This window comes from Lycium ferocissimum, unplaced genomic scaffold, assembly GCF_029784015.1.
Source record: "Lycium ferocissimum isolate CSIRO_LF1 unplaced genomic scaffold, AGI_CSIRO_Lferr_CH_V1 ctg78, whole genome shotgun sequence".
NCBI classification, from domain to species: domain Eukaryota; kingdom Viridiplantae; phylum Streptophyta; class Magnoliopsida; order Solanales; family Solanaceae; genus Lycium; species Lycium ferocissimum.
Genome location: NW_026726948.1, coordinates 1 through 135,000, shown reverse-complemented (window position 1 = coordinate 135,000; position 135,000 = coordinate 1). Strand labels below are relative to the sequence as shown.

Sequence of the window (135,000 nt, the reverse complement as noted above, 5' to 3'; positions counted from 1 at the left end):
TTACTAATTGGTCAAACACCTCAAATATTCAAAAAAGTGCTTTTTTCTAAATAAGAAAAAAGCTCTTTTGGCTTCAAAACCGCTAGGCCAAACGGGCTTTTAGCCTTAACAATGATCCAGCTAAGTGTTTGTCCCATGTATCAGCTTTGTAGTAAAGTCTGTTTATCGAACACATGAGTCTTTGCCATAGAGTCTGAGTAAATAGGCACTGCACAAATAAATGATCTCTGGACTTCATTTTCCCTTGAAATGGTTTGCACCTCTGATCAATATTTATTCTCAGAATGCTATGTTTTAGATACATGTGTGAACAGTAGTATTCCTATCTATAATACATGTGATGCGCTTGACTAGTATTCCAGTTAGAAGTTGAGATTTTTTTTTATTAAAAAGTACCAAAAACAAGTTCAATTTCTCAAAGTCAACCTAATCGAGAAGAACTGTAGATCAATTAGAGATACCGTCATAAAAAAAAAAATGGGTGCACCCGTTCGTTGAATTCTTTTTTCTTTATCCAAAGTTTGAACACTCTTCCGAAATTTTTTGGCTACACCACTGTCTATTAGTATCTAATAATGCAATATAATTTATTTTTTGACTTTATATAAGTAAACATATTATGTTACAACAGGTTCTTAATGTAATTGACATTGTTTTATAATCTATAAATTTATTAAAATCTAAAAACAGGTTTTGAATAAAACAAATCGCGTAACGTGTTGAACAATACATGTCCTCCACTATTTTGTTCCCAAAGAAATTAAAAATCGGCTTTTATTTGCATTTAATATATATATATATATATATATATAGGACCAAACCTTTTTTTTTTCTTTTCTACTCTTTGTGCTTCATAGCTACAGAACTTTTATTTCTGTCCATTTATTTATTATTTTCGATTTTAGATTCAAAATAATGCGCAAAGGACCTGGACTTTACTCCGATATCGGCAAAATAGCTCGAGGTTCGTTTTTCTTCCTACTTTTTTTTTTTTTTGTTCTATTTTCCTACTTTACGTGTGTATATATATACTGGTTTCTACAAATGTGCCTACCACATTAATAATTGCACATTGATGTTCAGTTGATTAATAATTATACGTACATATATAGTCAATCAATAGTTCGCCTTGTATATTCATGCTTTTATAATAAAATAGATATAAATGATCTTGCTAAATAAAGCTAATAGGTTAGCAATATACTCACTTTTGATTGCCTAAAATACCCCTATCATTACATTGCCAACACTTTAATAAAATTGATATGTTTGTATTTCTCCCTAAAATATAGAATCCACTTTATTTTCTCTCTTCACCTGGTCCCCTTCTTTTCTAGAAAGACCCTTGTTTTCTTATATTCCGAGTTGCCTGCAGATTTAATAAATCAATGATTTTTTTAAATTTCCACTAGTAAAAAGTTATTGAAGTGTTGGCAATGTAGTGTGTTGGGGTAGTTTAGGCAAATCAAAAATGAGTACAACACTATCTATATGTGTGTGTAAAATACATTGCTTGTGGTAGGATAAATGTCACTTTTTCTTACTAATATTAATATATTACAAAGTGACTATATATATGTATATGTAGGTATGTATGTGTTTTGAAAAGTGTGTGGTTGTACAATTTAATGTGTGTGCTTGTGTGCGTGTAAAATACATATGCTTGTGACAACTAGGATAAAAAAAATGTGTGAAATTTTCTAACTAATATTATAAAGTGACTTATATGTATGTATATATCTGAATTTAACTTTTTTATATATAGTTCGATTTCGAGCTAATTCAGTGTAGAGATGGATCTAGAATATTTTAGTATATATAGACCGAGTTTGGGTTGAGTCAGTGTGCTTTAGCCAAATGAGTTTTTTTTTTTCAGTGTGATTTTTTGATATGTTTTTTAAGGATTTTTATGCCTGAATTCATGATCAAAATTAAGAAGTTTGACTTCTGAAATTCAAATTATGACAAAAATTGGGACAGAGAAAATAGTATATATCGTTCGAGTTTTAGCTAATTCAGTATGCATTTTAGTAAATGTATATCTGTATATTTGTAATGAATTTGTATATACATATAAATTAGTACGTGTTTAAGGTAACTGGTGCTCGTTGCATGTATCTGAAGTTTTTTAATTGAAATTTTGTTGGCCGATAGGCGAAATACAGTGGTGATTTTGTTTTTTGATTTATTAATTTGTTGTTTATAGTTGGTGGTGATGTTTTAGTTTTTTGATTTATTAATTTGTTGTTTATAGTTGGTGGTGATGTTTTAGTTTTTTGCGTTGAACAGATCTTTTGTACGGGGACTACCAGACTGAATACAAATTCAAAATTGCTGCCTATTCTCATACTGTGAGTTTTCTCCTTAGTTTGCTGCCTATCTGTTTTTTTTTAATCCTGATTTAGATGGGGTTCTTTTCTGTGTGCAAGTGTGTGCTGTTGCTACTAACTGTTCTCCTTCTCCTTTATTTTTAGCATAACTTCTCAATTATTATATTTTCTTTCCTTACTTGATTTTAATATGTTTGCTTGAGCTGAGGGTCTATCGAAAATAACCTTTCTATCTTCACATGAGTACACACCACCCTCCTCAGACCCCACTTGTTAGATAACACTGGGTATGCTGTTATTGTTGGCTGTTGGGTGAAAGAAATTTTTGACTATATATGACCTCAACTTCTTTGAGACTGGCGGAGTTGTGGTCGTCATTTTACCTAAATATGAATTAACATAAAAAAAAAAAAAATTCCTTCTTCCCGTTTTTGATTATATGGCAATTATATCCATCCTTCTTTGATCGCACTTTTTTGAGCCGAGGGTCTATCGGAAACTGACTCTCTATCCCATACAGGTAGAGATAAGGTCTGTGTATCCTACCCTCCCCAGATCTCACTTGTGGAATTACACTGGGTTTGTTGATGTTGTTGGACAATTGTATTATGGATTTTTTAAATTATTCTTGACACGTAGTCTAAAATTAGACATAACATATATGATTCTACCAAATAATGTCAATATTAAATGCAGTAGTTGTTTCTTAGTACTTCATTCATCCCAATTTAAGTGTCTTAATTTGACTGAACACAAAGTTTTAAGGAATAAAAAAAGACTTTTGGATTCTATGGTCCTAAATTAAAAATGTGTGTAATGTACTAAACTATCTTTTAAATTTTGTGGTTTTAAACTTGCAATGTAAGAGGTTTGAATTGTCAACTTATTAAATATAGGAAGAGACACTCTTTTCGGAGAAGACCAAAAAGAAAAATAAGACACTTAAAATGGGATGGAGGGAGTATCATTTTTGGTTTCCATATTAACAATATTTGCATTAGGTACGTGGTAATGAATGTATGCACACCTTTTTGTCTTGTGTAGGCTACGACAGTATTGGGACTGAAGAAAGATGATGTGTATCGAGTCCGGAACCAAAATGATCCGATAAAAAATCAATTAAACCAAAATATCCTAAGAAAAAAAGAGACACCAAAATACCTTTAACGCACCTTTTTTATGTGTTATATAAAAAGATGTTAACGTCCCCCGTTAACATTCGTTACCCGAGCTTTAAAAAAAAAAAAAAAAAAAAAAACTTGCATAGCGCAGTAAATAGATGCGCTATGTGAATCCAATTAACAAGATTGTTATATTATAATTTTTTTTGCCAACTTTCTGACAAATGGCATCATTGTAAGTATTACTCCCTCTGTTTCAATTTATGTGAACCTATTTGACTGGGCAAGATATTTAAAAAAGAGTGAAGACTTTTGAAATTTGTGGTTCAAAATAAATCTTGAATATTTGTGTGGCAGTAAATCAATTCATAAAGTGAATTTGTTTCCAAATTAGGAAGGAGGTCATTCATTTTGACACGGATTAAAAAGGAAATAGATTCACATAGATTGAAACAGAGGGAGTATAATTTTGTTGTCTTAGAAAATGATTATAATTCTTTTCTAAATATTATTTTTTCGGTTGCCTAAGACACTTAAATTAATAAAGAGGGGAAGTTATTTTTTGTAAGCATAAGCTAAGTATTATTTTTGGCTGTCTTAGAAAATGATTATAATTATTTTCTAAAAATAAATATCAGCCGCTTAAATTGATACGAAGATAATTATAATTATTTTCTTATAAAAAATGTAACACGCTTAAATTGGCACGGAGGGATATTATTTTTTCGAAGCATAAGTTAAATGTTATATTTTTTTGTTGTCATAGAAAATGATAATAATTATTTTCTAAATCTTATATCATCGGTTGATTTAAAAAATGATTAGATTACATTTTTAAAAAGAAAAGCAAGACACTTCAATTGATACAAATTTGGGATATTTTTTTCGTAGGCATAAGCTAATTTTATATGTTTGGTTATCTTAAAAATTAATTATAATTATTTTTATAAAAATGTAAGACACTTAAATTGACATGAAGGGGATATTGTTTCGAAGCATAAGCTAAGTGTTATATTTCTTGTTGTCATAGAAAATGATTATGATTGTTTTCTAAATCTTATATCTTCGGTTGTTTTAAAAAATGATTAAATTATTTTCTAGCCTAATTTTATATGTTTGGTTATCTTAAAAATTAATAATAATTATTTTTATAAAAATGTAAGACACTAAAATTGATATGAAGGGGATATTATTTTGGATCATAAGCTAAGTGTTATATTTCTTGTTGTCATAGAAAATGATTATGATTATTTTCTAAATCTTATATCTTTGGTTGTTTTAAAAAATGATTAAATTATTTTCTAAAAAGAAAAGCAAAACAATTAAATTGATACGAATGGGATGTTTTTTTTTCGCAAGCATAAGCTAAATCTTATATATTTGGTTGTCTTAAAATTTTTTTAAAAAAATCTACAATTATTTTCTATAAAAGAAAGTAAGACACTTAAATTGATACAGAAAGGATATTGTTTTTCCTAAGCATATGCTAGGTATTATAATTTTATTATCTTAGAAATGATTATAATTATTTCTGAATATTACATTTTTTGTTGCCTTAAAAACTAATTATAATTATTTCTAAAAAAAAAATAGTAAGACACTTAATTAATACGGAGGGGATATTATTTTTCATAAGCTAAGTCTCTTTTTTGGTTGTCTTAGAAAGTAATTATAATTATATTCTAAAAAGAAGTATAAAACACTTAAAATGATATAGAGATGTTATTATTTTCTTAAGCATAAGTAAGTATAACTTATATGTTTGGTTATCTTATAAATAAGTATAACTATTTTTTTATAAAAAAAAGTAAGATATTTAAATTAATACGAGGGATATTATATTTTTCTAAGCATAAGCTAAGTGTTATATTTTTGGTTGTCTTAGAAATGATTATAATTATTTTTTAGAAAGAAAAGTAAGACACGTAAATTAATACGAGGGGATAAGCCTGTATTTTTTTAGAAAATATATATGATCTTTTTTAAGACAATCAATAAATATAAAACTTAGCTCATTAATGATGCAAAGCAAATAGACACGACAAACCTTCATTAATACTCCTTCCGTTTCAATTTATGTGAACCTATTTCATTTTTAATCCATGCAAAAAAGAATGACTCCTTTCCATATTTGAAAATATTTTACTTTTATGCAATGATTTATAGCCACGCAAAATATATGTGCCTTATTTTACGGCACAAGTTCAAAAGTCTTTTTTTTCCTTAAACTCTGTACCCATTCAAATAGGTTCACATAAATTAAAACGGAGGGAGTATATAAGGTGATGCCTTAGTCTATTCTTAGACCGTGGATTAGTTTGGAAAAATTTGCCTTTGCATAACGCATCTATTTGCTGCGTTATGCAAGGTTCCTTTTTTTTTTTTTTTTTTTTTAAAGCTCGGGTAACGAATGTTAACGGAGGACGTTAACACCTTTTTACGTAACGCATAAAAAAGCTTTGGTAACCCTTTTTTTTGTTGGAGTATTTTGGCTCAATTGGTTTTTTATTGAGTCATTTTGGTTCCGGACTCATGTGTATCTGGCTGATGTCAACACTCTATTGAAGAACAATAATGTCACAACAGATATTAAAGTAGACACGAACTCAAATGCGAGTACTCTTTTTATGTCCCCTTACCGGATTACTCTTGTGGTGTCTTCTTCTGTGCTTCCAATGTACTTTTTTCTATAGCATTTTTCTTACTGGGATGGATGTGTGATCATAAATCTCTTCATTTGACTTGAATTTGTCTCCAATGGGTAGTTTTTGGCTAGTGTTACGGTTGACGAAGCTGCTCCTGGATTGAAGGCAATTCTTAGCTTCAAAACTCCTGATCTAAGTTCTGCAAAGGTAAATTAAACAAGTGTATCCCTTTAAGCTAAACTCAATACTAGAAATAGAGATTTTTCCCACCGATATTCAGTGAAAAATTTGTGTTATAAAAAATGTTTTTCTCGCTTCATTTCCACTGAACCAACTCACTGGGAAAACGCATGGTGGAAACAGGTTCTCATTGAAACGCTGGTAAACTTTCTACTTTTTTCCGTGTGAAAACACTACTATTTAAGTTTTCCGCACCAACATTCAGTGGGAAATAGCCATTGAATTTTTTTCAGTAGGAAAATAGAGATTTTTTAGTAGTGACTACTTCAGTACCAATTTATATGATAAACTTTCCTTTATAATTTGTCCTAAAAAGAATGGTACATTTCTATATTTAGAAATAATTTAATTTACAATTTCTCCTTTTACTTTAAATGAAATGATTTACAGTCACACAAATGTCTATGGCTTGTTTCAGACTACAAGTTTCAAAAGTCTTCCTTTATTCTTAAACTCTGTGCCGACGAGTCAAACTATATCACATAAATTGGAACATAGGGAGTATTTGCTATCAAATGTCGATGCACTTATTTTATTCTACTTTTGTTTTCGTCATGACAGCTAGAAGTTGAATATTTGCATGACTATGCTGGGATTAGTACCAGTCTTGGGTTGTTGACAGCTAAACCCATTGTCGACTTTTCTGGTGTTGTGGGAACTAATCTTGTCTCTCTGGGAACTGATCTATCCTTTGACACCAACGCGGGAGCTATCACCAAGTGCAATGCAGGCTTCAGCTTCAAAAATACAGACCTCATTGCTTCTTTGAATCTGTGAGTTATTTATTTCCACACCATTGTTATTAAATTTGATGCAAAAGGCAGAATACATAAATAGACACTTAAACTTAGCCTTTACTGTCAGTTGAACGATCCAAGATTGTCTCCACTACGTTAGTTGATAACTCCAACTTACAAAATGATCATCTAGATACCTCCAAAATTTATGTGTCACGTCAGCGTCGGGTGTCCACGAGACAAAGTGGGTGGGGATGAGTTGAGGTGTCTAAATATGTACATTCTCAAAGTTGGAGTGTTTAGTTGTTAGTTGAGGCCAAGTTAAGGTCTTTGTCTATGTATTCTGCCGATGCAAAATGTTGGTTTTTCTGGAATTAATGCTTAATCAAGTTAATTATTAATTAGATTGCTTTTCAATGTATGGTGAAAAAAAAAAAAAAGAAGAAGAAGAACGACAAGGGAGACGCTCTGAGCGCATCATTCTACCACATATACAATCCCCTGACCCAGACTGGTGTTGGCGCTGAGGTGACCCATAGCTTCTCTAGCAATGAGAATGCCATTACTGTCGGAATTCAGTATCAATATAAATTTGATTCGCTCGAAGATCCGTTTGATTTGCTCACTTTGAAGGCAAAGGTTAATAGCCTTGGCAAGGCAAATGCGCTGATCCGATTACCCTTGGGTCCAAACTCGCCTTTTATCACCATTTCGGGAGAAGTGGACACCTGAGCTACTGCGGTAAGTGCCAAGTTTGGACTGGCCTTGGTTCTCCACCCATAGGCTAGTGAGTACATTTTTACAATCACTGAGTTTTAAAGAATACTTTCCGGATAATATATATCTCTAGTTTAAGAATATTCAAGTTTTTCTATTTTTTAAAACTTCGTATCTAGTCAAATCAAATGGAAGGAGTATGCTTTTGGCTAGCCGTTGTTGCTCTAGTGCCCTTGGGTTTTCACTTTGATATATGCCTTTAATTTTTGCTTTCTATGTTTATTGACTTCTGTCATTCATGCCAACCTAACCGATTCTTTCCTTTTTTTTTGGGGGGGGGGGGGGGGGGGCCGGCCATATGAGTCCGGCGCCTAAATGGGACTTTTTTGTACCAAAAATTCCAAAAGGGATCCTGGGCTGCACGATAAACCCAATTTTGGTTTATCGTGTAGCCCTACACGATTTACCCCATTATATATATATATATATATATAGCCCTACCCGTTTTGGTTTATCATGTAGCCCAGGACCTTGTTTGGAATTTTTTATCCAAAAATGTGCCATTTAGGCGCCGGACTCCTGGTCATCTGCCGGGAGTTTCGAATTTAATACTGATATTTTAGCAACGAATCTAATAATTTAAGTGTCGTACTTGGTGTGATGATTTTTTTTGGAAAGGGAGTTTGTGCGAGCTATTTATTTCTCGATGTATATAATATTAGCATAAGGTAAAATGTGCATGTATTAGTGTCGATTTGGTTGTGGAATATACACTGTATAGTACGACAATATATAATATGCGAAATGGCTTGGGAGACTCTTTTACTTGTCCCGATTTGTCATCCCGGTGTCTGTACTTCACGGGACCTAGACCCCTAAACCTGTTCAAAATAGGTATTTTAAACCCCTCTATCCCTACGTGTGCCTCACTTGCTCTAACATGGATGACACATCATAGCGACGTTAGAAAATTAAAGCCACATCATTGGCCACGTCATTTTTTTTATATTCATCTACTAAAAAACATTTTTATTCACTATTTCCATTTAAAAATTTAATTTTGATATGAAAAATTGAAAGTGGCTAGAAATGATATTTTGCAAATCTTAAGCCATTTTTTTTTTTTTTCTGATAATAGCTCCGCCGAGGAAAATCGAATCCAACAGCGAAGAAGAGAGAGATCAAGTTTTTAGATTCATGGAGCTGGTTTTGTAGAGAAAATAGATTGAAATCAAGGACTCGAACAATATTTGCTCTCCCACTTACCAAAATCATCATATATGCCACCATCAAGCTCCTCAGTATCCGACTTGCAACTATTGGAAGTGGGTCTGTAATGTCGAGGTGTGAGATTGGGAAATTGAATTAGGGTTTTGGTATTAGGAGAATAAGGGGTCAGCTGAGTGTACACGTGGAAGCTCAGGATGATGCCAGCGAATAAATGAGCTAGTGACGCGGATCACCATCTAATGACTCAGAAGGAATACTGATCAACAACTGAGATTCGTTTGGGCCTAACAAACGTGAATAACAACTTCAACCAATTATATACACGAGTGGAGGGAAAAGCGATTATGGAAAATCTGGAATCAATCTAAACTCCTAAAATCTTCTCTCTACAAAATATCTATCTAAATCCTTTCTCATTCTCTTCTTTCTTTTCTTGCAGGTAACTGAACTCAAAGCTCAAGCTCATCAATGGAGATTTAGCTTTAATCATTCAATTTGTACAATCATTTTAGTAGATCATTTGTGTAGTTCATGTGATCGAATTTCAGTATCAATATAATTCCCAAATTCTGTGTCAATAACTATTTTTCAGTCCTCGTATATTACAATTGGTATCAAAGCACAATCCTGGCCCTAAACAAGAAGAATTCTATAATGACAATTATAGAAACTAGGTGTAAATCAATGGAGGAAAATGTAAAAAAAGTAGAAGCACAATTACAGAGCCACATGGCTAAAACTAGTAAGAAATCAGAAGCCACAGATGCGAAGATTGATGAGTTGGGAAGGAAGCTTGATATGATGATGGAGAGGCTCCTTCCTCCACAAGATGGGATACTTAGTGGTCCACCAAGGATGAATGTGCAATCGAGTGGTTCTAGTAGTAGACCTAGAGCAGATAACACTGTATTAGCACCTGCAGTAAGAAACCATGCAAACAATCACACTCACAAAATTGAATTTCCATATTTTGAAGATGGTGACCCCCAATCATAGTTGAGAAAATGTGACAGGTATTTTAAATATCATCATGTTGAGGATCCATAAGATAAGATGGAAATGGCAGTGTTACATTTGAATAGAAGGGCTGAGTCATGGTTTTTCTCTTACCAGTTAACCAAAGGAAGAACAGTTAGGTGGACTGAATTTGTTGAGGAACAGTGTAAGAGGTTCTCAGATTCTGCTAACAGTCCCTTGAATCTCTTGGGATAATTTAAGAGGATTGAACAGAAAGGGTCAGTGAATAATTATTTAGAGAAATTTGAGGATCTAAAGTCTTGGGTACTCATGAGAAATCCTACAATTCCAGAAGAACTTTTTCTAGGTTTCTTTGTAGAGGGGCTGAAGGAGGACATTAGGCACACAATCAAATTGCTTGATCCTTATACCCTGAGTCAAGCTATGGACAAGGCTAGACACCAAGAAAAAGTGCTGGAAGTATCAAACAGGAAGAACAAAGCATCTTGGGGGAGAGGAACCAATCAATACAGTACTCAGAATGATTACAACAGTACTAGAGGACCTGTGACTAACAATAAAGAGGGGACAAGTTCTGGAATCTCTGGCAATAAGTTGTTAGAATCTAGAAGATCCCAAGGCCTATGCTACAAGTGTGGAGACAAATATTCATATGGTCATCAGTGTAAGACTAAACAACTCAATTCCATTACTGCAGCTGAAGAACAACAAGAGTTAGAAGTAGGTGAACCTATGAATGAAGAAATAGGTGCTATGATGGAATTTCAAGAAGAAGTGATAGATGAGGCTATTAGCTTGCATGCACTACCATGAACTGAAATATCCAATACTATCAGATTGAATGGTGAAGCAAAGAAGAATGTGTTATATGTCCTGCTTGATTCAGGAAGCACTCATAGCTTTTTGGATTTGGAAACTGCTAAAGGAATGGGGTGTGTTATTAGGCAATTTAGTCCAATGAGGGTGACCATAGTAGATGGAAGTTTGGTAATGAGCTATCATATATCAAACCTTAAATGGAAAACACATGGAATTCAGTTTGAGGATACTGTGAGATTACTGAATTTGGGAGCATATGATATGATATTGGGAGGTGATTGGATGAGAAATCACAACACAGTATTACTGGACTTTGTGGCTAATGAGGCTCAGGTCACTCATAATGGGAAAAGAGTGAGGTTCAAAGGAATGAATCAATAGGCCACTTTAAAGAGTATGACAGCTATCAGTGTTAATCAACTGTTGAAGAACAATAGAGTCTTTTGGATGCATCTGTTTACCATCTCAACAGAAGAAGTAAAAGAAAATACAGTAGTACCTGAAGCAATAACCAAAACACTGAAGGAGCATGCTGATGTGTTTTTGGAGCCTACATCATTACCACCATAGAGAAGCCATGACCATTTCATACCCCTAAAACTAGATTCAGTACCAGTTAGCATCTGGCCATACATGTACAACTTTTTTTCAGAAAATGAAATAGAAAAGCAAGTTAAAGATATGTCGAGTAATGGGATAATTCAGCCAAGTCATTCCCCCTTTTCATCCCCTGTTTTATTGGTGAAGAAGAAGGATGGTACTAGGAGATTTTGTATGGACTATAGGGAGTTAAACAAGATGACTATGAATGATAAATTCCCTATACCATTAGTGGATGATCTTTTAGATGAACTACATAGGCTAGCCATATTCTCAAAAATTGATCCAAGGGCAGGTTACCACCAGATATAGATTAATGAAAATGACATCTCAAAAACTGCCTTTAGGACTCATTTGGGCCACTATGAATTCAAGGTTATGCCATTTGGCTTAACAAATGCCCAGCCACATTCCAAAGTTTAATGAATCAACGTTTCAGAAACACTTAAGGGACTTTGTTCTTGCGTTCTTTGATGATATTTTAGTATATAGTACCACGGTACAGGAGCATGTAATTCATTGGGAGAAAGTACTGAAGATACTGAGGAAGGAACAATTGTATGCTAAGAGGTCCAAATGTTCATTTAGTCAAAGAAAAGTGGAGTATTTGGGTCACATCATAACTGTAGAAGTTGTAGCTACTGATCCTACAAAAACTGAAGTTATGGTGTCATGGCCTAGTCTTAGGTCCCTTAAGGCATTGAGGGGATTCTTGGGGTTAACAGGGTATTACAGAAGGTTTGTTCAGAACTATAGGTGGATTAGCAAACCTCTTACTAATTTACTTAAGAAGAATTCCTTCCAAAGGAGGACCAGAACCAGAAGAAGCTTTTGAAGAGCTGAAGAAGGTCATGTCTACTGCCCCAGTTTTGGCCCTAGCAGATCACAAAACCCTTTATTGTGGAAACTGATGCTTGTTCTAAAGGAATTCGTGCAATATTGATGCAAGAAGGCAGCCCTATAACCTTCTTTAGCAAGACCCTGGCTCCTAGACATTGTGGATTGTCAACCAATGAGAAAGAATATGTAGCAGTTCTATCTGCAGTAGAAAAATGGAGACACTATTTGATGGTTAGGCATTTTATAATCAGAACTAATCATCATAGCCTCAAATATTTGCTTGAACAAAGAGTAACCACGACACTGCTGCAGAAGGGGTTGACTAAGTTGATGGGATTGGATTATGAGGTTCAGTACAAGAAGTGCACTCAGAATAGGGTGCCTAATGCCCTATCCAGGAGACAAGGAGAGGAAGGTAGTGGTTATGCAATCACTATTGCTGAGCCTACTTGGATGGAAGAGGTGATTAAGAGCTATGAACATGATGCAGAAGCTCTACAGTTACTGACTGCATTGATCACTGACACTCATCACCAGGCTAAGTATTCACTCCACCAAGGCATTATTAGATGTGAACAGAAGATATATGTGGGCAAAGGGACTGAATTGAGGAAGAAAATATTAGAGGTTATGCACTAATATCCTCTAGGTGGCCATTCAAGGCAACAAGCTACTTACAAGAGGATTAGAATGATTTTATATTGGCCTAACATGAGGACTGAGATTTTTCAAGGGGTGGCAGAATGTCATATTTGCCAAAGAGTTAAAAATAAGAATGTCCAATACCCAGGGTTGTTTCAACCCTTACCAATACCAAACAAGCCTTAGCAAGATACTGGTATGGACTTTATTGAGGGTTTACCTTCTTCTAATCATAAAAATTCCATATTAGTGGTGGTTGACAGGCTGACCAAGTATAGTCATTTTTTGGCTCTTAAGCACCCTTACACTGCTCAAGAAGTTGCTCTGAGTTATTCCTAAGGGAAATTTACAGACTACATGGGTTGCCTAAATACATAGTGACAGATAGAGATTCCATCTTCACAAGTTAATTTTGGCAGCAATTGTTTAGATCACTGGGTACCAAACTGAACATGACTACAACCTATCACCCACAATCGGATAGGCAGACTGAAAGACTCAATCGTTGTTTAGAAACCTACTTAAGGGCCATGGTGTTCTCTAAGCCTAAGGACTGGTTGAAATATCTTCCACTTGCAGAGTGGTGGTATAACACCAACCACCACAGTGCTTTAGAGGCTACTCCATATGAAGACCTTTATGGTTTTCCTCCCCCTCAGATTCCCATGGGGTTATTAACTAACCCTAGCAACACCCAAGCTGGAGCTTATATTGCTCATGGACAACAACTACTTCAATAATTAAAAGACAATTTACATGTTGCTCAGGCTCGCATGAAATTTTATGCTGACAAGAATAGGTCAAAACGTACTCTACAACCAGATGACTTAGTTTACTTAAAGCTACAATCGTATCGATAGTCATCGGTTGAGGTTTGGCGAAACCTCAAGCTCAGCGCTAAGTACTACGGGCCTTACAAGGTTATAGAGAAGGTTGGAAGAGTTGCTTACCGTCTAGAGCTGCCACCGAGGTCTCAGATCCACCCGGTGTTCCACGTTTCTCAGTTGAAGCGTCGTGTGGGGCCTAGCATCACTCCTCAACAACAACCACCAGCTTGCGACGGCACCGGAGGTGTTTTGCTAGAACCTTTAGCTAATTTGCAACGGCCCATCGTTAAAGTCAACAATCCCGCTGTTGTTCAAGTTTTGGTCCAATGGTCAAATTTGGGGCCTGAGGAAGCCACTTGGGAGGACTGGTCTTACATGTGCAGTTGATTCCCCACCTTTGTTGCTCGAACACAACCTTGAGGTCAAGGTTTTTTTTAGAGGAAGGGATTGTAATGTCAGGGTGTGAGATTGGGAAATTGGTAATGTGAATTAGGCTTTTGGTATTAGGAGAATAAAGGGTCAGCTGATTGTACACGTGGAAGCTCAGGATGATGCCAGCGAATAAATGAGCTAGTGACGCGGATCACCATCTAACGGCTCAGAAGAAATAATGATCAACGACTGAGATTCGTTTAGGCCTAACAAACGTGAATAACAACTCCAACCAATTATATACACATGAGTGGAGGGAAAAACGGTTATGAAAAATCTAGTATCAATCTAAACTCCTAAAATCTTCTCTCTACAAAATATCTCTCTCAATCCTCTTTCATTCTCTTCTCTCTTTTCTTAAAAGGAAACTAAACTCGAAGCTCGCTCATCAATGGAGATTTAGCTTTAATCATTCAATTTGTACAATCATTTGAGTAGTCCGTTTGTTTAGTTCATGTGATCGAATTCCAGTATCCATGTAATTCCCAAATTCTGTGTCAATTACTATTTTTCAGTCCTCGTCTATTACGGGGTCAATTTTGCTGAATCCTTATTGCAGCTTCTAGAAGTAGAGAAGAACTTGTTGGGTGGCGAGGTTAGCAGCAGCAGAAGCAGGGGTATCGTCGACATCAGTGGCGGTGGTGTCTCCCATTTTATTTTTTTATTTTATGTTAGTAATTTTTCAATCAATTGCATGTAAACACGCACTTTTTCCAACTCAGCTAATTAATGTCGCATAAGCTCGGTCAATGGTCAAAGGGACTTAAAATACCGATTTTGAACATGTTCTAGGGTGTAGATGAAATCCCGTGAAGTGCAGACACCGGGATGACAAATTGGGACAAGTAAAAGGATCTCCCAAACCATTCCGCCTATATAACCAGTAAACTTACTTCCGTTTCACGCAGTTTTAAATAGAAATGATCATTTTTAAGTTTAATCTGAGATGGAAGAGATAATACTTCTATATCTAACTGTTATACCTCGCATTTTGTACATTTGGATATTCCGAGTAAATTGCGGAAAGTTAAGGACAAGGTTACATTTTCTTTTCCGGTTTTGTTAAGAATGCATAAGTTGTATGATCATCTTTTATTGGTATGGAGCATTAAGGATAAATTTGGATTAAGGAAAAATTAAGGGCTAAGAGTGGAAACAAAATATTTCATGAAGTGGCCGTGGGCCCCACCCTAACTTGGCCAATATTTTCATGCCATGAAATGGCACATGTGTACACTACATATTTGTGGGAGCCAAGTATATGTACATGTGGGTACAAGTCATGAAGCAAGACTAATATTCATCTTTGACCACTTAAAGAAAATTCTAGAAAATTGGAGGAAAAATAGGGGCACATGACCGGCCATGTGCTACACATTTATATATATATGTGTGAGTAATAACAATATAAGGCACAACTCATTATTTCAACTCTAGAGAATTCAAGAGAAAGGAAAGAAGAGAGAAGAGAAGCATTCGGCCAAGGGGTTGGCCGAATGGGATCTTTAAGTTGGTCATGGAAAATTATTTTCTCCTTGTCTCTCTACTAATTGGAAGGTCCTCTACGACGTGGAGGGGTTGTTGGAGTAAGAAAATCATCCGTTGTTGCCTTGTCCAAAGCTAGCCGAGAGAAGAAGATGGATGGAAAGGTAAGGTTCTATCCTCCTTTACATGTTTTATGGATGTTTTGGACGTGTTGTAGCGTATGGGAATGGAAATGTTGTGTGTGGGTGTGTGGCGGAGTGGGTCGCCTTGGTGTAGATAGAATGAATTAAATTTACTTGATATCGTAGTTGTTGTTGTTGTGAATTCCATGATGTAAAATGAAGATTTAATGATCTAAGTTGAGCTATAATCATGTGAGCTGATTTGGGAGTTATTGTGATTTTAATGTGGCTTCTTGTATTAATGGAAATAACGTTGTAAACGTGTGGATTGTTGATGTAGTTGATGAGCTTGGAAGAAAGAAATGCATTGTCGTTGTCTTATTGCAATTGTGGAGGTTTCGGGTGGAGTAGAACATTAATTGGATTGTTTGAAATATTGCATGAATTGTTTAAAGTGTTCTTGAATATTGTTTGAATGGTTTCGGATTAGTAATTGAACGTATGAGCATGAATATTGGTTTGAATGTAAGTGGTTGAATTGGATATATGAGTGTTGTTGAAATTATGTAGTAAAAGAATTACCAATGTTAGAATGCGTTTGAAATCATTTATTGATGTTGTTGGAATGGTTGTTGGTATTGTTGTTAATGATATTGGCCGAGTTGAATTCTCGGGGATGTTGAAGTTGTAGGGGAAATGCTGCCGAAATTTCTGTAGACAAAGTGTTAATTTGGTATTGGATTCTTAAGCGCTTATGACTAATGTTCGATACCTAATGACGTTATTGTAGATCGTGAGAAGTCGAGACTTAAGTTTGGATTAGCGTAGGAAGCGGCTAAGGTATGTAAGGCTTACTCTTTCCTCTTGGCATGTCTTAGACGTAACTAAGGTATGACATGACTTGTGCCTTGGGGGTAATTCCACTCTTACGTTCCGAGTATGTATATGATTCTTATTTGCTTCATAATGTGACACACTTCATATAGTCCTTAAGTCTTATGTATGCTTGGGTTTCAAATAATGCATAAAGGATTTTGTTCCTAAAAGATTTTATGTTTAAAAACGTCCGTAACTTTTGTAAACAAAACCGGATTGCCTCGATATGCTTGAAAATGATCTTCTAACGTATAATAACTTTAACTTCCATGTGCGGGCCGGATTAGTTTGATGCATATCCGTGGGGCCCGAGATTTACTTTGATATAGTCCTAACGACTTATTTTTTAAAGAACTTAACATGATTTCCGTTTTGATTTTCGAGCGTCGGCTACTCACTTCATTGAGTCTATGATGATGATTTATGTGCATATGGTTTCTCACTACTCTGCTCGTGCCAGCCTCAATATGTCCTTCACTGCGTCCCGGGCCAGGGCATGTATTCGTGCAATTCCATTGCATTGTTCACCGCGTCCCTCACTAGAGGGCCGGGGCACGTTATATTTACCGCGTCCCTTGCTAGCGGGGCCGGGGCACGTTATATGATGTGATGATATGGGGGTGGTGGCCAGGATGGCATATTATGATTCCCTTTACCGCGTCCCTCACTAGAGGGCCGGGGCACGTTACATGTACATGCATATGATGATTTTAATTACCGCGCCCTCCTTAGAGGGCCGGGGCACGTTATATGTATACTTTCTATATGTAAATTATGATTTTACTCACCGAGTCCCTCGCTAGAGGGCCGGGACACGCTATATGTTTTTACGATGATTTTATGACATTGACATGCATGATATATGTTTTCAAAGGCGAGCCTTATGATATTCTGTACTCTATACTTCAGTATGATCCCGCTTATTGTATTTCCGCTTTACATACTCAGTACATATTCCGTACTGACCCCCTTTCTTCAGGGGCTGCGTTTCATGCCGCGCAGGTGCACCTAGATGAGCTGAAGATGTTAGTAGAAGATGTTCCAGCGGGATTGGCGAGCTCCATTTTCTCCGGAGTGCTGCCGAGCCAGTGTATTATGTTATGGTATCATGTTCCATGTTAGAGATTTTGCAGACAGAGTCATGTGTATAGTATGTCAGTTTGTAAGCGGCTCCATAAGCCGATGTATCGTCATGCATTATATTACAGATTTCATACGTTTACAGGCTTGATTTGATTTGAAAAATATGTAAAGCATGTTTGACCTCCGAAAATCTTTCATGATGCATTTATATAATGATTCAAGGGCCCAGTATGATTATGAACGTTACGAGAGTCCGCGGGTTCGCTCGGCCCTAGATAAGGGTCGGGTGCCCATCACACCCTAATAAGTTAGGGTGTGACAAATTGGTATCAGAGCAGCTCGTCCTAGGGGTTGTCGAAAGTCGTGTCCGAGAGTCCCGTTTATGGTGTGAAGCCTCCACATTTATAAACGAGGAGACTACGGAGGCATCTAGGATGGTTACTCTTCTTTCACCTCTTAGATCGTGCCATAGAGCCAAGTCATAGGAAATGAGATTTCTTTACACTAACCTGTGATTACAGTAGAAGAATGGCATTGACAGGAGAAGGTGACCGACGATATTGGGAGTTACAAAGCACGCAGGTAAGCAAAAGTACGAAGGATATATGCCGAGTAAGGTATTGATGTACGATTGAAATGTGAAGTTGAAAATAAAAAAGGAAAGTAAATAAGAAAGGGTAACACGTGTAGTCGAGTTAAGCATATGAGGTAAGTCCGTTATTTTCAGACTTTTATGAATGCTGAGAGCCTGTGTGGCTATGATACGATATGATATGATATGATATGATATGATGTATATGATGGCCCTGTGAGGCATTGTTGGTATTTCCTGTGTGCAGGTTTTGGGATAGTAAGGAATACAGAGGAAACTCCGCCAAAATTTTTCTAGAAATAATACAAGAATGGGATATAAGTTTGGAATATGTTCAGAAAAAGTCGCGTTAATAGTAACGATGGGAGATGATTGAGCTGTGAGTATGGCTGCCTTTTAGGAATAAGTTAACGGTGGAATTGGTGATAATAGTAAATAGGAGGTCGATGGGGATATGATAATAAGGAATTTGGAACGGATTGGTGATACCAAAGGATGACCTAGAAAGGACTGGTAGGTGGATCGAGTGATATATTAAGGCACCACCTGAGTCGATAAGTAGGAGAGAATATGATGAGATTATAGTTAAAGGAAGTGGTGATATGATTAAGACAAGAGTATGAAGGAAAAAGAATTGTGACGAATAGGAGGGTATTGATAAGACAGCTGGTGGGATGTGTTGTGAGGGCGTTTTGGAAGATGTTCAGATTCCGACTTACTCCAGATTACGTGATAAAGGTCATGCGGTGAGGTGGACGCGATCGTATCAGCATTAACGCACCCAATTTTATTAAAGTCTTAAGGTTAAGCGTGCTGGAGTGGGAGAAATTTTAGGATGGGTGACCCCCTGGGAAGTTTTCTGAAAGTCTTACAAATTCAGACGTAAGAGGCAAATGAGAAGTTAGATTAATCTAAGGAAAATTAGAGTCTGCGGAGCGGGCAGAAAACATAAGAGGTCGCGTAGGACGGGGCGGATTGGGTCGGTGAAAAGAAGGAGTTAATGAAAGGAAGGAATAAGAGGAAAGCGAGGCAACAGTGTAGTAATAAGTTATGACGTGTATAACTGAGGACACGGGTACTATAAGTGATGGGACGGTGAAAGGCTAAGTTATAGGAAGACGCAAAACAAGGTAGAAGGAGTGCTAGGAGATAATTGGTATGATACGGGTAAACGTGGACGAACAGAATATGTTTTGAAAATGAGAAAAGGATTATAAAATGAGAAGAGGAGTATATAGGAGTGGAGTGCCCGGTACGACATAGAGGTAGCATAAGACTCCTCGTGTGTAGAACGAAAGCTGGACATAAACGAGAGAAATGATGAGGGGATACCAAAGGAAGCACCCGAGATAGGTGGAGATAAAGATAAAGATAATATTCCGAGAAAACTTGGGATATTTATCGTCGGAATAAAAGTGCTGCCTAATTGAGATTGGAAATAAGGACGTGGGGCAAAATATAAATGGATAATGGTATAAGTACACCCCTAAAGGGGGGAAGCGGGTGAGAGAAATGCAAAGGCGAGATGGAAACAATCGACACGGTAATGTGTTTGATATGGATGCCTGAGCTGCAATAAGTTTGATATGGATGCCTGAGCTGCAATAAGACCCTTTACTGAAATAAGCTAGTAAGATCGGAAAACCAGCAATAACCGGACAAAAGTCAGGTTGGTATTTAAGGCAGTGTGAGAAGTTTTTGCAGAAACCTTGAATGACAGGACGTTAAAAAAATGGACGTGTATGAAGAGAAAGAGTATGACAAGAGGATGGTATTGGATGACATAAGAGATAACAGGAAGGATAGCGACGCTGCACCAGATTAAAGGGCAAAATGTTGGCTATAGAGGTGTTCGCTAATGCTGTCGCAACTTGTCAGTATTAAAGAAAGGGAATAGAAAACCCTTTATGGTAGGAAGTGAGGGAGTCAAGAGCGATTGAAGGAAGGGAAGGAAATATAACAAGATAGGACGAGCGGGTTTTGGAATGAACAAGGTATGTAGAGTAGGATGAACCAGAGGACGGGAGGATCATGTCTAAGATTGAACGTACTTTGTACAAGTTCCATAAAGATAGTGATGCCACCTGTAGGTATTGGAATGTTAAGAATAAGACTAAGTAAGTATTGGATAAGATGAGTAAAGGCTTAGCAAGGGCAAGGCAGCTGTGATATTTCGGGTATACTACAGAAAAATGTAACGATAGTCTAAGCCAATTACTAGAATAGAGTTAGTGCTGGGAACGGACGAGGCATGGCTGTGGTTGGACTAAGGGTCTGTCTCGATACCGGAGGTAGGACAAGAGCAGGGAAAACAAGGCAGAGTGTAAGGATTAGTAAAGCGACGCTGGGGTATCTCTTGGGCTGATCTGGACACCTTCGCATATTCTTACAGAGACTGTAATATAATGAGCGACAGGAGGGTAAAGAGCGAGAAAGATCTTCGAGCTAAAGGTACAAAAAGGGTGTCAGCAAAGATAATGAACCCAAGAAGACACTTGGAATGACAGTGACAGTGGGAGTGAAAAGGAGCAGTGAGGAGTAGTTGGGAAAATTCTGGAGGAAAGAGAAAATGCTGCTTTCATAAATGGAAATAAAAGAGTCCACCGGATGTTGGAAGAAGATTTATGGACCACTAAGTAATCCAAACGTGAGAATATATGCTATGGAATCACGGGAAGTATCAACGTGAAGCTATACCCGCCTATGATGATACAAAGTCGGCATCGAAAGCTAACAAGGAATAAGGACCGACGAGAAGACCGTTAATATGGGGAAATCGGAGATGTGAGCAAGGGAACAAGAAAAAGGGAGTACTGTAGGGCGATAGATGGCTATGGCATGATAAGTCAAGGCTACAGTAATGGAGACAAAGATTCGAATAAGAGGAAGATACTGGCTAAATTCCGGTCAAATATACGGGGGCTGAGAAGTAGAAGAAGTGCATTGCAGGCAATAAAGGAGTTAAGTAAGAATGAGAAGAGACTGACGTATGTTTTAAGATAGGATTGAGCAACTGATAACTGTTCCCAAGGGGAAAAAGGTATTATACCCCGTAATTCCGGTACATTAGGATCTGTTGGAGGTATTGTCAATAAGATGCAAAATCCTAGGTACTTGTGTTACGAGTGTAAGGATCCGAGTTCGTGTGGCGAAACAATAGCAGGAAGGAGACGACTCGAGAGGCGGAAGAGAAAATGAGGAAAGAATATAATCGATAGGCGAGATTGCCTGCCGCGGTGATAAAGGAAACCCCCCCCCCCCTCAAGATCCTTAAAAGACCTTACGAGACTAGTTGAACATTCGAGGACGAATGTTCTAAAGGGGGGAAGGATGTTATACCTCGCATTTTGTACATTTGGATATTCCGAGTAAATTGCGGAAAGTTAAGGACAAGGTTACATTTTCTTTTCCGGTTTTGTTAAGAATGCATAAGTTGTATGATCATCTTTTATTGGTATGGAGCATTAAGGATAAATTTGGAATAAGGAAAAATTAAGGGCTAAGAGTGGAAACAAAATATTTCATGAAGTGGCCAAATGGCCAAAGTGGCCGTGGGCCCCACCCTAACTTGGCCAATATTTTCATGCCATGAAATGGCACATGTGTACACTACATATTTGTGGGAGCCAAGTATATGTACATGTGGATACAAGTCATGAAGCAAGACTAATATTCATCTTTGACCACTTAAAGAAAATTCTAGAAAATTGGAGAAAATTGGAGGAAAAATAGGGGCACATGACCGGCCATGTGCTACACATTTATATATATATGTGTGAGTAATAACAATATAAGGCACAACTCTAGAGAATTCAAGAGAAAGGAAAGAAGAGAGAAGAGAAGCATTCGGCCAAGGGGTTGGCCGAATGGGATCTTTAAGTTGGTCATGGAAAATTATTTTCTCCTTGTCTCTCTACTAATTGGAAGGTCCTCTACGACGTGGAGGGGTTGTTGGAGTAAGAAAATCATCCGTTGTTGCCTTGTCCAAAGCTAGCCGAGAGAAGAAGATGGATGGAAAGGTAAGGTTCTATCCTCCTTTACATGTTTTATGGATGTTTTGGACGTGTTGTAGCGTATGGGAATGGAAATGTTGTGTGTGGGTGTGTGGCCGTGAGTGGGCTGCCTTGGTGTAGATAGAATGGATTAAATTTACTTGATATCGTAGTTGTTGTTGTTGTGAATTCCATGATGTAAAATGAAGATTTAATGATCTAAGTTGAGCTATAATCATGTGAGCTGATTTGGGAGTTATTGTGATTTTAATGTGGCTTCTTGTATTAATGGAAATAACGTTGTAAACGTGTGGATTGTTGATGTAGTTGATGAGCTTGGAAGAAAGAAATGCATTGTCGTTGTCTTATTGCAATTGTGGAGGTTTCGGTGGAGTAGAACATTAATTGGATTGTTTGAAATATTGCATGAATTGTTTAAAGTGTTCTTGAATATTGTTTGAATGGTTTCGGATTAGTAATTGAACGTATGAGCATGAATATTGGTTTGAATGTAAGTGGTTGAATTGATATATGAGTGTTGTTGAAATTATGTAGTAAAAGAATTACCAATGTTAGAATGCGTTTGAAATCATTTATTGATGTTGTTGGAATGGTTGTTGGTATTGTTGTTAATGATATTGGCCGAGTTGAATTCTCGGGGATGTTGAAGTTGTAGGGGAAATGCTGCCGAAATTTCTGTAGACAAAGTGTTAATTTGGTATTGGATTCTTAAGCGCTTATGACTAATGTTCGATACCTAATGACGTTATTGTAGATCGAGAAGTCGAGACTTAAGTTTGGATTAGCGTAGGAAGCGGCTAAGGTATGTAAGCCTTACTCTTTCCTCTTGGCATGTCTTAGACGTAACTAAGGTATGACATGACTTGTGCCTTGGGGGTAATTCCACTCTTACGTTCCGAGTATGTATATGATTCTTATTTGCTTCATAATGTGACACACTCATATAGTCCTTAAGTCTTATGTATGCTTGGGTTTCAAATAATGCATAAAGGATTTTGTTCCTAAAAGATTTTATGTTTAAAAACGTCCGTAACTTTTGTAAACAAAACCGGATTGCCTCGATATGCTCGAAAATGATCTTCTAACGTATAATAACTTTAACTTCCATGTGCGGGCCGGATTAGTTTGATGCATATCCGTGGGGCCCGAGATTTACTTTGATATAGTCCTAACGACTTATTTTTTAAAGAACTTAACATGATTTCCGTTTTGATTTTCGAGCGTCGGCTACTCACTTCATTGAGTCTATGATGATGATTTACGTGCATATGGTTTCTCACTACTCGCTCGTGCTGTACCTCAATATGTCCTTCATCGCGTCCCGGCCGGGCATGTATTCGTGCAATTCCACGCATTGTTCACCGCGTCCCTCACTAGAGGGCCGGGCACGTTATATTTACCGCGTCCCTTGTTGCGGGGCGGGCACGTTATATGACGTGATGATACTGGGGTGGTGGCCAGGATGGCATATGATGATTCTTTTACCGCGTCCCTCACTAGAGGGCCGGGGCACGTTACATGTACATGCATATGATGATTTTAATTACCGCGCCCTCCTTAGAGGGCCGGGGCACGTTATATGTATACTTTCTATATGTAAATTATGATTTTACTCACCGAGTCCCTCGCTAGAGGTCGGACACGCTATATGTTTTTACGATGATTTTATGACATTGACATGCATGATATATGTTTTCAAAGGCGAGTCTTATGATATTCGTACTTATACTTCGGATGATCCCGCTTATTGTATTTCCGCTTTACATACTCGTACATATTCCGCATCGACCCCTTTCTTCGGGGGCTGCGTTTTCATGCCGCGCAGTGTGCACCTAGATGAGTCAAGATGTTAGTAGAAGATGTTCCAATGATTGGCGAGCTCCATTTTCTCCCAGTGTCGCCGAGCGTTGTATTATGTTATGGTATCATGTTCCATGTTAGAGATTTTGCATAGTAGCAGTCATGTGTATAGTATGTCACTTTGTAAGCGCTCCATAAGCCGATGTATCGTCATGCATTATATTACAGATTTCATACGTTTACAGGCTTGATTTGATTTGAAAAATATGTAAAGCATGTTTGACCTCCGAAAATCTTTCATGATGCATTTATATAATGATTCAAGGGCCCAGTATGATTATGAACGTTACGAGAGTCCGCGGGTTCGCTCGGCCCTAGATAAGGGTCGGGTGCCCATCACACCCTAATAAGTTAGGGTGTGACACTAACTCCATAACATCATAGTTTATCTTAATATTAATTGTCAAACTATAAGTTATACAATTTGTAATGGCGCGATAAAAAATTTAAAAAAAATTAACCCCCACCTCAATCCGTTCTCTCTGTATGTGTAGAACCAACCCTTGAACTTGTAGGTTCAACAGTTGGCGGTTGTTAACACATGTTTCACTGTATATTCTTAATGTATTTAAATATTTTTTTTTAAGAAAATCCTTTGAGACCTTTAGTTGGAAATTTACTGCAGACATTTATTTTGTTTGAAAAGGAAAAATTCCAAAAGGTATTGTTTGAGGCAAATTCTATTATTTACATATTTTATGAATTCCATCACTATTTTATGAATATTTGATGAAAATTCTATTATTTACATATTTTGTAAATTCCATCATTATTTTATGAAAATTTGATTTAATTTTTATTTCTCACACAATTACTTCTTTGTTTTTATCCCTTTCCTAGTGCACATGTAGTACATACTTACATGCATAACATTTGAGTTTAACTTTTGTGCACTGTTAGTGGACAAAATTCTTGACACCATTAGGTAAAACTACCTGCTATTATAGGTTACCCATTGTTACTAATTACTTTTTCTTTTCCTAAAATTAAGCACTACAATTACTTTGTCTCTCCTGCAAATCCTCATTTTAACGCTGTCTCTCTTTCAAATTCTCCTTCCATGTTTTATTTATTTAACTATCTTTCCAATCGGTATGCTTCTCAACTAAACGGAAACAAGAAAATTGAAATTTGTTTATATAGCAGTCGCAAGAAAAAATAAAAATATGTGTACTAGTGAACTAAAGCAAAAAAACTCAAGATCAACTATGGCTAAAACATTGAAGAAGTTTTCACAATATCTCATGCACTTAAGGATTGCTCCACTGATAGTTACGTAACGATCTTGTTGGGGAAAAAAACATGATGGTGCAATTATTAAGGGACACGAATTTGATTTGCTGCAAAAAAGGAAATAACAAATTTGATAATGTGTACAATTAGGAGTCTAATTATTTTTAATATCTTTTCCTAAATCTTAATTATAAAAGTTACCTGATTATCCTTTAATTTACCTGATGGTGTAAAGAATTTTGTACACTGACAATGCACAAAACTTAAACTCTTTTGATACACATATGTGTGTAATTTATTTTGTTACATTAAAAAGTCTAAGATTTGCACTTCTATAACTTTCTCCGATTTTAAATGTCACAAAAGCACCACCCCCACAAAAATATAAAATTATTTATTTTGCTAATATAAACAAAGAAAAAATATAGGGGCTTTTAAATATGAAAAATATAGGGGCTTTTAAATATGATTGGTTGAGAGGCCGAAAAGTTTATGATTCAAAATCAAGATCAGAAAAACAATTAATTTACTAAAATGTGACCAATTCTTTTGAATAATTCAAATTTAATTTTATATATAAACTTTTCAAATTTATTTGATTCCACCATTATATTCAGAGTAAAGCCCACTAAACTCCGTTAACATTTTGGGTTTGGGAAACAATACCTTCTTCACATCTTAAATGGGATAATAAACCCCCTTGATTTGAAATCAATGGCTAGAAATGAGTTGGATACAATTTTGATTCCCTGCTTTTTATTGACATCAACTTGTGTGTTTGTGAGAGGGGTTGGGTCCGTCCCTCTCCAACTTAATTACCACACTTTGTCCGCAATAGGGGTCAAAAGCCACCTACCATGCCAATTTTAAAATGAAAGTGCCATTTTAGAAAGGAGTGTCACCTTGCTCGAACAATGAAGCATTCATTTTATCTCATCTATTACAATCTTTTTACCTTCTTGTGACAGAAGGAAAGTTTAACTTCATATAACTAATTCCTGCCTGAAATAGCAAGAAAGGACATCTATGTAAGATTAAAGAACTACTAAAAGATACAAGAATGCTCCAAGAAACCAATTGCCAAATCAGACAAATGCTAGGTCCCACATCAAGCATCTTCCCAATTCAAAGGTTGAATGACTTCTTAGTTGTCATGGACAATTGCTGAAAACAGCATCTGGTTGATATCTTCGCCTGATTCAGGGCTCTCATCCTCTGCATAATGGATAAGTTAGTGAGGAAAAAGTACATAATCATTTCAAGAACATACCTACTTAAACGAATGACATTGATCAGAGTAAAATCACATAAAAAAAAACTGAAAGTACAAACTTATTTAAAACATGAGTTTTTTGAGTATCAGCAAAAGCCAACCAACTTCTCTTCCAGGGGCGGGAAGCTCCAAACCATCTGGTTCACTTAAGGAGAGTCTTTTCTATGATCAGGTCCGAATCATGTGAGCAAAATTATGTCTTAATCCTAAACTATGGCCGTTGGCTGTATAAATCAACTATATCTATATAGCTTTATTTGGACCCATTTTATTCCACTACTTGTAAATGATGGTCTTTTAAGACAAATTGAGAATCTCTGAAACTAAATATTCTCAAGGTCTCACACTTAGCCTTACCAACTAAGTTTTGATTTCCACTAGTCTGTATTGCAAATATGGATCTTGAATTCATGAGTTGTAGGGAGGGATTTATGTCAAACACAAACAGAGACTAAAGCAAGTGTTGGATTCAAAGTTTTGTTTCCACTTTGAACCATTCTTAACTAATAGCCTGTTTGGCCAAGCTTCTAGGAAGCCAAAAGTGCTTATTTTAAAAAGTTGAGGTGTTTGGCCAAGCTTCTACGAAGCCAAAAGTGCTTAATTTAGAAAGTTGAGGTATTTGGCCAAGCTTTTACGAAAAAAATAAGTGCTTTTGAGTAGTAGTTGAGCTTTCAGAAGCTAAAAAGGTACTTTTCCCCCGAAACACTTTTGGAAGATTGGCCAAGCACAAAGCAATTCTTTAATATTGGCAAAAGTGTTTTTTCAAATTGATTAGCCAAACACAAACTGCTACTCTCCAAAAATATTTTTGTCGAAAAGCATTTTTGACAAAAAACACTTTTCAAAATAAGTAGATTTTGGAAGTTTGGCTACAACAGGCTATAAGTCTACACTCATACTAAGTTGTCACATTGCCCCCGTTTATTAATTTAAGCAATCCAATTTAGATGCACAAAATGCTCCCAAGGACTTGTCACAGCTAGCCCAAAATTGACAAGTCAAGGAGCAAAAGCCTTTAAAATGAAGATTTAAAGAACCATCAATTGCTGAGGTTCGTCAATTTGCTAGTGAGGAAAAAAAAGTGCTGCTTATAAGTTCCAAAATGGTAAAAACACTTGTTGGACACAGTCACAAAGAACCAGCAGACACATATTTATTTACCCCAAATATTTACCTCTCTTTCATCTACATGTTTTCTTTACATAAGATCTACGACAGTCAAGTGTTTAAAACTTTGAACATATAAGTTATAAAACTGCCATTATGATACTAAACCTGTTCTTGATCTGACTTGAGTTGTCCATTCATCAATGACCTGCATATCATGAATAAAGATAAGTTGAGAGAGAGAGAGAAATCCGAAACACCGAGAAAGGAGGTAGGGGAGGAAAAAACTATAGCAGGGCAAATAGCCACCACAGCAAGCACTTAAATGCCATGGAAATGAAATCAGGAATCTTTGCCCTTCAGATTAGATTTTGGTTGCTTGCCGGCAAATGGTGCAGAATCTTTAGACACCATTTGGAAATTTTTGCAACCTTGCCACAGTCAAGATGAAGTAAATGCAGTAATTTCCCCACTATCACAAAGTGGAGTAAAACCTAGGAACTGATAGATAAAGAAGGATGTGAGATGAAATTCACTTTTCATCTTAGAACCTCACAAGTAGGGGTGTCAAATGGGCAGGTTGGATGAATTTGAGCGGGTCAAAATGGGCGGGTTATTGATCCACCCAAAAGTTACTTGGGTTGAAATGGGCTAAAAGCGGGTCATGACCCAACCCGTCCAATTCTTATTAAGTTTTAATTGCTTTGTATGTTCTTTTATAAAAAAATGTAGTAGTAATAAAACTATTTTTTTTTTCTTTATTATGGCTATATATAACATATCAAATAAAAAATGTCTTTTTCCAAAATATTTTGACAAGATTACTCATGGGTGGCCACATATTAGCCAATTTTTAATGGGCTGAGCTAATAAATGGACAGGTCAATGACCAGCCCACACTTGGGCAGGTTGGGGGGTCATGTTTTCATAGTCTAAATTTGCCACCCCTACTTACAAGGACATCTCTTGGAGCAAATTTATAATAAATTATACTCTGATTACAACTCAAACATGCAATCTTTACAGATATAATGGTTAAGGATGGGTGGGAGAGGAATGGCTCAACACTCAACCATATATTTAGGAAGAACAACTACCCCTATAGGATGATGCTGCAAATTCAAGTTACCTGATTGAAACTAGCATATGATGGATCATCAGAATCACTGATGACAGGAACACCTGCAGATAATTGCAACCTCTGCAGCAACGACCTGTTCCCAACTAAGGTTGCCTGAGCTTTATCAATCAAATCCTGTTTTTAGTGCGACCAGCACAAACATTTTAAAATCCAGCACAGCACAGTAAAAGCAACATATATAATTAAAAAAAAGGTGATTGGACAGCTCTTTGCTACAAATAATCAGAAAGCCTTGGTCCCAACCATAGCAACTTGTAAAGTACAGAAAAGCTATAGATGAACAGTATATACAGACTCTGAAAAGGTAGAGGATAAACTAAATTCATAGGTGCAAACAAAAATAGGTACACTTCTTAATTTTTGAACTGCATTTCTTTCGCTAGATTCCATCATTAAGGCACTCAACTTCTGCATTAAGACTTATCGTGTGAAGATGGTTTGATGTAGACTAAAGTATCAGATACTCAATGCTACAGATTCAGCGGTAAGATTTCCACTACATAGTCAACACGGCCTTCATTTTGTTGGAGGACTAAACTTGCATCATATGAACTCTTCAGTCAGTTTGTACAAGTTTTCTGAATTTGTTTCTCCCTGAATATCCTTACGCTTTCTCATTGTCCCACACTACAAGATTGAAAACTGGACCGTGACAGAGTTCATGTACGGATTCGAAGTGTTATTACTTATTACAAGATTATACAGTTTCCAACATCATAACCCGGATGCAATAACACATACAAATTTTGACTTTTTTACAGGCAATAGAAAATCATTTGGATGGAGAACTGGACAGAAATCAGTTTCTCTTTTTACCATGTTGGTAGCCAGATTCCAGTTTTTCACAAGAACTCGGAATTTTTTCTGGACAAGTTGACTTCGAGCTAGAAAGTCATCCAATTTTTTTTTTCCCAAAGAACCATTAAAAAGCTTTAGATACTTTGAAGAACAGGGGAGAAAAAGAAAGAAATCCAGTCTAATGGTGGACAAGAAAAGAAGAGGACTATAACAAATTAGGAGATGCAGTATTTTCTTGTTTTATCCAAAAAAATAACGTTCTCCTTATTTCCATCTTATCACCAATCTATGTTATTCTAATTCTTTACATCAAAAAAGAACAATTATTCTATGTTAGACGGGCTCGTTATGGGCTTATATTTGACAAATATCCGGTACAGTTACATTTGTGAATTGTCTAATAATGAGCAAGGAATATCCGTCTTTCTGTTAAACAAGAGAGATTGAACTTGCTGTTCTTTTGCTAATTTTTGGTTTAGACCCCTAGGACATGAATATGTCAAGGAAACAAAGGTTCCATGTAACATAGTCTCAACAAATTTATCTCGACTCTTGAGGCTTCCTCTTTTTCCTTGTCCTCAGTTAGCATGATTTTATGAAATTTCACACTGGAGTTTGTTTAATCACTAATATACCGTATTCTCTGGTTATTTATCACAAATTATTTTAATACCAAAATATAATTCTTTCTTTTGAATGTAATCAACTGACACATTTCTTCCTTCTGGCTTTACCAATAACTATAAAAAAATCTAAGCCAACATAAAATACATCTAGCTAAAACTTTACATCTTACGACAACGCCTTGTTGCACATTTATATGGCATGATTCAAGCAACCTGGTTCATTTTTTCCTACATTCCCGTATTAAATTTTATCTAATTTGCAAGAAATTCAAACAATATTAAGGTACCAACACAAAAAAAAAAAAAAAAAAAAAAATGCACTCACAGATTAGTACCCATACATATGTTTATTCTTTTTTAAACTAGTATAAATACATTTATAAAAAAGGGCAGCCCGGTGCACAAAGCATCCTGCATTAGTAGGGTCTATGTTAATGTTAATTTGTGTTGATACACAAATTATTGAGTATTGAAATAAAACGGATCTAAATAGAGCAGACGGATTTTTTTTTCATCAGCAGATGGATATAGATTCGGGCTTTTTTCATTTTTGACCCATCGGCCGAAATTAAGTACAGGCACTAGCCAAAATATAAAAAACATATACACTAATTATGTATATTATTTGTATATTTGTATACCATAGTGTATTAAATGTATATTTATACTTAACATACAAAACCTTACATTTGCTAGCTATTATTTTTTTGAGCGGTCCAAAAATGTAATTATCATACAGTTGACCTCAACTAGCTTGGGATTGGGTGGACGTTAGTTGTAATCTACTCCCTCCTTACCAAAATAAGTGTTGCTTTAGCAAAAGCAAATTGTCCCAAAATAATAACTGTTTGTAAACTTAAAATCACTTTATTTTAAAAAGATTTTTTAAAAAAGATTTTCAAAAAAGTACTTTTAATCGGTTAGCTTGTGTTTGGCCAATTAATTTAAAAAGCTCTGTTGAGTAGCAATTAGTGTTTGGCTAAACTTTTTAAAAAGTGATTCTACGTATATTTTTTTCTCAAAGTATTTTTCAAAAAAGTCTTTTGAGAAAAGTCTATTTTTTACTTCGAAAAGCTAACCTGCTACTCCTTTAAGACTTATTTTCTCCCAAAAGCTTGGCCAAACACTTCACTTTTTTTAAATAAGCACTTATTGAAGAAATAAGTACTTTTGGGGGAAAAATAAGCTTGGCCAAACAGGCTATAAGTGTCGGTTTAGTAATTCAAGAGGAATTATTACCAATTATACCCTTATATTAATAGCCTGTTTGGCCAAGCTTATTTTTCTCTAAAAGTGCTTATTTTAAAAAATGAGGTGTTTGACCAAGCTTTTAGGAGAAAATAAGTGCTTCTACGGAATAGCCAAAGCAGTTTTTCAGAAGCTAAAAAAATAGCTTTTGCCCAAAAGCACTTGGAGAAAAATACATTTAGAAGCACTTTTTAAAAGCTTAGCCAAACACAAACTATTTTTCACCAAAAAAAAATTAAAATAAGCTGATTTTAGAAGCTTCTACCAATCAGGTTATAATAGTGCTCAATTTTCAAGAAACATATAGCGGTAACTTTGTAAACTATACCATATATTTATTTGTTTTGATTAATGAGGTAAAACGACACTTATTTTGGGACGAAGGGAGTAACAATACCTGTTTAGCAGCAAGCAACTCACGGCATTGCTCCTTCAAGCTACACATTTCATCCTCAACTTTCTTGATCCTCGAAACTAGCTTCATCGGGTTTGCCTGCAACCCAACATAAAAATATTACGCCACGTAGCCCAATATACAATACTATACAAAAGCATTATACATAACGTATCAACCTTGTATAAAACGTGCTTACACACAAATATGGGCTAAACCGCGTAACAAACTCAAAATATGGGCTACTTGGCGTAAATATTTTCCCAAATTTTTATTTTTTTTTTGGGAAAAATTGAAAAAATCCAGGAAAAAAAAAAAACTGAAATGGGTTAACAAAAAAGATTTAAGGGGGTTGAGTTAATTACAAACATTATCAGGGTAGACTTGTTGAAATTCCTTTTCCAGCTTGTTTTGAACTATGTTCAGGTCATGGTTAGCTTTAGTAAAAAGGTTTAATAGACCATCAACTGATTGATGTTGTTCCTTCTCTAAATGATGATAATGACTTAGATTACGATGATCCATTTAGCCCTTTCTAGTGATTTGTTTGGAAATTGTAGAAATGAAGAATTCTTGGACTTATAGTTTAAGTTGAGAGTAGAGGGTTTTTTGAATTATTGGGGAGGGAATTGTCAAATGAGTTCTTGAACTATTGTAGTATTGTGGAATGATCCCTTAAGTTGTGGGTAGGTATATTTTCTTTCCTAAAGTATTACCTTAAATACTTTATATGACCCTTTAAATTTGTAAAAGTTGAAAACATTTTTGGTTTATCTAATAGAACTCCCAAATGGATTCATTTAAAAAAACTAACTAAAATAACATTTGTTACTCTTTCAAAAAAGACAAACTTATACAAGTCATCTACCTAAAAGGACTCTCCTTATAGTCTGCCCTTTCTTGAATTATTTGGTAATGCAATACTTGTTGAATACAAAGAACAAAATTCATTTCGACTCAGTTGTAGTTCTCAATCATTTCGTGGCATCGGTCGTGGCCCAAGCTAAATCACGATCATGATGGAGATCTTCTTGTGCAATTTTATTGTTCCCCTATTGCGAGTTGATCTCATTACTAATATTCACTTCCTTTTTTCAAAATTTTCAGTGATCTCTTGTTTGGATTATTTAGTTTGTGCGTCTCTAGTGCTAAAATTAAAGAACAAGATCTCTGTTTGGATGTTTTTACTCTAATCACATGAAAAACCTATGACATTTCCCGTTAATTTGAATAACACGTTTTGATGTCCCGTCAGTTGGAAAAAAGTGCTACTATAATTTTTCCAAACTGAAAGGACCATATATGCTCAAGATAATACAATAAGGACGGAAAAAGACTTACAATCAAACTTTAAGGGAACATTTGAATGGCAGGGAGACCTTTGATAACATGGATGTAAGTAGGGCTGTACAGGGCAAACCGATAAACCGCACCAAACCGACAAACCGAACCAAACCAGAAAAAAAACCCGACTAGTGGTTTGGTTCGGTTTGGTTTGGTGTTCGGAAAAAAAACCCGACCATTATAGGGTTGGTTTGGTTTTAACTAAAAAAAGTCAACCCGAACCCAAACCAACCCGATTATAGATATACTACTTTTAAATTATGTTATACATAAAAATATTTATGAAAATGTAATTTATAAATATTTTCTTAATTTTTTTTATAATTTTTGTTTTCTTTCTTACATTTAGATTTGGACTTAAAGAAGCCCATCTAAATAATATACAAAAAAAAAAAGGGCAATTCGCAGAATTGCCCTTCTTTTGGGGTGGTCTTTAAATTTTGCCCTTCATATTTGAAATCTTTAAATTTTGCCCTTCGCTAAATCCCATAGGTTTCGTGTTCGAACCCACACAAATCAAAATTTTAAAAAAAAATTCGCAAGGCAAAGTTTAAATTTCGCTATGCCCCACATCGCATACGATTGTGAAGGAATTAGCAAAGTTATGCCGGACCCCGATACTTATGCCTTATGGGCGAGTATTGACATAAGTATGCCGGTTTAAGCATAACTTTGATAATTCCTTCATAAGTTTATCTTGGATCCGCATAAAAGTTTGCCCATTAAAAGTATGCCCCCATCGGCATAAACTTGTTAAGGATTTACCAAACTTATGCCGATGGGGGCATACTTATGCCTTATGGGCAAACTTTGCTTGAAGCATATATATGTATTTTTTCAAGCATATATACCAAAGTTACATGGAAAAGTATTATGCTACAACCAAATGTCCATCCCGGATACAAATTCACACTTTGGTCCGGCAATACAAGGTAGATTAGCAATTGTTGATAGACTTCGAAATATTTTCCCATCTTCTGTGGGCAGACCCAAGAAATATTTTCCCATCTTTATTTTGAATGCTCCATCACAAAAGGATTGTGGTACAGATTGTTGGTATGGCGGGGTACACTAGAAGAATAGGGGGAAAAGATGAAATCACATGGATCTCACACATTGCTAGACACAAATCGTGCCACCGCTCCATTACTTGCCGCATTTTTGGTATGCTAGTGGCATTGGTTTGAGAGAAAGGAACCTACTCGATTTCAAAATACTCGCTTCTTCCCGATAGACTCGCAGAGAGATTGCACAACATATTCACATCCAAGGCAGAACAACTTCAAATGGCAGAGAGCTCTTCACGTTATGAATTGCTATCCCTAGCTAAGTGTAGTTGATTAAAACCGTCGTTGTTTTTTTAATGTAATAGTTGCTCCTAGTTTGACTTATACAAGTTAGTGAGTAGGAATTTTACCATGTACAACAAGGTCGGCTTTCAACTTTGTGCTGTACAAGTTTTTTGGATGGAATAAAATAGACTTTCAACAAAAAAAAAAGTTTGCCTTATAAGGCAAAGTTTAAATTTTATATGCCCCCTCCGGCAGACTTTTAGTTATGTTTAACTAAAAGTCTGCCGGAGGCGTACTTTCCTATGAAAGCGTACTTTTAGTTATGCCGGATCCGGTGTTAAATGGATAGTTATATATATGTATAAGTTAAGAGTTATCCAAAATATATGACCCGGGAATTATCATTCCTTCCGAGGATTGATCGAGTCACTATCTTATTAATATTACGGACCGTAGTTTGTCTTTTTAATTCCGCTTGAGGCGTAATTTGGTAAAGAGGAATATGTTTTGGTTGTTGTAAATGTCCCGCTTCGAATATCTTTATCCAAAGATTATATGGGTGTTAATTAACTTCTCTGCGATTCCATTTACCGGGTCTCTATTCCGGCTCTTTTTTATGACTTTTGTCGTGATGTATATTCTTTGAGAGGTTTTAGCGAGTATGTTGTATGAGGATTATGAGATAGGTTGAGAGAATGTTCCTTGCTATGCATCACCTTGCTCGTTCGCTCTGATCATGGTACACTAGGGGTTGATTCGGTTGTAATAATTACGGCTAAAAGTACGCCCTCGAGGCAAAGTCCGCTCCCGGACTTTTAGTTATGTTTAACTAAAAGTATGCGGAGGGCGGACTTTCGAGCGTACTTTGAATTATGCGATCCGGTGTTAAATGGATAGTTATATATATGTATAAGTTAAGAGTTATCCAAAATATATGATCGGGAATTATCATTCCTTCCGGAGGATTACCGAGTCACTATCTTATTAATATTACGGACCGAAGTTTGTCTTTTAATTCCGCATGAGGGCGAATTTGGTAAAGAGGAATATGTTTTAGTTGTCAGTAAATGTCCCGACTTCGAATATCTTTATCCAAAGATTATATGGGTGTTAATTAACTTCTCTGTTTGATTCCATTTACCGGGTCTCTATTCCGTGCTCTTTTTTATGACTTTTGTCGTGATGTATATTCTTTGAGAGGTTTTAGCAGAGTATGTTGTATGAGGATTATGAGATAGGTTGAGAGAATGTTCCTTGCTATGCATCACCTTGCTCGTTCGCTCTAGATCATGGTACACTAGGGGTTGATTCAGTTGTAATAATTACAGTCTGCTAAAAGTCTGCCCCTCAAGGCAAAGTCTGCCCCCTCCGGCAGACTTTTAGTTATGTTTAACTAAAAGTCTGCCGGAGGGGGAAGACTTTGCCTTGAGGGGCAGACTTTTAGTTAGATCTTTTCTTGTTTGCCTTAGTATCTTTTCTAGATTCAGTTTTCTTCACTGAATTACACTTCATTATTAGGCAATGCACATGCTTCCTTCGATCTCTTCAATTGTCAAATTTCTGATTGGAGGAGTGATTTGGATTTTTGCCCAATCTTCAAGACGGTGATTTGGATTTTTGCCCAATCTTCAAGTCCGCAGTGATTCCTTTCAGCTTCTTTGTAGTATATTGCCTCGATTTGGATTTTTGTTTTTGCTACATCTGACATTTTACGGCCATTTGACATTTTAGTTATATTATGAAGTTAAAACTTCAAACAGTGTTTTGCCTCCATCTTATATGTTGATATTTTGTACTAGAACTCTTTTTAAGAAGCACTGTTCTGTGCTTTTCATTAGATACTATGAAAAACCCGAGAAACCCGAAAAAACCCGAAAAACCCGAAAAACCCGAGAAAAATTGATATCGAAAAACCCGACTTTTATTGGTTTGGTTTGGTTTATAGATTTAATAACCCGACACAAATGGTTTGGTTTGGTTTGTAAAAAATCCGAACCAACCCGGTCCATGTACACCCCTAGATGTAAGACTAATAAAGAAAGGCTTTAAGTTTAGGAAAGTACTCATTTAATGGTGTGGTCCATAGTGAGTTTAGCATATAAGAAAATATGTACGAAACACTCGTTTTTTTTTTTTGGGATAGCGCTCCCTTACAAAAGTGACTTCATACCAGAACTCAAACTCGACACATCTGGTTAATGATGAAGGAGTATTTACCACTCCACCACAACCTTTATTCGTTCGCTTGTTACTTCAAGTAAAGCAAAACGATGCATTGTCACAATTGAATATTGCTTTTGAGCTTTGAACATAATTTCTTTTTGTATTTACAGACCTAAATCACATCAAAAGTTTTGCTGCTTAAATGTAGTTTTCGTAATTTGACAAAAGCTTTTTTTAGTTTTAGAACTCAATATATTTTCCTGAAGCACCATTTTCGTCAGCATAAACTTTACATATTCAGAGGAGTATATAAGACGGCCAATTTTATTTTGCTTCAACAGTTTAGATGCCAAACACTTAAAATCTTACTTTATCACAAATTCTCAATATGTTCTGAAAGTTGACACTAGCTAAGGGTCTATCTTGCACACCATGTTGCCAAATTAAAGCTTTACTTTACTCTCCAGGGAACTTTTATTTTTGTAACAACCGAGAAATTTTTTAAGGCTAGCTCGCACATGATTTGAAACACGGTGGATAATGAACCATCCGTCTACCATTCTCAACTAAATTATTAGACTTTGTCTGCGGCAAAGTTCAAACTCATAACGTGCCCCTAAAAGATTAAAGTCATCTTATCTTTACTACTACCTTGTAGACAGCTCTTAACAATGCTTTGAATAGCAATCTTTTGTACCACATTCAATAGAGTTGATGGGAAAGCTTAATAGAATGACCAAGTTAAGCTCTTCGATTAAGCGAGTGTCCAACCAATCGCGACAAGCAGCCCTGCACCAAGCAAGTCGTAGTCCCAGCTTTTTCTCCTTCTATTGAGTTGGATTGTAATAGGAAAAGAAAAGAGAAAAAGTTTAAAACAACCCCATGGATCAGAGGAAAATATCTTATATTAAAATGAATTTGACCACGAAAATTTGGTTCATGGTTTCTCTGAATTTTTATCAGGGCAATAGTACATTCTACTGAGAATTCAAGCCAAAATTGAGTAGAATAATAATAATTATTATTTTTATAGTGGTGTATGAGCCAGCTTGCGCACAACTCGATTATTTTACCGGGTGCCTGCTACCTCCCACCAACCGACGTAATTAACTTAAGCAGGACAATATTGCGGTACAAAATTTTTCTGTCTGACCAACTCATGCATGTCATGGACTATCTTAAATACAGCATCTGGCTTTGCTAGCCTTAGAGCGTTTTGGGACATGACTCTGAGCTCATCTTGTCTGGGACCAAACCACTGACCAACTATTCTGGCTATCTCTTTCGGTGACCTTGAGAATTTCCCACATCCGTTCTCGACAACATATGGCACATTTCCAGCTTCCTGTAGTACATAAAACATATAAGGATAGGAAATTATAGGTTGAACGACTCCAAAGTTATGCATAACAGGAAACATCCGCATTGACAACAGAAATGAACCTAGATGAAAGAGGATATATTGGAACTTAGTTTTTCCATGTTTGGTAGTAGTAAACTTATATTCTGCTCCTAGGATGATCAAGACATCAATAAAAGGCAAGAGAAGCATTCAAAAGCAGTATGCGAAAAGGTTAAAATGAAATACTTACTGCAGGCTCGCAACCATTAGAGGTCGTTTGATTGCAGGTTAGGAGGTGATTTATTCATTTATTAAAACCTGTATAATTTGTACTAGTGTTTGGTAGCATTTTTTTGCTATGCATAAAATTCAACACACTAAATACGTTATTTGGTTAGCAATTTAGAATCCCGCATAATTAATACTATATGTATAAGTTATGAGAGAATCTATGTATTATTTTATGCAGGATAAAAGATAGAATAATTAATACATGAGTAACCAAACCCTAGATAACTTAACCCTGCATAACTAATACTTGCATTACTCTAACCAGCAACCAAATGACCCCTTAAAGTTTGGAAGCTTGACCAGGTCCCATTAGAAATTTTAGAATGATACCCCCCCCCCCCCCCCCCCCCCAACCCCACCGCCGGGACAAAGAAAGGAGGGTACAAAGAGAGAGAGAGAGAGAAACACTCTTTCATGTTACTTTTTGGGTAACAAATCTATCCCATCTGCTACCAGGAAAGAATGACGCAGAACAACTAAAGTGCAACTTTGGAAATGACTCTCAGAAATGAGAAGTCGAAAAGTGAACACAACATTCCAAGGAGGTAGATAGTTCACTATACTCCCAATACAGGAAGTACCGAGTAAGAACAAAACAACTGTAACTATGCTTCTATCCCAGATTAGTTTAGAATGAGTAAGAGCATATGTGAAACACTGAAACTGGAATCACAATCTCTTAAAGTTCTTCCTCATCAAAGATGGTCTATCATAATGAAGAGACGAATCATGGTTCTTCATGCAGTAAGCTCGTACATATTTAACAGACGTCTTGGTAGTAGCGGTACTTTCATCACATCTCACATTTGAAAGACTGCAGTTTTCTGTAAAATTTCACTATATAGCCTCTGGAGCCATATTATCTGCCTAACACAAATCCCCGCTTTCTAAAACTAGCAGCCCATACACCAGATACCATTGAGGAAAAACTTTCAACTACAATGTATCAGCATTTGGAGGCAAATGATCTTTCGTTCTTAAAAACAAAACTAGAGTACTTAGCCTTCTTCTTAGGATGCATCGTACGATATTAGTTCCTTAGATGGAGAAAAGCTGAACTCGCAAAGGGCACAACCTCAGTGGCTTAATCTAGATAGAGATGTAAACAACTGGTCTGGTCTAGGCCTAAATACCGGGCTTGGACTGGTTCCAATGTTTTCTCTGGCTAGAGAGCCAGACTAGACATGTACCCCTAAAAAGCAAAACATTTCAAAAAAATTAATTGGAAAAATACGAATTGAAGATACCAAGATGAAATCAACAAACTTTCTGAAAGTTGAAGATTTCATAAAAGAGTTTGGAAGTCAGTTGAAAAAAATAAAAATTCTTATTTTGTAGTATTTTATGAGATCATAAAATAATCACGAAACTTCCTTCAGAATCTTCAATGTGTAGGGATCTAGCAGCTCGGTTGGCTACCTGAACTTTCACCTTGTTGGTGAGAGTTCGAATCCCCACATCGTAATCTCCTCCCCCCTTTCCCCTTTCCCTATCCCCCATGTAATTTTTTTTTGTTTTTTTTTTAAAAGTAAAAAAATATTTTTTTTAAAAAAAAATCTTCAATGTTAATGATTTTTGGTGTTTGAATTTGATTCTTTTTGTAATCACTTCATTTGTTAAAGTTAATAATATTTTGAGGTTTTCTCCTTCAATTTTATGAATATTCCTCTATGAAGGTATTATTTTTCCAAGTCACAACTACAAAAGTTTTTAAAAAAACAAGGGGAAAAGGCATAAAAGCGCCCCAAAACATGTCCCGAACTAACCCAAATTTGGGAAAAGTTTGACGGTGTTTTTATGTCTTTCCAAAACAAAAAAAAACACAAAAAAGAAAAAAATAAAAACCAAGCCGTTCGGACCCACCAGGATACAGTCCAGCAGGCTAGTGGTCTTGGGCTTAGGCCGGTAACAACATTTCAAAAAATTTAACCAGCCATGACAGGACATGGCACACCTGCAAGCTGCAGCTTACTAAGGACATGACCCTAGATAGGATGATATGGAGGTCGAGGATTAGGGTAGAAGGTTAGAAGTTAGTCGAGCGTTGTCTAATTTCCCTTATCAGTTTTGTTAGTATTTCTCTCCTACTATGTTATTCTTCGATTTTATTATTACATGTTGTTTTCTTTGCTTTGGTTATCATATTATTTGTTGTTGCTATTGTCCTCATCTTCACTATTTTCAGCATGGCTTCTCCCTACTGTATTTCCTTTCCATACTTGATCTTGTTGTGTTTTACTTGAGCCGAGGGTCTATCGAAAACAACCTCTCTACCTTCACAAGGTAGGGATAACACGGGAGTACACACCACCCTCCTCAACCCCACTTGCGGGATTACACCGGGTATGTTGTTGTTGTATGACCGGCATAGTTAAGTTGAGACGCAGCCCAGGAGGAATAGGCCGGTATGGGCCCGTCTTAACGGGCTGGTATTGGGTGAGTTAGGCTCAATTGTCAGGTTTAGTAAAGAATAACTAATGGACTCATTAACGTCAATGCTCTGAAACGTCATGAAACATCATTCTTTACATCAATCTGTCCAACTCCACGGAGGATTTCAAATACTGGCGAAACTGCCAAACCTAGGATAACTTCTTAAGGCACTTTCTTCATGGCAAAGATCGAAAAACACAAATTTCCAACTTCGCCGAATTTATTGACCTTCAAGAAACTTACACAAGATTTTGTTGAAACAAAGAACAAAAAGTTCAAAACATGTCATTCTTTCCATTTGCTGAACTTTCACTTCCCAGCATAAATTTCGGATGGCAGTATTATTGAATTAATAATCTGAAGCAAATTACACATAGAAGCAGCTTCTTTTTTTTTTTTTTTTTAATGGTATACATTTCAAATGGAAAATTTGAGAGAGGTACCACAATCAGCAGTTTCTACTCCCTTGGATGACACAAGTGTTAGGATTTTCTAATTGAGTGCAAGACAAAAAAAAAAAAAAAAAAAAAAAAAAAAAAGAACTCCGAGAAAAAGAACCAAATAACATTGTGAATACTCGATATACCTGTCCAGCAATGTAACCATTAAGAATTATAGGCAGTCCACGAATCATGGCTTCTGCAATAGTCCCTGGACCAGCCTACAGACAACCACAATAATCAGAGTAGTATTCTTTTTCAGTTGTTTTAGTGAAGACAGCTAGAAAGAAAGTGACAAACCTTAGTAATAATGCAATCACAAGCTCCCATACATTCCTCCATTTTAGTGACAAACCCCTTTACCTGAAACGTGACATAGATACCCTAAGGACACGCATAAGTGTTTGAACATGTAAACCTTTAGTCAAAGATATACTACATACATTGGCAATTTGGTATTATATGTGAGTCACACTGACATGTACAGTAAATCTGCGACTCACATATAGCAAAATGTTACTCTAAATGGATTAAAAGGAAAACCACGGTGCTTAAAAGGTATGAAAACTTAAACAAAATTCCCCAAGTTAAAACATAAACGGACAATTACCGACATCCGTGTCTTTAGGAGCTATTTTGGCCATGCGAATTATTCACTTTTTTCTGGAATAATTTTTCATTTTATTTCAAAATCAGTGTTTGGTTATAAAATTTCCAAATCCAACTTGGAGTTAGATTTCAAATTTGGAAAAGTGCTCAAAACCTGCTGTTAATTCCAGCTTCATAAAATCCAAATAAACTGCTCTCTTCTTTCCTTTGCAAAAGTATAACCAAACACAACTCCATTTCAACTCCAACTTCATAAATTCCAAATAAAGTGAAATATATTTGGAATCTATGGCTAAACGCCTACTAAGTATCCATAACCAGCTTGTCTGTGGTCATTATTATTTGAGTAAAACTTGACAAGGATGGCATACAAATGATCTAGAAATATAATCATAGAAGTTCATGATACATGGTAATCTTAGTACACCAGTCAAATGAGAAAGGTGTAAAAGAAATTCAGGCGAAGATGAAGGTCTGATATCAACATTAGAATGCTGTGATTATGGGATGCCAAACTTACCACACCAATCAAAATGAAAGGAAAAAATAAAAAGGTCTAACAATTGAGTGTTTCCTAAGAGATACTCAACAATGTCAGAGAACTTTCAGATAATACACTAAAGAAATTAGTGTGAAAATGTAAGGCTGGCAAAGTTTCAGTGACTAATACTTGAACAGGAACTTTCCACTGCACTGAAGTCAATCTGTTGAAAAGCTTCTTATTGCGCCCACATATTACTAGGACCTGACCGATTGGCTCCCCGATAGTTTCATCATAGAGTGCATCTCCAAGTGCTCGAGCAGTAGCCTCTATTGGGCCCATTCCTTCCCCACCACCCATCAGTAGTACTGCTGGGAGATGATCCTCCATTCCAAGTTCCTTCCTCAGTTCAACCTAGAAGTGGATTAGAGAACAGTCTAAAAAGCACTGATAATATGAGAGATGGTGCAAAGAATATGAGAAAATATACGGACCCAACAGTAAGCTAAACATTCAGTCACAAGCGAATTTGAGAAAGTTTTTTACTGAGCACTGGAGAGAATTCTATTTACAGGTCCTAGATCTTTTAGTATATCACAAGTCCTTATTATATTTGGTCGCTCTACCACAATGCATCAGCAGATCCCCGTGTAAATTATCCAACATGGAGGATTAAGATCTTGTCACAGTTACACAGTATAGGAAACAAAGCAGAGGTCTTTGCAATCTGAAAGTTCTTCCCACAGAAGGCCAGAAAATTTTTACCACAGATAAGAAGGGAAATATTCTAGTTAAATTTAAAAACAACAGAATACTCTATCTTTCTTGAAGTCTAATTGATCCTGGACAAAAATCCTTAATATTGATCTTTCTTGAAGTCTAAATGATCCTGGACCCCTAGAAGGGGGTTTGGGGTCAGAAAGGTTTGCAGTGCAGGAATGGGAGAGGTAATGCTTGATAATTATTTTACCATTGAGATTTACCATAATTATGCTCCTGTTTGGCCAAGCTTCCAAAATCTGCTTATTTTGAAAAGTGCTTTGGTCAAAAGTACTTATAAAAAAGTATATCCATTAATTTGTGCTTGTGTCAAGGTTCCAAAAGCGCTTCCGGGAAAAAGATAAAGTTTTTTAGCTTATGAAAAACAACTTCTGCTACTATTCAAAAGCACTTATTTTGTGCCTAAAAGCATGGCTGAACATCTCAACTCTCTAAAAGAAACACTTTTGGCTCAAAAGCTTGGCCAAACAGGCTATAAGTTTATCAATTATGAAAGATGTGATGCATCTATAGCTGCTTCTTCATATCACATTTCAATATATACTCATGCAATATTTAGCAGCTGGGTGGTGCTTAACAATCCTTGTGAATTACTGAGCAGTTGGAACAGATCTAACACGACCAAAAGCCAAACAAAATGGTGGGATACCATTCCTGCATGCCCTCTGGTATGCTGGTGGACAATATGAAGAGATCAAAATGACTTGTGTTTTGCTATTTTATTTAAGAAGAATATGTAGATGATGCTGAATCAGTTTTAGATCTTATAGGTGCCCTAAAGGGATAAGATAGGGATACACTGAAGTTCTGGATTTGGCTACTGATGTACATACTTTTGCAGCACTTTATTAGTGCTTTTTTAGTATATTTATTGCCTTCTCAAAAAAAACAAATGCTTCCTACAATAGAATGTTGTCTGTTCTTTTTTTGACAAGGTAACATATTGTATTAATAAATCATCAACATAAAGTGCTGGAATCCAAAAATTTACAGCTTTGAATCTACATCCAAAAGAGTAAAAACAAGACTATCTCTAAATCCTATTTCATCTTACAAGGATCCTGGGCTGTCTACTATAGAAACAGGGTCATCTATATACTCTGAACTACACCAATAACAAAAACTTATAATGTAATTCATTTTAATCTTTTGCCAGGAGCTGCTATTGCCTTCAAAACATCTAGAATTTCTCTCCTTCCATATGGTCCACCAAATTACTGCTGGGACAATTCTCCATCTGTCTTTGTTTGTGCAGCCACCTCCCTCAGTATTCCAGCTTAATAGAGCCTCTCCGGTTCTTCCAGGCATAGTCCACCTAATACCCCTGAAACTGGTGAAGAGATTCCATAACTGACTAACCACTTTACAATGAAGAAACAGATGGTTAATTGTCTCAGCCTTTCACTCACAAAAAAAACATCTTGAACACATATGTATGCCCCTCTTCATGAGATTCTCCTCGGTAAGAACAGCTTCTTTCACTACCAGCCAAGTGAAAACAGTCACTTTGTAAAGGATTTTGACTTTCCAGATAAGCTTCCAAGGCAAAAAACCGATCTGAGATCCCATCTGATTCATGTCCTTATAAGCAGAACTTACTGTAAATATACCTTTGCTGTGACATTTCCATCTCAAAGTATCTTCTCCTTCTTGCAGCCCTTTACATTGATCTAAAGTGCCATAAAAATTAGCCAATCTTTCAATCTCCCAGTCTTGCATCAACCTTCTATATGTCAAATTCCAACCTTGATTAGACCACACTTCATGTAGAGTGGCCTCCTGTTGTTGATTCAAAATGTAGATATCAGGGAACAATTGTTTAAGACTACCATTCCCTAACTAATTGTCTTCTCAGAACAAAATCCTCCTGCCATCTCTCACATTAAAACTAGTTCTTTCCAAATTTCTTATTGATCCCCACAAACTAGTGCCATATGTGGTGTAAACTTCTTTTGTCTTCCAGAATCCTTCCTTTTCATATTTAGCTTGAATCACAGTGTCCCGTAGAGTTTGATCTTCCTTAGGAAGTCTCCAAGGCCATTTCATCAGGAGACTTCTGTTCTGCTTCCTCAGATTTCTGATTCCTAACCCTCCATGTTCCTTGCCCAGAATTAAGGTTTCCCATTTGACTAAATGGTAGCCTTTTGTCTCCTTGTTTCCTTGCCACAAAAAAATTCCTCCTAAGAGCATCAATTCTTGCCTCCACATTTACCGGAAGTGGGAATAGAGACATCAGATAAGTAGGTAAGGCATCCAACACAGAATTAATCAATACCAATCTCCCACCCAGAGATAAATAATTCTGCAATCTGTTCTCTCACTCCTCTATCATGTATAGTGTGGCTTGTAGAGGAAAATAGCACAAGAACTACTTAAAGACGACCGAACAATAGCATAGTGGAAATGAGAGGTTGGAGGTCCAAGTCACCAAGGAAGCAAAGTGATAACCAGCCACTGTTTGGGCAGGGCGTAGTGGGGAAGGGAATGGTGTTTACCATATCAAAAGGAGCAAATCCTTGCAGCCTAAATGATCTCTCTTAATCTGGAGGAATGTTCACACTTGTACTCTGGATATATCTATACACTCTATTTTGATGAAGCTGGATATATCTATACACTCTATAGTGTCAATATTGCTTATTGGCATCTTAAAATTCACCTATGAGATGGCAATATTCCATTCATACTCTTACACTCACTACAATTAGCAAGATCGTGCAAAATGCCAGAGTTTTGTTCTGCAACACTGAAACATGAAAGAATAGATCTGTTGGGAGTCCCATATCGGCCCAACAACCCCTCCTCCCTCCCCCCGGCACGGCTAAGACTGGACATCTGGAGCGTGGACGGTGTAAGATGGGGGGCAAAAATCATATGAATAATGAATTGGGATGGGCGTGGCTTTGATACCATGTTAAGATATGACACTTGGGCTTAATTCAACCCCAAAAGCTAGCTCAAGAGGTGACGATTGCCCAAGCCATTTAAAGAGACCACTTCAACAACCACCACCCCCACCCCCCTACTAACGCCCAGGGCTGGACATCTGGAGTGTGAACAATTTTTAATATGGGGCCCAACATCAGGTAACAAGAATTGGGATGACTCATGCTCTGATACCATGTTAAAGAAATGAACCTTGGGCCAAACTCAACCCTAAAAGCTAGGGGTTGAGTTAGGCCCAAATGTCGTATCTTTACATGGTATCAGAGCAGGCAGAGGTTCTGCGTTATCTCACCACCACCCATTATCAAAAAGAATTTTCACGTGTTTAACCCATGAAAAAAGAATCAGGCCCGCATATGAAGGTGGCGTGTTGAGAATATAATTAAGTAAATAAAAGTGTGCTCATTCTAATAGCTTAAGCTTTTTGATGAGATGGTCACACACTTCAACAAGATCAAATTGGGAAGTGATGAGAATAATGAGCCAATTCTTAATGCAAATAAACACCAATGCGTTGTGTTTAATAAAACATAAAAACAAGGACATGATACAGAAGTAAGATTGTGGGGCTCCCTATTTCCATGCACCCTGGGCAAGGAGAAGTAGAGAGGAATTACACCTACCTTGGGAGGAACCGGCTTCACAAATGAAGGTCGTACAGGAAGCCCATAAACTTTTATTTGATCTAGCTTGAGACCAGCTTTCAGTGCTCGTTTTGATACCTCTTCTGATGGACAGTAGCACCTAGTAACAAGTTTGTGAAACCTAAATATGCAATTGCAAAACAATATTAGTACAAGGATCAAAATAACAGAATTGTTGAACAACTATAAAATATACCATGTAGGATGGCAAGTGCTTAAATCTGTTATAACAGTGGTAAATATGATCTTCTTCAAGAGACCCTTGGACCTCAAAATGCGAAGAGGCACATGCTGCATTAGAGGATGTACACTGATAATAATATCAGGTTGATATTTCATTAAACCTTTAGCAACCTCACTGCACAAAGTAGGAGAGAAGGCTTGTTATACAACTGAAGCTGCTACAAGAGAAAATAAAAGTTAGCCAGCTTATATATATAAGCTCATAATATTAAGAGATGAATTAAAAGAAACGACTAATTGAGAAATAGGGGAAACATAAGTAGAAAACTGATAGTATCATACCACGATTTTGTTACAAATTTATCCATTGTTTCAGTAGTTATAGCCTTGAGAAAAGCAATGACTCGTGTTGATTGGTGTAAGGTTACTGTTGACGAAATAACTACTCAATGTGGTAAAGGCACTAGGAAGATAGTTTCTTTATCCCAGGATAAAACTACAGTTAAAACGCTTTTGAGTGTTCATAGTCAAGATAAGCGGAGTTTCTTTACCGCAGGATAAAACTACAGTTGAACGCTTTTGAGTGTTCATAGTCAAGATAAGCGGAGATGAGAAAGTTGATCGTCCTAAAACCTGACTGGTTGCCAGTTGACACACTCAAATATATGGCTTTGACTCTGTGACGTACGCTCAGCCACTTGGACCGACCTTAGGCAGGCACCCCTCCAAAGTCCATAAGTATAATGGATGTGATATATGGCCTTGACTATTATGATACTGTATCTCCACTAGGCACTAGCTAAATGCATTGCCTTCTATCCTTATTTCTAGGGTAGACATGGTCCACTGGCACCTCCATCAATTTGATCTTCTGTGTTAAACTTGTCAAAAACCTTTATATCAGAAAAACTTGTCAAAAACCTTTATATCAGAAACCACTAAGGATTGTTGATTTGGAGTCGTCCAGATCAATGTGTAGATTTATATTGCTTCAAATATCGTGTTTCACGAGAGAAAAAATACACAGCGATAGATTGTCACTTTATCAAGCTAAAGATTGAGCCATGATGCACTATTACGAGCTTCGTCAATTCAAATGACCTTTTCTTATACTAGTGGTATTCGAACTAACTTGCACGCACCTTGAATATTCCACCTGGTACCTGCTACCTCAAACCAACATATGTACTAGAAACTCTGCCCACCAAAGCTTAGACAAATGGGAAGAAATCACCTAGTATTATTTTTATCTCTACTGGAATTTGGACCAAGTCTCCAAGGTTTGTACCCGCTTCATTGACCACTAGGCCACACCCTTGGGTTCAATTCAAGTGCCCATTTAGCAGCTATCCTCAGATAATCGCTCTGAAGTTCCAAGATCCAATACCCTCACACCAAATTAGAAGCATACAATATGTACGCTCCATCTTGGGGAGTGTTAATAATTGTAAAAATTATGGACTTTAAGCCTAACTCAATCTCAAAACTTAGCTCATGAGATGAGAAGTAATACCATATAAGTAGATAATTTACATTTTTTTTTTTTTTGATAATTAAAGATTTTATTGAGAAAGTACCAAGTTGGTACAGAAAAGTACAAGACCAAGCAGCAAACTCTTTAATCCATATTACATATTATCTCCTAGCAAGTGTAAAAAGTCCAAATACTTCTCCATCCTATCTATAGTACTGCTATTACACCAAAATTACAGATTTTTAATGCATTTGTTTTGTACTCTAGCAATCTGTAACTTCTTCCCATCAAAGCATGCCTTGTTTCCACATTATGCAATTGGGAATAGTTCTCCATATTGGTTTAAAGCTCTTTTTAACCTCCTGAAATTGCCACACTTCCAAAAGGTTACTAATTTTCTCTTGTAACCCCGAAGATATGCCCATTATGCAAAAGAAAAGTTCCCAACATTGCAAGAAAAGATGTTCACCCGTTTCCTCCTCTGAATTGCAGAAATAGCATTTTGATTAGGAGAGACCAAATTGCTAATGACTGCCTTAAGTCTCTCTGCGAGCAATTTAGAAACGATTTTGTAAACACTCCCCAACAGATCGATCGGTCTGAAATCTTTAACCTCCACCGCTCCTTTCTTTTTGGGACTCAAAGCAATAAAAGTGCCATTCATACTTTTGACCAAAGAGCCTTTTTTATAAAATTTATCCACAGTCCTCCAAACATCCATTTTTACCATACTCCAGCATTTTTGGAAAAAACATAAGTTCAAACCATCAGGGCCAGGAGCTTTATCTCATCACCTCTTCCGGTTCTTCCATTGTGAAAGGCCTTTCCACCCATTCCTCTTCTTCCTCTGACAATTTCTTTATTCCTTCATACTCCCAGATTGGTCGCCATTGTTCAGTCTCACTAAACAGATTCTTATAGAAATCCAAGATATGAGCATTTCTAATTCGATGATCCTCCACCAGATCATCTCCAATCTTCAATTTATCAATATTATTAAATTTTCTATGAGCATTAGCCTGCTTATGAAAGAATTTTGTATTTTTATCCCCTTGCTTAATCGACAAACATCTAGCTTTCTGCCTCCAGGAAATTTCTTCAGCTTTTGCCACTTCTTCTAACTGCATCTTAATGGCTATTCTTTCTGTCTCATATTCTGCTTGTTGCTCAGATAATATTCCTTTTAATTGATTAAAAAGGACCATATAAGGAAGATAACTGCTCATCTCCTCAACCAACGTGAGATACTTGACATCCCCTGCACACCACGGGGGTTGGACATCTCAAGTGTGCTAAATTTAACATGGGCACCCAACATTGCGTAAACCAAGAAAGATGATGTGTCCAACTCTGATACCATGTAAATAAAAAGGACCTTGGGCCTAATTCTACCTAACAACTAGCTCATCAGGTGAGGATAACCAAAAACCATACAAGGAAATAACAATTAATTCCCTCAAAAAAGACTATTAAATGGATGCACATAATCTTCATAATTATAGATTACTCTATACAAAATATTCCTTAAGTGTCCCACATTGCCATCAACGGACCTTTGACTTTAACAGTGAGAAGCACCAAGTAAGCACACAGTAGTTTAGAATTTAGAATAGAAGGCGCTCCAAGTTGGAATTCAATAGATTTTGTGTATCCATCTTTTGATAAGATTATGGCTTCCCATGGGGTGAAACAATCCAACTTTGAAACTTGAATACTCCATAATACCTTACTTCATATTGCTCTGCCATTTTTTACAGCGGATGATTGTTTTTACCACCACTTTCTTAAAACATAATCGATCGACATAAATTGCACAAACCAAAACAAAAGGAAAAACACCTAATCACTTAAAACTGATGGATGATGAACAATTAAGGATGCCCTGGTAATGGTCCTTGAAAGCTGAAATAAGACCATAAGAGGTGGCTTGACATTGAATGATAAGCAGCTACTCGATACAACAAATTTTCTAAAGCCACACGTGAATATGTACCAATGTTCAAGTTCACATTCTTGATTCAGTTAAATGCTAATCGAAAGGGATGCAGAAAGCAAACACATTAAGCCTGATAGTGATATAGTGATATAAAGTACATCTAGCTCTCAGCACATTTGAAATAGAGATGCAGATTGCTAGTTGCTGCATAGACTTTAACAATATTCTTAAAGAATACTATACCAAATATTCTTAAAAGAATACTATATCATTGATGCTAATAGATTAAGGGACTTACATAATCCAACTAAATCAAAGAAGTCATTCTTACCGAGCAATAAAAGTAGATGTAGCAGCAAAATTAGTTTGATGAACTAAACGAGGAGCAGTAGCATAATATGTCATTCTCCACAGAGATCCATGTTTTACTAAGAAGTTGTAACTCCGTGGCAATTGGTTGAAAGGCCAGGGTGTATGTTCCGTCCACAAATCAGTAACGAACACCTGCAATGCACCCTCTTTAAATGGATATACTAAAATCAACATTACTCATATGTCTCATTCTTTATCATATAAAACACGCATAAATCTATACTTATTAGCATACCCCTCGCAGCAAGTTCAACCAAACCCAATACTTCCAGTTCAGACCATATATACATATAAATACAAACTTATACTCCCTCCGGATCAAAAAGAGTGTCCGGTTAGCCATTTGCACACCCCTTAAGAAAATACTAACTCCTAGAAAAAAAATAGGTAATTTGAATAAACTGCCCCTAATTAAATAGGTATTGGGATTTGATTACATAGCATTTAATAGGGGCAAATATGAAAAAATAAGGTTAATTCTTTCTTGATTTGATAAGTGGACACTCTTTTTGACTCAAGAAAAAAAGGCTAAGTGGACACTTTTTTTTATCCGGAGGGAGTAAATGATTATACAAACTCCGAACCCACTGGCTCTAACAGCTCTTGGATGGTTGTTACATATCGTTTAATAAAGTATAGTATTGTATCGTACTGTAATATAATGTACTGTATTGTTTTGGTGATTACAACGTTTGGATAAATTGTATCATTTCCCATCATTACCTAACGCCACACATCAGCAGCCTGAAGGATAAACCTACAATATTATTTAAAAAGTAAGGTACTAGGTAGAGTTATTATAAAGAAAAGATAGGGTAAAGGAAAAACTATGATTATTAAATAATAAGGAAATGCAAAATAAGAAGAAAAAAGGATAACAACGCGACCACACCCCAAATCAGTCGTTACATAAAATGAGACTTTTCATCGTTACCATAGTCCTAACGATGGACTTGACGGTATACAATAAAAGTTTAAGTAACACTCAAAACAAACATTGTATTTAAAGTAACAACACGATACAATACAATAGGTAACAACCATCCAAACAAGTTCCTTAAAAATGAGGAAAATGACTTCCCTAACGAAAATAAGGAAAACAAGTTCCATAAGTGAGATTCCCCCACCCAACGCCCCCACCCCGAACTCCCACTCCCCACCCCATCCCACCCACATGGTATTTTGCTAGATTACATATAAATGCTCTGGCATACTATCTTTTTGTTTACTTACCAATCACTAGAAAATAAGTAAGAAACCACTTGTTTTCCAAAAAAAACATTTTCCATGGAAAACATTTTCCTTCATACCAAACCCACCCTAGATGGCAGATCGTCTGTGCTTATTAGGTGAGAAGTCAAATAGGAGTCAAATAAGGTAATGACGCGACCACACCAAATTAGTCGTTATATAACGATAGACTTAATGATATACAATAAAGTTTAAGTAACACTCAAAACAGACATTGTATTTAAAGTAACAACACGGTACAATACAATAGGTAACAACCATCCAAACAATTAGGTGAGAAGTAAATAGGATTCCATTAAAAACTGATCTGATATTTATCTCCAAATTCTTCATTGAAGGCAGCCCTAATAGCTTCAGCAGAAGCTCTATGACCCCCACCAGTATCACTCATCAAAATAAGCACCTTTTTCGGAGGTTCCGATTCGATACCATTAACAAGTATTCCCTCATTCTCCAATACTACACTCCCCTCTTCTCTAACCCCATTTCCCTCTCCACAATGAACCCCACTACCATCTGAGGAAAACCCAAGACGTATTTTCTCACAATGGAATCTAATAGCCTTATTAAATTGAAATAGTGCTCTACTAATACTTGATGAAGCACTCCTACTACTAATACTCAAACTCAATAAAGATGCAGCCTTTGGCTTACCTGTTACCCTAACCTTTTTATGACCACTCTACCCCGTACCCTACATTTTTATATTATATGGTTGATGTGCAGCATTTTATAACGATGGGAAACGATACAGTATATCCTAAATCCTAATATCCAAACGTTTTATCCATCAAAACAATAAAGTACAATATAATACAATACGATACATTATGAAACTATGTGTAACAACCATCCAAATCGTATATCATCTAAGCTTATTAGGTGAGAAGTCAAAAAGAGTCAATCAAAAACTGACCTGATATTTATCTCCAAATTCTTCATTGAAAGCAGCCCTAATAGCTTCAGCAGAAGCTCTATGACCCCCACCAGTATCACTCATCAAAATAAGCACCTTTTTCGGAGGCTCCGATTCGACACCATTGTTAGGTATTCCCTCATTCTCCAATAAACTCCCTTCTTCCCTAACCCCATTACTCTCCCCACAATGAACCCCAACCCCAACTGAGGCAAACCCAAGAGGGATTTTCTCACAATGAAATCTAATAGCTTTATTAAACTGAAAAAGAGCTCTACTAATACTAGATGAAGCACTTCTACTACTAATACTCAAACTCAATAAAGGTGCAACCTTTGGCTTATTCTTACAATTCTTGGAATCAAAATACAAGTAATTAGACAACAAAGTTGAATATGCATCTACAGTAAAGTTACTCTTACTATTACTAACTCCATTAAACACAAAAGAACCTGTTTGAGATACAAAACCAAAAGGGTTGTTAGGTTCTTGAGTTACAGAAGTGTGTTGCATCATTTTTTTCTCTTCAAAAAAAGGTCAAAATCAGTGGATAATCCAAAAGGGTATTTCCATATAGCAAAAAAGATTGGATTTTTTTTTTCTTTTTTGGGCATTAAAGAGAGAAAAAAAAGGGTGTCACTAATTAATGAAAAAAGCCAAGCCAAGTATGGTGAAGAGAGAGTGTGTGTGTATGAGAGCCACAAGGAGAGGATTTAGTGGGAAAGATGTACTAATATGCTGAGGAATCTCTTTCTTTGATTTGAACTGCTCACATGACAAAAGCAAATGCTAACATAAACTACAAACCAAGAACTAAGGGCCTGTTTGGTTGGTTGTTAAAGTCACGTGGGTATTGGTAATGCACGAACTGATGTAGGGTTCTCTTGTACTTTGATTACAGTACTCTCTGTTTTAAAATATTTGTCTTACTTTTATTTTTAGTCTGTTTAAAAAAAATGTTTCTATTCCTTTTTTGGTAATTCTTTAATTTTAGTTTTTCACGTGGCATGTTTAAGACCATAAGATTAAAGGACATTTTGGTACATTCTGTATGTCTTTAATTTAAGACCACAAGATTCAAAAGTCTTCTTTACTTTCTTAAATTTCGTGTCAAGTCAAAACCAAATAAATATTTTGAAACGGAGGGAGTATTAATTTGTTGTAGTTACTATTCCTTTTCTCAAAATGTTTTGTCATGCTGTCTTTAGTATTTTACTGTTGCCTCTTCACCTCCGTTATTTCTGTTACGTACTGTTTTGACATACTTTTTCTTGAGCCGATGGTCTATCAAAAACAATCTATTTTAGGGGTAGGAGTAAAATCTGCGTACGCACTACCCTTAGGGGTGTTCATGGTTCGGTTTGGATCGGTTATTGGTTAAAACCATAACCAAACCAATTTAGTCGATTTTTAAATGTCTAAAACCATAACCAAACCAAGTAAAATAATAACCACCGGTTTGGTTATTGTCGGTTTGGTTCGGTTTTTCAATTTATGACTAGCGTGACAATTCAAATATTCTCTCTTTACATTCTTCAAATTTCTTATGAAGCTCTTTTTATCACAAAATTTCACAAGGGCGAACTTTCTTGCATATTGAGGGAAAGACATCTTGATAAGCAATGTAAAATGAAAAGAGATAGTAGAGTTTTTACTTTTTACCCTTATGCTTACGACTTATTAGAGTTGGGCTTGGATTGTTGGACTTGGACATATTCTTTTAAGACATGGGCCTTAAAAATAAGTAGACCAAAATTAAATTAATAATTAAAAGGTATAAAATATCTTTAATTATTTATGAAAAGTTAATATTATACATATAAATAATTATAAATTTTATGTATATAATTATCGGTTTGGTTCGGTTATTTATTCGGTTATTTTTTACTATAACCATAACCAAACCAAATATTATCGGTTTTTCAAATTTAAAACCAAACCAAACCAAACCAAATGTCGGTTTTTTTATTCGGTTTGGTTAAATTTTCGATTTGGTTTTGGTTTTGGTTTTAACCAAAACTGTGAACAGCCCTAACTACCCTTCTCATACCTCACTTGTGCGATTACTAATTTATACGTGTTTTAATTATCTGATATTATAGAATGATAACCAAACACATATGTAATGTACCGAATTTTATATGAAGTAACTGCCAAACAAGATATTAACTATACTAATTTTAGTATATGAATAATTTCCTTCCTAACTAGCAACCAAACGATCCTTAAGCTTATTTTGTAAGAACTAAGTTGGCCGACATTAAATTGAAATCAAACTCACTACGATTGGTTGGTGGAATTCCCAAATGTGGGGTCAATGGATAATTGAATATCCATTGGAAAAACAATACTGGATATGTTGCACATGCTCAATATATGTAATTTACATTTCTTTAGAAAGGAGAAAAATGAGAATTGAGCAATATGTGGTCGGACCCTAAACAATATTTTTCAACTTGAAGTCGTCCTAGGTTATGCTTGGAGCACTAGTAGTGCTTATATCAATTCTTTGGTCAAATTAACACTCCGCAATATTTTTCACGGAAAAGGGTCATAGCACAACTATTTAATTGAGTATAATAGTGAAGACAAGAAAAGTTTAGATGTGAGTTAATGATTCATCAATGTTTAGAGGGACCCATGGCTATGAATAGTGGTAGGTTGATTAGTGGTGGGATTTTAAATAGGGAAAAGGGTCAAAAATACCCCTCTACTTTGGAAAAAGGGCTAAAAATATCCTCCGAACTTATTTTGGGTCAAAAAATACCCCTCTCATCCTTAAAGTTTTCAAATATACCCCTGTCTTGACGGAAATTATCCCCCAAAATAACCCGAAATCATTTTTTAAACCCCCTCCATCATTTAAATCCCGATCCAACTAAATAATAACCCATAAGATCCCCTTTATTCCCCCAATACGTAGGTTTGAAGTTTGAGGGAATTGGGGGAATAAGAGATCTTGTGGGTTATTATTTAGTTGGATTACAGTTTAAATGATGGAAGCGGTTTAAAAAATAATTTCGGGTTATTTTGGGGGATAATTTCCATCAAGACAGGGGTATATTTGAAAACTTTAAGGATGAGAGGGTATTTTGGCCCAAAAATAAGTTGAAGATATTTTTTAAAATTTTTCCAAAGTAGAAAAAGATTTTTCGAATTTTTCCCTTTTAAATAAGACAAAATAAGTGTTGAAAGTGGGAAAACTATTTTACTGCAATTCTCCAAATTGTTCAACTCGTGAACTGTGTCCTTTTATTTTATTTTATTTTATTTTTATTTTTGTTATAGTTTACCTTCTTTCTCTATTTACTACAATGCAGAATAAATGAACTGGGCATTACCACACGGGTTATAGTCATGGCAATGGTGATATCAGTGATATTGCTACTTGTTTTTGTCGGAGTTCTAGTCCTGATTTATATCTGTGTAGTAGACTGTGATTATTGTTATTTGGGATTAGATCATATTTACTACTAAAGAGTATTGAGATACAACTTCTACCTTTTTAAAAGAATTATGAAATCAAGGTTCAGAATGTTAAATTTAGTTTTAAACCTAAAATTATAGGATTAGTTTGCCTAGATTAATTTGAACCATTTATTTATGGTATTGAATAGATTGAGGCTATTGGAGATTGTTTGAAGGAAATTTGACACTTCAAGAGAGGTTGTGTTCCGGTTATAAGGCAAGTGAGGATTAAACTCTTATTTTACTTGCTTTTCATAAAAAGCATACGGTTTGTGTTGTGTGTATGCATTTAAACCATTTAGTCCGTGTGAGTGGGCAAGTATGATCTAAATTGAATAATTTTCAAGTATCTAAAGTAATGACTGTATGAATCCTTTAGCATAATTTCGCTTAAATAGATACTTGCTGTATATGTAAAGTTTTGAATTGGTATTGATTGGATGTTTGTTCCACTTTATCATATCTTCAACGGGACATACTCTAACAGGCCCCATTGGGTACGGTTGGAGGTAGATGCTAGACTTATAAATGACCCGGGTAAGATGTGGGTAAATAATGCCCACTCCGAAAGATGGGGTAAGACATGGACAAATACGTACCGTGTCCCGTGAGCATAGATTCAGATTCAGTTTATTTCGGGGTAGATGCCAGAATTATAAATGACCCGGGTAAGCGGGTAAATAATGCCCACTCCGGAAGACAGGGTAAGACATGTACAAATACGTACCGTGTCCCGTGAGCATAGATTCAGATTCAGTGTATTTCGAGGTAGATGCCAGAATTATAAGTGACCCGGGTAAGATGTGGGTAAATAATGCCTACCTTGGAAGATGGGGTAAAACATGGACAAATACGTACCGTGTCCCGTGAGCATAGATTCAGATTCAGTGTGTTTTATGTCTTGCTTGTTTATGCTTCATGATTTCAACTTCAGCTTTAGTGTTTGTATATATTTAATATACTTGTACTCTTTAAGTGCTTTTATGCATTATCAGGGATTTCAAATACTTGGCCCAGAGGTAAGCTGAGAGTGTCGATGATCTTGTTGGGTCTTTTAGACTCACGCTTGTTGATGTTTGTATGTGTGCAGGTGTGGTCAACGGTGACCAGGAAGCCAATACCTGATTATTCCAACTTTCTTCAGTCCAGTTCAGTCGAGGTGAGCTACCATTAGATCATGGCGGCCTCTTCTTCTTAAGCTGACTTAGTAGTATTCCGAACTGCGTCTCGTACTCTTGTATTCAGACTAGTAGTTCCACGACTTAGACATATTACGGGGTTTATGTGCAGACTCAGTATTTGTATTTCGCTTCCGCACTCTTCTTTATATTATGAGACATTGAGTAGTATTCATTTTATTCGTTAATTTTGTATGATTAGCTTAGAGGGTTCGCCTTATGGGTAGAAGCTCGTCAGGTGCCCTGTCACGTCTTGAGTGTCAAATTTGTGTCATGACTTGTACTTTCACGAATAAGCTATATTTGCCCTTCGTTGTACTTTTTTGGATAAATTTGCCAATAACATCCAACTTTAGAGCCATATTTGCCCCTGTACTCTATTTTCAGGCCATATTTACCCTCCGTCTATTAAATTCTCATATTTTCTCTTGTCATCTGACTTTAGGGCCACAGGTTCTTAGTTTCTTTAGTTTATTAAGTAATAAAGGCAAAAATTTGGCTAAGTTCATTTTTATGTATTTCATATATCGTAACTAATTTTATCTGATCAGCTTTTTAATCTCAGTTTCAAATGCTGATTGATTTATTTTAGGAAATAAAACTTGTCGATGTAAAATGTATCATTTGGAGTAATAATTTTGAAATTTACAAAAAAGTTAAATTATTGTGGAAGAATAACGTTTTGAATTTTTTATTCACATATATTTAACAGGCACAATGAAGGTTAAATTACACTGGATTGTTGTTGTTTAGTGAAGGTTAAATTAGAATGCGCTAGCTGATCCTCTGAGATTTGGACTATTTATTCAATGCGATTAGTCTCCGTCAAAACGATATTTTTTTTTTTGACATATTAATCAAGATGAAATCCTTTAGACTTTTCAAGTAGTAACGTAAGTCATTTACCGAAAACCAAGGAAGAATGACAAATTTTATTCCTTAATCCTGATTAATTATAATTAGGAATGGCAATAGGGCAGGTTAGGGGGGGGGGGGGGGCTTGCCCCGCCATATTAAGGTTTTGACCAACCCTACCCTGCCCCGTTTAGCTTTTCCAAAAACATTGTCCTGCCCTGGCCCCCCCCCCCCCACCCTAACCCGCCCCATTTATGTTATCTTCCCTTTCTCCTCTTTATTTCCACTTTGTAGCATGTAATTTTTTTAAACTTATTTTGATATATTTTTTAATACTAGTACTGCAATTGCTTTTCTTCAATGCAATTTATTGACTTTGTAACTACTATTTTTCCAACTTGGCCTACATTTTTTGACTTTATAAATGCTATTTTTTCCTACAAATTGCTCTTCGTTTAATTATTTAGTACAATTTTAATGCAATGTGCAGCTAATTAGTACCTCTGTTTCCTTACTCTCGTTTGATATTTGAATAATGAGAAAAGGATGACAACAAAAAATTATGATATAGAGAAAGTATAACTAAACCCATAGGCATTTAGTTTTTACTAAAATAATCGGGGATTTGCTTGATGGTTTATGATTGTACCCATCTTCATGCTTCTGTCAATCAATCATTAGTATTCATGCTTCTGTCAATCAGCATTCTCAAAATATCAGTGAGTATATGAGTCTCATTTCGCATCATTTCACCAACTTTTGGAAATTATTAAATTACTACAAACGAAAGAAAATGAACAACAAAAAAACAGAATAGGAACAAACTCATATATCGAAGTGGGAATTGGGGTGAATAAAATACGCGGGTCACCTGTTTTTACCTGACCCACTTTTAAACCCGGACCTTACCCTGCCCTGCCCTAACCCATTAAAAGTTTTCAAAAAATATTATTTTGCCTTGTCCCCTGCCCCGCCCCACACCACCCTATTTAAATTCTTCCCTGACCGCCCCATTAAGAGTGTGCCCTGCCCCGCCCTGCCCCAGTTGCCACCCCTTATAATGCTTTAGTCACACTTAATTGCTAGAAAAGGGTTTAAACTCTAAAGTACGATATTCCATGATCAGAGGAAAGAAAGAAGAACAAAAGCCCAAATGAATCTTGACAGAATTGAATGATGCAGAGGGGAGTAGAAAAAAGAAAAAAGAAACCTTCAAAAATTATTGATGGGCAAGGAGTTTAACGGACGGAGGGTAAATATGGCCCGAAAATGAAGTACAGGGGCAAATATGGCCCTAAAGTTGGATGTCAAAGACAAATATATCAAATAAGTATAACGAAGGGTAACTATAGGGCAAATCTGACCCTTTTCCGTATTTTTTATTTGTATAATAGGAGAGTATGAACCAACTTCAACTTGCCTGTACTTTGATTATTCTACAAACTACGTGCTACCTCATACCAACATAGGCATTGGGTGACTCTGTTCAAATAGCCTCGTACATATGAAACGAAATTACCTAGCGTTTTCGCCTCCGTAGAACTTTGAACATGAAACCTCATAATTCTCAACCTACTCATTGATTACTAAGTCACACTCTTGGGTGTAACCCCCGCAAGTTAATATAGTTGGCTTACATAAAAAAAAAAAATAACGACATTTACAAATACCATCCAAAAATCTTTGTAACATTAAAAAAAAAAAAAAAAAAAAAAAAATCATCTAATGGTTTAAACTTTTGGTTCTCTCAGTTTAAAGATGACTCTGTGCTTACACAAAAGAGTTTAGAACACCAAACACCATCTGCTTGAAGTTCAGTCAATGGCCAAACTTTAACTATATGTGCCTAAAGTTCAAGCGAAAATGTTTAAACTTCCATCATAATATTTGAAGTTGTTCCAAAATGGGTAGAATTGAAAGAAATTTCAGTTTGGATATGGCTTAAAAGACGGTCCCAAAATCGGCTATCTGTGCACTTCGGCCTAAGTGCAGGATCAAGAAAAGAGCTGAACTAATATTAGGTCCTTAGACAGAGACCTGACCAACCATTATGAGTTTACATTATAGAACCTTTACCATCAGCATATTATATGAAATCAAAACTAGGAAATGTTGAATAAAAACCTTTTAGAAGAAAGTAGTATATTGACCAAAAAGAAGAACTCTCTAAAAGACTGCCTACGTAAAAAAATGAATAACATGTTGATCTTGTTTAAGTTAGGAGCTGTTAAAAGTACAGTATAAAAGTGGTCGGCCCCTTTTCTTGAACATACTAGTCAAATCATAAATACCTACAATTCAACATGCATTTTGAACTGACGGGAATGCTTGGAATTTCAACTATCCTAGATAAAGTATTCAACAGCTACACGATACAAAAGTGATCCCTTAAAAAACATTACTCTAAAAAGACTCATGGCTAATTCCAGATGCAACAAACATAGGCTTCTGAGGATGAGCAATAGAAAAGTGGTCATGCAGTTTGTGAGACAATAATACTAAATATCGTGAGAGAAATGGGCGATAAGAATCTCGGGTTTATCCTCAATTACATCAAGAAAATATTGTCGAACTCCTGCTTCAAGAAATGTAACTTCTATCTTCACCAAATTGAAGGTCTTCAGCCTTGTTCAGTAGACCTCAATTCAAAGGAAACCTCCACCAGAATACTCAACTTCCTGCATGTGAACCACTCCAAAACGTTATGAAAATGAAAGATACTTCACAATTAATCCATGAATGATTTTCTTACACAACCACTTCCAGACATAACAGCTATAGAAAAGCACATGTAGATAGAACAACATGAAGACTAAAATCTGCATAAAATGTAATACAAAACAGGACGACTTTATGCAGAGGCAAACTCAAATAAGATAATAATAGTAGTTTTCAATCACGCCAACCTAATGAAAACAACAGAAGTCCAAACGTTGGAAGATGCAAAATTTGTTTTCAGCAAAAAGTGAGATTGCAAACGCAGTTTGTTTGTTTAATTTATTCCTTATCCCTAAGATCCTATTTGCTTAATTTCTAATTCATTTTAAAGGTGAGAGGAAGAGATGTACTGGCAAGAGATTAAATGGGACGAATTAATCACAGGTTTATCTGAGGGGAATCAAATGCTGAGCAGAAATGGATGTGGAGATTGACAATGCATTTATCAGAGAAGACCAGGTTTTTTGAGTGTTGTATGGTAGGATATTCTGACTGAATAGCTAATCAGCTCCCACCATGAATTGACTGTAGTACCTGCCTTTTAAGGGTCACATACCACAAACATTGTTTTATTTTCTCATGGACAGATACACATAACATAGTGCTGTCAGTGAAGCAAGACAAGCCGACCTCTTCCCAGTGTTTGGTCAACCAAACTTAGCCTTAAAAAATCCTTCAAAGGAACTTTTCACGGAACTCGATAGACGGGACAAGGAAGTTTCAAGAGACTGTTACAACCCCAGTTTGGGTGACCTTGGGGGTGAAAGATCTTCTGGTTTTCAACAAGGCCCTATTCAGGAAATAGCTACAAAATATTTAGGATAGAAGAGCACACTTTATGCATAATCTTGCAAGAAAATTTCAGAAGTTACAAGAAGGGAAAGTTCACTGGGATCTTAGTTCAGAAGGAACCTCCCGGACTGGGAGGTAGCGAACTTCCAAAGTCTAATTGAATTGCTTTATAAACAAAGTTCTTCTCATGACAACCAAAATTCTTTTGCCAGCGGATGGAAAGAAGAAGCATTTCCAAAGCTTAAATTCCGTTGTAGCGTTGGTGGCAAATGAAATGGTGGATTCAAGGAGAAAGCAAGGAGTACCAGGCGTGTTGTGCAAACCTGATATTGAGAAGGCATATGATCATGTAAATTGGAAATTTCTAGATTCCATCTTGTTTCAAATGGGATTTGGAGAGAAATGGAGGAAGTGGATCTATTTTTGCATTTCTTCGGTGAGATTTTCCGTGTTGGTGAATGGTAATCCATGCAGTTTTTTATGGGAGCTCGAGGGGTTTGAGACAAGGAGACCCACTATCACCGATGTTGTTTATTTTAGTTATGGAAGCTCTGAGCAGGATGATGGATAGAGCTGTACTGGGGGGTTACCTGAAGGGTTTTGATGCAGCGGTTGGGGGTGTAGGGGCAATATCGGTGTCTCACCTATTGTTCGCGGATGATACATTGGTTTTTTGTGATGCAGTTGAGACCCAGTTGGACTATTTAGTCCAAGTTCTCATATGGTTTCAGGTGGTATCAGGACTTAAAATTAATTTGAGGAAGTGTGAGATTATCCCTGTTGGGGAGGTGAATAACATTGGGTCACTTGCTCGTGTCTTGAATTGCAGGGTTGGAGCTCTGCCGACTACATACCTCGGATTACCACTAGGTGCCTCGAACAAGGATCTTACGGTGTGGAATCCGGTTGTTCAGAGGCAAGGTGGCAGAAAAGATATTTGTCCAAGGGTGGGAAGGAAGTGCTTATTAAAAGCACATTATCGAGTATTCCCACGTATTACTTGTCTTTATTTCTTGCTCCAATTTCGGTCATTAATAAGTTCGAAAAGAGTCAGAGAGATTTCCTTTGGAATGCGGCGGATGGGGCAAGGAAGTTTCACTTGGTGGGGTGGGACATTGTCACGTCTCCTAAAAAATGGGGAGGCCTCGGAGTTAAGGATTTAAAAGTTTTTAATAAAGCTTTATTGGGCAAATGGATGTGGAGGTTCAGGATGGAGGTACAAGCTTTGTGGAGGGGGTAATAGTTGACAAATATGGGATTATGGAAGGGGGCTGGAAAACCAGAGATACCGTTTTGGCTTTTGGTTGTGGTTTATGGAGAAATATCATGAAGGGATGGGATAATTTTGTGAAAAATATCTCATTCAAGGTCGGAGATGGGAGGAGGGTATATTTTTGGGGACACAACTAGTGTGGGGACATATTATTGAAAGATGATTTCCAGAGTTTGTACAGAATATCTTGCCAAAGAGATTTGACAATTCAACAGATTAGGGGGACTCAAGGCGGAGAGACTTTTTGGTATTTGAGATTTAGAAGGGGTTTTCAAGATTGGGAAGTGGATGAGTTTCAAAGATTGATAGATTTGCTTCATAGGCAAGTCAACCGGGTGGATAATCCCGATGTGTGGTGTTGGGCCAAGGAAATAATGGAGTGTTTTCAATGAAGTCTTTTTATGAGAAACTTTTGGTTAGGGAGGAAGTTGATTTCCCATGTAATGCAATATGGGTTCCAACTGTGCCGAGGAAGGTGTGTTTCTTCACTTGGCTAGCCACTAGAGGAGTGATTTTGACGGCGGAAAATCTTAGAAAGAGAAAGGTTGTTTGCGTCAGTTGGTGCTACATGTGCAACGAGACAGGGGAGGACGTGAACCATCTTCTTCTACATTGTAGGTTTACCATGAGACTGGTGGGACATGTTTGGGTGGTTCAACACTTCGGGCAATGCCAAGAACTGTGGAAAGAGTTGATGGTCAGTTGGAAGAGCGAGAGGAGGAGGAGAAGACAAAGGGCTTGGAACTTGGTTCCGGTTGCATTGATGTGGGTAGTTTGGAATGAGAGAAACAAGAGAGCTTTTAAAGGAATAGAATCAAGTTTTTCTCAATTAAGGAGTAGTCTTCGCTCCCTTATTTTCTTTTGGTGTAATCAGAAAGTTCCTAGTTGTATAGAGGATTGGGTGGAGTTTGTAGAGAATCATATTTTGTAGATCCTTTATCTTTTGGTTTATCCCTTGTATACGGTCGTTCTTTGGCCATGTTTATGAATGAAAATACCTTTACTGGATCAAAAAAAAATTCCTTTGTAGAATTGCTCAACTTGATACACCATATTAGACTACAATATGCAAATATCTCTTTCGGAAACATATTTCGAACAGTATCGGCAGCCTAAGATTTTCAAGCCTCAATTCTTCTATGTGAAAAAGAGTTAGTATAAAACTAATGTAAAAATCTAACCTGGGCAGGTGGCAAGGATGAAACCCAATCTGACGCATGAGTTGGAAGAAGACCCAAAGTGTTAAGCTGCAAGATATACGTAGTTCCATGTTAGCAAACCACTTATCAGAGAAACTGATGTCAAATAACATTTGTGAAACAGATGAATATCTACCTTCCAGATGCCCAGTCCTAAACCCACTAGATTGAGTGCAATAAATACCAATTTTGGCCCAAGAAGATCCACTTTGCTGTCCTTGTAAGGCTCAAAAACTGCCCCAGAAATGAAACATAAAAATGGATGAGTAAAAGGAAATAAAAGGAGCATCCATATCAAGTCAGAGCTTAGTTCAGCAAAAGTATCAGTACGAAATTGCCTGAATTTAAGACAAATTTCAGCCAAGAAATCTATCTCTAGTCAAAGTATAACTACACAAAAACAATAGAGCAATTAAGTGATTTAATTCAGTAGTTTCTGGTACGATGTCGACCTTTCCCAACTCCTTGAAGAGCACTAAAAGGCTGAAACAGAGCTGAAACTGTGATACCAATGCTAAACAAATGAACTGTGCTTCCAGCCATCCACATCATGAAACCCATCATCATCAAATTCTTGAAAGGCGCTTGTGCCACTTCCCAAGCTTTCTGTTCCAATGAATATCAGAATTAATTACATGATTTTTGTGAAAAAATGAGCCAGGAAGAGCTTCTTATATAAAGAGTTTAGGCTCCATGAAATAAGGAACATTTCCTTATTATACAATTCCTGATGAGTATATAATCATCTTGAAAACCTAATTCCTATGCTATAAACCTAATATATACAGTAAGCCTAATCATGTCCTAATAATTGTAAACCAGAATTGAGAAGTAATCAACTCATAATAAAAGGATATTTGGACTATATAATTGTTGGAGAACTAGAAAAAGGCTAATCTATTACATTGAGAGATACTCGAGAAATCACAAAAGCAGAACATTGGTCTAGGAAAGAAAAGAAACAGTATTCATTCTTTTCAGGGAATTTTCCAAAGGATATCTTCACATTAGAGCCCACATCCTTCATAAGTTTTCAAAAATGTTGCTGCTCAAAATAGCATGAGGTCTCTTCTTTGAACTTGGGATGGACAGGGTATTAGCTGTGAGGTCTACAAAGAGTTTGGTTGCACAGAAAAGCAACCAATTTTACGGTTATAAAAAAGAGTTTGCTGTGTGTTACACAAATTCTGCCGTCAATTGTCAGAAAGATGTGCCTGTTTCTTGGTTTATTCTCCAGTGAAAACTTCTTCACAGTCATGTAGTGTATAATTTTGATTCTGTAAAAATGCTTTATTTTTCTTTTTGGATGATAAATTTGTACTGACAACTTACCAAACTATAAGACTAGCTTCTCCATTTTTTTTACGTCTTTTTTTTTTTTTTTTTTTTTTTTTTTGATGACATTTTTTTTTTGGCCAAATACATATGCAGGCACTTAAACTTGTCACAAAATTCCTTCTAGGCACCTAAACTATACCATTTTCTATTTAGACACTTAAACTACCAATTTATGTGTCATTTAAACACAAAATGTTAAATCAGCCAAACATTAAGGGCGCGTGTAATACACACATAAATAATATAACAGGTGACGAATAAAACGAAGACACCTGGCTTTTACTTGAACAAATTTTTTTTTTTTTTTAAAAAAAAAAACACTTTTGACGAAAAAAGGAAATCTCTTATGTGTTCTTCTATCTTCTTTCCACTGCCGTCGACCATAAACGCCGGCGTCATCTCTTTTGGCTGCCAAGCTCAATTTCTTACTCATGGGGCATGCATAATTAACATCAACTAATCTCAATCCTAAATAAAGTTTGATCAACCAAATCCTCTATATCCAGTATTTTAGGTACTTATAACATTACACCCAGAATTTTAATTAGATTTAATAGATCATTCAAAACATTTGTTAATTAACCAGAGGTTCTTCTTCTCTTCTGCCGCCTTCAATTTCGTCATTCACTACCACCACCAGTGACTGTGTTCTTACTTTTCTTTCCATTTGCTTTGCCATATTATCCTCTAGGCCTAGACAGTAGCTAACAAATCCGTTTTATGCATTTGACTTGTTCAGGTTCATTGGGGATGAACCCTCATCAATTTTGCGTCCATGTAGAGTTTGACCATGGGAAATTGGAAGCAACACCTTCTGCTGCAAAGGGCCTTGGTTATGGTGAGAATGGTTCCATTCATCTTTCCTCCAAAACAAAAAAGGACTCTGATGGCCGGATTTAGAGGTAGTAATGGTGGTGGTGTGGCCAAATTTGAAGGAGGAGATAAGGGAAGTAGTTGAACAGATCTAAAAATAAATAAATTAAAAAGTGTACGGGGTAATTTTTCCGTCAAACCCAATCATTTTCCGGCAAGAAGGATTTTGAGTTTGGATTTCCAATGAATTCACGCGCCTAATGGATGTGAGGAACACTTACTTTACCATGTCAGCATTTTGTGTTGAAATGGCACATAAATTGGTAGTTTAAGTGTCTAAATGGGAAATGGTATAGTTTAGGTGCCTAGAAGGAATTTTGTGACAAGTTTAAGTGCCTGCATATGTGTTTGGCCTTTTTCTTTTACGTATTTTTAGATCGGTAGATATGATTTCTTTCTTAACTCTCTGCTTCTCCATCCATCTATTCATACTTTCATCAAGTATTATAAAACAATTTCAGCTAGACTGCCCTTAAATCTCATTGCGTGCTGCCAAGTTCTTGCATTGCTAGTTCATACAAATAATACATATTTCGTACTTTGCCAGAAGAACCTAACACTACACTAAAGCATGTTAAAAGATCACTCATGAATAAGTGCATGTGAAAAGTCAACTGATAATATTTTTGTTTTCTAAACTGAGTTTTGCATTATTGGGGATAAGGAAGAGTTTCAGGTTATACATTGCTTATCAAGAATTAATCTAATTTCCGCCCCTTATATCTTTGTCCAAAGCAGCGAAGTTCTGCATGTTAGTTCATATAATAATACACAGCTTTTGCCTAAAGAACCAAACAGTACACTAATGCATGTGAAATACACAGCAATACCATACTAGTTGGGATTCATCATAGTTTGACTATTTTTCACATTGACAGTCAACCTATGGAACTTAAAACCATCTAACCACAGTTCACTCGCATTGATCAATCTAGAGAGTTGAACCACTCCTTAAGGTTATCTACTGTATCATATACTTCTTGCATTTTGTCCTATGCTTCATACCTTCTCTTTTTTCTTAAGGTAAGATAACGAGCCAGGCATGGTGGGGTAGGAATGTTCACTCATTCGCCGAGCTGGCCGAAAGAAGCAAGCAAAGAGTCTTACTAAAGAAAAAGCCTATTCCTATTCTAGAAATCCTGCAAACTATTAATTGAAGTACTTCAAATGGCTTAAATAACAATCAAATATTTGCTTTGAAGGTTCCATGTTTCCTTAACAATAAGTCAACAATTTGGTACACAAATTACTAGGAATAGCACATAAAGCTAAATATAAACCAATCACGTTACAACATAATCCTCCTAGATTGGTACCACACACAAAGATGGATCACATAGCATTAGTGTACTGACAAGTCCTTTGCAACAACAGCAATGATTTTTAGTACAAACAGAATCTTTTTAAATAAAATTCAAATATATACATAGCCAAACAGGTGTACTGGTGCTCGTTGCCCTAGCGATGGATTCGGCCATGACCACAAACAATGGAGCATTCATTCACATAACCCAGGACTCCCTACCCAAAATCAGTATAAACAAAAAACAAAAAACAAAACAAAAAAAAAAAAAAATCAGCTTTTTACCGCGGATTTCCAATTGGCTTCAGCATTCTTCTTTTCACGACTCAGAGTTGAATCATCCTACCAACAACAATAAACGTTATAACTATTAAGCTCAACTATAACACGAATCAAATGATTTTATACCAAAACAGGATCTAGAACCCATTGCCTTCAGCCCATACCTTTCAACATGGAGCATAAATTATGTAAAAATTCACTAAAATTGCAATAAATAGTATATACGAATCCATAACTTTAAAAATATAATATGTTCAATGTTAATTATCTTAAGTGTCTTACTTTCCTTTTTGGTCTATCCCAAAAAGAGTGCATCCTTCTATATTTAGTAAGTTTTCCAATTCCAACATTCTACATGGCAAGTTAAGACCACAAGATTCAAAAGTCACCATTATTTCTTAAACTCCGTGCCCTGTCAACCTAAGACACTTAAAAATTGGGACGGGGGAGTGGTATTTTCACCAAAAGCAGATCTAACGTTTAAACTAAGACACTTGATTCCAACGTTTTTTAACAAAGAAAGTGACGACTTTCTGAGATAATAACCATTAATTGAATGACCATTTGAGAAACCCAACTCCTTAATCTTGAATTCAAATATAATTTAAACCTGAAATATTACGCCACGTAGCCCAATATACAATATTATACAACATTATACCTGGGGGAAGCATTATTCATAACATATTAACCTTGTATAATATAATAAAAACAACAACAACAACATACCCAGTGAAATCCCACAGTATGGGGTCTCGGGAGGGTAAAGTGTACGCAACCTTGTATAACATAGTGCATATACACAAATATGGGCTAAGCCCGGTAACAAACTCAAACTAGGGGCTAGTGGCGTAAATATTTTCTCCCAGTTAATTTTCTCATAACCCCAAAAGCGGATCTAGAACCCATTGCCCTCATCTTGGATCATATACACAAACATAAAAACAAAATTAAACATGTATATTACACACACCTACTATGAATCCACTATAAAAATAAGATTAAACATGTATTAAACCTGATCTTGAGAAGCACGAGTGAAACCAAGGGGATCAGGGATATCACGAGATGAAGGAGATGTTGAATTATCGGTGAAATCAACAGCCCATCTACGGCCCATACCCATCACTGCTTTACCTTTATCCATTCCTCTCACCTTTTTCACTTCATACACAACACACACAGAGACAGTGTTTTGTTGATGATGAGATTTAGGTACCGGCGATGATTTGTGATTTTTAGACAAGTTTTTGGAGTGCTATGTTTGTTTTATATGGAGCACTGGGGAAGGTTAGAAGGGTAATATATAGGAGAAAAGAGGGGCAAAGTGTAATTAAAAAAAAGTTATGAGGATTGATGTTGCTCTAGGAACAAGCAACTTATTAAGATATTTGGTCAGCAAAAAATTTGATATTTTGTCATATAGTATATAAATTTTCGTCACTTAATCATATTTATAACTTTTAAAATTAAATTTTCTTACTTTGATATCAGCTAAAAAATGAAGATACTTAGGAGCCGTTTGGACATGATTTTGAAATCATGAGATGAAATTATGTTTGGACATGCATATATATAAACTAGTTTCATGAGCATTTTTTTGTGCGGAATGCCCTTGAGAGGCACTGGTCTTTAATTTTTGTCCCTTAAATCGGTGGTAATTAATTTTTGTCCCTCAAATCGGTGGTATTTAATTTTTGTCCTTCGCTAAAAATTCCTTGATTTCGGGTTCGTATTCCCGCTTAGTCAAAAATTAAAAAAGAAAAGTCGTAAGGTGCAGTTTGGATTCACAAGACATAGTTTTGCTACCTTCAAACTGTGCCTAAGGCAAAGTTTAAAATTCTGCCTGATCAAACAGAGTTTGTCTGCGACCTCTAGCTGATCGGGCAGAGTTTGAGGCAAACTCTCCCTGATCAGGCAGAGTTTGAGGCAAACTCTCCCTGATCAGGCAGAGTTTGAGGCAGACTCTGCCTTAAGGGAGAGTTTTGCCTTCAGGCATAAGGCAAACTATACCTAGAGATCTGCATTAAGACAATTTTTTTTTTATTAAGTCAAATTTTGTAAAACTCTGCCTTAAGGCCTAACTTTTGCCTGAATAGGCCTAATTTTGCTACGAAACTCGGCCTTGCGAATTTTTTTTTTTTTTATTGAGCCGGGGTTTAAACCCAGGATCTCTGAGTATTAGGCGAACGGCAAAAATTAAAGACCAGTGCCTTTGAAGGACAATCGTGCAAATGACCCTTTCATGAGGCCCGTGCTAAACTCGGGCCCAAACTCAAGCTATAAAAGTTGACATTTTATTGAGATAACTACATGGCATAACTAACTCTAGTACATATTTAGATTTAGTAGCTATAATTTAGATTAATTACATTCTATAGCTTAAAGTAATATGCTAAATACAATTAATAGCTACATATATATATAAATAAAGTAGAATACCCATCATCACATTGTTTTCTTCCAACCCAACCCTCCCATTTCTCTCTCCCCTCTTCCTCCCACTGCTTTGGTGAACCGGAGCAGCCGTCGAACTTTACTTCTCTGATTTTTTTTTTGTTTAAGTATTTTTTGGCTTCTGGATTATACTTTGCTGTTGCAGAAAGAAAAATGGAAGAAGGAAGAGATTTTTTTTTAGCTACAATGAATACAGTGATGTTGAGAAGAAAAGAACTGTGATGTTGATGACGATGACGGCTGTGATGTTGGGAAGAAAGAGAACTGTGATGTTGAAGAAAAGAACTGTGATGTTGATGACGATGACCGTGATGGCGGTCAGATCTGGACGGAAACAGTCAGATCTGGCCGAAAATAGTCAGATCTGACCGGAATTTCACCGAAAAATACAAAATACACTTATTTATTGTATGTATACAGAGTTTTTCGCTTGCATTTCGAAGAAGATCTTTTTGTATACAAATGAATACAGTGAATTTGAAGTGTATACAAATGAATACAGTGAATTTTTTTTCTTGTATTCAGTTTTTGCGTGCATTCATTAAATTTTTTAGTGTAAAATTCAGTGTTTTGGGGTGTATTTTGAAGGATATTTTTTTGTATGCAACCGATTTTAAATATAATAAAGTGAATACAGTGTAAAAGTAGCTACAATGAATACAATTGAGTTGAATACATTTGAATTGAATATAAATTTCAGCAAATTTTACTGACTGTATTCATGAATACAGCGACGTACCATAGTGAATACAATAAGTAACAAGTGTTGAAACAAGCTATATGTTTGCTACGAGATGTAAATAGGTAAAATGTAGCTACGCAACAAACATAACCTGTTAGTCATTTATGAAATTTTCCCTATTTTATTTAAAGAAATATGACTTATTTAGTAATAATTAAATTTCAAATAAGTATATTTTCAATATCTAAAATTAAAACTTTCATTTCATTCCTTTAATATTTTAACTTTCATTTTGATGAAATTATTTACTTTAAATCAGATGCGGAGCCAAATTTGAAGTTTATGAGTTTTGAATCCTAATTTTTGAAGTTTAAGTTCTAAATTAATGATCTATACATATTTAATGAACAAGAATTTGAACCAAAGCGCTACTGAATCCGACCAAACCGGTAACCGACACTCTAACTCTGCCCTGCTTCAAACTTATTTTGTGTTTAAAAGATTAATTAAAGTTAACCAAACAAGAGATTTTAAAGATAACCGGATCTTGACTAATAACACTGTCTTTATTTTCAACACTATATGACATCATTTAATAATTTTTAAAACTATCGAAAAATCATTTTAGTAAAAATCTCTAAAACACATATGAGCTCATTGAAGTATAAATAATAAGTAAAAGAAATGCCTACATGTAAGTAAAAGAATTTTCAGAAATTCTCAAATTTCGCCTACATGTAAAAATCTATAATAAGGAACAAATGAAAAAGAAGAAAACGAGAGAGCAATATGAACCAAAAATCTAGTGAAGAAATGACTATTTTTTAGTTTAATAAACAAGATCAATAGAAGAAATTAACAAGAAAAATAAAGTGCAGCGAATGGGGGTTCCTCCCTTAACCAGGGTCTCGAGTTCGAGCCTGGGTATGAAAATATCCTTAGTAGGGAGCGCTTCCCTCGACTAAGTCTTACGCAGCGTGAATCTAGATTAATCGGGCTCCAATGCAGATACCGGGCAGTCGATAGGAAACCGAAAAAACAGGAGAAATAATGTAGGAGGTTCGACAGCTTTTGAAAAGTTCACTATCAGTACAAAAAATAAATTTGACTTAAAAAATAAGATCATGACCTAAAAGTAAGTAATTGGAATTTTTTGACATTTTATGGAAAACTTTTGTGAAGACTACAAAAGCCCTTGGTTGTCTCTTATATAGCAGTAATTTTCGTCACTTAATCATATTTATAACTTTTAAAATTAAATTTTCTTACTTTGATATAGACATCAGTGAAAAAATGAAGATACTTATTTTTCTATTGGGAGAATACATAGAGCAGTTTAAGCAATCCGTCAAATTCATAACATTTGGCGGATTGTTATGAGTTCACGTCAATATCAAATGTTTTAGTTATAGGGTGTTATCCACTGAGCTTGAACTTTGATAACCTTACTTTGTAATTCACTTAGGATGAATGTCCCTTTAACAAGACGTATCAGCCCATCACATTATATTTTGGCTATTGACAAATTATTTACCCTCAATGTCTTCAATATATGTCTTGCTCATACTAACTCAGAAAAAAGGTACGTCACATTTCTAAATCTTTTGTATAGAGTCAACTATTGGCAACAATTAATAACTTTAAAAGTTGAATTTTTAAAATCTAGGGACTAGGGTGTAACGCTCTCTCTCTGCGCATGTTAGCTAACGTGCGCCTTTCATGGGAAAGCGAGCTCGTATACCATTCCAATAGGCTTTGATGGTGCAGGAGATGGTTAGAGGTGGAAACCAGGAGAGGAAGAAGGCTGTTAAGCAAAAAGCAACTGGTAAAAGGAGTGACTCCTTTGAAGGAAGTAAGGAATATGCAGTGGCGAATTTAAGGAGTGACTCGGTATATTATGTGTATAATTTATAAAATATATCTAATATTGCCTTTTGGAACATATGCTACAAGAGGCTTGGTGGTGCACTTGGATGAAATCTAAATTATTTACCAAGAGGTTCAAGGATCAATCCCCACTTGAAGCATGTTTTTTTCTTCCTTTCTTTAGTAGTGAACTCATCTTTTAGAAATCGTAGATTCGCCTCTGGGTATACTCCACTACATGGCCCTGGGAATGCTACTACACGGACCGAAGTTGTGAGTGCAACCCAGAAGTCTAATCAGTCAACAACAACTGGAGGGTGGGAATGAAGCAAGGAATGTAATTCCCATATCAATGGAAGAGGGAGAAACTTTGAATGATGACCAGCGAATCAATGCTTCAATGATTACGGCACCAGAATTAGCAACGACAGGAACTCCGAAAACTCAATCTCCTTGGCTTGAATTTGCACATGGTGAAACAAGTATCCCGAAGCTATCGTGGGCAGATGAGGTGGAATCGAGGGATAAGGAGTTGAATCGGGCCTCAGTATGGGACAATTTTGACATCGGGAAGATTTCCAATAAGCTTGAATATGTCGTACCCATGAAACAAGGTGAGTCCACTGTCTTCGAAATTGCTTACTGGAAGAATGCGGTTGTTTGTTATCGTTTGAGGGCGCACCCTCCTTTTTCTGTGTTGAGTGCGTATATCCAGCGACAATGGGCGAAGCATGTCATCAACAAGATATCCATGATAAGAAATGGGATTATTTTGGTACGGTTTGACTCGGAAATTCGGAAGAATGAAGTCATACAAGGTGGAATTTATCATTTTGATAATAAACCCTTCATAGTAAAGACACGGAATGAAGATATGGAATTCACTAGGATGAGCTATACACTGTGCCCATTTACTGGAGCCCTAAAGGACTTAGCATGATTGGCAGTTTGGTGGGAAAACCACTAATGGTGGATCAACACACTGAAAAGAAGTTTGGTTTGAATTTTACAAGGCTATTAATTGAGGTAGGGAGGGATGCTGCTTTACCAAATATAATATGGTTCAGGAATGAGCGAGGTAATTTAATTAAGCAGAAAGTCTTGTACGATTGGAAGCCTTCCTTATTTAAAACACTGCAAGAAATAATGAGACCCACATGAAATAATTTTTACAAATGTGAAAAATTAACTACATACATAAAGAAATTTGAGTTAAAAAGAGAGGAGAAAAAAAAAATCAGAATTAAAGCCATTCACTCAGCGCATCTGTGCATGTAAAACATGTATTTTGCCATGTCATGACATGTTTATGACACACTTTTGCCAAATTCAAGCGTCTATCTAGTCATTAAGTTCGAGTGTCTATCTTACAGAACATGTCTAAGTTTAAGAGACTATCTAGGTATTTAGCCAAAATATTAATGAGCTACAACTCTATGCAATGATCAGTCAGCACCAAAAGTAACCCACAACTCTTACAAAAAAAAATAATTAAAGGAGAACAAGAAATAACAGAAACCAAGAAAAGAAGCAAGCTATGCAAGTTCGAAATATTAAAACTGGAGCAACTTCTAGAACTGTGCCGAACTTGAGGTCAATCTTCTTCGAGCCCTGTCAAATGTTTAGATTTAAATTACAAAATCAACTAAAACGTAGACATTCAGTAAAATACAATTCGGACTCCGTAAAAATTAATAAACCAAAAGTACTGACGTTTCTTGTTCATATAAACTGTAGAACAGATTTATTGGCAGTCTAGGCAAGGATATAGGCAGATTAATTTCAATTATACGGCATAGGCTTCAAAGAGCTATTTTACATTGAACTTCTGTGAGATGACATAGCAATTGTGAATCTTGGATGTTGAATTTATATGAAGATACTATATAAGAGCCTGAGTTTGCGTAATGGGTCGTTCGTGTTGCATCAGAAAGAAAATGTATCGCTTTTCATTTATCAAATATCATGAGAAATTTGCAATGGATGACCAAATAGACTGATATATCAAATCAGGCAATTCAAGCACCATACCAAAAATCTGAAGAAGAAAATATTAAATATGTAAAGTTACAACTCTCAAGATTCAAGAGAAAAACAGAAATATCAAACTTAGAAACGTTCAATAGAGCTACTCTCGCTGTATATGCGAGTTTAGACAACATGTCATCGCACTAAACAACACAAAGCCCCAGCTGTGCTAAACCGATAAGAACACCTATCTAAGTCAAAGATGACATTAAGTAATGAGTACAACGCACTTCACACTTAGTAGTTACTATATTCAACCCAAACAAAACGGGCTATGTCAACCAAATTTAAATAATCACAGAATGAATTTAGCGTAAGCAAGGGAAGATATGAAAATGAATTCAATATACAAAAATACCTGGAAGTAATTTCCAGTCTTCCACGTGTTGGGAAATACTCTCTCCAATTCTCTGTAAAGTGGGAATTTTCATTAATTCTCTCCAAAATGGATATAAGGTAACAGATGAAGTATATTTTTGCCATTCTTTGCTTTTTGTCTGTTAGTTTATTCTCTCCATTTAATAGAAAATGCAGCAGTTTCTATAGTTTCCAGAGGACAGGCTGAATTTTATGTCTCAAATCTCAATAACCAAATGTCCTTCCTTCATATTTCTTCCAAATCAAGCCTTCTTTCTAATGGAAGTTATTTCATATTTGTTAATTTCATTTCTTACAACCGTGACTCAATCTTAGAATGAGTAACAAAATTATTGGGGTGTTATTAAAAAAAATGCGTGTCGTAAGCGACTCGAGAGAAATATAAAGGTGCTACATGAACGCACAGAAGTTGAAGCCACTATGTATAAATTAAATAGCAAAGGAACGAAGTTGTTTAATCTTACTGCATAAGCTTTTTGAGTCAAGTACAAAAAGCATAATGCTTTGTTACTAACCAAAAATGATATGCAAATTCAGATACAGAATTTTTAAAGTAAAACAACGGCTTAGTTTGAGCCTTACCTATGTACTGTTGGTGCGGAATATGTTATGCAACTTTCGAGATACTGCAAAATAATAAACTGAGAACTTCATTAGGTGCTCCACGCAAATACAGAAGCAAACAGGGAGATAAACCACAAATAGGAACATGGTACGAATGTAACAACTGAAACAGGAAGGCAGGAACAGAGGGGGGAAAAGGCGAGTCGCTGCTAGGGCTCAGCATAAGCAGGTATAACGCGAGGCACCTAACAGAGCAAATTGAAACCGTGTCTTCAGCGAACAATTTTCCGCGAGAATGTCTTTATTTTGAAAAGGGAAAAGGTCCAAATGCTCTTAAACTATGCAGAATTGAGCAGATTAATAGGCAGTGTAAAAGGTAGAGAGGGAGAACCTCTACATACCTGATGTACTTCTTCATATGTTTCACCACCAATCTTGACTGTGATCAAAATCTCTGCAACATCAATAAGCAATCGTAAGATAGTTTATTTTAAAAATCAAGGAACAACAAGGGGAAAAAAGGAAGAGTTAAAGAAGCTCTCAGAAACACAGAGAAGAATTTTTAAAATATAACAATCCACCAAAAACTACGAATTGTAGAAATAGCAGCAGAAGTAATAATTGGACGGATAGCAACGGAGTGCAAGGAAGACCCAAAAAACCAAAATAACCGCCAAATAAATTGATAAAAAAGAGTTAAAACAAATTCATCACACAACTGAGAAACAGACGGTCAGTGAAAGGACGAACACAGAGCAAAGAAAGAAGGAAGTAGTCAGTCTGGTTTTCATCGCCAAATTACTCTAGGGCTTCATATGTACAACAAAAAGCAAAAAAAGACCGCTAATAAATTGACAGAAACAACAGTAACAGATTGAAAGATCAACTGAGATAAGAAAAATTGAGAGATCGAACAAGAAAAGAAGGCAGAATAGAGAGCAAAGAGAGTACCAAAGCAGACAATTCCACATACTGAAGCTCAGTTTCTCATTCTCATCGTCAAAGCATATGTGCGTCTGTCGTACAGGTTCAACACCTATTACAGTGACATTCACAGCAAGACACGAAGAATTAAAATTAGACCTAAATGACACAAATAGCCCTTGGTCGGCAAGCTGGCAAGACAACGCCCAGCTGCTTCCCAAGCGGCTTCTATATATTAGTAATAGAGATAAAGGATTCTAATTCTTGAATTTAGTTGTTGTATTGGTAAACAAAATACAATTTGAAAAAGACTTGAAAACATAATTCCTCCAAAACTGCATTGAAAAGCAAGGTGAAACTTTTGCAACTTCAATTCTGCTTCTGCCAACTGGGAACCGACTTTTCTAAGTCCAGCGTTTGTTTATCATATGTTAATTTCCCATCACCATCAGAGTCCATCAATGCAAACATCTCTTGATTTTCAATCTCTTCAAGCTTCAAGTGTTCGGCAATGACCTGTGCAATTTGGCAGGTGCAAAAATAATTCAAACTAAAGCACATCCACATAATGATGGAAATAGCTACATAGGCGGTGAAAACCTTGGAAAAGTGAGGGGCGTGAGCTAACACATAACACAGCATTTACAGTTACATAATAACTCTCTCTATCTCTCTGTTTTAACCAAATAAGGCTAGAAATATCCTTTTGCCATAGCCCTGTGGCTATTCAGCTGAATCAATGTAGAAAAATATGAGACATTTCATGTTCATCATCAAGGAACGAAATCCACTTCAAACTGAAAACTGAACTCTTACCAGCAAAGCAAGAATGTTCCCAACTCGGGTAAGACTTGAGACTGCTATGCTGGAAGAGACAACAAACTTTGTGTAAACCACGTAACACTCCGTCGGTGTGGCCATGTATCTTCGGTATTCCAACCTTCCAAATCTATGAGGTACATAAGCGGCCATCACTTTTTCCCCATCTTTTCTACCTCCCGAACTACTTAACAAGTTACTTCAAGTGCCATTTATATGTATGAACGCCAACATCAATCTAGACTACATTACAAATTAAAAACTATTTCCTACATTTCTGAACCAAATCAAAATGCCATCTCTGCACATTCTTGGACAATAATATTAGGAACCTCTCAGGATCAATAAAAGACACATCAATAGCGGAGAAGAAACACAAAAGAAGAAGAATGAAAATAGGAGGAGAAGCATAAAGTATACGACACCCCTAGTTTCTTGAATAAAACCTGGGTATTTGGTCGCACCCTCAATTAGTCGACAATCAGACACCAATCACTGGGCAGTCAAGTTTTAACTATACTGGGGATGTTTATAACCTAAGTTGCTCGGACTCGGGGGCGGGTATCCAATACGGGTGCGGATCTAGAGGTCGGATCCTTCATGATCTAAATTTTAAGATTCAGAGGTATAGATCCAGGTATGGATACGAGTGCGGGAATTCAGCTAAAAATAATTCAAATATTTAGAAATAGATATGTCTAAATTATGAGACATTTTGTGGAAAACTTACAAGGTATTCCAAGGAGAAAATATTGATCGAGAGGAGAATCCTGTAAGGAGATATAAGGAAAAGGATTGACATAGAAATTTATATATACAAGGTATTCCGTTTTCTTCAACTTCACCTTAGCTTTTGTTTAGATTACAAAAATCATTGTATCTCTCTGTCGATTTTGGCCAAAGTATCCAAAATCGGTTGACCATATCCGGTACTGATCCCACACCCGCACCCATGTCGTGTCGACACTGGTGCGGCACCAAAAGTCAAGAGTCCGAGCAACTTAGAATTTATAACTCGATGAATGTGATTTTGTGTGATCAACAATCTACCTACAAATACTTAATATTGACCTTGCATATTTTGCATTAAATCAGAATATTCATCTTCAAACTGTATGGCGCAGACCTTTATTTTTTGTTTTTTTGATGACATGGGAACCCGCAGCCGCTGCCCTTCGGGTGCGCATAGGGTAAACCCAGCTCCTTGCAATAGCTCGCAAACCACGCAAGAGAGATAACCCGCACTAGGCAAGCCCCATGCAACGAGCTCGACCCAGAAGGCAAATCCCCTGCTGTCATAGTCAGGGAGTTTCGAACTTGAGACCTTCATTATGAAAGCCCCATGCTCAACCAATTGAGCCGCCCTTGCAGGTATGGCGCAGACCCTCCAAGCAGTTCTATAGAAGCATCAGCGTTTAAAAGTCTCTGTTATTTCCAGAAGTTAACAATCATGTTCCAACACACATGGATCACTCAGATTCCTCTTAGAGAGGTTTGTCTTTAATGTCCTTACCGTAACCATTACATTAGAACTAAAATTAACATATGGCTAAAACAGAACTGAAACGAATGAAACTAAGAAATATATTCACAAGTGAGATTTTAACAACACACCATAATCCATCGAATTATAGGAGAAAACTTGTGCATTGGTTTCCTAAAATTATGGCTTAGAGAAGTGCAATACAAATATTGACTCTGCACTCAAGCAAAATTCTCTAGAAGTTTGACTACCAAGTATGGAGCTGAATGAAAAGAATTTCCTACTTGCTTCTCAGCATCTATAAGCCACAGATAGTTTGGTTCTATGTTGCTCGGACTCTTCAAAAATGTCGACGGGTGCGTGTCGGATCCTCAAAAAGTAGTGTATTTTTGGAGGAACCGACACGGGTGCGGCAACATTTTTGGAGAGTCCAAGCAACATAGGTTTGGTTCCATACTTCCTAACATTTCTTGTCTTGTAATGCTAAAAGGGCCAATCCTGCTTTCTTTCACATCGCAAAACCTTAGCAACTTGTTTCTCAAGTCAACTACAGCTTTCGCCTGGTGGAAAAAAATTACAGCTTTCAACTGAAAGTAATAGATATAAAAGAGTAGCATTACAAAAAGAAAAATGTAAAATCAATAGGATTTTTTCTTGAAGATAACTCGCAGATCACCTTCTTGCGGGGTAACATTTGCACCATTTAACATTTTCCTGAAAATTAGTACTATATCTTATTTTTAAATTCAAAACTCAAGAAAAAACCTGTTTACATAATCAACTTTAGGTGTAAGCTTACTATGGCATCATATCCGCAAGACAAATTTATATATATTTCCTTGTCCTCTATAAGCCATAGAAGCTCTTCTTCTTGCCAAGTTGTTATTATACAGTACTCGTCAGTTTATGTATCCAAGGAATCTGCAATAGTCATGATCACCTTTCTGTTCTTCCTGAGAGGAAATTCATCATATCCTCACTACAGTTAGTGACTTCTATAAGATGAAGATATTTTTGAATATGCTTAATTTTGTCAATTACAGTAGCAATTAGCAGCAAGTTACCCAACAAACGGAACTATTTGGTTGTACATCCCTTAATGGCACTTAAAACCAATCTACCTGATATCGCATACACAGATATCCAGCTTCGCCTAATGTTTTTGAAACTGATCGCAACTCTTCTCTCTGTCAAATCTCGAAGCACACAATGTTTGAATCATAATTCGATCCAGTTGTCGGGAAATCTCAGGATTAAAGAACTTTATCAGTCAGCGAGTACTGTTACTATATATGTTAAGAATCCGTTACTTGAGTAAAACTCCTTTTTACTTCGAATCAATGGACAATGGCTTTAGAAGTATGAAAATGACTTTTATTGAATACGTGATGTGCAAAGGTAAGTACAACACCACAATTGAAACAACAACCATAGTCTTATGAATGGGTTAGAGAAGACGCCACAGAGGTTAGACTAAACAAACAGGATAGAATGAAGAAACAAATAGCAGTCACCACAAATTAATTCCAAGCAAATAATACATCAAATTGTACAATATAAACATTGATCAAAACCTTAAAAGAGTGTGAAACAGTAAACTCTCCTAACCATCGACTTTCTATCAATTATATACATCTTTATTTTTTAAAAGATAAACCAATAGAAAAGAAACATACATGTGCAAATGAGGTAGAAACACTTACATGTATGAATACAATACAGCAAATTAGTTCCAATGGAGAACACTGATGAACATAGAAATTTCAAGGTAGAAGGTCATGGAATTGAGGGAAAGAGGACGACATTGAAATATTCCAGATAATGAGGAACTTCAGAGAGAGTAGCTAAGTGTGGAATGAAGCGGTGGCTTTCCGGTATCAGTCTTTAGAGACACGTTGCAAGTGATGTCAAATGTCTAAGATGCCCTCAAACAAAAATTAAATGACATGAAGCAAACAAGTTGATCCGACTGCAACTCATGCTTCTATAATAGTAAAGGTGGTACACAAATACTAGTGTTACCATGTAGAGTAATTCATTTGTCGATCAAAGGGTAAATAAAAGTGTCTTTATTTCTAATTAAGATAGCAATCACTCTGTGTATGTATGACTTTGGGAAAATCTCCCTTAAAATATTCAGATATCCACCACAATCAGTATTCAAATGCGGAGATCTCAGAAATCAATTGCAGACTTGTTTAATCAAAGTGATAATATAACAGTAGGGGAAAACGATAAGAAAAGAATGAGATATTGATACAAAATCGACGTAGAAACTAGAAGCTTATTGTGTTTTGTCGCTCAGCAGGGGCAACACATTGCCATAATGATTGATAAGGCGGAATACTAGCTGCATCCACTCCAAGTAACGAAAGGCTCCGTGCATATTCCTGAATATCGAGAAACAATTGCATGCAGATCTTGTCGGTATCAGACAAATTGTGATCTGAGACATCTGAGCTTGCTCCAGCTCGTCTTTGAGCACCCAAACGTAGCTTTTGAAGAGAAGATTCTGTTCTTCTACTCATATTGACCAGCTCCGAAGCTAAATCATTGTAACGTCGAGTTATTTCCAAAGCAGCACCTTGCAAGAGCTCATTCCTTATCTCATTTGTTAGACACGTAGCAGCCCTTTCTCCATCCAAAAATTCCTTTAACGGACGTAATACCCCGGTAACATACGGAGAATGCCTGACTGGGAGAGGCTTATTAGTCATCCTGTAGGTAGCTGTTATTCCTTTCAACTGCCTCAAGTCCTCTACAGATTTCTCAACTATTGTCTCAATTATTGCACTCATTACAATTGGCAAAAGGCCCTTCAAGGACTTCCCACCTTGTAAAATGCTCTGTTTTACAAAATCACAAACTTCAACTGGGCACGACTTGAGCAACTCAAGTATCTGTTCAAGGTAATCACCACATATTTCCTCCACCAAACGGTTCAAATCGTGAACTACGTACACTAAATCATCAGAGCTTGCAGAAATAGCCCATTCAAATCCCGGGTTTGAGCCCGCATTACCAGCTTTACGAGCAGCCAATCCGGCAGATAACCAGTTAGAGAATCTGGCCACAAGTTGCAAAGACAAACGCAAGAACTTGTCCGAGCAAGAGAGGACAAGAACATCATCCCTCCAGCAAGATTTCAAGCACTCTAAAAGAGATGTACTCTGCTTCAAAATCAAATCTTGAGGCTTCCTCTGATCGGACCCCACCGGGGCGAGACCAGCAACACTAAGTGCAGAATCAAGAGCCCCAGCTATCTCCTGGAACCTCAATGAGAAATAAACACCCACATTCCATTGCTTCATGAAATCAATATACGCAGCTTCAGACCGAAATTTGACCACTTCTGATCGCGAGGGACAGTAACCTTCTAAATGTGCCAAGAAATCCAAACTCGCTTTGTAATTTTTCAGGAAAACAGTAGGCCTTCCAGGAGAGAAAACAACCGGTTTTCCTTTCTGAATAGCAGAGTGAACCTCCTTAAGTATAGAATTCGCAAGGAAACTCGAAACATGTAGACCCGAATTCTCAATAGACGATATATCCAACAGAAACTTACAATCATCCTCAATATATTTCTTGATCTTAACATAATCCTCCTCAAGTTCACCACCAACAACTCCTCCTCCTCCAGACCCCTTTTCCGGAATAACTTTTTCGATCAACGGACCCACAACAGTCTCTCCAAAAGTCTCCTCAGCATTCTTAGTATTATCAATCGCAGCATACGCACGTAAACAGTTATAAATCGCATTCTCATCCCTATACTCAAGTCCATCAACAAGACAACATCGTAAACTCGTATCCAACAACAAACTCGCATTCGTTACCCTCTTCTCCATATTCTCAATAAACGGCATATCTTTCGCATTCCTAATATAAAACTTCAACCTATTCATTTCACTAGCAATTCTTTCCAAAAGCATACTTTGTGTTTCCCTCACATTATCATCATTATTCAAATCAGATTGTCCACGTGGCAATTCTTTAATTAATTTCTCAACTTTAGAAACAACATGAAATGTATCAAGCAATAATTCTAATACCTCTCTAGCTTCACCTGCATTAGCTCTTTGTTTAAGCCGATTTTGCAAATCAGAAAGCGATTTTTCAACAGCGTTGCGAAGATCTTCAATTTTCTCTCTAATTTCAAGCAATGGAGCACGCATACGCACAATTGAAGAATCAACATCGATTAATTTGGTACTTAAGCTAACGAAATCGACGTAATCGCGATTAATTAGATCGATTAGATCGCGTTGGAGAGATGTGAAGTGCGATTGGAGTTCAGTACGGAGGGTTTCTAAGGGGACGAAGGTGCGTAAATCGGAGATGTAGTTTTCGGGATCGAAATTTGGGGATTGGAATAAATTAGGGTTTAGCCATTGTGGTGGATTCGGGTCAGTCGGGTCACCGAATATATCTGTAGGGGAACGTAGTGGTGGTGGTGATTGAAGATCTTGCATTTTGTGTGTGTTTTTTGTGAGAAAATGGGATCTGGTTTTGAAGATGGATTTGGAAGAAATAGTGACACTGTCTGTTTACTGGTGTTTGTGAGTTGGTTCAAAATAGTTTTTAAACACTTTTGGTCCTTTTAATTTGTTAAAAGTTATGTTCCAATAGTATCGGTACCACGTTTAAATATCTTTATCATTATTAAATAGAATTAATTTAAATCACACTCAAATAAATCACAAGAAAATAAATTACAATAAATTAGATTACTAGAATTAAATTACGTAAATTAAATAGCGAAAAATAAAGATAGAGTTGGAACGAAGGTACCAAATTGTCGGATTAATTTCCAACAAAGTGAAGGCGGCTAGAATTAAAAATCCACCAAAGCTTTGGAGCTACTTCGGATTGTTGCAAAATTACCAACTCCACCAATAATTTTTTTATAATGCAAAACTAATCATTGAAACTAGAATAAAACTTTATAATATTTAATTGAGAGAAATTTAAAGTGGCTAATTGTTGCAAAGTAGCTATAATTGAGAGAAATTGAGAGAAAGAGAAGAGTGAATTGGAGTGGATTAAAATTGGAAATGGAGAGGTGTTTATATAGGGGTAGGGATGGGTTAAAGTGTTAAAAAAATAAGTTTGGGGGGTTGGGGGGCCAAAAGGGGAGTTTGGAGCCTTTGGCAACGGCCATTTTTGCAAAATGGACCGTTGGCCAACGGTCCAGCCCAGTCAGCAACGACACTTTTTTAAAAAAAAAAAATTTTTGATCGGTTAACCGGTTCCGATTCCGGTTTACCGGTTATCCAGTCCCAAAAAATGCAAACCGGACCGGTAAAAAATCTACGGTTAACCATAACGGTCAAGGTTTAACTGGATCCAGTTCTTACGGCTTTGTCGTCAAACCGGACCGGTTGATAGGCTTAGGTACAATTTTTGGAGTTTATGTTATTTTTGGTCCTTTTCTAGAGTTTGGTGCAATTTTTCAGTGCAATTTCTATTATTTTTTGTGTTGCATGTGTTTAGGATTTGATGGAACTTTTCTAGTGTTTTTTATTAAATCTTTTTTTAATAGTTCCAGTCAAATCTAACCGATAGCGTTCATTAATATTTGATGGAGATTGATGGAGATCGAAGATCTTGCATTTTTAAGTGTTTTGTTTGTCTGGATTTGAGTGAATTGTTTGTGTATTTTTTGAGAAAAAGCGGTCTGGATTTTGAAGAAGATGGATTTGTAATGAAATGGTGAGACAGTTTGTTTACTTGAGAAAATGCAAAAATGGTCCCTTATGTTTGTGAGTAGGTTCAAAATAGTCTTTAAACACTTTTGGTCATTTAAGTTTGTTAAAAGTTATGTTCCAATACTTTTGGTGGTGGTCAAATTTTAACAAATTTTGTCCGTTAGATTTGACGGGATCTTACATTTAGAGGTACAATTTTTGGTCCTTTTCTAGAGTTTGCTGCAATTTAGTTATATTTAGTCTATCTTTTTGTGTCTAGTACAGTTTTTTATGTTGCGGTGTCTAGAATTTGATGGGATTTTCCTTGTGTTTTTTACTAAATCTTTTTTTTATAGTTCCCGTCTAGCAGTGTCTAGGATTTGATGGAATTTTTCTATTGTTTTTTATTAAATCTTTTTTTATAGGTCCCGTCAAATCTAACAAATAAAGTTGTTAAAAGTTATACTCCAATACTTTTGGTCGTTGTCAAATTTTAACAAATTCTATCTGTTAGATTTGACGGGATCTTACATTTGGAGGTACAATTTTTTTTTGCAATTTATGCTATTTTTGGTCCTTTTCTAGAGTTTGATGCAATTTTTCAGTACAATTTTAGTTATTTTTAGTCTATCTTTTTGTGTCTAATACAGTTTTTTATGTTGTGGAGTCTAGAATTTGATGAGATTTTCCTAGTATTTTTTAATAAATCTCTTTTTTATATAGTTCCCGTCTAGCCATGTCTAGGATTTGATGAAATTTTTCTATTGTTTGTTATTAAATCTTTTTTTATATAGATCCCGTCAAATCTAACAAAAAAAAGTTCATTAATATTTGATGCAGATTAAAAGTGTTACTTTTAGCACGCTTAAGAAACCAAAATTGTCCAAAACGTACTTTAGGAACTATTTTGAACCTGCTCCCAAAAATAAGGGACCATTTCTGTCATTTTCTCTATATTTATTTAGTAGAGATTAGCTGGGTAAGAAACTTTTAACGAGAAAAAGCAGCATTTGTTTGGATTGAGAGTTGTGTTTTGAGGAAATGCAGTGAGTAATGAAGATCTGTATGTGAAATGAAAATTTCCAATGAAATCAACTTCACTGTCTGTTTACAAGAGTTGAGTATGAAGACATTTTAAGGAGAATATGACCAAAATGGTGCTTCATGTATGTGATTTGGTTGCATTTGATCCTTTAACATACAGACATAATGAATATAGTCCTTAATATATTATATTAAGAAGTGCCTAATTTTGATCCTACATACCATATCAGTAAAGGCAATTAAGCAGCGGCGGAGCCAGAGCTCCGGGTGTGGGTTCGGCCGAACCCAGTAGCTTTTGTCCGAACCATATATTTGTCTTAAATTTTTTGTCAAATATGTACAAATTATTAATTACGAACCTAGTAACTTTAAAGAATTAGAACCCTGAACCCACAAGCTTCGGATCCTGGCTCCGCCTCTGCAATTAAGGGTCGTTTGGTACGCGGGATAGGATAGACAATGATATCCTATGGTTTGAATATCCAGTGGGATAAAATAATCCGGATTAATATTCATAACCAAACACGAATAAAATAATTCCAGCATTTTACCCCGAGATTGTAATCCTTATCCCACCAACCAAACGACCCCATACTATTTTTGCTATTAAAATAAAGTGAGGCCCTCGACATTTTTCTTCGTATACAACCTACTTAGCTCAGTTGAAGATATTCTACATTTCCTTCCATACTCCATTGAATATACGTTTCCATAGAGTTATAATTTCATCACATTTTACCACTGCATCCAAAGTTTTCTCATGGTTCTTTCAAGTTAGGTTAGAGATCTTGATGTGGGTTTTGAAATCGAATTGAATAACACAAGAGGTACATTTGTTTTGTTATGTATCAGCTCACGTGAAATCCACATGTAGGGTTTAGCCATTGTGGCGGAGTGTGGTGGTGTGCGGGAGGATTACGGGAGGGCGTACTTATTATCTAATAATCATAATTTATCCTTTATCATATCTTTTTACGATAGCTCTATCTCGCACCCCACTTTTCTTGTAGGTTTATCTTTTAAATTGTTGATATGTGACATTATGTAATGACGGAAACAATACAATCTATATATCCAAACATTGCATTAATCAAAATAATACAGTACGATACAATACAATACATTATGAAATAATACGTAACAAACATCCAAACAGAGTATTAATGAAATCACTCTTCAGTGTCTGTTTACTCCATAAAGAAGACGTTTTAAGGGGAAAATTATCAAAATGGTGCTTAATGTATGGGCTTTGGTTGCATTTGGTACTTAATGTATAAACATGATAGAAATGGTCCTTAATGTATTTTAGAAAGTGAATAGTTTGGTCCTATGTTATACATTAGTAAAGACAATCGCTATTTTTGCTATCAAAATAAAATGACTTCTTGGGCATTTTTCTACATACATAACCTAGCTACTTAGCCTAACATGAGATATTTTAGGTTTCCTTTAATATTCCATTGAATATATATTCTCCATAACATTATAATTTCTTCAAGTTTTACCTCTGTTTGAAAAGCTTTTCCTTAGCTCTTTCAAGTTAGGGTTAGGAATTTTGATGTGGGTTCTGAAATCGGATTGAATGATGCAATAAATACCTTTGTTTTATAATTTAATTATGAGCTAACAGAGTGTTAGATAAAATGGTCAAATACTCGAATCTTCATGTGTAGTTGTAAATCTACATATGATCGCGAAATGTACTGCATCCAAAATTAGAGCGAGTTTGCCGGCGGAGTACTGACTCCACATTTTTGAGTGAGCTGGGGAGTAACCATCTTATAGACTAAACTAGTTAGAGGTTGTCGCTTCCGGTCGAAGCTAGAACTACAAAAGAAGGGCCAAAAAATGTGGCAGCGAACCACGGGGCCTCCTACCAGTACAGGGAAAATGAAAGTGCGCTCATTCGAACCAGCTGAAAAGGCCCTTTCCCTTTTTAATAACAATACATAAGGTAAGCTCTATAGATCCAACCTCGTCAAGGGGCTTTGATGCCCTTTGTATATATTGGGTTGTTGTCTATGGGATCCTCGTAGTAGGCTAGACGAAGATCTAACTGAGAGAGGGCAGCCATTAGACACAACAGGTTGGGAAAGCAAGAGAACACTTCGCGTTTTCTTATTTTCTTCCCGCCCTTGGAATAGTACAAAAAGAGAGATTAGCACTATTGACTCAATGATAAAGCACTAACACTTTTCTCGTTGGTACTCTACATATTGGCAAGGGAAGTAGATACATAATTTTGAGTGTGAATCGGCAAGGACTAAAAATCAGACAATGACAGAGCGGCATACCAGAAAATCGGCCCCTTGTCTCTCTTAGTTGGGATTTATTGTTATGCTAGCATCCGTCATGTTTCATCTATATGGCAAGTATAGATGTTTAGAAAACTTATATTTTTGGTGTAAGGGCAATATGTTAAATAATTCGACATGTTTTTTTTTTGGAATTTTTGGGTCCTCATAATGTCATCTGGTTTATTATGTACATATAAGATGCTCTACCACAAGGGAAGTGAAGATGTTAGCTGCCAGCCAGTGTCACCTTAAAGGACTCATTTGTTCCTCCAGGTTCTCTGCACAGTCATGGACAGCTGAGTAAAGTGTCATGAAGCAAGATGGTAAACCTGGAGCTCTCCACCAGCAAGCAGACCTGGGGAAGGAAAGGACTGTAATACCAGAGTTAGATCCGTTCCAATTCTTGGTTTACCTAATAATTTGCCCCCGTGTTACGTTATACACGCTCCAATTGCGTTGAGGGGTGGGGAGGCGGAGGGTGTTATAGTATCCCAATTGGTTGAGGGGTTGTTGTCACTTGTCATCTTAAATGGTCTTGGACGATCTTCACGTCCTGAACTAATTATTGGATCTAGTTAGGCTCAAGATCGATCTTCTTAATAATATATGCTCTTGTAGTCATAGAGAAGTTTGGACTCGAAGTAGTGATCTTTTGTGGCGATCTTTTGAGAGAACTAGTGTGAAGAGTGAAATATGCAGGGAGAAATAAGTCTCCAACATTATTTTTCGTGTTGAGGCCTCGTTAAGGAAACTTTATGCAGGACCAGTAGGAATGCTACTAAACATTTCACGGGCTACTCTCCTCAGATTCACTTCACGTCTTTGAGCTTCAGCTATTAGATTCTTAATAGTGATTATAGATATTATTTCTTAATTGTCTGTTTTCAAGATTTAGCTTAAATGGACGCAATGATTTAGTTTGATTATCTTAGCTTTATGTAAAATCTCTCCACCGATCTTTTACTTTTACACGTACAACATCTGAAAGTGAAATACAAGAGATCTTTACAGAGTTACATTCCTCTATTCAAATCGTAAAAGATGACATTGAACTATTTCTTCATTATTCGATGAATCTTTTTTCATTTCAATTCGATCTAAAATGATAAAATAACACTCAATAGAATTTAAACCTACAACATTTGGTTTTGGAAACGCGAACTACATGGGATTATGAAAAGGTGTTCAGTGACCCAATTCGGTCAAAGCAACTAATCTACATGTGATAACTTCAATAAAATGTTTGATTTTAAGTTGATTTCAATAATCACTTGCTAAGATAAACAAGTTCGGTAAACGTTTTACTATCCGAATTAAAAAAAAAAGACCAATAGTACATCAGCTTATTTTCCGAAAGCTCTATGTTATTGCTGTGCCTCTGAATAATGGGGAAATGACACAAAGCGCATCACTAGAGCAAACCAAGGCGCAATTAGCTGCGAGGAGAAAATTATAGTGCACATCAATATAAAACTTAGCATAATAAGTTAAGATCAAAAGAGGGGTTAAAATTGTCCGTTTGACCTTTAGGTCACGAGTTCAAGCCATGAAATCTAATGTTTGCTCAAGGTCAGCTGCCTACATTACACCTCTGATGTTTGCCCAAGGTCGGCTGCCTACTCATACCTCCCACCCCTTAGGTGCGGCCCTTTCCGGACCCAGGGTGACCACGGGATTCGTGCACTGGGCGGCTATATTTCTATAATAAGTTAAAAGATCAAAAGCATTCTCCTTTTCCCTCCTTCAGTATTCCCGCTCTAACAGATTAATTGTACAACTTTTCAGCCCATTTTCGGAGCAGACAGAACATCTAAACAGAAACAATCGTAGCACCATGAGCAGCATTAAGTTGCATAAAAGCACAGGATTCTAGCAGTAACCTCTGTACAAAAGAACAGCTTCTTAGAGTTGAACACAATTCCATTGACATCTGACATCTCTCTGGTTTGAATTATCTACTTGAAGTAATAGCAGCAGAAATTCATGTAGAACAGGGACTTTGCCATGTTGATAGGTCAGAAAGAAGATCTCGAAGCTGATCAATCAGAAGCTTGAGTTGCTTGTTCTTGTCTATGAGCTCCTGCAATTTAAAGAACAACAGTATGCTTAAACTCTTGATCACATTAGCAACCTGATTTGTTCACAACCGCCACAACCTACTAGAAAGTTTATATGCATGAGCTCATGTAAAATACTCTCTACCTTCCATTGAAGACTTTTCACTGACGCTAGGGGGGGAACCAGGGACATGAAGCAAAGAAAACATGATTTGACAAAAACTTAAACAATAGGAATATAATTATTTAATTTTTTTATTTGACTTGGATATTAATTATAATACAAAAGCACTATAAAAAGTACAGTCACGTTGTTCAGATTTGAGGTTATGAAATATATTGAGACTTCTGAAAGTTTGTTACTGTGAGACATTATGGGATGTCTGCAATGGAAATGTGACATTTGCGGTATACCTCGATGTTTGTTCCAATGAAGACGAAATTACCCAATGGATCAAGGGAGAAATCTGTCATTGTTCAAATGTTGGCATACACATTTGTTTCTCCAACTTCCACCCACCATGCACTCCCAAAAGCAACAAAAATCCAAGATATCAAAATTTGATACGTTATCAATACCTTTTTTAATGTAGAGACGCGGCCCTCCAGCTGCTCAATTTCAGCTTGATCTGCAGCAGATAGTGAACCAGTAGCAGAAGCAGCTTCCAATGCTTTTGCCTAGCTAACATAGTCAGTAAAGAATGTGAAGTATCATACAACAAGTGAACAATTTCCCAGAACGTCCAAGCAAATATAACTTTGTTAACCATGAGACAGAACACAAAGGAGAATTTGACAACTTGCAATTAAAATGGAGCAAATACTCAAAAGTATGAAGTTGTTAAAAGAATTTAATAAACTCAAATGATGTGAAGTCACACGTATGTTGAGCGACAAAAAGGAAGGCAGGGTCGGTGATAGATATGTCAAAACAGAAGAATAGTAACAACTAACAAAATTCTTAACTCTTCACCAAATGCTCCAAATGTAAAGCAATCCATATACCAAAACCAAGGACCAAAAGGTGATTATAGTGTTCAATCCTTCTTGAAAAGGATAAAGCGCAGTAGTTTATTAGCTTGGTATACTTACACCCAGGAGCATTTGAACAGCTGAAACAAGAACAATCGGAACATACCCAACCCCCCCCCCCCCCCCGGGCCAAAGTTCTACTACAACCAACGAAAGAGATAGATCACATCTTGGCCAAATGTAGGTCCCAAAACGAAATAAGAAAGAAATAAAAAAGAAAATCAGGCTCTCAAAGCAAAAGAAATAAGGTTCGGGACATTAAAGATTATTTGGATCATTGTTCCAATGTATCTTAGCCTCAGATTCTTCCCCGTTGGCCAATTAGAAGATGAGGCAGCGCCCTTTCTCCTATTGATTGACCGTCACCAAGCGGCTGATAGATCCTGGTCTATATCGTAGTCTGCTATTGATATAACTACATGTGTCTTACCCAGATCAATCACCAAATTCCTTTCACATACAATTTACCTTTACCGCTACATAATATCTTTTTGCTGCTCAGACTCGATGATGATTTTCTTTCCTGTAGTTACTCCCAAGGAACAAACTTCTCGAACATCTATTTTAGTTGCATTCCCAATCAAAACTACACCCGTCTTATTCGACGATCATGATACTTCCCAAAAATCGAAATTCTTCACTATTTTTGTTCAATATCTAACAGAACACCACCACCAGCACCACCTATGCCTCAACCTCAAGCTAGTTGATGGTGGGGTACTTGACTTTCCACATCCATTGGGCTCCGTATGGAGTCACTTCATTCCAATACTCAATTTTGGGTCCTCTAACACTAGATGTTCTCTACATTGGATCCAAACTCGATATGTTCGCCTATCACATATCGCGCGTTGAACTACCTTTGGCATTGAACACAAAGCCCTTGGAGCATTTTCCGCCTTCTCTTTTTTACTTCCAGCTCCTCATTCATTTACATAACAGACTATAGCATAACAAACTTGGACATACTATACACACAATGGACCCTAACTAGTAATGATCTGAACCCAATAGTTTCGGATCGAGCCATAGTTGATTCATGATTATATCAAGCAAACTTTTGCTTGGATCACTATCATGATCCTACAAAACATAGATATTGCACAAATATTTAGGACTTCAAAACAAAAATCTATTTGTCGGGCTTTCTTTTTGAAATTGGTAACTGTATTCTATACATTTGAGCAAAACAGTACATAGGTTGTACTGAAACCATATTTACAAAAGTACTCCAAGATTCTACTGTTTTAAGCCTATATTGAATCTAAAACATCAATGATAGTAACAGTATCATCTGAGTGGACCTGATTTCACCAACAACAAAGCAGTAAGATACAATTCAGCTTGCCCTTCTGCACACCATTCTCTATGCTATCAAAACACCTAGAGTTTCTCTCCTTCCAGATTGTCCACCATATGCTATCAAAACAACTTGAAGGCCGTCTGGTGGTACTGAACTGTCAAAATCAGCCTTGCTAGCATGAGATAGGGTATGCTACCCTAGAGTAGCAGGTGGTTTAAACATTTTGGATATCGCAGCTTGGAACAAAGCTGCAATCAGGAAGCTACTGTGGAACTTATGTAAAAAAAAAGGATAAATTATGGGTGAAATGGATTAGTTGCTACTATGGGAATAACAGGAACTTCTTTGCAAGTATCCCCAAACAAGCATCCTGGATTGTCCAGAAGATCTTGAAGGCTAGCAGATATTTTACTGAGGCAGGCTACTTGGTGACAGAGATACAAAATACAGAGAAGTACTCTACAAAACAGTTTTACCTAAGGATAAGGGTTGATTTCCAAAAAGTGAATTAGAGGAAACTAGTGTCCAATAACTTAAATTTCCTAGAAGGATCTTTATCCTAAGGCTGGCTGCACATGAGAAGCTATATACAAGGGATAGACTGTTCAAATTGGGGATAACCAGGAATCAAAGGTGTCCATTATGTGATCAAGCTAATGAAAGCTCACATCTGTTTTTTGCATGTATGGTGTAATCAAAGATTTGGAATGTGGCAAGGCATCACTAGAATCCCAGGGAACTGGGAAGCTGAACTACAATGGGCTGTCCAATTTGCAATGCGGAGGAGTTCAAGAACTGAGCTAAACAGAATGGTACTTGCAGCTACAGTATATACTATATTTGGAAAAAGAAGAACTATAGAGTATTCCAAGATAAGCAGCAGAATTCTGAGTCCTTGATTAAGCAGATAGTTCAAGTCCATTTCAGAGGAAGTTTGAAGATGCAGACAGCAAAGTGGCTAGAACAGTTCAATTTTATCCATCTTAGCATAGAAGTTGTTCTAATAGCTACTCCCTCCGTCCCAAAATAAGTGTCCCTTTAACTCATTTCATGTCCATTAAGAAATCAATAAATACAAAGTATAGTTTACTAAATTACCCCATCTGACTATTAAATGTTTCTTGAGAATTGAGCACTATTAATAAGTAGTAGTTCTTCAATATAAGGATATAGTTGGAAAAAATACTACTTTTTGTAATGAATTCCTAAAGCGACTGTTATTTTGGGACAATTTGTTTTGCTAAAACGACACTTACTTTGGGACCAAGGGAGTACTAAGGCATGCCTCTGGTGTGGAGCATGATGCTCACCAGACAGTCTCTTTGATGTACAGATTTCTAATTTGGTAATAAAGTTAACCAGTTACCAAAAACAAATATTACACAAATACAAAATTTTGAAAATAACGGGTCAATACGGACTACAATTCAAATAATAGTATCACGAGTTCGAATCCTAACAACAGGAGAGGGAAAATAACGAAAGAGAAAGGGAATACTACTATGTAGGTATATAACAGTCAATTATATAACAGTCAATTGGACTGGCACAGATGCTGCACATGCTACTCGGGAATATTGGACTGAATTGCAGCAGAGGTTTCCTACATTCCATCCTTGAGGACAAGAATCATCTTTAGCAAGGGTATTGATGCAATTTGAAGGCTGAAGATGCAAGCTTAAGACTGAAGTGACGTGGCAGCTGACATGGAGTTAGTTACAGTTTGTTAAAGCTGCTAGTTGTTAATTGTGCTGTAAATTGAGTTGTAGTCGAGTATTTACTGAATTTAGGGATTCTATTCTTGATTCAATGATTGTATAAATACATTATACTCTTGTAGTTGAAACCATTCACGATAATAAGATCTAACTCTTCTCTCTTCATCTACAAATTCTCTCACGCTACCTTTCTCGGTTTAGCCTTGAACTAGATGCAATCTTCTTCGAGTTACGACTCGTAAATTAAATAATGCCATTCGATTTCAACTGATTGTATCGTACTCTTCTATCCTAATCCTAAAATTTTGCTTGGATCACTCTACACAATCACAAATTTTTTTTTTTTAAAAAAAATGCATTTCTATATGTAGAATTAATTACCTTCTGAGAATTAGGAATAGCGGTAAGAACAGAACGCAAGGAAGCAACATATATATAACGCAACCTCAATTCATCAAGTGCACCGCCACCAATACGCACAATACTACGTGAATACTTAAAAATTCTACTCCCTCTGTCCCAATTTGTGTGATATACTTTTCTTTTTAGTCTGTCCAAAAAGAATGATACATTTCCTTATTTGACAACAATTTAACTTTAAACTTTACTTTTTACGCTTAACGAGTTGATCTATATCCCCACAAATATCTTTGGCTTATTTTAGACCACGAGATTCAAAAGTCTTCCTTTATTTCTTAAATAAACTCTGCGCCCAGTCAAACTATATCACATAAATTGGGACAGAGGGAGTACTAAGGTTACTGACACCACTCAGCTACCTACAGCCCTTCTACCCTAATCCTCGACTTTCTATCTAGGGTCATGTCCTCAGTAAGCTGAAGACGAGTTATGTCCCGTCTAATCACCTCATTATTACACAATCACAAAATTTAAAAAAAAAAAAAAACAAATGCATTGCTATACGTAAAATTACAAATTACCTTCTGGGAATTAGAAATTGCGGTTAGAACAGAACGCAAGGAAGAAACAGATGACTTATAACGCAACCTCGATTCATCAAGCGCACCGCCACCAATATTATCCATATGTTGCGCTGAAGGATTATTAGAACCCGAAGAATTATCAGACGAAACGTCACCGTTTAAATGATGTCCGTTACTCAAAACGGCGCCGTTAGAAGTAACGGTATTTGGAGTAGTAGTGGATGACCAAAGTGAAGGGTTACAGAGTTCATCGTTCATAGCAGAGAGGATTTGATGTGCTGCTTCTATTGTGTCTTCTAAATGCTTTTGTCCTTCTACTGCTACTTCTTGTATCGTTTTAGGGTTTGTTGATTTGTTGTCTTCCATTTAGAGGGAAATGTGAACGGTTTTCGAAACCCTAGATCGATGGAGGGCGGCGGTAGTGGCGGCGATGGGCGGTGCGAGGAGTTTTTAAGAGTTTAGTTAACAGAAAATGACAAAATGGTCTCTTATTTTTCGGTAGTACAACCCCAGCACTAATTTTGTATCGTATTTGAAAAAAAAGTGGAATAAATTTCTATTTTATCCCATTAATTTTGGAATTATTTTATTCCATCTACCAGATGGGATCAGGGGCGGACCCATATAGTAAAATTTTGGTGCTCGAACACTCATTAACAGTGTCGGATACTTTATGTAGACATATAAAAAATATTAAAATTTTGATATAAAATAATAGATAGCACCTAAGATGTAATAAAAGATCTCGGTGTTCCAGCTAAAAGGTGGTAGGCAAGGGCTAAGCCGTGGAGGAGCTGAGTTCGAATCCTACTCTCAAAGCAATATATTTTTGTTAATTTTAAGGTGAGCACCCAGGCCCATTAAATTCTGGATCCGCCATTGGACGGGATAAATTAGTTGGGATTATAATCTTGGGACAATTTTTTGCACGAATTGCCCTTCTTTTGGGGTGGTCTTTAAATTTTGCCCCTCATATTTGTGTTCTTTAAGTTTTGCCCTTCGCTGGATACACCGGCGCTCTAGGTTCGAACCCCCGGTTTAGGCATAAAATAAGAAAATAATTTCGTGAAGACGTGGGGAGAGTGTATGCGGATCCGGCATACAACATTTTAAAAACCAAAGTTATGCGGAAGGTGGGCAGATTTGCCTTGAGACATTTTTTTTTTTTTTTTAAACTTTTGAAGACACTTTTAGTTAAGGCATACTTTGGTTATGCCTTAATTAAAAGAGATACCCCATAGCATAGCTTCCTTAAGGAAAAATTTTGCCCTAAGGCAAAACTAAATTATGCCTTGAGAAAAGTTATGCCCTCCGCATAACTTTAGTTTTTCCTTAAGGAAGTTATGCGGAGGGGCGAGACTTTGCCTTGAGACATTTTTTTTTTTTAAACTTTTAAAGGCACACTTTTAGTTAAGGCATATACTTTGGTTATGCCTTAATTAAAAGTATGCCCATAAACATAGTTCCTTAAGAAAATTTTTGCCCCAGCAAGGCAAAACTAAATTATACCCGAGAGGAAAAGTTATGCCCCTCCGCATAATCCAGCTTTTTCCTAAGGAAGTTATGCGGAGGGCGTACTTTGCCTTGAGACATTTTTTTTTTTTTTAAAACTTTTAGTTATGCATACTTTTGCATGCCTTAATTAAAAGCCTCATTTCCATAAGGCATAATTCCTTATGAAAAGTTTTGCCCCATAAGGCAAAACTAAATTATGCCCCCCTCCGGCATAACTTTAGTTTTCCTTAAAGTTATACGGAGTACAGATTTTCACTGCTTTATATTATTTTTTTTTTTTTCAAGGCACACTTTTAGTTAAAGCATACTTTTGGTTATGCCTTAATTAAAGTACGCATAAGCGCATAGTTCCTTAAGGAAAAGTTTTGCTCCATAAGGCATAACTAAACTATGTCTTGAGGAAAAGTTATGCCCCCTCCGCATAATACTTTTAGTTTTTCCCACAAGTTATGCGGAGGGGGCAGACACTCCCTCCACCTTTTGCGAAATTATTTCTTTATTTTATGCTTGAGCGGGGGTTCGAACCCAAAACCTCGTATCCAAGCTAAGGGCAAAACTTAAAGACCACAAATATGAAGGCAAAATTTAACGACTTAACATAAAACAGGGCAAAATTTAAAGACCGCTGAAAGAACAGGCACCGCGAATTGCCCATCTTGGGATAATTTAGTCCACGTACCAAACGATAAGTGTTAACTAGAGAGTTTTAGTTTCTTAATTTTGCTTGCTAATGGTGAGCACTTTTGATTTTCGTACAATATTATTAAATTTTGATTGTTAAATTTTAATCTGAATTTTTAATCCTTAATTTTGTATGCAATTTAGAAACACTCATAACCAATATATGTACATGAATAACTAAGAGACTGTTTGGCCTAGCAATATTGACGTAAAAAACGCATTTTTTTTTCTATAGAAAAAGCACTCTTTTTTTTTTAGGTATTTGATGTGTTTGACCAATTAGTGCTTTTAAGTAGAAGCAGAAGCATACGCATTTTTTCTGTATGATGTCACTTTAATGAAGTTCTTTTGTATCTCCGTCAGGCAACTCAAGAACTAGGATTCAAATTAGTATGTAGGCATATAACGGGTCAATTGGCATTGCGCAATTATAGTTTTTTACATTTCATATCAATTTTTCAGTGAGATCTTTTATTTTTGAAGGTAAAAATCTGAAATAAATATAAGAAATATTTAGAAGATCATTTTCTTGCCTAATTTTACTAGCTTACTTAGTCTATTATTAGAGGCTTCAAATCAAACAGGTGTGGGATCTAAGAAGATATTGAGGACTCTCATGCAAGCAGGGCGAAGCGAGTAAGGGCCAACGAGGTTTATCCGAACCTCCTCTGATGAAAAATTACACTATATATATAAGGTGAAAAATATTTTTTATGTATACATAGTAGATATTGAACCCGTGGACTTCTTTATTTATCTACTTCTTTATATTTTTGAACCCCCTTAGTTTTAATCCTGGCTCCGCCACCGCATGCAAAGCATACATTTTGGAGATCAAGAAGAAAAAAAGAAGTCACCAGTCTTTGGCAAAGTAAATCAAGTCAATGACAAGTATTTTACATTTTTACTTCAAATATCTGCCTTCAAACATAATTTTAGCTAGTAAGGACCACAGTGTTATCAGCACCCCATTTTTTCCAAATCAATAAAATTTATCTAACATCTATATTTGCAAAATGTTCAATAAAAAAAAATGTTTAATAGCTTTTATTTATAGCAAAAATCAACCCATAATATACTAATATATTGATATTTTCCTAGTATTTGTGTGTTAGAAGATACTCCCTCCAGATCAAAAAAAGAGTCCACTTAGCTTTTTTTTCTTGGATAAAAAAAAGAGTCCACTTAGCAAATCAATAAAAAATTAACCTTGTTTTTTCATATTTGCCCCTATTAAGTGTTATATGATCAAATTTTAATGCCTATTTAGGGGTAGTTTAGTCAAATTACCTATTTTTGTCTAGGAAATAGTATTTTCTTAAGGGATGTGAAAATGACTAAGTGGACTCTTTTTTTTATCCGAAGGGAGTATCAATTTGCACAAGTTAATATTATGTACACCCGCTAGAAGAGCTACTCATCATATTACTGACCCCAATCTACTTGCAATTGAGAAAAAATTTGTAAATAATATTTATTGCTTGACAAAAGAAGTTTTCCTCCATCCAATCTTTTTTTAAAAGTTCTGAGTAGGATGATCCAAATATTTGATTCTCAAATTTAAAAACCACATAAAATATACTTCCTCCTTCTTATTTTATATGAGGGTGTTTGATTGGACACGATTTTAAGAAATAAAAGAAGACTTTTGAAACTTGTGGTCTAAAATAAATCATAGAAATTCTTGTGCATTTTGATAAAAAGATAAATTTAAAATTGAATTGTTACTAAATATAAATATAGATAAAAAAAAATGTGTCGTATAAATTGGGATGAAGGAAACACTGCATATCACAATCCTTTATAATTGAGGAGATTATCACAAATTACTCGTGGACATTAAAAAAGACAAACCAGCTGGAAAAAAAAAAAAAAAACTGGTAGCCGTAGCCTTGTAACCTTGTTTGAAATGCTAGGACTAGTTTTTATGACAGCAAATAATAAACTATGTACAGCAGTTTGATGGGAAGTGTGAACAAAGATTTGTTAAAACTTAGCTACCTTGAAACTATCACTTGTAACCAATAACCATTCTTGAATCCACCTTTTTTTTAACCCTTCTCAAAAAGAGAGAGTGATTTCAATATGCAAGTTGAAAGAATAATTAATGGTCTTGGAGAGAGATAATAGTCAAAATACCCCCCAACGTTTGACCAAAATGCCAACTACACACCGAACCTTGCGGGTCCTATTACCCCCCCCGGACAAATTTTTCGAGCAAAATGGCCCTTTTTTTGCCGATGTGGCGAGAGCGTGAATACACCGCCCGGCTGGCGCGTGACGCCTTTTAAAAATCGCATCGACTTGTTTTGACGCCAACTAAGCTGCCACATATGATGCCAAGTAGATAAAATTTGAACTCCCTCCATTTTTAGGCTACTTCATCTTCATCTTCACCCTATTTAATATCCATCCCCATTTTTTGTTGTCAAAATAATATCCATTATAAACGAAAATCTCAACCGAAGAAAATCCACATATGATTCCGAACAACTTGTTAAAGAACAACTTTCCACCATAAACGAAAATCTGAAGAAAAAAATGAAAAAATCAAGAAAGAAAAAGGAAAAAACTGAAAAAAATAAGGATGAAAAATCTAATCTTGTTAAAGAAAATCTGATTGGAAGTTACTTGTTTGGAGTTGCTACTTGTTGCTTGGTTGGAGTTATTTCGTTTTTTTGCGCGGATTGCCCTTGCGAAATTATTTTTTTATTTTATGCCTCAGAAATGCCTTTGCGCCTCCCGTACTTTTAGTTAAACATAACTAAAAGTCCGCCGGAGGGGGCACAAAATTTAAAATATTTCAATAAAAAAAAATAAACTTTTTGGTAGTTTTTGTAGTTTTCAGCTTAACCTTACTGGTGGGTGATGGCCTTGATTTGCCTCGCCAAAGTACTCACACTTAAACTCACCGCACATGCATGTGCATTTCGCTTCTTATTTAGCCGATTAAAACTCAACTCATTGCACCGCATGTGTATTTCAGCTTTGTTCTCATCTTTGTTTAGCTTATTAGCAAATTAGTGCTTACAAAATATTATAGAAAATTTACCTATCAATACGCAAAGTTTGCCTAAGGAGACAATTGACATCCCTTGAACAAGGGTGGCATCATCATTGCGACAAAACAATTGTTATTTCTTCATCTTTAATTAGAGATTTGATTAGTTCTAACAAAAAGATTGAAAACAATTCGACATGAAGCCTTTTACCCCTTTACTAGGTCTACCTAGCGCGAATGCGGTTTAATGGAGCTAGTCTGCCCCTCAAGGCAAAGTCTGCCCCCTCCGGCAGACTTTTAGTTAAACATAACTAAAAGTCTGCCGGAGGGGGCATACAAAATTTAAAATATTTCAATAAAAAAAAACAAACTTTTTGGTAGTTTTTGTAGTTTTCCAGTTAACCTTACTGGTGGGTGATGGCCTTGATTTGCCCTCGCTAAAGACTCACGCTTAAACTCACCGCACATGTACGTGTGCATTTCGGTTCTTATTTAGCCGATTAAAACTCAACTCATTACATCGTACGTGTATTTCGCTTTCGTTCTCATCTTTGTTTAGCTTATTAGCAAATTAGTGCTTACAAAATATTATAGAAAATTTACCTATCAATACTGCAATTTTGCAGCTAAGGAGACAATTGACATCCCTTGAACAAGGGTGGCATCATCATTGGGACAAAACAATTGTTATTTCTTCATCTTTAATTAGAGATTTGATTAGTTCTAACAAAAAGATTGAAAACAATTCGACATGAAGCCTTTTACCCCTTTACTAGGTCTACCTAGCGCGAATGCGGTTTAATGGAGCTAGTCTCGCCCTCACAGCAAAAATCCTCGGCGTACTTTTAGTTAAACATAACTAAAAGTCTGCCGGAGGGGGCATACAAAATTTAAAATATTTCAATCAAAAAAAATAAACTTTTTGGTAGTTTTTGTAGTTTTCCAGTTAACCTTACTGGTGGGTGATGGCCTTGGATTTGCACAAGACTACTCACGCTTAAACTCACCGCACACGTACATGTGCATTTCGCTTCTTATTTAGCCGATTAAAACTCAACTCATTGCACCGCATGTGTATTTCAGTTTCGTTCTCATCTTTGTTTAGCTTATTAGCAAATTAGTGCTTACAAAATATTATAGAAAATTTACCTATCAATACTTTTAGTCCCATAAAACATAACTAAAAGTATGCCCCATAAGGCGTAAGTTTTCCTTAAGGTATAACTAAAAGTTTGCCTTATAAGGCAAAATTTAATGGGCAAACTTTTATCTAACCGGCAAGATAACTTTGTGAAGGAATTATCAAAGTTATCGCTTAATCAAGATACTTATGCCAAGTCTGCCCATAAGGCATAAGTATGCGTCCCAAGATAACTTTGGTAATTTCTTCACAAGTGTATGCCGGGGGGGCATAGCGAAATTTAACTCTGCCTTGCGAATTTTTTTTTTTTTTTAAATTTTTGACTGCGTGTGGGTTCGAACCTGGAACCTATGAGTTTTAGCCGAAGGGCAAAATTTAAAGATTTCAAATATGAGGGCAAAATTTAAAGACCACCCCAAACGAAGGGCAATTCGGGTATTCCGAGTTATTTAAGACTAATTCTTTGAGTTGATTTGGGGAGAAAATTAAACTCCATTGCTAAGAATTTGGAGAAAGCTATGAAGAACACCAAATGGGTTTCTCTAAATTCTTGATTGTTTAATCAAATTAATGGATGAACTTTGTTCTATTTGGTGTTAGGAAGCTTCCTTTCACATTTGGGTTTGTTTGGATTAGATTTGAGCAAGTTGGTGTGATTTTTTTTTCAACTCTAGTGAAGATGATGATGATGATGATATTGTTGATGAAGATGAGAGGAGAATTGGGTATGGGGTTTTCGGATCCTTAATAAAAATGGAGTATGGAAAATTGAGAGTTTTTTTTTTTTTTTTGAAGAAGAAGAGTAGATGGATGGAGGAAGGGGAAATTAATAAAAAATGGGGCAAAATTAAACACGTGGCACGTGGGCCCGCGTGTGGACAACCGCCATTTAATATTTGGGGTTGGCGATTGGATCGCACATCAAAAAAGGGCCATTTTACTTGAAAAAAATTTGTCAGGGGTAATAGGACCCCCGCAGCGTTCGGTGTGTAGTTGGCATTTTGGTCAAACGTTGGGGGTATTTTGACTATTATCTCGTCTTGGAGACATACTTTTTGGCATTTAGCAAAGAACAAAACTTTCAGATCAGATAAAGTTTGAATTTTTTTTTTTTCAGACAAAGTTTACTTCATTGCCATTTGAGGGAAACAGAAGTAGTCAAAGTTAAGTTAGGAAGAAATCTCTGAAACTCCATGGGAAAAACAAGTCCAAGAGATTCCCATTTGCTTGGAAATTGACTTTTCCAAGACATTTTTGTACTAGAATCTTGAAAAAACCCAATATTGAACTTGGGTTTTACATATTGTGATCCCCATTTGCTTGGAAGTTGACTTTTCCAAGATATTTTTTGTACTAGAATCTTGAAAAAACCCAATCTTGAGCTTGGGTTTTACAGATAGGGATCCCCATTTGCTTGGAAGTTGACTTTTTTTGTACCAGAATCTTGAAAAGGGTCACTCTTGAAGTGGGGTTTTCTTGTTATTTTGATATCCATTTTACAGATTGAGGGAGTGATGGGGGAAGAAGCCAAACTTCAAATTATTCATAATGAGGAGGAGGAAGTGCAAGAAAGTAAGCATAATAATGGGATATGTAGTTCTATTTGTGCTCCAGTTAACTGGTTCAGAATGCTTGCTAAGGAATTGCATTGGAGTTTTGTGTTTGGTGTGGTAATTGTATATGGTATAAGCCAAGGACTTGGTGGAGCTTTTTCCCTCATAAGCACAGAGTACTATATGAAGGATGTACAAAAAGTTCAGCCTTCTGAATCTCAGGTTTATTCAGGAATAACTTCAATCCCTTGGATTGTCAAACCTCTATGGGGTCTTCTCACTGATGCTGTTCCCATTTTGGGGTATCGTCGCAGACCTTATTTCTTGTTTGCGGGTAAAACTTGCAATGCATTTTGCTATTTAGTTTCCTTGCTGATTTAGAAGTTTCTTGATTATCTGCTAGTTTAACTGTAGTTAACGTTGTTTCTAGGCTGATAGCTTGTTGATATCTGTCCCAATAATATTGTAGTGCTACTTACTAAAGCTGGAAAATCCTCATGTTATTAGTGGACTTATCAATAAAAAAAGAAAACTTTTAGTGGACTTACGCCCACGAGTAACTGAGAACCTTGGTACAAAGGATAAGATCCAGATGTGACATGTTTTCCAGAACTATAGCTAAACTTCTCTGCTCTTAGCCTCAGCTGTCATTAAACGAAAGAAACTCATAGAATATGCTACTGGCACATAAATATCTCTTTATCTAAAGAGAGTACTTATCAGTATAGCTCAAAGCTATAGAGCACCTTCTCTATTTGCTTTGTTCTGTGTTTGTTTGGAAGAGAGACACCCAAGGATGTGCCCTCGCGGTCAGTGAAGTTTGTGAAAACCTTGGAAACTAGGTTTCGAATCCCCATAAGGACAAAAGACACCTTTCCATCTGCCATTCTGCCTAAGTTTTAGTGGGTAGAGTTACCTTGTACTTGTGCTAGTGCGAGGTAGCAGCTAGCCTATGTAATTTTCGAGATGCGCACAAGCTAGCCTGAAACCATAAGCATAATGCAACTTGAATAAAATCAAGTTGTATGCTGTGTTGGTTGGATTTGATAGGAGGCCTGTGGTTGGAGATCAAATTTGAGAAGTTTGACAAGATTTTATGATTGGTTTTGTAGTAAAATTCTGTGGGGTGGAGTTTTTTTGGAGAAGTAGGAACAAATGGTGGCATTAGCACGCTAAAAGTAAACATTGGTTTTGTTTTTTTCCCCTTAGGAAAGAACATGCAAGTAATCCGCTTTGACCAAGACAAGTTGGTGTGTCATTTTTATTGTACACTTTTGGTCATCATCACTTTCTTCAGTTCTTATCTTTTTTTTCTCTTTTCTTTCTCTATCTTTTCTAACGTAAGCCTTCAAGTTGGTTCTTCAGGGTGAAAACCAAGTTTTTCTAGAACCAATTCACAGGCCCATCATTCTTTTGTATGAGTGCCAGTGCTTCCATCAGTTTATGCTGTGACTTCCATTTGGTGAAGCATGAATCACTCATCATGTGAACCATTTTATATTCTATAACGCTGCTACAGTTTACAAATTTAATTTAAAACTTAGGGAGTAATATTAGTTCCAATATTTGCATATAGTGGTCGATCAGTTTCTATTCCCTAAGGCAATCAAAATATTGAAGGAACAAAAGGACAATGGAACTTCAGCAACTATGGGTAATCATGCATTACAAGGGAGAATATATTCCTTTGGCAGTCAAGAAAGCCTTCCATCTAGGCCGATAGTTGAAGTTCGTTGCAGATTTGATATTCCAGTCCAAGGGAAAGGCTGATTTCATCACCCAAGGACAAATATATTTTTGGTGAAGTTGGAGCATATGGATGGGAGTGTAATAATAATAATACAACAACAACAACAACAACAACAACATTCTCAGTGTAATCCCTCAAGTGGGGAGTGTAATAATAATGTATGCGTATAATTTAGTATGAACCAAATATATGTATATAATCAGGAGTCAGGCTAAGAAATTCCATAGTCAGGGGAGTTATAGCAACAATTAATTTGTGTAACATAAATTGGACAACTGAGCTTGGGCTTGACGTGTAGTAAATTCAACAGGTTAATTAATTATAAATGGTACGCATAATCAGCACGATTAATAATCTTTGTAATATTGTCGCATTGTGTGAGTACAGACAAGCTGATAGGTAATGCTTCCACACATTCTCAAGCTTCTATTTATCTTTAGTTTATTCTTCAGAATGTATAAGACTTGTGTCCTCAATATGTTTTATGCTATTTAAATAAGGATCCTGAATGCATGAATATAAATTCATGCGGACTTTTAGGCTATGTTGCTTAGACTCTCCAAAAATGTTACCCCACCCGTGTCGGATCCTCAAAAAATGCACTATGCGGTACTTTTGAAGAGTCCGAGCAAAATAACTTTTAGGTTATCCATATAGTACTGGCTCATTGGAATCTTCCCCAGCCTTCTAAGTTGTAGTTAGTGCAAGCGGTATGAACGGCCCTTGGTGTTTTGATGGAAAACTCTTAGGCTAAGGTTCTGGTTTAGGTTCTCTGCACTTTGATTAGCATGCTTCTCATATTCTTTAAGAGTTGGACTACAAAATTATCTAATGACTTAATCAAGGAATTAGTTCGCCTTCCTGAATTTTAAGCAAAAAAACTGATAAAACTATCCTCTGCACTTGATGGTGCTTTTTCCACGTGCCTGCACCCCAAGTGAATATTGGTTGAATGTTATGGAATTTCAAGTGTGGCGTGCCAATTTTTCTTGACAACCTTAGCATAACTTGGTTAGTCAATCGACGTGCAGACAAAAGTTAACTCAATGAAAAAGCTAACTTAATATCTTCTCTGTTGATTATTTCTTTTCTATATTTGCAATTTTTCTGTTCTTCTATCAAAGCATGACGTTCAATGATTTCAGGCTCTCTTGGAATTGTCTCCATGCTGTTCTTATCGTTGCACAAGAACTTGCATATTGTGCTTGCACTGCTCTCCTTGACAGCAGGAAGTGCTGCGGTTGCTATTGCTGACGTGACTGTTGATGCATGTGTGGCGCAAAATAGCGGTTCTCATCCTTCCCTTGCAGCTGATATGCAAAGCTTATGTGCCTTGAGTTCCTCAATTGGGGCACTAGTGGGATTTTCTTTAAGTGGTATATTAGTTCACTTACTTGGCCCTATGGTTAGCTTTCTATCCATAATTTAAACAACTTGATATATTCATTATGGGAAGTCTAGTGATGGGATAATTACTTTTTTGGACCACCAGAAAACTAATAGCCGGCAAATATATATATATATATATATGGGATAATTACTTTTTTGGACCACCAGAAAACTAATAGCCGGCAAATATATATATATATATATACATATCGTATACATCAATATACATATAATAGACATAAGCAATGTATATGTTTTGTATAATTTGGCTAGTGCCCGTAATTAATTTCGGCTGACGGGCCAAAAATGAAAAAATCCCATCTCTAAATATAGTAGATTACTTCTGAATCATTTTCTTTGAAAAAAGGGGGTGTATGGCTTATTGTCCATACCAGCCGGGCTTGTTGTTTTGGTAGGAGTTCTGCTCAAGGAATCTCAGACATACGACTTTGCTTATCAACAGGTACTTACATCTCATCTCACTGCTTTTGTGAACAGGTCAGTCTCTAAAATCTTAATCCTTCCTCAGGTAAACCAGAACTTAACTGATGCTGCCAAGGCTATGTGGAATACTTTGAAATGCCCGGAAGTTTGGCGGCCATGTCTATATATGTACTTGTCCTTTGCGCTGAGTGTAGATATCCAGGAAGGAATGTTTTACTGGGCAACAGATTCAAAGGGAGGACCACATTTTTCAAAGGTGCAAGTCAAGTACATTTGAGAATAATAAATTCCTTTTAACTTACCGTTAGCCAAAGGAAACTAATAACGCATTTCAAAAATATCCTACTTATAAGGCTTTAATTAGAGTGGGATACGTCACACAAGAGAAGTTCTGCATAACTGAAAGTATCATCCACTAACAACACCAGACAAATGATATGAGGACAAAAACAAAGAAGTTAACCTGCTTACATGCCAAGCCAAATGTTGCTTACCTTATCAGCTATACATACAGTAGGCTTTCCTATCTTTTCATTTGGCATCTTGTTTTGACTTCTCATCAATATTGTTACTGCATCAGAAAACCTATGATCAAATTAAAGTTAGTTCTTTGTACTCTTTTGGGGATGTTAAGTAAATAAAAGAGTGCTCTCTCTAACAGCTTAAGCTTTAAGATGAGATTTAGTCACACACTTCAACAGGGGATAGCAAAAGTTGATTGACCTGATTGATTGCACTTTTCCTTCTTCCTATTTCGTGTAACTTCTCCTATGCGGAAAGAAAGAAGCCTAAATGAGATATTCTATTAACCATGCTTACTTTTTGGGCATTATTGGTTAAGGAACTCACAATGGAAATGTGAAATTTTGTAAACATTTTTTTCCTGCAGGAGAGTATCGGATATATATCAGCAATGGCTTCCATTGGGGCACTATTGGGGGCTATACTATACCAATATGGATTGAAAGACCATTCTTTTCAAGACCTGCTCTTTTGGATTCAGTTACTATTTGGTCTGTCAGGAATGCTAGATTTGGTGCTGGTGTTACGTTTAAATTTGAAATTTGGCATACCCGATTATTTCTTCATGGTGATAGATGCAAGTGTATCTAAAATGGTTGGACGACTGAAGTGGATGCCGCTTCTTGTTCTAAGTTCCAAGCTCTGTCCTCCTGGCATTGAAGGCACTTTTTTCGCCTTGCTCATGTCCATTGACAATTTTGGACTTCTTACATCAAGATGGGGAGGTGGATTGTTGCTTCATTTCTTCAAAATTACAAGGACTAAGTTTCATAATCTCTGGCTAGCCATTTTGATAAGGAACATTTTGAGAATTACTCCACTTTTTGTACTATTTTTGGTTCCCAGAAGTGATCCTAACTCCTCCATCCTTCCTGATGAAAAGTCGGATTCAAAAGAAATGACTGAAACCCCAGCAACTCAGAATGAAAATATCGAACTTGTTGCTCTGGTTCACCACATGGATAGATAGTGAATCATACATGTTCTTCAGCTAATCTTATAGAAATAGTTACCGGGTACAAATTTTAGACCCCGCCCATCATAATTTTTTTGGTTTAGTTTAGATGGTAAAAGTTGTTGGATAGAAGGTTCATTTTTCTCTGTAATTTTACTAGTTTTTGTCACATTGACAGCAAGCATGTGAAAAAGAAATTACACCGTCTGTAAACTTGCAAGGCACTTGCTTCTTATGGATTATATAAGAATAATGTGATCCACACACATTCAGCTTGATGATTTTTTATCATTTCATGCTCAATTTTTTTCTGCAAGTATTGGATGTAATTTTTATTACATATGTAAATTCTTCTATAGAGCTTGAAACTGTAGAAATGGATTGTTTATATGAAACCCCAAAGATGCTCTACTTTCTGCTAACTATATTTGTTAACCTATCCGGCTTCATTATTTTTGGGGTCCCTCAGAAGAGTTGCTACAATTTCTTATCTTGTTATTCTATTTCTTTATGTTCTAAAGATGAATGCCTTTTCAAGAACTCCCCCTAGTTTGTTTGGAACCTAGAGTAATGGAAAGGAAAGGATGAGGATAAAATGAAAGTATACTTTCCCTTCTGTTGGTTAAGAGGGAAAAGAAAGTAAAAAAAAAAAAAAGAAAAGTATTTTTCCTGTAGCCAAACAGTTAAAAAAGAAGTTTTTAATTGATCTGATCTTTTTCCCCCTACTTGCACTTCCTTTTCTTTCCTTAGTTTCCAGGAAAGTGTGGTTAGAAATGGACATAAACAACTTTTAAAAAGTGTAGTTAGAAATAGACATAAACAACTTTTCCTCTGTGAACCTCACCTTCCTTTTGGCCTTTTTAACATGATCATCATTATTCTAAAGATCTATTCCCTCTTATCTACGACAATTGCTTTCTTTTAATGTATTCATCCCTTTGTTGCTTCATTAACAAACTCCTTAAATAAAGCTACCCAACTTTATTATCCTAGTTACCCATGTATCATTTCTTTAAAAGGGGGATTTCATGAAGTTCTTTATAAGAATTGGTTTATCATTTTCTATTTGCTTCAATTAGTTCTCTCTACTTTTATCCATGACTTGGAAATTTATGCTAGTCCTAGCATGGCTAACTACACTAGTTTGTTCTACGACGTCTTCGAATAAGGGAGGAGAAAGTTATGTTCGCGATGCATGCAGTGTGACTCGATACCAGGACCTCTGCATCCACTCGCTAACATCATTCTCGAGCACGGCCAAGGACAACCCTAGCAAGTGGGCCCGGGCCGGGGTCTCGGTGACAATAAGTCAAGCCAAGGGTGTCACTCAATCCTTGTTGAAATTGAGGAAACACAATTCCTCGAAAGGGAGAGGAAGACTTGCTATTTTAGACTGTGTTGAATGTTTGCAAGATGCACTTGACAATCTTCACAACTCACTTGGCGTGCTAAGAAAACTTAGCAGCCAAACTTTTAATGACCAAATGGCAGATGTGACCACTTGGCTAAGTGCTGCTCTCACTGATGAAGACACTTGCTTAGACGGACTTGAAGACAAAAGGAGAAAACAGGTTAAGTTACTCTTAAACAGAGTCACAAATGTTAGTTATATCACTAGTAATGCACTTGCTTTAGTCAACAAGCTTGCAACAACTGGACCACAATGCTTAGAAAATTCATAGAACTTAGAGATTTTTCTTGAACTCTATGAATTAATTAGTAACCTTGTAACTGGCTGCTATTAATGATTCTAGTACACTGATAATCTAAAAAGAATCTTTATATTGTCAGTGTATATATCTTAAGATCCTTTTATTTTAATTAGTTGGTGGGTGAGTGGAACAGGGGTGGGGAGGTTCAGAAAATGTTACTTGTATTCTCTAAGTGACTCTTATGTACCTATGTTGGTGAACTATTACTTCCTTATAATACCATTTGGTAGTTGTTTTTGTCAATCTTACTTTGTTTTCATCCCTGAGAATGATTTGCAAGAATGATCCCACAAGGATGGTCTTGAATATTTGATCTGCTTAAAAGAAATTTTTAGAAGTGACATCCGCTTAATGTGTGTGGATCACATTATTCTTATATTAGATGGCCCGTGCCCGTGCTGAGCACGGGTGTATGTCTGACATTGCTGATCGTAGAGCAGAAAAAATTTAAAAACACAAAGACTCACACGAAAGTTAGTGTATTACAAACCAACTGCTATAATTTGATTTTTATAGTGAACATAGATTCACACACACAAAAAAAAAAAAAAAGAAAAAAAAAAAGAGTTCACTTAATAAGGGGAGTAGCCAATTTCATAAATTTAAATACAACTCACATCAACTATTTACAAAGTTTGTCTATAATCTATTGATTACCTAATGAAAACTAAATATTTCATGCTTTTGGAAATCTTTTAGCAGCATCAACTATGTCGTACAGATAGTTTTTTGTTCTTTCTGGATATGGCTTCAATGGTAGACCTATTAAAACCTGCACAAATAACATAAAAGAAATCATCAAACATGAAATTGAAAAATAAGCTCAATCTTATAAGTGAAAGTTTGATCACCCTTTTATTTCAATCAACAAAATCTTACATTGAAGTTGAAGGCAAGAAGTAATCTAAATCACATCTTTATATTACACAAACCAACGTATATATAGGGACTTCATTACCACAAAAGAAAGGAAGAAAAACCAAAGAAACAAACAGCTAGAAGTTGGACTTATATTTGTTCCACATATACCCTTATCCAATACTTATACCCAACACCGTGACATGGAAGCAGTCAATAACATTTAAAATCTCTTTCATATGAAAAGTACATAGGTAATTGATTTGAGCCATTCAGATAAGATCAAAGTTTTCTCTCAATATTACATCAAAACAAACCTACGTAGTTTTAAATCAAGTAATCTGCGGTTCTGGTCCACAATGTCAAGTTTTATATAAAAGTTTGATGTACTAACAATATATACCAAATGGCCCCAATGCTTAATAATCATTCATTACTAATGCAATATCCGTACCTTTTGAATTCTTGAAAACAAGTACTCTAATACCCTAGGCGTCGTCCCACAATTTACACTATGTCTTCTGGTGCCTCCTTCAGTATTTCCAAGCATGGTTGTGTTTTTCCACTTCCAGTCTGCAAGAGAGACATAGAGTAGCTAAATACAAAACCAGTATAAAGTTCGAGTCTTTTTCACACTCTGACATAAAAATTGGGCAATACTGCTGAAAGCATATATTGGAGATCTTAAACCGTATAACTGAGCAACATACCTGGCCATAGGCAAACACACAGCTATTGTAGCCTCCCATGCAATTTTCCACCATAGGTACTCCAGTAGCTTAAAGAGCATCTCCTGTAAATCGAAAGATATGAAAACAAACCACACCAAAGATACATGAAAAAAAAAAGGGTTTTGGTTAATTTTCGTTTCAAATTGATACAGAATATATGAAAAAAGAATATAGCAAAGTTAGAAAGAGATAAGGATAGAAAGAATGAGAAAGATAGGCAGTACTAAGACTCAATCCATGAATTTCCACTGTCCATTTGCCATCGACAATAGTAGAGACTTAGAGTTTCACAGTTTTTGGCCTCCATTGTTATTTGATAGAGAAAGCTTGGAGGTGAGGCATGGAAGATAATGTGAGATAGAAATCGGTGATAAGTGGAGGCCAGTTGCATCTCACACAACTAAACACTGTCACCAAAAGAGGAAATAAAAGAGCTGCAATCTAGAAATACCCGAAGTGCACATACGAAATAACAGAATTCCGTAAGTACTCTTCGTCGTACCATCACTGCCACTTATTATATAGTTAAGAATAATCCACAAGAAACAAATGCCTTGCAAGTTTAATACAGTGTAATTTCTGTTTTCACATGCTTGCTGTCAATGTGATAAAAATTCATAAAATACAGAGAAAAATGGATCTTCTGCCCAACAACTTTTACTATCTAAACTAAACCATACAAAAAAAGGGCGGTGTCTAAAATTTGTATCCGGTAACTATTTCTATAATATTAAATGAAAACGTGTATAATCCACTATCTAGTATCCATGTTGTGAACCAAAGCAACGAGTTCGATATTTTCATTCTGAGTTGCTGGGGTTTTGGTGGTTTCTTTTGAATCTGACACTTCATCAGGAAGGATAGAGGAGTTAGGATCACTTCTGGGAACCAAAAATAGTACAAAAAGGGGAGTGATTCTCAAAATGTTCCTTATCAAAATGGCTAGCCAGAGATTATGAAACTTTGTCCTTGTAATTTTGAAGACATGAAGCAACAATCCACCTCCCCATCTTGATGTTAGAACTCCAGCATTGTCAATTGACATGAGCAATGCGAAAAATGTGCCTTCAATGCCAGGAGGACAGAGCTTGGAACTTAGAACAAGAAGCGGCATCCACTTTAGGCGTAAAACCATTTGATATACACTTGCATCCATCACCGCGAAGAAATAATCAGGTATACCAAATTTCAAATTTAAACGTAAAACCAGCACCAAATCTAGCATTCCTGACAGACCAAACAATAACTGAGCCCAACAGAGTAGGTCTCGAAAACAATGGTCTTTCAATCCATATTGGTACAGTATAGTCCCGAATAGCGCTCCAATGGAAGCTACCGCTGATATATATCCGATACTCTCCTGCAGGGAAAAAATGTTTACAGAATTTCACATTTCCATGTGAGTTCCTTTACCAATAATGCCAAAAAAAGTAAGCATGGTTAATAGAAGGGATAGTTACATTTTTGGGCCACTCAAAAGAATAATAGCCAGAAAATGTATAGGTTTTGTATATTGAAGTATAAATATGCAATTGTATACACCAAATATACATATAATATACATAATCAGTGTATAGATTTTGTATATTTTGACTAGTAGTACAAAAATGAAAAAATCCGAATAGAATATCTCATGTATGCGTCTCTCATTTAAAATAAGAGAAGTTATACGAATAGCAAGAAAGAAAAGTGCATATAATCAGGTGAATCAATTTTTGTTATCCCCAAAAGAGTAGAAAGAACTAATTTTGAATGCACTTTTCTTTCTTCCCAATTCGTTTAACTCCTAAAAGAGTACAAAAACTAATTTTAATTTGATAATAGGTTTTCTGAAAAGATAGGAGAGGCCTACTGTATATATATAGTTGATGGGGTAAGCAACATTTGGCTTGGCATCTAAGCAGGTTAATTAACTCGGACCACTGAGTTCTCTGATTTGTTTTTGTCCTCCTATAATTTGTCTGGTGTTGTTAGTTAGAGGGGGATACTGTCAATTATGCAGAACCTCTCTTGTGTTACGTCTCCCCCCTCTAATTAAAGCCTTGTATTCGATATTTTGGAAATGCGTTATTAGTTTCCTTTAGTTAACAGTAAGTTAAAGGAACTTATGATTCTAAAATGTAATTGGGCACCCAAGCGTGTGGCCTAGTGGTCAATGAAGTGGGTTGAGAACCATGAGGTCTCAAGTTCAAATCCCAGCAGAGACAAAACCGCTAGGTGATTTCTTTCTATCTGTCCTAGCCTTGGTGGACAGAGTTACCTGGTATTTGGTGCTGATGGCAGGTGACAAGTGTCCCGTGGAATTAGTCGAGGTGAGCACAAGCTGGCCCGGACACCACGGTTACCAAAAAAATGTACTTGGCTTGATTGGAATGTGATGTGTTTTTCCACCTTCGAAAAATGTGGTCCTCCCTCTGAATCTGTTGACCAGTAGAACATTCCGTCCTGGATATCTACACTCAGTGCAAAGGACAAGTACAGATAAAGACATGGTTGCCAAACTTCCGGGCGTTTCAAAGTATTCCACATAGCCTTGGCAGCATCAGTTAAGTTCTGGTTTACCTGAGGACGTACAGATTAGGATTTTAGAGACAGACCTATTCACAAAAAGTAGTGAGATGAGATGTAAGTACCTGTTGATAAGCAAAGTCGTATGTCTGAGATTCCTTGAGCAGAACTCCTACCAAAACAACAAGCCCGGCTGGTATGGACAATAAGCCATATACCCCCTTTTTTCACAAAGAGAAGGATTCAGAAATCATCTATTATATTTAGAGATTCACCAGACTTCCCATAATGATACTCCCTCTGTCCCAATTTATGCAGCACATTTTACTTTAAGGTTTGTCCCAAAAAGAATGTCACCTTTCTGTAATTAGGAACGACTTAACTTTAAAATTCCCTTTTTACCCTCAGTGAAATGATTTATAGCCACACAAATGTATAAGGTTTGTTTTAGACCACAAATTTCAGAAGTCTTCCTTCTTTCTTAAACCTTGTGCCTAGTCAAACGGTGCCACATAAATTAGGACATAGGAAGTATATAAAAAGTTGTTAAAGTATGGATAGAAAGCTAACCATAGGGCCAAGTAAGTGAACTAATATACCACTTAAAGAAAATCCCACTAGTGCCCCAATTGAGGAACTCAAGGCACATAAGCTTTGCATATCAGCTGCAAGGGAAGGATGAGAACCACTTTTTTGCGCCACGCATGCATCAACAGTCACGTCAGCAATAGCAACCGCTGCACTTCCAGCTGTCAAGGAGAGCACTGCAAGCACAATATGCAAGTTCTTGTGCAACGATAAGAACAACATGGAGACAGCTCCAAGAGAACCTGAAATCAGTGAATGTCATGCTTTGATGGAAGAACAGCAAAATTGCAAATATATTAAAGAAATTATCAACAGAGAAGATATTCAGTTATTCATCAAATATCTGGACTTCAATTCACTAACCAAGTTATGCTAAGGTTGTCAAGAAAAACTGGCATGAGACACTTAAAATTCCATAAGATTCAACCAATATTCCCTTGGGGTGCAGCTAAGTTGCTCAGACTCGGGTGCGGGTGTCCAATACGGGTGCAGATCTAGAGGTCGGATCCTTCATAATTTAAATTTTAAGATTTGGGAGTACAGGATCCAGGTATGGAGATGGGTGCAGGATTCAGCTAAAAATAATTCAAATATCTGAAGATAGAGTTATAAAAATATGGAGGTAGAGGATTAGGGTAGAGAGTACTAGGTAGCCGAGTGTTGAGGGGGCTAGCCTCCCTTTCTCTCTATCTAGCATTCACATAGTATCTTATTCTTCAATTTGTAATATTACTTGTTGCTTCATTTGCTTTGTTTATCTTGCTATTTTGTTGTCGCTATTTTCCTTTCAATCCAAAGATTGATTTCACTTCTTTTGAGCCGAAGTTTTATTGTAAACAACCTCTCTACCCCAAAAGGTAGGGGTAAGGTCCGCATACATCCTATCCTCTCTAGACCCCACTTGTAGGATTACACTGTGTATGTTGTTGTTGAGAGTTATACAAAGAACAACAACAACAATATAACCAGTGTGATGTCACAATCTGGGGTCTCGAGAGGATAGGATGTATGCAGACCTTACCCTACCTTTGTGGGGTAGACTGTGTTTTGGTGCAACATTGCTATTGCAACTGATTTTTTTTTTTTTTTTTTTTGATAAGGAATGTTTTGTAGAGGCAATGATAGACTTCTTGAGTTCATTGCACATTCAGCAGTGATGTTGACTGGTAAATATCTTTAAAGCACATTCTGGTTGCTGACCCTACCAAACAACCCTTGTCCACTAAAAGTTCTCCTTTTTTATTGACAAGTCCACTTCTAACATGGGATTTTCCAGTTTTAGTAAGTACCACAATATTATACAGACAGATTCCAACTAGTTATCAGCCTTGAAACAACATTAGCTACAGTTAAACTAACAGATCATCAAGAAAAAAAATTCTAAAATCAGCAGTAAAACTTTAAAAAGCTAAATGGCATTGCAAGTTTTACCGGCAAACAAGAAATAAGGTCTGCGATGATACCCCAAAATGGGAACAGCATCAGTAAGAAGACCCCAAAGAGGCTTGACAATCCAAGGGATTGAAGTTATTCCTGAATAAACCTGAGATTCAGAAGGCTGAACTTTTTGTACATCCTTCATATAGTACTCTGTGCTTATGAGGGAAAAAGCTCCACCAAGTCCTTGGCTTACTCCATATACAATCACCACACCAAACACATAACTCCAATGCAATTCCATAGCTAGCATTCTGAACCAGTTCAATGGAGCACAAATAGAACTACAGATCCCATTATTATGTTCATTTTCTTGGACTTCCTCCACCTCATTATTAATAATTTGAAGTTTGGCTTCTTCCCCCATTACTCCTCAAAATCTGCAAAATGGGATCCCAAAATAACAAGAAAACCCCAGTTCAAGATTGGGTCTGGTACAACAATGTATTGGAAAAGTCAACTCCCAAGCAAATGGGGATCACAATTTGTAAAACCCCAGTTCAAGATTGTTTTTTTCCCGAAGATTCTAGTACAAATATGTCTTGGAAAAGTCAACTTCCAAGCAAATATATTGGACTTGTTTTTCCCATGCGGTTTTAGAGATTTCTTACTACTTAACTTTTGACTATTTTAAGTTTCCTTCAAATGACAATGAATAAAACTTTGTGTGAAAAAAAAAAAGATTCAAACTTTATTTGATCTGAAAGATTTGTTCTTTGCTAAATGCCCACACATATGTCTCCAAGAGCATTAATTATTCTTTCAACTTGCATATTGCTAACACTAAATTACTCTCTCTGTTTGAGAAGGGTAAAAAACAGGTAGATTCAAGAATGGTTATTGGGGACAAGCGAAACTTTCAAGCTAGCTAAATCGTTTATCAACTACAGTATTATTATAGTAACTCCAAGGGCGGAGGAAGCTGTCATAAAATAACATTTTCAAACGGAAGACTACGACTACCTGCTGTTTTGTCTGTGTTAACGTCCATACAAAAAGTTTACATGTGATTTGTATTATTTTGTGGTGGGGGGGGGGGGGGGGGGGGGGGGTCGTGGGGGGTGGGTTGTAAACATTTTTTTCCAAGAAGTTGTGAAATTAGTGTTAGTGTGCAATAAAAGCTTGGCACTACACTTTTAACAAGGTGTGCTCACGTTATGGCTAAAAACAGATTCAAACCAAACTGATTAAATAAATCGAATTTTTGTGTGGTTTGGTTTGGATTTAAATTTTAATAAGCTAATAATATTTAATTTGGTTTGATTTTATTAAAAACAACCCAAAAAAAATCGTACCCGATAAATTATATACAGAAATTTTATAATTTTAAATCCTTTGTATAATTTTTCATGAAAATTTTATTTAACTCTAATAGACTAATGAACTTACGCCTTAAACTCATTTCTTAAAAGAAAGTCATGAATCAAACTCAATTATTCAAGAAACAACTATGAGATTGACCTATATATTTTTTTTGTAATCCTTATAAATTATATTCACTTGATTAAAACTTATAGTAGATCCTAAGATATTTTTTCCAGAATCTAAGAAAATTATAGCCACCATAATAAAACCTTAATAACGGATTATAAGTTGGAATGAAAAATTCTGGAAAAAAAAAAGGAGAGAAATACCATTAGGTTTTTTAAAAACCAAAAAAACCAAACCGATCCAAACAAAAAATAAAATAAAACCAAACTGCGGCAAACCAACAACAACCAAACCGATGGATGTTCAAGCCTCAAGAATAGAGAAACTACTGATAGAAGCACTTCTGTTTTAAGTGGCCTATGCAACGTGAATCAAGACTAATCAAGTGTGGGTTATAGATACAAGATGCATAAAGATTAAAGGACAACTTACACAAATAACTACATTTTAGGAACTCTTAACGAATAGTAGTTACCTTTTAGTTATTTACGGTTCGTAGCTACATTTAGGCAATTCGCGTGTATTTAAATACACTATTCAGTTGTATCCAACTTTATCTGATATCACATGTATTTGACTGTATTTTAATACATGCAATCTTAATTTCTCTGAATACACGTGTATTCAAAATGATTGTATTCCGATGCATTTAAATACAAGACGGAGGTGTGTATTTAAATATTGATCTATCCTTTTGTTTTGGCTGTATTTGAATGTATTCAAGCTCTGATCAGCAAGGTCGCTGCTGGATATCGCAAAGGTTGAATATATTCGACTGTTTTTTAATGTATTTGAGTTGTCGCCGACTAGTATTTCACTGCTATAGAGTATATTCGGGTGTATCAAACAATGACAGCGATAAATTTGTATACAAACAAAAAAAATTAAGATCCAAAATTTCAGATACATCGTATATACCCGGAAAAATTGTATATAAACATATGCATATAGATCATTCAAACAACACATACAATCAAATACATCTAGTTTGCTCAAAAATACAATCAGTCAAATACATTAAACTTATATTTACACTAAAAAAATGACGAACACACTCAAATACACTCAGATCTGAGATACAAGAAGGAAAATAAGCCATGGAATACACTTCAATATACTCAGATTTGAGATACAAGAAAGAGAATGACGAATAGGTGTATTTGCTCAACTTTCCGGTGACGAGCAAGTGACGAGTGGGTGTATTTGATTATAACGAGCAAGTGTATTTGCTATTTGCTCAATTTTCCAGTGACGAGCAACATTGCAACATTAGCAGTGAGGAAGTACTGTGGCCTCCAGAACTAAATCAAGAATTGATGTCCAAAATCGGACTTCATTTTTCCGGCGAATTTCACCTTTTCAGATTGAAGAAGACCTTTAAGAAACATTTAAATACACATTTCTTTGACATCAAACAATCACCAGATCTGTGGGCACTAAACTCCAATTATAGATCCAGAAACTTCTGCCAATGGAAGAAAAGTTGATACAACGATTAGAATCAGCTGTGACGCGGCTGGAGGCACTATCAACCACCATCTTCCATTCCAGTGGTTCAGCCAGTGCTGACGGTGCTTCAAGATGGAGGCAAATACACCAACTCCCACGGGCAGTGGTCGTCGCAATAGTGGCATTTCTCAAATCTGGTGGTGTCACCGTGGAGGAGGAAAAGGCGGAGGCAAATCTGACCAGATCTGGACGGAGAGAGGCACCGGAGAGAGAGAGGTGAGAACCGAGGGAGAGAGAGGGAACGGGGAGAGAGAGAGAGAGAGATGAGGGAAAAATAAGCCATAAAACCTAATATATTTAGTATAGCTATGATAGGTAAATTGAAAATTCACTATAGCTATAAAAAGTAATTAAATTAAATACTTAGTAGTTACTAATCATAAATACCTCTTAGAAAATTAGCTATGCCAAGTAAATATTCCAAGATTAAAGGCTTGAACAACAGCTATCCAACTCCCTTAATATGGTGTCTACTGTCCAAGTTCAACCAAGGCTTGCTCATGCCCACATGTTCAAGTAATATACTAACAAGAAACCAGGCTCAATTAACATAGATAAACTAGTATATCGATTAAAAGTAGCAGAGAAATAAAATCACTAGCAAGTTTAAAATGCTCGTACAATTTACAGACTTATGCCATATACATCCATGATTTGAATTGCAAGGCCAGTACAACATTCAGTTCCGACAAAAGTTGGTTCCCCCCTTGAAGCTCTGCAGATAGGATTTGGATTTCAGGGAAGAGAAGCATATTATACATAGAGATTCTTTCCAGACTGCGATCAGCCAATCCACAGCTCTTTTCTTCATAAAAGCCAACATGAAATTAACTGAATATGGTAGATATAAACTAGCCTTTTAGATATATTATCTCTGTGATGCCAGCTTTTTCAAGTGTTGCAATGTTTTCTGCTTTATCCACTGTCGGTCATTGGGTAGGTAAGCCTGGATTGAGTGATCATACCTGCAAGTCATGAAAGAATGCTGGAATTAGTAGAATTCAAAAGCATAGTGAGTGCTAAGAAAAATGAACAATGTGTTCTATCTGGTATGATGGACCAGGGGCCAATCAATTGATGTGCACGTAGCAGTTCATCATGTTAATGAACTGAAAGTACAGAAACCGAAGAGATCAGTCGGAAACGTGCTTACAATGAACTGAAAATTTTGGTGTGATAAAGCAGTACCATTCAAAGACCTGCTCTCAGGGATATTTACATGTTCATATATGCTTTGCTGTGTCAATAACACAATGTACAATACTTGCATATTTCACTGACTTGGGATTCTATTCAGGGGGTGCACGGGTGGAATCTGTGTGTGTGATATATATATATATATATATATAGAGAGAGAGAGAGAGAGAGGAACAGGTACACTAATGCACTCATATCGGCAAGGCCATCTATGAAATTATAAAGATCTGAGATGTCGTAAGTGATTTCTCTGATAGCTGGGTTCAATTCCTTGAGTTTCCTCTCATATAAAGCACAAATTCCTGCAGGAGAAAAGTATCTTAGGAAATGGCTAAACAGAAGAGGAACATTGAAGCTTAAATTAAATGCAGATGGTAAAGAATTTATGCCAAAGAATGAGAAGAATCTGCCCCTGAATATTTTCTACAGGGGAAGACAGTTGGGAGCAAAAAAGAAAAAGTAAAAATGTTAATACAAATCCCATCGACACCCCTCCCCCTTCTAATAAACAATTTAAATCCAATAAACGACAATAGTATTTGACAAATATGCAAGTAAACCACTACTAACTAAATCTCTCCCATCAAATAATACCATCCAACTTTCCAGTCCAGGTAAGCTTATTTTCTCCCATATTTTTCTCATTTATTCTAGAGATTAGAGATGCTGATGGCGGAATTCACTCTACAGTTGTTCAAGTTCTCTTTTGAAGTTTGAATCTGTTTATAATTTCTGATCTGAATATGCTTTGAGATCTTTTGCATTCTTTTTGGGGTTTTAACTCTTTAATGGTTGAGGTGGGATTACACAGGGTATGTTGTTGAGTTTTATAGTGTGCTATGTCTGAAAACTTGAACAAAATTTTACTTGTTGGCTGACCAGAACTCTTCTTTTCATGTGTCTTTGATTTTTTTTTTTCCTATTTTCATAGATGGCAGAAAAAGAAAGTAGAGTAAGTGAAAGTTGGGGTTCAAACGATTGCATACTAACACTTCATGTCCCAATCCAGTTGAAGCTTCAAGGAAAAGCAAAGTCATGCAACCTAGATCTGTTATTCGGGAAAATTTTGAGAGGTACACTAATTCTAATGGAGTTGTTAGAGCAAAATGTCGTTCGTGATAAAAATTATGCAGTTGCTACAAAAAGGTAATGTCACTTCATCAATGGAATAACCATATGAATCAGTATCCTAATTTTTCTCTCATTAAAATTAGTCAAACACATAAGCTTTCAACTAATTTTAAGTGGTCCAAAGGAAGGGGTGATTAACCTTAAGAAAATTGATCAAGCGCGAAATAGGAAGCGCTTCAGCTCAAATGATAATCGTGGATGAGTTGCCCTTCAGTTTTGTTGAAAATGAAGGCTTTAAAAACTTTCTAATAGTCACAGAACCTCAATTTCGATTCTTTTTTGTTAACATTGACAAGAGATTGTCATGAGCTTTATAGTGAAGTTGAACATAGTTTTCAAAGAAGAACGTTATGAAATTAGTCTTACCACATATACTTGGACTTCTTTGCAAAGAATCAACTATATATGTCTTACAGGTCATTTCATTCATCGAGATTGGATTTTGCATAAAATACTACTTACTTTTGTCTGATCTCTAGTCATAAGGATGGTGATATGACAATTGTTATTACTAAATGTTTGCTTAATTTTTTGAAAAAACTTGGGCACCTTTTTTGAGGCAAAGGTAACCATTTGCATTAACCATAACTTAACACCTAAAAATGTTAAAACTTAAGAACTTTACAGAATCATACTTACAGCAAAAAGTCAGTGCCCCTATTCAAAAGCTAAAACTTATACATTGCCAATTAAATCTACCAATTCTCCTATATCCCCCCACAAATTCTGTTTACACCAAAAAAAGAACAAGTCAACAAACTAAGACAAGCCATCCTGATTTTCTGAATGGAACTGCTAGTATCCTCAAAATGTCTTGAATTCCTTTCTTTCCAGACTACCCACCATATACAAGTAGGGATGACCTGCCACCAATCTTCATCGCTATTTCTTTTCCCCACACTTTTCCAACTGCTTAGAAGTCCCAATGTAGAACCAGGCATTACCCATTCAACACCCAAAATACAATAGAACATGTGCCACAGATTTGTAGTTGTCTTGCAATGCAAATTAGATGCTCATTGTTTTCACCATCTTGCAATGCAAAAATGTTTGCTTAATTGGAGTTTGGAAAAGGTGTTCACTATTACGGTTGATAATGCTACAATGATTTCCTGGTGAAAGAAGCGTCTAAACAATTGAACACCTTATCCAAACTCCAGTAAAGCAAACACTTAGTAATAACAGCCTACATTTCATTACCCTTAAACACGAGAGCTATGACAAAAGTTAAGTAATATGTTGTTGAAAAATCAATCTCTATCAATGAAGTAAGTTGTAAGACATAAAGAGCTGATTCTATCCAAAGAAGTCCAAGTATATGTGGTAAGACAAATTTCTATATGTGCTTCTTTGAAAAACTTATTCACACTGCAGTTCTCTTCACTAAAAAGTTCATAACAACCTTTTGTCAATGTTCTACGAGGAGGAGTTCGAAATTTGAGGTATTATGACTCTCATAAAGTTTCTTAAAGCCTTACTTCTTTTTTTGATCAAGTAAAGGTATTTTCATTCATAAATATGGCCAAACTGGCCGTATACATGAGGTATACCAAAAGATAAAGAATCTACAGAATATGATTCTCTACAAACTCCACCCAATCATCTATACAACAAAGAACTTTCTGTTTACACCAAAAGAAAATAAGGGAGCGGAGGCTACTCCTCAACTGAGAGATACTCGATTCTACTCCTTCAAAGGCTCTCCTATTTCTTTTTCTCCAGACTACCCACATTAGAGCAAGTGGAACGATGTTCCAAGTCCTTCGTCTTCTCCTCCTTCTCCCGCTCTTCCAACTAACCATCAAATCTTTCAAGGTTCTTGGCATTGTCCAAGGAATGTGAAACCACTTAAACATATCCCACCATAATCTCAAGGTAATCCCGCAATGTAGGAGAAGATGGTCCACGTCCTCGCCCGTCTCCTTGCACATGTAACACCAACTGACCAGACAACCTTCCGCTTTCTAAGAGTTTCCGCTGTCAGGATCACCCCTCTAGTGGCTAGCCAAGTGAAAAACACACCTTCCTCGGCACGCTTGGAACCCATATTGCATTACAAGGGAAATCAATCTCCTCCCTAACCAAGAGCTTCTCATAAAAAGACTTCACAGAGAACACTCCATTGTTTCCCAAGCCCCACACTTCATAAAGCCTTGCTTCTCAACAAAACTAAAGGCCAACTCATCCATAATTATCATTTGAGCTAAAGCCCTCCTACATTGTCCTGATCAAATTTACAAGTGCTAATCACCCTTTCCTTTGCACCACTTGAAGTTGGTTGAAAGCTTATTTGTGTTTGACTAATTTTAATGTGAAAAAATTAGGATACTAGTTCATATAATAATTCATTGATGAAGTACCATTACCTTTTGTAGCAGTTGCAGAATTTTTGTCACAATACTTAAATGCAAAACATCCCCAAACATATTCAATTTCATTCTTAACAACATCGAGAGAGGGCAATGCCAGCAAACAACAACTCCATGTCAACCCCAAGCAAGATGGGATTGGCTATGAGCCCTCATTTTTCATGTGCTCCATTTAAGCCATCTCAGGTCAATCAGGAGATGACAATAAGATTAAAAAAAAACATCAATGGGGATGAAAAAGACGATATCAACGGAAGCAAGTGACTAATAAGAGCGCAAATGGCAGCAAAGGAAAAGAGAAATTAGAGAGATATGCCTATGTGAGCTTTACATTGTCGGTTCCAAGCGAAGATAAAGAAGGGTTGGGGTTAAGTAGCATTTAGTGTAGAAAATTGTCATGATCAATTCTCTAGAATATAGAGGTTTCATATAGCTAACCTCACTAGTTTAAGATTGAGGTGTAGTTGATTGATAGAGAGATGAGAACAACAAAAGATGGTTATTTCAAGTTATGCTTACAAGGTGAAACCTTGTTAGTTAAGATAATAACTTAGAAACCCAATACTTCCTAGGAGCAAGACAACTCATGCACACTACAACTTCTCAAGTACAAATACTTGAGAGAACTTTGAGAAGTTAATCACCAAAACACGACATATGAACCCAGTTACTACAATTTCTATAAATGCACCAACAGATCCATCAAAGAGAAAACTAGTATGTCAATATGTAAATCAACCAACACCTTATTAAGTCTTTTTCTTTTAATATATTTTGGAAAATTCACCTTACAAGGTCATTGATAGCTGTATATTAAGTTCCACTATTTTACCAGAACTATCACCACAATGAATCTTCTTGCTTGTCATGGGGTCTATAACAACAGATCGTTGTCAGTCTTTTTCAAGCCTTCATGAAAGTAACCACCTATGAATGCGAAGTGTCACCTATAACACAAAGCAAAACAATGCTCTGTTCAACCCTTCCCTAGACATAATGATCCTACTTATCCCTTCTCAAAAAAAAAAAAAAAAAAAAAAAAAATGATCCTACTTATCCCTAAAAGGAGGTCCATATAGGTTGCAGTTCGTTTCTACTATCTAATCCCATCTGAGAGTGACTCTCCATTTGCCTTTATTTCCTATACCAGGAAGTCAAAAACTGGCTACATTCCTATATGGGTCCTAGTTCTAGTCCAACATATTTTCTCCCACCAAAAAAATTCTCGTCCATCATAACTCTGAAAGTGTGATGAACAAAAACATGCAAAATTAACATGCTTGAATTAGCCAGACCAAAGTTTCTTGAACTTCAGTGAGAAGGCAAAGAATAAGCGTTCGTAAAAGTTTGGAATAAGAGGGATTTTCATCTACAGATAATAATACATAATGAAATTGTTTGCAAGGACTACAGGTATATTGCAAAAAATATGTTGGATTCTAGTTTCAGATTTCAAGCTGCTAACAAATCCAGCTGATTGACAATTATGTTTGTGATCTTTACATATTTTTCCTGGGTTTGTACCTTAATTCTGGTTACCTACATTCAGGGGGGGAAAACAAGCATTGCCTCAAAGCAATTGCATAGATAATCAGAAAAGAGTAAATATAGCAATATCGTGATAAATACCGTCCATTGCTTGACTTATTGATTCATAATCCATGAAAGTGCGAGTTGCTCGGTTCTGAGATGTCTGCATGAGAATAATGGTGTGCCTGTTTGCCTGCATAACACCCAAAAGAGTAGTCAAATAAAATATGCTAGTAGCTTTTTGCCTTCATCTTGTTCTTCTTTTTTGGTAAACCTTCATCTTGTTCTTGATGTACTTAGGTTATAAGAATCACGCCAATAAGATCATGTTGTACCCATACAACACTCATATTAGTATTCGATGTTGTACAACTTTTTTGAAATCAGAATGCAAATACAACTTATCTTAAAAATCTCTAAGCCTGATGAAGTAGCTATATTCTCCTTGGGGATGTCCCAAGATGGAAATACCATACATAAATGGGGACGGGAACTATGTACATTAATTTCTCTCAACTGTTAGTAAAATATTGTTGTAGATGATCAGAACTTTTATCTCTAGTTAGATGCATATGGTGTGTCATTGTATGCTTTTTCCCCCCAAAAGAATGACAAAGCGGACAAATATGTCTTTTTATTCAGGACACGTTGCTTAAGTCACATAGAGGATTAGAGACTTTGGGCACCTTAGCTTTTCCAAAAGGTAAAAGCAACATCTGAGGATAATCAGCATCATAAACGACGAAGAAAATCTCTTTCCACGGAGAGAAAATCTTAAAAGAGAAAGAGATACAGTACGTCCAAGGATAAGGATCATAAATCACCAAGAATATCTTTCTACCGAAAGAAGATCTAAAAGAGAAAATGATTCAGTATGGCCCAAGCAATAATACTATTTGGTAAAGACAATAGGATGAGTAGATATTATGATGTTGACCAAGAAAAAGGAAAGAAGAAAGAAACAAAACTTATTGAGGCAGCACCAGAATACCTTATGGAGCGGCCATGAGAGAGCAACCTAATACAATTGCAAAAGAAGCTAATACCGTCCAAATGAATCAATAAAACGTCCTCATTATATAGAGCCTATGTTGATTAGATTCTTCAAAAATGTTGCCGGTGCGTGTTGGATCCTCCAAACACAGTGCACTTTCGGAGGATCTAACACAGGTGCGGCAGCACTTTTGGAGAGTCTGAGCTTCATAGTATAGAGCTATGCCTCTTTCAAAATCAGCAAAGACAGGTTAACTGGATCAGAAGTTCAACCTATTCAAATTATTTCATTTTATTTCACAGTGGAACCTCCTCAAGAGGAGTTTTTCTTCACTAGTGGAGAGCCAGAAAACACTATACCCCCAACGACCTTTGCTACTATCAAATTTTTAAGCATTGAGCATATGACTGGTAAAATTTTAGATATTCATAGCTAAGATAAGGTCATAGCTTCTATTATTCCTTCTCACTTTACCTATCTCCACATCCCTCTCCACTTCTATGACTAGGTTACCACTACAAGGACCCAAGTAGGCATGTACACAAATCATACAACCATTCAGCACCTCGAGATTAGTTTATGCTATGACGCCCTGTATCTCACTCATCTGCATACTCTCAAAACACTGTATGTCTCCCAGGTATATCAGAACCCAGAAAAGGACTAATTGGGGAAAAGATATACACAACAAAACAAAAAATACAACAACAACATAGCCAGTGTAATCCCACAAGAGTTCATGTATAAGTAATGGTCTAGAAGGAAAAAATGAAGTCTTTCTTGAATAATCCCTCTTGCACCCCACTTCACGCCAGAAAACAACTACTAAATAGATAAATTACAAAAACACCAAATAAGAAAGAGGGACAACTGATTTGCTCATCAGTTCAGCTAATCTACTTCTACAATATGTCAACTTAGGGGTGGCAAATGGGATGTTTGGGCTAAGATGGGCTAGGTCAAGATGAGCTAAATCAATAAATAGGTCATTGCCCAACCCTGCCCAAAGTCTACTTGGGCTAAGATGGGTTGGGTCAAGATGGGCTAACCAATGGGTCATAGCCCAACCACCCCAACTTGACACAACTTTTTATCTTAGTGTGATACTACGTACTAAGTAACTAATTTATAAAGATAATAAAACTCGTGAACAAATTTAAATTGGCTGGAAGCATATTCGAAGCAATTTGGATTTAACAAAATAAATTTAGTTGATTTATATCCTAAATATTAGAAAAAGTAACATGGAAGAAATAATAACTTTTTACAGACACATCATCTGTGGAACATAGCTAGTGCAAAAGTGCTCCTTTCATTTTTTGATTAGTGTAAAAGCAAAAGTTAAAACTGCTCTTGTAACCATCAAATTTGCTACCATAGAGTTCACAATTGCACAATGAGGGGTAACAGGTATACCACAAGGCTTCTTTACAATCGTTTTTCTCTATGAAGAGTGTTTTGGCCAGTTTGAGGTTGAGCAAACCTCACACTAAGTGTTGTACCTGGGTAAAAACTGAAATTTCCAGAACCATTGGACAAAGCTTCTCTTCATTGGTCAACCAGTTTATAAGTTTAAACAATATAATTGCATATAATAATTGAAAACCGAAGCAGAAGTCACAGGAAATGTGTCACCTTGTTCCAGCAGCCCTTTTGATTACCTCATTTCATCCAAGAAACAGAAAGGACAACAGGGATTCCAACACCAAAACACAGAGCTAAACTGAGACAAAATTGGAGTTATAACCAAGTGGTTGCAACTTCATCTAACACTCAAGTAGTGCATGGTTAAAATCTCACCCATGTGATTCCCTTTCCCCCCTATTTACAGGCCTCCACTCTTCCTCCCCCCACAAACCCAAAAGGATAAATATTCTACATAGGATTTTGTATTGCTTTTCTGACAATTACCCCACTACACACATGGTTACCAAGCACCCACGTAAAAACACATTACAGCACTTGTATGCTTGAAAACCATGAGGTTTCAGAGCTCTTATTCTAAGAGCTGTTGATATTCCCTTAACTACAGATACAACAATACTAGTTTTTTTTTTTTTTAATAACAGTGGTGCCTGGGCCAACTTGCGTGCACCTCGACTAATTCCACGGAATACCCGCCACCTCCCACCAGCAGCAAGTACCAAGTAACTCTGACGGATGGTATGGGAAGAAATCACCTAGTATTTTTGTCTTTGCTAGGATTTGAACCTGAGACCTCGTGATTCTCAACCCACTTCATTGACCACTATGTCACAACCTTAGGTGCTCGACAACACCAATTATGAACCTTTATTTCATTTTATATTTTATATTGACTCGCTCCCTTTTTTCCAACAATTCATCCACTTTCCTTTACTCCTTAGGGAAAACTTAGAAAACTAAGATGACACTGAAGTGTTTTTTTTTTTTTTTGAGAGTCAAAGGTAACCAATGAAAGTTGTAGCATCGATAGATATTTGGTTCAAATATCATTCCCCTTTGCCCTCTCCACCCAACCAAAGGACAAAAAAATAAAAATAAAGCTACATTACATAGTAGATTCTTTAATCAGTTTAAACTAAGACAATAAAGTTAGCTAAAGGCTTTAAACCAAGCTAATATGCATATTCATCTCAGCAGACAAAACCAAAAAGTAGGGGTAAAAAGAAAAACATAAGAAAGAAAAGCTTTAAGCAAGTAACCTACACAAAAGTTTCAACATTAAATATTACACCATATATATTCATCTCACCAAACAAAAGCAAAAAGTGGGGGTAAAAGAAAGAAAAACATCAAGCAAGTAAACTACCAAAAAAAAAAAAAAAAACTTAAACACCCACAATTGAAGAAAGAAAGAAAAAAATTGGAACCCTAAACATAATTATAAAGTTGAAGAAAAATGAAATAAAATTCAAGAAAGAAGCATAAACAACAATGTTGGAATTGAAAAAATTAAAACATTACCATTATGAATGAATAAGGATGATTTTGTATTTTGCTGATATTTCGAAGCAGAGAAACGAAAACCTTGGGAGCAAAGGAAGGGAACGAACTTTGATTTGGGGGCCGAGGGGGACGGGGTGGTCGACCCGGGGGGGGGGGGGGGGGGTCGGTCTGTACGTTAACAAAGACAATTTGCTGACAGAATTGTTAAAAATGTAGTAACAATACTCATTTTATTTCAATTTATGCGAACCCATTTAACTGTGCACGACATTTAAGAAAGAAGGAAGACTTTTAAAATTTATGGTTAAAAATAAGTCTTGAATATTTGTGTGGCTGCAAATCATTCATAAAGTGAATTTATTTTCAAATTAGGAAAAAGGTCATTCATTTTGGCACGGATTAAAAAAAATAGGTTCACATAAATTGAAACAGAGTGAATATTTGATTTGTTTAGTTTTATTATAAATTAAAAAAAATGAAGAAAAAATGTAACCAAACAGATAAATTATAACACAAAAAATAGGCGTTTTGGGGCGAGCCCGGGGCTAGCGAAGCTTACGTGTGGGGCGTAAGTATCGTGGCGTATGCCCCAATCTTTTGGGCGTTTGTTTAGGCGTAAGCCCGAACATTCTGGACGTTCATTTGTGGCGTAAGTCTCGAGAATTTTTTCAAATTTGAGCCAAAATTGCTTAATAAATCTTTTTTTTTTTAAAGTTAAATATCCAAATGTTAACTCATAGTAAATTCTCAAACTAAAAATCTGAAAAAGTCAAAAAAGAAGTTTCTAATTATTTATCCTAATTTCATAATTTTTCTCTTTGTTGTTTACGAAGTAACAGATACATGTTAGACCTATGTATGCAAAGTGCAGACTACAACACAAAATGTTTTGTCCTCCAATTCTTACTATGCTTACATTTTCCTTCTTTATGCTATATTTTCTTCAAAATCTTTTTAGAAATCTTCAATTTATATTTTTCAACATAGAAGTTTTAGTTTTAGAATTTTTTTTGGTATTGCTCTAGTATAGATAATGTTCTAAAGATTCTATTCCACCTATTTCTATTATAATGAGTATTCCCCCCATTTCAATTTATGTGAACCTATTAGTATTTGGGGAGTCTACGAGGTGGTTCTTTGATCACATTTTCCTTACATTTTTTCTAAATTATTTGAACTATAAATTATCAGGACTTATAGTACTTTTTGTGTAGTTTCAAAATACATAAATTTTATTTTTACATACTTGAAAAATCTATATCAAAATTTATGGTCAATGTTATAAAGTTTGACCCTCGTACTCCGAAAAGGTTCACATAAATTGAAACGGAGGGAGTATTAATTTGTTATCTAGTTTTAGGTTTTAAAACAATGACTTTAAATTATTGTCATTTTTACCCTTGAAATATTAGGATGTATCATTTTTACAAATTTAATTATGTCTCATCATGATCATGTTATTGGTGCATTGCATCTTTACGTCATTCACTTTTTCAAGATTTTTTGTTAATCGTTCATGCAGATGTTAGCATGTTAATAATAAATATTACATTATTCTATTATATTTTTTAATAATTTTAATGTATTTTTATTTATATGTTTATTTTATTAATTTATAAAATATTAAAAATTAAATACCCATGGGGCTTACGTGTTAGGACTTACACCCTGTCGAGGCATATGTAAAACGCCTCGCCTTACGACCACAACTTTTAAAAGACTGGTTGTAAATGCAAAATTTACATATCCGAAGTCACAATATGTCATCCAACTCCAACAGTTACCATACCACATGACCAATAGAATATGTACTATCATTATACAGTAATTACATTCCAAAATACAGCAAAATATCATCAAACTAACTAATAGTTCATTTCCCCTTTCTTGGTCTTAATTTTTGAAGTCTCTATTGCCTACTTTGCTTCTCTACCTGATTTTCAGTACTGTAGCCTTTCCCTTCCCTATTTACTTTGTTGATAAGTCGGGAAGATCCGTGCGTTCACTAACACGTATGTCATTTCTTGTGAAACCGATTTTCCTGGTCCATATCATTACTAAGCTTTTCCAAGCCTTAGAATGTTACAAATTTGAACACCCATTTTAGTTTCAATTAGCTTTCTTATTCCTAACTCAAGCTATTAGATGGGGTTTAAAGCCCCAAATTCTTGCTATTTAACTTTTTTCCTAACTTCTACTTTCTTTTCCAAGCAAAAGTACAAGTATTTAGGCACAAATAATGTTGGCCACCATTAAAAGTCGTTCAAGCTTGAAGAGTTAATAGAAAACATCTTTAACTTACAAATGAAGTTTGAATACAAAACCCAATCACATAACTAACACATTTGGTCCCACAACCTTAGTTAATGGGTTTAGCTACTCATATTCATTAATGTAAAAACAAAAGTAGATAAATATTCATGACACTTACAAATAGTAGTTGAAGTGATGACAAAAAGTAGAATATTCTCCTTAGAATCTTCAACAACCAATACTAAATGCTTGTAATACTAAGAGACAACAAAAACTGAATAGAGAATGCCTTTTACAAAAGCCTAGGAGAGTATTTATAACATCCCAAAAACGTGCACCAGCTTTGGACAAAAATACCCTTCCGTGCATATCGTGTGAGCCGCAAGTGGTGTCGGAGATGCAACTTGTGAACCGTAGGTTGCAGTAAACTTCCGCAGGTTGAGCCAAAGTCAATGTGTGGATGGCATCATCTACGACATCAGATGTGACTCGCAGGTTGAACCTGCATCTCGCAGATGGTGCTTCCAATTTCCCAAATTTCTCAAATGGCTTTCACCTTTTGCGTTTCATCTGTGTTTTGCAAGTCATGCTTCCCTACATCCTTGGCCTGTTTTGGTCCATTTTTCTCCGTTATGCTCTTCAAACATCCTATCCTACAAAACGACACAAACACAAGAAAAGTAACACCAAAAGTACTTGAAAAGTCACAAAAGTCTAAGGAATTAGCATCAAATGTGTCGTTAATTTCACGCCACATCAGCACTGAGTTCATGACATTCGGAATGACAATCATGAATGAATTATAAAGCTATATTGTTTAGGGAATAGAAGCTCAGAAACTTTCCATGAAACTAAGTCTTAACTCTATTTCTGAGGCAAATCATAATAATCGTAAAAGAACGTGGCGTGGAGAGAATCATTAACATTCTCACACGTAGGGAGTTAGCCTTACATACCTCAATTTTGGCCTTTTAGCGTACTACAACATTTGTCACCCCTTTCGACTTTAATCTATAGCAATATATGTCAAAGGGAATCAATATTAGTAAGAATACTCATGTTTTGGTCATGTAAGCATTTTATCAAATACTTGGTGGGCATGAAGCTCCACAAACTCTCATCAATGGTGTTTTTAAACCCATAACCCATCCTTTTGCTTCAAGATAATTCTACAATCTCATAATGTTATGATCAATATCATTCTCCATCACTCATAAGATAAACAACACCTTAAATCAATAGTCAACAATTAACAACCCAAACCTATAATCGTTCATGCTTTTCTATCAAACCCATCAACTCATATCCCATGAAATTATAGCCTATAATCATCAATCCAAATCTATAATCAATTAAAGAACGGAGGTGTTACCTTTTTAACGAATTTTCATTCTTTCGTCCAAGAAGTCTCAATCGATTATCTATGGATTTGAAGGGTTTACCCATGTTAATAAGAACTTAAAATTAACTTAGAACTTCTATCGAATCTTATACACCTCACTATTCATCTTGATTCTGACATAACTATTTCCACCTAAACTCATCCCGATAGGCTTCATATGGCTAAAATATCACATTAATACTCATTTAACATATTCACACCTAATCCATATTTACGGAGTGATACAATATGAAACAATTTTTTAACGAATTTTCATTTAAACTTGTTGGAAGGCAGACCTACCGTAAACTTAGTCGAAGATATTGACTTAATAATTGTTATTCATCCCGTATGCTATATTAAAATATCACATTAATACTCATTTAGCATATTCATACCTAATCCATATTTACGAGTGAAGAATACGAGAACTTCCCTATAATTATTTGATATGCTTCCTTAATTATTTGATATGCTCCTTGATCTGTCAGTACTTCATCATTTTCCACTGCAGTTTCTTTGTTGTGATCATCATACTCTTTGGTTGTTATTTTTGTAGTAGTGTCCATAGGAGTATTTGCTCGTTTTGCTGCACTTAATCCACTCTCGGAAATTAACTCTAATGTATATTTTCTTTGATGCACTACGATGCCTTGATTTGATCTTGCAAACTCAATCCCAAGGAAATATTTTAATTCTCTAAGATCCTTTATCTTGAAGGCTTTATTCAGTGCAGTTTTTGTCTCTAGTATCTGCTCAAGGTTATCACCAGTTATGAGAATATCATCAACATATACTAACACTATGATTATTCCATTTCCTCTCCTTTTTTATAAATAAAGAGTAGTCATACTGACTTTGATGAAATTCACATCTAAGTGAGGCCTCACTTAACTTTGCATTCCATTGCCTTGGTGCTTGCTTTAAACCATACAAAGATTTTGAGAGTAGACCTGCTTACACTCCCCTTGACTCTTAAATCCTTGTGGAAGATTCATATAAATCTAATCATACAAATCCCTCTGTAGAATGCATTATAGACATCTACTTGATTAATATGCCACTTCCTTGCTACAGCAATTGCCAATACTGCTCTCAAGGTGACCATCTTTACTACTGGACTGAACGTTTCTTGGTAGTCAATTCCTTTTGTTTGACTACATCCTTTTGCAACTAGCCTTGCCTTGAACCTCTCTATTTCTCATGTGGTCTTGTACTTCACTTTATAGATCCACTTTTTCACGCCCCAAACCATGGCCTGGGCGTAACACGACACTTGGTGTCTAACTGCATGTGACCGAGCGAACCCATAGGCTGGCTGAATTAGCACGTGATATCAAAACATGCAATAATAAGGAATAAAGTAACACATGCTGATCTACTAAAAAGTCTGGCCGAAAATATATATATGCGGAAATTACTAATTTAAGTCTGAACATTTGAATAAATAGCCAACAAGGCTAAAACGTAAAAGTCTGTTAATATCTGAATAACTAAACCATATCTATGAAGCCTCTAAAGATAACTGTCTAACTGCTGGGAAGACTGAAGCAGGATAACACCTGGAGAAATTGGGGCTCATCATAGCTGATACGAACGGGTCCTAGCTAGCTGGATCGTCAACCTGTATATCGTTGCCTGCATTGCGAGATGCAGGCCCCCAAGCAATAAAAGGGACATCAACGAATTTGAATTGTACTAGTTATGTAAAGCAACTGAAAGAAAGAATATAAGTACTGAAACTGAAACTGAACTAAATAGGAAAGCAAGAGTCTGAAGTACTCCCTGTTCTGAATAAAGAATCACCTATAAAACTGTAAATATAACCGTGGCCTAGGGCCCAAATAATGTGCACAAAAACTGTGGTCTCAGGACCAAGCAATATGTATGCATAAACTGTGGCATAGGGCCCAAAAATACAGATACAAGTGTTCAACATTAAACAATTTACAAAACTGTGACTGGCTATAGCTGATAGAATGATGACTGTTTCTGATTTTGGAACTTAAACAAATAATTGATTA

General features: G+C 36.1%; 12 protein-coding genes across 20 annotated transcripts; 4 read left to right on the top strand and 8 right to left on the bottom strand.

The window, feature by feature from the left end:
• The first annotated feature begins 6,061 nt into the window (after positions 1-6,061).
• Positions 6,062-7,886, top strand: LOC132045725 (mitochondrial outer membrane protein porin of 34 kDa-like). The gene is made up of 3 exons (XM_059436300.1): positions 6,062-6,067; positions 6,217-6,303; positions 6,898-7,886. The coding sequence occupies exons 1-3, from the start codon at positions 6,062-6,064 to the stop codon at positions 7,111-7,113; spliced, it is 309 nt and encodes a 102-aa protein (XP_059292283.1). The 3' UTR covers positions 7,114-7,886.
• Positions 7,887-9,174: 1,288 nt separating this feature from the next.
• LOC132045746 (uncharacterized) lies at positions 9,175-14,219 on the bottom strand. The gene is made up of 3 exons (XM_059436328.1): positions 13,850-14,219; positions 11,317-11,440; positions 9,175-9,936 (listed from the first exon to the last, which is right to left on the bottom strand). The coding sequence occupies exons 2-3, from the start codon at positions 11,438-11,440 to the stop codon at positions 9,635-9,637; spliced, it is 426 nt and encodes a 141-aa protein (XP_059292311.1). The 5' UTR covers positions 13,850-14,219; the 3' UTR covers positions 9,175-9,634.
• Positions 11,815-12,328, top strand: LOC132045724 (uncharacterized mitochondrial protein AtMg00860-like). Its single transcript, XM_059436298.1, has 2 exons — positions 11,815-12,155; positions 12,211-12,328. Exons 1-2 carry the CDS (start codon positions 11,815-11,817, stop codon positions 12,326-12,328), a joined length of 459 nt encoding a protein of 152 aa, XP_059292281.1.
• A 12,086-nt stretch (positions 14,220-26,305) lies between the features above and the next one.
• LOC132045743 (uncharacterized) lies at positions 26,306-32,647 on the bottom strand. Of its 4 annotated transcripts, none has more exons than XR_009412520.1 (6): positions 32,376-32,647; positions 32,013-32,105; positions 28,932-29,057; positions 28,112-28,296; positions 27,971-28,010; positions 26,306-26,637 (listed from the first exon to the last, which is right to left on the bottom strand). XR_009412520.1 is itself a non-coding variant. In XM_059436320.1 (6 exons), exons 1-5 carry the CDS (start codon positions 32,532-32,534, stop codon positions 26,567-26,569), a joined length of 489 nt encoding a protein of 162 aa, XP_059292303.1. In that variant the 5' UTR covers positions 32,535-32,627; the 3' UTR covers positions 26,306-26,499; positions 26,535-26,566. The 4 variants fall into 4 exon arrangements, 2 of the variants coding, with proteins under 2 accessions (XP_059292303.1, XP_059292302.1); XR_009412519.1 differs by having other exon boundaries at positions 32,013-32,108; positions 32,379-32,636; XM_059436320.1 differs by lacking the exon at positions 28,112-28,296 and having other exon boundaries at positions 26,306-26,499; positions 26,535-26,637; positions 32,013-32,108; positions 32,379-32,627.
• A 5,048-nt stretch (positions 32,648-37,695) lies between these two features.
• On the bottom strand, positions 37,696-53,677 carry LOC132045737 (probable monogalactosyldiacylglycerol synthase, chloroplastic). Of its 2 annotated transcripts, XM_059436313.1 has the most exons (9): positions 52,907-53,677; positions 50,699-50,871; positions 46,971-47,132; positions 46,754-46,895; positions 42,594-42,818; positions 41,615-41,677; positions 41,461-41,535; positions 41,318-41,366; positions 37,910-38,153 (listed from the first exon to the last, which is right to left on the bottom strand). In XM_059436313.1, the coding sequence occupies exons 1-9, from the start codon at positions 53,420-53,422 to the stop codon at positions 38,044-38,046; spliced, it is 1,515 nt and encodes a 504-aa protein (XP_059292296.1). In that variant the 5' UTR covers positions 53,423-53,677; the 3' UTR covers positions 37,910-38,043. The 2 variants fall into 2 exon arrangements, with proteins under 2 accessions (XP_059292295.1, XP_059292296.1); XM_059436312.1 differs by lacking the exon at positions 41,318-41,366 and having other exon boundaries at positions 37,696-38,153; positions 52,907-53,673.
• A 7,055-nt stretch (positions 53,678-60,732) lies between these two features.
• LOC132045745 (uncharacterized) lies at positions 60,733-107,622 on the bottom strand. Of its 2 annotated transcripts, XM_059436327.1 has the most exons (7): positions 107,618-107,622; positions 69,204-69,393; positions 68,189-68,245; positions 64,842-64,995; positions 64,526-64,623; positions 64,372-64,437; positions 60,733-61,085 (listed from the first exon to the last, which is right to left on the bottom strand). In XM_059436327.1, the coding sequence occupies exons 2-7, from the start codon at positions 69,330-69,332 to the stop codon at positions 61,053-61,055; spliced, it is 537 nt and encodes a 178-aa protein (XP_059292310.1). In that variant the 5' UTR covers positions 69,333-69,393; positions 107,618-107,622; the 3' UTR covers positions 60,733-61,052. The 2 variants fall into 2 exon arrangements, with proteins under 2 accessions (XP_059292310.1, XP_059292309.1); XM_059436326.1 differs by lacking the exon at positions 107,618-107,622 and having other exon boundaries at positions 69,204-69,433.
• On the bottom strand, positions 81,560-83,954 carry LOC132045735 (conserved oligomeric Golgi complex subunit 2-like). The gene has a single exon (XM_059436311.1). The coding sequence runs from the start codon at positions 83,856-83,858 to the stop codon at positions 81,663-81,665; it is 2,196 nt and encodes a 731-aa protein (XP_059292294.1). The 5' UTR covers positions 83,859-83,954; the 3' UTR covers positions 81,560-81,662.
• On the bottom strand, positions 89,730-95,913 carry LOC132045727 (mediator of RNA polymerase II transcription subunit 30). The gene is made up of 3 exons (XM_059436301.1): positions 95,466-95,913; positions 91,051-91,149; positions 89,730-90,494 (listed from the first exon to the last, which is right to left on the bottom strand). Exons 1-3 carry the CDS (start codon positions 95,832-95,834, stop codon positions 90,396-90,398), a joined length of 567 nt encoding a protein of 188 aa, XP_059292284.1. The 5' UTR covers positions 95,835-95,913; the 3' UTR covers positions 89,730-90,395.
• Positions 103,320-108,705, top strand: LOC132045744 (probable folate-biopterin transporter 2). Of its 4 annotated transcripts, XM_059436322.1 has the most exons (5): positions 103,320-103,693; positions 106,255-106,514; positions 106,866-106,961; positions 107,028-107,198; positions 107,832-108,705. In XM_059436322.1, the coding sequence occupies exons 1-5, from the start codon at positions 103,321-103,323 to the stop codon at positions 108,432-108,434; spliced, it is 1,503 nt and encodes a 500-aa protein (XP_059292305.1). In that variant the 5' UTR covers position 103,320; the 3' UTR covers positions 108,435-108,705. The 4 variants fall into 4 exon arrangements, with proteins under 4 accessions (XP_059292305.1, XP_059292306.1, XP_059292304.1 ...); XM_059436323.1 differs by lacking the exon at positions 107,028-107,198; XM_059436321.1 differs by having other exon boundaries at positions 106,866-107,198.
• Positions 108,706-109,342: 637 nt separating this feature from the next.
• Positions 109,343-110,358, top strand: LOC132045734 (pectinesterase inhibitor 6-like). The gene has a single exon (XM_059436310.1). The coding sequence runs from the start codon at positions 109,517-109,519 to the stop codon at positions 110,099-110,101; it is 585 nt and encodes a 194-aa protein (XP_059292293.1). The 5' UTR covers positions 109,343-109,516; the 3' UTR covers positions 110,102-110,358.
• A 1,861-nt stretch (positions 110,359-112,219) lies between these two features.
• On the bottom strand, positions 112,220-117,194 carry LOC132045733 (probable folate-biopterin transporter 2). Its single transcript, XM_059436308.1, has 5 exons — positions 116,248-117,194; positions 114,799-115,058; positions 114,354-114,449; positions 114,112-114,282; positions 112,220-113,080 (listed from the first exon to the last, which is right to left on the bottom strand). Exons 1-5 carry the CDS (start codon positions 116,618-116,620, stop codon positions 112,475-112,477), a joined length of 1,506 nt encoding a protein of 501 aa, XP_059292291.1. The 5' UTR covers positions 116,621-117,194; the 3' UTR covers positions 112,220-112,474.
• A 2,521-nt stretch (positions 117,195-119,715) lies between these two features.
• LOC132045732 (enhancer of rudimentary homolog) lies at positions 119,716-129,490 on the bottom strand. Its single transcript, XM_059436307.1, has 4 exons — positions 129,361-129,490; positions 125,520-125,613; positions 120,572-120,692; positions 119,716-120,158 (listed from the first exon to the last, which is right to left on the bottom strand). The coding sequence occupies exons 1-4, from the start codon at positions 129,361-129,363 to the stop codon at positions 120,062-120,064; spliced, it is 315 nt and encodes a 104-aa protein (XP_059292290.1). The 5' UTR covers positions 129,364-129,490; the 3' UTR covers positions 119,716-120,061.
• Between the last annotated feature and the right edge of the window lie 5,510 nt (positions 129,491-135,000).

Bases quoted from the DNA above. Each gene is read 5' to 3' on its own strand.
- LOC132045727 (XM_059436301.1), bottom strand. From the start codon at position 95,834: ATGGAAGACAACAAATCAACAAACCCTAAAACGATACAAGAAGTAGCA. The intron at 91,150-95,465 runs GTAATTTGTAAT...TATGTTAGCTAG, and splicing joins CAATTTCTAATTCCCAGAAG to GCAAAAGCATTGGAAGCTGC. The intron at 90,495-91,050 runs GTATTGATAACG...TTTAAATTGCAG, and splicing joins GCGTCTCTACATTAAAAAAG to GAGCTCATAGACAAGAACAA.
- LOC132045737 (XM_059436312.1), bottom strand. From the start codon at position 53,422: ATGATGCAACACACTTCTGTAACTCAAGAACCTAACAACCCTTTTGGT. The intron at 46,896-46,970 runs GTATATTTTATA...TTGCATATTTAG, and splicing joins AGCACTTGCCATCCTACATG to GTTTCACAAACTTGTTACTA. The intron at 42,819-46,753 runs GTAGGTGTAATT...ATCCACTTCTAG, and splicing joins TGAAGCCGGTTCCTCCCAAG to GTTGAACTGAGGAAGGAACT.
- LOC132045745 (XM_059436327.1), bottom strand. From the start codon at position 69,332: ATGGATAAAGGTAAAGCAGTGATGGGTATGGGCCGTAGATGGGCTGTT. The intron at 68,246-69,203 runs GTTTAATACATG...TGTTGTTGGTAG, and splicing joins CTCGTGCTTCTCAAGATCAG to GATGATTCAACTCTGAGTCG. The intron at 61,086-64,371 runs GTTAGATTTTTA...GTTCACATGCAG, and splicing joins CATCCTTGCCACCTGCCCAG to GAAGTTGAGTATTCTGGTGG.
- LOC132045724 (XM_059436298.1), top strand. From the start codon at position 11,815: ATGCCCAGCCACATTCCAAAGTTTAATGAATCAACGTTTCAGAAACAC. The intron at 12,156-12,210 runs GTTTGTTCAGAA...TTACTTAAGAAG, and splicing joins TTAACAGGGTATTACAGAAG to AATTCCTTCCAAAGGAGGAC.
- LOC132045732 (XM_059436307.1), bottom strand. The intron at 120,693-125,519 runs GTATTTATCACG...TTTCTCCTGCAG, and splicing joins AATAAGTCAAGCAATGGACG to GAATTTGTGCTTTATATGAG. The intron at 120,159-120,571 runs GTACCTGTTCCT...CATGACTTGCAG, and splicing joins GCCGATATGAGTGCATTAGT to GTATGATCACTCAATCCAGG.
- LOC132045734 (XM_059436310.1), top strand. From the start codon at position 109,517: ATGACTTGGAAATTTATGCTAGTCCTAGCATGGCTAACTACACTAGTT.
- LOC132045725 (XM_059436300.1), top strand. The intron at 6,304-6,897 runs GTAAATTAAACA...TCGTCATGACAG, and splicing joins CTGATCTAAGTTCTGCAAAG to CTAGAAGTTGAATATTTGCA.
- LOC132045733 (XM_059436308.1), bottom strand. From the start codon at position 116,620: ATGGGGGAAGAAGCCAAACTTCAAATTATTAATAATGAGGTGGAGGAA. The intron at 115,059-116,247 runs GTAAAACTTGCA...CACTGATTTCAG, and splicing joins ACCTTATTTCTTGTTTGCCG to GTTCTCTTGGAGCTGTCTCC. The intron at 114,283-114,353 runs GTACTTACATCT...GTACGTCCTCAG, and splicing joins ACGACTTTGCTTATCAACAG to GTAAACCAGAACTTAACTGA.
- LOC132045735 (XM_059436311.1), bottom strand. From the start codon at position 83,858: ATGCAAGATCTTCAATCACCACCACCACTACGTTCCCCTACAGATATA.
- LOC132045743 (XM_059436320.1), bottom strand. From the start codon at position 32,534: ATGGATCATCGTAATCTAAGTCATTATCATCATTTAGAGAAGGAACAA. The intron at 29,058-32,012 runs GTATTGTTACTC...CACTAAAAACAG, and splicing joins AGTTGCTTGCTGCTAAACAG to GATTTGATTGATAAAGCTCA. The intron at 28,011-28,931 runs GTAACTTGAATT...CATGATATGCAG, and splicing joins CATATGCTAGTTTCAATCAG to GTCATTGATGAATGGACAAC.
- LOC132045744 (XM_059436321.1), top strand. From the start codon at position 103,321: ATGGGGGAAGAAGCCAAACTTCAAATTATTCATAATGAGGAGGAGGAA. The intron at 103,694-106,254 runs GTAAAACTTGCA...CAATGATTTCAG, and splicing joins ACCTTATTTCTTGTTTGCGG to GCTCTCTTGGAATTGTCTCC. The intron at 106,515-106,865 runs GTTAGCTTTCTA...CTTTGAAAAAAG, and splicing joins TTCACTTACTTGGCCCTATG to GGGGTGTATGGCTTATTGTC.
- LOC132045746 (XM_059436328.1), bottom strand. From the start codon at position 11,440: ATGCTAACTGGTACTGAATCTAGTTTTAGGGGTATGAAATGGTCATGG. The intron at 9,937-11,316 runs GTACTACTGTAT...TTCTTACTGCAG, and splicing joins TGTTTTGGTTATTGCTTCAG to GTGCTAATACAGTGTTATCT.